This window comes from Tachyglossus aculeatus, chromosome 11, assembly GCF_015852505.1.
Source record: "Tachyglossus aculeatus isolate mTacAcu1 chromosome 11, mTacAcu1.pri, whole genome shotgun sequence".
NCBI classification, from domain to species: Eukaryota; Metazoa; Chordata; class Mammalia; order Monotremata; family Tachyglossidae; genus Tachyglossus; species Tachyglossus aculeatus.
The window spans coordinates 33,005,764-33,149,390 of NC_052076.1; the positions used below are offsets into that span (position 1 = coordinate 33,005,764).

General features: G+C 48.5%; 5 protein-coding genes and 1 non-coding gene across 7 annotated transcripts in view; 5 read left to right on the top strand and 1 right to left on the bottom strand.

Annotated features, from left to right (window-relative positions):
* Positions 1-551: 551 nt before the first annotated feature.
* On the top strand, positions 552-9,572 carry CD3E (CD3e molecule). Of its 2 annotated transcripts, XM_038754218.1 has the most exons (7): positions 552-637; positions 1,569-1,589; positions 3,256-3,288; positions 7,869-8,087; positions 8,314-8,475; positions 8,742-8,788; positions 9,052-9,572. In XM_038754218.1, exons 1-7 carry the CDS (start codon positions 589-591, stop codon positions 9,106-9,108), a joined length of 588 nt encoding a protein of 195 aa, XP_038610146.1. In that variant the 5' UTR covers positions 552-588; the 3' UTR covers positions 9,109-9,572. The 2 variants fall into 2 exon arrangements, with proteins under 2 accessions (XP_038610146.1, XP_038610147.1); XM_038754219.1 differs by lacking the exon at positions 7,869-8,087.
* Positions 9,573-18,122: 8,550 nt separating this feature from the next.
* Positions 18,123-26,837, bottom strand: CD3D (CD3d molecule). Its single transcript, XM_038754751.1, has 6 exons — positions 26,715-26,837; positions 25,329-25,355; positions 24,793-24,993; positions 24,564-24,695; positions 21,486-21,529; positions 18,123-18,249 (listed from the first exon to the last, which is right to left on the bottom strand). The coding sequence occupies exons 1-6, from the start codon at positions 26,767-26,769 to the stop codon at positions 18,184-18,186; spliced, it is 525 nt and encodes a 174-aa protein (XP_038610679.1). The 5' UTR covers positions 26,770-26,837; the 3' UTR covers positions 18,123-18,183.
* Positions 26,838-29,000: 2,163 nt separating this feature from the next.
* Positions 29,001-35,955, top strand: CD3G (CD3g molecule). Its single transcript, XM_038754557.1, has 6 exons — positions 29,001-29,071; positions 29,639-29,662; positions 29,989-30,201; positions 31,453-31,584; positions 31,979-32,022; positions 35,613-35,955. Exons 1-6 carry the CDS (start codon positions 29,017-29,019, stop codon positions 35,679-35,681), a joined length of 537 nt encoding a protein of 178 aa, XP_038610485.1. The 5' UTR covers positions 29,001-29,016; the 3' UTR covers positions 35,682-35,955.
* A 13,723-nt stretch (positions 35,956-49,678) lies between these two features.
* On the top strand, positions 49,679-116,862 carry UBE4A (ubiquitination factor E4A). Its single transcript, XM_038753767.1, has 20 exons — positions 49,679-49,767; positions 59,429-59,590; positions 62,841-63,014; positions 67,145-67,257; positions 72,597-72,749; positions 72,848-73,007; positions 73,241-73,443; positions 73,609-73,800; positions 74,665-74,998; positions 75,940-76,066; positions 88,035-88,339; positions 97,782-97,914; positions 101,285-101,472; positions 102,524-102,624; positions 102,710-102,823; positions 109,694-109,868; positions 111,172-111,352; positions 112,995-113,142; positions 115,260-115,417; positions 116,471-116,862. The coding sequence occupies exons 2-20, from the start codon at positions 59,470-59,472 to the stop codon at positions 116,604-116,606; spliced, it is 3,216 nt and encodes a 1,071-aa protein (XP_038609695.1). The 5' UTR covers positions 49,679-49,767; positions 59,429-59,469; the 3' UTR covers positions 116,607-116,862.
* LOC119935446 lies at positions 95,638-95,765 on the top strand. Its single transcript, XR_005453329.1, has one exon. It is a non-coding gene; the product is annotated as a U6atac minor spliceosomal RNA (small nuclear RNA).
* Positions 116,863-139,136: 22,274 nt separating the features above from the next.
* ATP5MG (ATP synthase membrane subunit g) overlaps positions 139,137-143,627 on the top strand; it is an 11,553-nt gene continuing 7,062 nt past the window's right edge. Inside the window, exon 1 of the mRNA XM_038754108.1 lies at positions 139,137-139,285. Within this exon, the coding sequence (XP_038610036.1) occupies positions 139,234-139,285 (52 nt within the window). The 5' untranslated portion in view covers positions 139,137-139,233. The remainder of the gene's footprint in view (positions 139,286-143,627) is intronic.

A 143,627-nucleotide genomic window follows, 5' to 3' on the forward strand; every position in this document is an offset into this window, starting at 1 on the left:
CAGAGCCAACTGGTCTGGTGACCCTGAAACCAGAATCCCTCTGGAGGTGCCTCCAAGGTGATGCTTGACTGGAGACAGCCGACGTGCTGGTCGGGGGTGAGTTGGGCCCCTGATCCTTCTTCCCCCATCCCCGCAACGGTCCTTCCCCCCTCAGCCGCTGACACCACCCATCATCATCATCATCAATCGTATTTATTGAGCGCTTACTGTGTGCAGAGCACTGTACTAAGCGCTTGGGAAGTACAAGTTGGTAACATACAGAGACAGTCCCTACCCAGCAGTGGGCTCACGGTCTAAAAGGTGGGCCGCCTCCCTCCCCGAGCGTCTCCGTGTGGCTGTGACGTTGAGCCGAGGCGGCCTTGTCAGATGCTCCACATTTCCTGTGTGGGCCTCAGAATCGCACCCTCCCCGTGGGTCCCGGGCACCTGCAAATGGTGAGTCTTTCAGTCCCCCATAGCTAGAGAGGAGAAGACCCCCCAAGGGGCCCTCGCCCACAGCTCTGAAGGGATCCTCCTGTTCTCCCACCCACCCGCTTGTCTTTCAGACGAAATAAAACCTCGGCTCGGCAGATCGAGGAGTGAAACCAAGATGGGACCGAGGACTTTCTGGGCAGTGCTGGGAATCTGGCTCATGGCAGGTGAGCTAAGCGCCTCTTTAAGGATAAATAGCTACACTGGGCACCACCCCCAGCTCTGAGGAAACCAATATCAACCTCCCTGGAGACTCGTGAGGACCCTTGAAGATCGTAGGAAACGCAGATGGGTTCTGGGGGGCGGACAGGGCTGGGGGCAGAATCCAGTTGGGATGAGGGGGATGAACCTGGGAAAAGTTCAGAGCCGGGCCCAGGTTGGAATAAGAAAGAGGGAAGGCACCCTCTGGGCTCTCAATCACCTCAGCCCCCCCAAGACCATAGACCCACAGACTCCCGTCCCCTCGGGTTCTCTGTCCCGCAATAGCAGGGTGAGTCTGCCTGTAAAATGAAGGCTGAGACAAAATGGCCACCAGGCTCCCTTCCTCTCTGAACGGGCTTCCTGCCACAGAGCAACTGAGGCAGCATCTGGGCCCCTGCTCTGCCCCTTTGGGTGTTTGGAGGACAAGGAGGATGGAAGAGAAGACCCCCAACCCCCTCCCTGGCCTACTCCACTGCTCGGAGACCTGCTCATCCGCGGGATCCTCATTCAATTGCGGTCTTTATAACAAACTCCTATATGACAAAATCAGCTAAATTGCCAAGCTTAAAAGTTTAAAAGGACAAAGAACTCCCGTAAAGTCCTCCTAAATCAGTGCTTCTGCTGGGTCTGAAAGAAAGGGGGTGTAATTATCTAGATTATTTTTGGCCTGTAATATCTAGGTAAGTGAGGCCATGACATAACCGGTTAGTTTGCCCGGGGGGACCCCAGGATGTTTCCAGAGTGTAGGAACAGAAGTTTCTTGGAGATTGGGAGGGGATACACGATGTAAAATGCAGTATCTCCCTCGCTCTCTATCCAGGATGGGGAGAGGGGAAAATGGGGATCCAGCCCCTCACAGAGTTTACTTTATACTTTTTTCTCCATTTTTTTTTACAGCCAGGGGTGTCTGGAGCCAAGGTGAGAGAGTTTTTCTTTTTCTTCTATCAATCAATCAATCAATTGTATTTATTAAGTACTTACTGTGTGCAGAGCACTGTACTAAGTGTTTGGGAGAGTACAATATAACAGAGCTGATTTTGATATCAACAAAGCATCCATCTCTCCCCTCCTCTCCTCCGTCCCGTCTCCACCCTCTGCGCCTCCTTCAATTTCCCCTCCAAAGGGACTATTTATAAGAATTGATGGGAAGCAGGGGAAGATTATCAATCTTTCAGTGGTATATTTTGAGCACATTCAATGTGCAGAGCACTTGGGAGAATACAGAGCAACAGAATTAGAGGATACGTTCCCTGCCCATACCAAACTTACAGTCTAGACTATTAGTGGAAAAGAGCATGGGAGGAGTCAGAGGACCTGGCTTCTAATCCCAGCTCTGCCACCTGTCTGCTGTGTGACCTTGGGCCAGTCGCTTAACTTCCCTGTGCCTCAGTCACCTAGTCTGTCAAATGGGGACTAAAGCTCTGAGCCTCATAATAATAATAGTAACAATAATGGTATTTGTTAAGCGCTTACTATGTGCCAAGCACTGTTCTAAGCACTGGGGTAGATACAAGGTAATCAGGTTGTCCCTCTTGGGGCTCACAGTCTTAATCCCCATTTTACAGATGAGGTAACTGAGGCACGGAGAAGTTAAGTGACTTGCCCAAGGTCACACTGCAGACAAGTGGAGGAGCTGGGACTGGAAGCCACGACCTCTGACTCCCAAGGCCATGCTCTTTCCACTAAGCCACGCATTCATTCATTCATTCAATCGTATTTATTGAGCGCTTACTGTGTGCAGAGCACTGTACTAAGCGCTTGGGAAGTACAAGTTGGCAACATATAGGGACGTTCCCTACCCAACAGCGGGCTCACAGTCTAGAAGACGCATAAGGGACACTGACCGTGTCCAGCCTGATTATTTTGTATCTACCCCAGCACTTGGTACAATGTATGGCACACAGTAAGTGCTTAATAAATAGCAATAAAAAAAATCTCTTCCTCTGCTCTCTCCCATCTACTGTGCCCCCAAATTTCCCTCCCTTGGGACAAGCTCTTTGCCCAGAAGAGAGACCCAGGAGCAACGGAAGGCTGGGACACACCCCGAAACTCCTCCAAGTGAATGAAATGCATTCACTGAAGCAGAATTATTGAGTGCTTACTGTGTGCAAAGCACTGTACTAAGCAGTTGGGAGAGTATAATGATAAACAGTCACATTCCATGCCCACAGTGAGCTTTCTGTTAGAATCTAGAGGGGAACCAAAAGCCAGTGGCCTCAGTGTCCACATGCTGAGAAGCAGTGTGGCTCAGTGGAAAGAGCCCAGGCTTGGGAGTCCGAAGTCATGGGTTCAAATCCTGGCTCCGCCACTTGTCAGCTGTGTGATCTTGGGCAAGCCACTTCACTTCTCTGGGCCTCAGTTCCCTCATCTGAAAAATGGGGATGAAGACTGGGAGCCCCCCGTGGGACAGCCTGTATCCCCCAAGCTCTTAGAACAGTGCTTTGCACCTAGTAAGTGCTTAACAAATACCATCATTATTATTATTATGCTGGCGGGCCCTTGATTGGGTGTGGAACTGGGAGCCTGAGGGTGAGAGTCTGCATGGGAGCCCTGTTGTCTTACTATTTTCCTTCTCCATTTCCAGAGGGTGACGAATTAGGAGAAGAGAAAAACACTGGTGAGAAATTCCTGTTCCTTTTCTTGAACCCTTCGTGAGAGAGCACAGTGAGCAGGGTCCGGACGGCTGAAACTGACCTCTAATCATCAATCAGTCAATCAATCATGCTTATTGAGCACTTACTCTGGGCAGAGCACCGTACTAAGTGCTTGAAGAAAACACTAGAATAACAAGACGTGATCCCTGCCCTCAAGGAGCTTACAATCTAGCAGGGGAGTCGGGCGTAAAAATATATTACGGGAAAGGAGGAAGCAACCAAGTTCAAAGATATGGACGTAATTTCTGTGGGGCTGAGAGTGACAAGGAATGAGTTCCTAACTTGATTATGTTGTGTCTACCCCAGCGCTTAGAACTGTGCTTGACACAGATATTATTATTATGAATGTTACTATTATTAATAATAATAATAATCGAAAAGCAGCATGCCCTAGTGGATAGAATACGGGCCTGGAAGCCAGAAGGATCGATGCTCTAATCCTGGTTCCACCACTTGTCTGCTGCATTACCTTGGGCGTGTCATTTAACTTTTCTGTGCCTCAGTTACCTCATCTATAAAATGGAATTAAGACCATGAGCCCCATGTAGGGCATGGACTATGTCCAACCTGATTATCTTGTATTCACCCCAGATCTTCATACAGTGCCTGGTCCATAGTAAATGTTTAACAAATGCCATATAACAATTATAGTAATAATAATAAGTGCTTAGGGGGTGACGATTAAAGTCCATAGGGGAGGCAGTAGAGAGGGAAATAGGGATGGAAGCTGAAAGATTAGTAAAGAAAGGACTCCTGGAAAAGATGTGATTTTAGAAAGGTTTTGAAGATGGGGAGAGTAGGGTCTGGCAGATGTGAAAGAGGAGGGAATCCCAGGCAGGAGGAAGGCCCTGAGCAAAAAGTCAGAAGTAAGGGAGAAGAAAGCGAGGCACGGTGCATAGGTTGGCATTGGAAGAGTGACTTGAGAGGGCTGGGTTGTAATGGGAAAGGAGCAAGGATAGGGGAGACTTAGGGGAAGAGCTGATTAAGTGCCTTAAAGCCAATGGTCAGGAGTTTCTGTTTGATGTGGAGAGGGATGGGCAGCCACTGGAGGTTTTTGAAGAGTGAAGAAACTATGCAGAATGAAGTTCTAGAAAAATGATCCAGGCAGTAAAGTACAGTGGAAAGGGGAGAGAATGGAATCGGGGAGATCAGCCAGGAGCCTGATGCAGTAATCGAGTTGAACTATGACAACTACTTGGACCAAAATGGTGGCAGTTTGGATGGAGAGGAAGGGGCAGATTCTGGAAATGTTGCGAAGAAAGAACTGACAGGATTTGGCGACCGACTGAATGTACGGGCCGAAGAGAGAGTGCAGTCAAGGATAATGCCGAGGTTGCAGGCTTGGGAAACAGGGCAGATGGTCATGTTGACAACAGTAATGGGAAAGTAATGGGGCGGAGAGCGATTGGCAGGGGAGATGAGTTCAGTTTGGGAGAGACCGAACTTGAGGTGCCGGTGGGACATCCAAGTAGAGATGTCCCGGAGATAGGAGGAAATGTGAGATTGCCAAGAAGAAGACAGGCCAAAGGCTAGTGAGGTAGATTTGGAAGTCATCCAAAAAGAGATGGTAGTTGGAATCATGGAAGCGGATAAGCTCCAAGAAAGTAAGTGTGGAGGAGACCCAGAACTGAGCCTTGAGGAACCCCCATAGTTGGGAGACAAAGGAAGAGTGAACAAAAGAGATGGAGAAGGAGAAGCCATAGCAATAGGAGAGAACCAGGAGAGGACAGCATCAAAGAAGACAAGGTTAGGTAGCGTTTCCAGGAGAAAGGGATGATCCGCAGTGTCCAAGGCTGATGAACGGTCAAGAAGGACTTGGATAGGGTAAAGTTCATTAGATTTGGCAAGAAGAAAGGCATTAGTGACCTTGGAAAGAGCGGTTTCGGTGGAAAGAAGGGGCCGGAAGCTGGATTACAGAGGTTCGAAGAGGGAGTTGGAGGAGAGGAAATGGAGGCAGCAGGTGTAAACAACTTTTCCAAAGAGTTTGGTTAGGGATTGTAGGAAAGAGATGGAATGACAGCTAGATGGAGAGATGGGATCGAGGGAGGGATTTTTTAGGATAGGAGATTCGTGGGTGTGTTTGAAAGCAGAGGGGAAGGATCCACTGGAGAATGAGTGCTTGAAAATGGCGATTAGGGTGGGAAGAAGAGTCAGAGCATATGATTTAATAAGTTGTGAAGGGATGGGGTTGGAGACCCAGGTAGAGGGGGGAAGATTTCAAAAGCAGGCAGGAGATCTCCTTCTGAGAGATGTCCAGGAAGGATGAAAGAGTAGACGGGGGGTAGGAGGGAGCTGGAGAGATAAAGGAGAGTTTGAGTGGGGTTCATGTTGGTTTCAATTTTGTCAGTAAATCAATTAATCAATCAATTGTATTAACTGAGCTCTTACCATATGCAGATCATTGCTCTAATCACTTGGGAGAGTACAGTATAACAGAGTTGGTAGACACATTCCCTGTCCACAATGAGTTTATAATCTAGAGAAGCAGCATGGCTCACTGGAAAGAGCATGGGCTTTGGGGTCAGAGGTCGTGGGTTTGAATCCCAGCTCTTCCGCATGTCTGCTGTGTGATGTTGGGCAAGTCACTTAACTTCTCTGAGCCTCAGTTACCTCATCTGAAAAATGGGGATGATGACTGTGAGCCCCGCGCAGGACAACCTCATCACCTTGTATCCCCCCAGTGCTTAGAACAGTGCTTTGCACATAGTAAGCACTTAACAAATGCCATTATTATTATTATTATAGGATGGCTAGGTCATTAGGGGAGAGAGAAAGGCGATGCAGAGGTATTGGATTTTAAGAAGGGGGTTAAAAGACAGGAATAGTTGATGCTAACAGTGGGCATGGGAGTGTTGTTGGGCAGAGGAGAGGGTGGCAGAGTTGTAACAGGTGATGATGAATTAGAGATGGACGAGGTGGCCCTCGTGCCTGGATTTCTGCCACCAGCACTCCGCAGCACAAGCGCGTGTAAGCAGAAGGAAGCCCGCTGTGGAGGCGATCCAGGCCTGGGGTTGGTGCTGTGAGCCGGACATGGTCGATTGAAAGAAATGCCCCGGGGTGGGTGGAAAAGAGCCCGGGGGTCCGGGGAGAGGCACTTCTGGGATCACCACGAATTGGGGGAGAAGCAGCCAAGGCAAGGCAGCAAGCACTGTGGGATCCCAAGGCATAAGAGTCCAGTCAGCCAGCCAGGGCCCTTATTTCCCAGGGTTCAAAGGGAGGATAATAATAATAATAATAATAATAATAATAATAATGGCATTTGTTAAGCGCTTACTCTGTGCAAAGCACTGTTCTAAGCACTGGGGGGATACAAGGTGATCAGGTTGTCCCACGTGGGGCTCACAGTCATCATCCCCATTTTACAGATGAGGTAACTGAGGCTCCGAGAAGTTAAGTGACTTGCCCAAGGTCACACAGCAGATGTGGCAGAGCCAGGACTGGAGCTGAGGATTCTGGGAGTTCCCTTTGCCCCTTACCCCTATGAAATCCTCCACTTCCTGGTTTCCCATACCCAAGAGCCTCTTCTTTTAAACAGATGTCTATCTGAGCCCACTGTTGGGTAGGGACGGTCTCTATGTGTTGCCAACTTGTACTTCCCAAGCGCTTGGTACAGTGCTCTGCACACAGTAAGCACTCAATAAATACGATTGATGATGATGATGATGATGATGGTTCTTTTCCTTTGCTAACCCTCCACCCCTCCACCTCATTCCTTCCACCCCCAATCAGGAACCTCCTTCTCCTCACCCTTTCCTCTCCCTTCCCTCCTCCCCAGTCCACCTCCTCAATCATTAGAGCTCCCCAGGCCCCACTATAATAATAACAATATAATCATCATGATGGTATTCGTTAAGCGTTTACTATGTGCCAAGCACTGTTCTAAGCACTGGGGTAGATACGAGGTAATCAGGTTGTCCCACGTGGGGTTTACAGTCCTAATCCCCATTTTCCAGACGAGGGAACTGAGACACAGAGAAGTTAAGTGCCTTGGCCAAAGTCACACAGCTGACAAGCAGCGGAGCCGGGATTAGAAATCATGACCTCTGACTCGCAAGCCCGGGCTCTTTCCGCTAAACCACGTTTACTTACTTTGCTGTCTGTCTCCCCGCTTCTGGACTGTGAGCCTACTGTGGGCAGGGATTGTCTCTCTTTGTTGCTGAATTGGACTTTCCAAGCATTCAGTACGTGCTCTGCACACAGTAAGCGCTTAATAAATATGATGAAATGAATCTATAAGTTCCCCAACGCCTCTCCCTTCCTCTACACCCACCAATTATCTGCACCCCCAATCCCGCCAACCAGAATTCTCCAGACCATCACCCTCCCTTCCGTCAGGTAAGGGAAAGATATCTCGAACCCAAATTGGTCGATGAGCCGATGGATATCCCCGAACATCCAGTTGGCTCCCAGGTCTCACGGTGGGATGTCATTCATTCATTCATTCATTCAATCCTATTTATTGAGCGCTTACTGCGTGCAGAGCACTGTACTAAGCCCTCTTTACCTGATGGACATGCTGTCTGATTTCTCTTGTCTCTCCTAGTTGTCATACCCTTCTTTGATGTCTCCATCTCGGGGACCACAGTCACCATTACTTGTCCCAAGAACGAAAGAAGCGTAAAGTGGATCAAAGCCCCAGAAAAGGCGCGGGAGATAGGTGACAATACCGTGGTGGTGGAAAATTTTTCTGAGGTTGAACACAGTGGACTTTATCGTTGTGAAGTTGATCAACAAATATACGATCTGTACCTCAGAGCCAGAGGTAATGAGGCGCCAGAAAGGGGAAGGGAGGGGACCGCTGCGGCTGGGGTCACCTGCAGATTGGCCAAAGGGTCAGGGGTCTCCGGGGATCCGATCCCTCCCTTCTTCCCACCCCTCCCCGCCACCACTCCATTCCTCCCCGCTTTTCCCTCACCCCAGGACAGGCCTCTGCCCCCCAAGCCGTGGCCCACCCCGGCCTCTGGCTCACTCCGGCCTCGTCCCTGCAGTGTGTGAGATGTGCGTGGAGGTGGACCTGCTGTCCGTGGCCGGGATCGTCGTGGGGGACGTCCTGGTCACGCTGGGCGTGCTAGTGCTGGTGTACTACTGGAGCAAGAGCCGCAAGGGCCAGGCCACCGGGCGGGGAGCCGGAACCACTGGAAGGCCCAGGGGTGAGTGCCCGCGGGCCCCCGACACCCAGGGGGAAGGGGGCTGCTGATTATCCAGATTGGTCCCCAGTAGGGGAGAGGAGAGGAACATGGTGAGCGGGGAGAGAGATGGGGGGTAGGGAAGGAGACTTCTGACTGGACAGAGGGCTGCGGGGAGGTGGTGGGGTGAAGGGAGAGGAGGAATGGGGTACAGAAAGTGACAGGACCACTGCCGAGGGGGGGGGCGGTGAGACCTCCCTCACAGGAAACCTGCCCTTCCACCACTGCAGGACCAACCAAAGAGCGACCCCCGCCCGTCCCCAGCCCGGACTATGAGGTAACGGTGTGCAGGGGGTCAAAGGGAAGTTTTCCCAGGGTGGGGTAGCCCTCGTGCCTGTCCAGCGGCCCAGCCCGGCTGGACGTGGCCACTCTGGGCTGGGAAAAGTTCGGGCAGGAATCTCCTGGCCGAGGGCAGGGGGTCTGGGGCAGTAGGGTTGCCCAAAGCAGGGAAGGGGCCGAACAAGTCTCTCAAATCCTCTCCCGTCAGTCAGTGCAACTCACCTCTCCTCCTTCCCCATCTGTTTCCCACCCCCACCCCAGCCCATCCGGAAGGGGCAACGCGACGTGTACTCCGGCCTGAACCAGAGGGGAATCTGAAGTTGCCTGGATCCGGCCGCCTGGTCTGGGATTCCTGCTTTTCCCCCGGCCCCTGCCCGGCCCCCACAAAGTCGGCCGGCCTCCACCCACCATGGGGACTGGCTACCACAAAGTTCAATACATTTCCCCCATCCCTGGGGGGGCCTGTGGAGCCAGTGCCCAACCTGGGCTGCTCCAGGCAGAAAAGTCCCTGCTTCGACCAGTGTTCCTTATCCCTACTGCTGTCCACTTCCATTTCTTTCTCTTTTCTTCTCTCTCTCTCTCTCTCTATCTCTCTTCCCACCCCACCCCCCCGCTCAGCGGTTTGGGGGAAAGGGAAGAAGAGTTCCCTGTCACCTTCACCCATAACATTGGTCCATGGGTTTTCTGGTTCCTCTCATTCCAACCCTCGGGCCCCTCCACTCCCCTCCTGCTGCTCCCTGGCACTGAGAAAATTCATTAAAGGGTGTTTGGCTGAAAACTGCTCCTCTGAGTTGTCCTTCCTCTGCACCCCCACCCCACCGCATCACCCCAAGGCCTCTTGGGCTGGGTCTTGGGCTGAGTCACCTGCTGGGTGCGTCACTACGAATTTTTGGGTTTTTTATGGAATTTATTAAGCGCTTACTATGTTCCGGGCACTGTACTAAGCACTTGGGAGAGTACAATATAACAAAAAAACAGATATATTCCCTGCCCACTACAAGCTCACAGTCTAGAGGGGGAGACAGACATTAATATAAATAATTAAATTACAGATACATACATAAATTAGAGATATGTACGTATTTCATTCATTCATTCAATCGTATTTATTGAGCACTTCCTATTCATTCATTCATTCATTCAATTGTATTTATTGAGCCCTTACTATTCAGAGAAGCAGCATGGCTCAGTCGAAAGAGCCTGGGCTTTGGAGTCAGAGGTCATGGGTTCGAATCCCGCCTCTACCATATGTCTGCTGTGTGACCTTGGGCAAGTCACTTAACTTCTCAGAGCCTCAGTTACCTCATCTGTAAAATGGGGATGATGAGTGTAAGCCCCACGCAGGCCAACCTGATCACCTTGTATCCCCCCAGCGCTTAGAACAGTGCTTTGCACATAGTAAGCGCTTAACAAATGCCATTATTGTTATTATTATTCATTCATTCAATCATATTTATTGAGCCCTTACTATGTGCAGAGCACTGTACTAAGCGCTTGGGAAGTACAAGTTGGCAATGTATAGAGATGGTCCCTACCCACCAATGGGCTCACAGTCTAGAAGGGGGACAACAAAAGGGGGACAACAAAACAAAACATGTGGACAGGTGTCAAATCATCAGAACAAATAGAATTAAAGCTAGATGCACATCTTTAACAAAATAAATAGAATAGTAAATATGTACAAGTAAAATAAGTAGAGTAATACATCTGTACAAACATATATACAGGTGCTGTGGGGAGGGGAAGGAGGTAGGGCTGGGGGGATGGGGAGGAGGAAAGGAAAAAGGGGGCTCAGTCTGGGAAGGCCTCCTGGAGGAGGTGAGCTCTCAGTAGGGCTTTGAAGGGAGGAAGAGAGCTAGCTTGGCGCATGTGTGGCGGAAGGCCATTCCGGGCCAGGGGGAGGACGTGGGCCGGGGGTCGACGGCGGCACAGGCAAGAACGAGGCCCCGTGAGGAGGTTACGTATCCCACACGGGGCTCACAGAATTAATCCCCATTTTACAGGTGAGGGAACTGAGGTGCAGAGAAGTTAAATAACCTGTCCAAAGTCACACAGAGGGCAAGTGGCAGAGCCGGGAGTAATAATAATAATAATAATGATGGTATTTGTTAAGCGCTTACTATGAGCAAAGCACTGTTCTAAGCGCTGGGGAAGATACAAGGTTATCAGGTTGTCCCACATGGGGCTCACAGTCTTAGTCCCCATTTTCCAGATGAGGGAACTGAGGCCCAGAGAAGTGAAGTGACTTGCCCAAAGCCACACAGCTGACAAGTGGCAGAGCTGGGATTCGGTCCCATGACCTCTGACCCCAAAGCCCATGATCTTTCCACTAAGCCACAGCTAGAACCTAGGTCCTTCTGAGTCCCAGGCCCGGGCTGTAGCCACCAGGCCATATCCTGCCGTGACCAACCTGAACCCTTGCTGGCTGGGGTTGTGCGGGGGGGAAGTGTGTCCTTTTGAGCAAAGTGTGGGGCTGCCTGGGGGCTGCTCCAGGACTGAGAGAAGCAGGGGTGGGGGAAGGGGAAATCCGTTTCTCAGCTGCGCTAGGCCTTTAAAACGAACCCTAACCACTACAAAACACCAGAGTCGAGGGGGTTGGGAGCCCCGAAAAGGGCGGGTGACCTCAATCTTCTGCCCCAACTTAGCAGCCAGTTACATTTGTGCCACCCCCCTCAGTCAATCAATCAATCAGTCGTATTTATTGAGCGCTTACTGTGTGCAGAGCACTGGACTAAGCGCTCGGGAAGTCCAAGTTGGCAACATAGAGAGACAGTCCCTACCCAACAGTGGGCTCACAGTCTAAAAACAACCACCTTCCATCCTGGTCTCCCTCCCACCTCCATGTGGGCAAAGAGCCCCTGCCCAGCCTGGAAACTGGGCCTGCCTTCAGGTGTGGGACGGAACAATAATAATAATAGTATTTGTTAAGCGCTTACTATGTGCAAAGCACTGTTCTAAGCGCTGGGGAGGTTACAAGGTGGTCAGGTTGTACCACAAGGGGGGCTAACAGTCTTCATCCCCATTTTACAGATGAGGGAACGGGGACACAGAGAAGCTAAGTGACTTGCTCAAAGTCACCCAGCTAACAGTTGGCAGGGCCGGGATTCGAACCCGTGACCTCTGACTCCAAAGCCCGGGCTCTTTCCACTGAGCCACGTGACAGAAGATGTGGGGATTGGAGGACACTGAAGGGTCTTAGGGCCCAGGCTGCCAGGGTGGGAGGGCAAGGTACTTCACTTCTCTGGGCCTCAGTTCCCTCATCTGTAAAATGGGGATGAAGACTGTGAGCCCCCCGTGGGACAACCTGATCACCTTGTAACCTCCCCAGCGCTTAGAACAGTGCTTTGCACATAGTAAGCGCTTAACAAATGCCATCATTATTATTAATGGTTAGAGCATGGGCCAGAGAGTCTTTCTGATCCCTTCTGGGGTTCTAATCCCAGCTCTACCGCTTGTCTGCTGTGTGACTGTGGGCAAGTCCCTTAACTTCTCTGTGCCTCAGTTCTCTCACCGTTAAAATGGGGATTAAACACTGTGAGCCCCCCGTGGGACAACCTGATCACCTTGTAACCGCCCCAGCGCTCAGAACAGTGCTTTGCACATAGTAAGCACTTAATAACTTCTAGACTGTGAGCCCACTGTTGGGTAGGGACCGTCTCTATATGTTGCCATCTTGTACTTCCCAAGCGCTTAGTACAGTGCTCTGCACACAGTAAGCTCTCAATAATACAATTGAATGAATGAATGAATGAATGCAATCATTATTATTATTATTGTCTGGGCCTCAATCAATTAATCTAACTAATCTAGTTAGTTTCAGTTTCAGTTAGATTACTTAGATTAGAGGATTAGTTTCAGTTAGAGAAGCAGCATGGCTCAGTGGAAAGAGCACGGGCTTTGGAGTCAGAGGTCATGGGTTCGAATCCCAACTCCGCCACATGTCTGCTGTGTTACCTTGGGCAAGTCACTTAACTTCTCTGAGCCTCAGTTACCTCATCTGTAAAATGGGGATTACGACCGTGAGCCCCACGTGGGACAACCTGATCACCTTTTCTTCTAGACTGTGAGCCCGCTGTTGGGTAGGGACCGTCTCTATATGTTGCCAACTTGGACTTCCCAAGCGCTTAGGACAGTGCTCTGCACACAGTAAGCGCTCAATAAATACGAATGATTGATTACCTCATCTGTAAAATGGGGATTAAGACCGTGAGCCCCACGTGGGACATGGACTGTGTCCAACCTGATTATCCAGTACCTACCCCAGTGCCTGGTATGTAGTAAGCACTTAACAAATTCCATTTTTTAAAAAATGGGAAGGGATTTAGGGGCCGGACTGACAGGTGGTGGGGAAGGAGGGCACCGAAGTTTGGACCGAAAGGATCTCGGGGACTCGACCAGGGGAGTGAGAGGAAAAAATGCCGCCTTCTGAATGGAAAGCCGGGAAATGAGCAGCGGCTCAGTGGGAGAGGTCAGCCAGATGGAGTCCAGTCTATAGGTCCAGCCACTATAGACTGGCCCACCGCTGAAAGGACAGAAGCAGCCGTAGTGATGCTATTTATTGGTGCCCACTGGATGCAATGCACTGTATGAAACGCGGGAAAGTAGAAGATGGAGAAGATGGATAGAAGATTGGCTCAGTGGAAACAGCTTGGGCTTTAGAGTCAGAGGTCATGGGTTCAAATCCCGGCTCCGCCACTTGTCCGCTGTGTGACTTTGGGCAAGTCACTTCACTTCTCTGGGCCACAGTTCCCTAAAATGGGGATTAATAATAATAATAATAATAATAATGACATTTATTAAGCGCTTACTATGTGCAGAGCACTGTTCTAAGCGCTGGGGAATTTACAAGGTGATCAGGTTGTCCCCCCGTGGGGCTCACAGTGTTAATCCCCATTTTCCAGATGAGGTAACTGAGGCCCGGAGAAGTTAAGTGACTTGCCCAAAGTCACGCAGCTGACAATGGGCAGAGGCGGGATTCGAACCCACGACCTCTGCCTCCAAAGCCCGGGCTCTTTCCGCTGAGCCACGCTGTGAGCCACGCTGTGAGCCCCACGTGGGCCAACATGATTACCTTGCATCTACCCCAGTGCTTAGAACAGTGCTTTGCACATAGTAAGCGCTTAATAAATGCCATCATTATTATGGAGAAGTGATATATGGCCTGTTCACACCCGGCTTACATGCACGAGTATTTGTATTTGGGGTTTTTTTTTGATAGCATTTATTAAGCGCTTACTCTGCACAAAGCACTGTTCTAAGCGCTGGGGAGGTTACAAGGTGATCAGGTGGTCTCACAGGGGGCTCACAGTCTTCATCCCCATTTTACAGATGAGGGAACTGAGGCCCAGAGAAGTGAATACAAGTACATATTTGCGAAGAAAATAATTACAATCAAGAGGCCAACAGCCCCGCTCCCCACAACCCCAGCCCGTCGGCCTGCCCTTGATGTTGTCGTCTCCCACGCTCACCCTGCAGCGGGCCCGGAAACGCTCAGCCTCGGCCCCCACCCTGTCCCACTCTGCCTCTGTTGGGGTTTGGGAGGGAGGAAACCGGGTGGGGGAAGAGCGGGAGTCAATCAATCCATCAATCGTATTTATTGAGCGCTTACTGTGTGCAGAGCACTGGACTAAGCACTTGGGAAGTCCAAGTTGGCAACATAGAGAGACAGTCCTTACCCCTGGGAGGGAGGAAACTGGGTGGGGGAAGAGCGGGAGTCAATCAATCCATCAATCGTATTTATTGAGCGCTTACTGTGTGCAGAGCACTGTACTAAGCACTTGGGAAGGACAAGTTGGCAACATAGAGAGACAGTCCCTACCCCTCCCCAGCAAAGCTCCCCTCATCACTGGTGCCCTGGCCCCAACCCTGCGTCATCCGGCACTGCCCAGCAGAATAATAATAATTATTATTGTATTGTATTATATTATATTATATTATATTATATTATATTATATTATATTATATTATATTATATTATATTATATTATATTATATTATATTATATTATATTATATTATATTATATTATATTATATTTTATATTATATTATATTGTATTGTATATTATATTATATTATATTATATTTTATATTATATTATATTATATTATATTATATTATATTATATTATATTATATTTTATATTATATTGTATTGTATTGTATTGTATATTATATTATATTATATTGTATTTTATATTATACTATATTGTATTATATTATATTGTAATTGTATTATATTATATTATATTATATTATATTATATTATATCATTATATTATATTATATTGTATTGTATTATATTATATTGTATTATATTATATATTATATTATATTATTATATTATGTGTGTTATATTGTAATATATTATATTATAAGAATTATTATATTGTAATTATTATATTAGAGAAGCAGCGTGGCTCAGTGGATAGAGCCCGGGCTTTGGAGTCAGAGGTCACGGGTTCAAGTCCCGGCTCCGCCACTTGTCAGCTGTGTGACTTGGGGCAAGTCACTTCACTTCTCTGGGCCTCAGTGACCTCATCTGGAAAATGGGGATGAAGACTGTGAGCCCCCCGTGGGACACCCTGATCACCTTGTAACCTCTCCAGCGCTTAGAACAGTGCTTTGCACATAGTAAGCACTTAATAAATGCCATTATTATTATTATGGCATTTATTTGCACATATTTATGCTATTTATTGTATTTGGTTAATTTGTTAATATGTTTGGTTTTGTTGTCTGGCTCCCCCTTCTAGACTGTGAGCCCGCTGTTGGGTAGGGACCGTCTCTAGATGTTGCCAACTTGGACTTCCCAAGCGCTTAGTACAAGTGCTCTGCACACAGTTAGGCGCTCAATAAAGACGATTGGATGACTGAATGAATGAATAAAATAAATAGAATAAATACACACAAGTAAAATAAATAAATAAATAAATAAATAAATAGATGGATAAGTAAATAAATAAATAAATAGATAGATAAGTAAATAAATAAATAGAGTAATAAATATGTACAAAGATCTCTGTTGAGAGGTCCCTTGGGGAGCTGGGACTAAGACTCCCAGAACACCTGCGTGCCCCCTGGAAATGAGCCTGAACCCACTTTGGGGTTGGTTAAAGGCGGACCGATAAGGTTGGACCCCCCCAAATTTCCTGGCACTCTAAGGGCTCTATGCCCTTATTATGTGCAAAGCACTGTCCTAAGCGCTGGGGAGGTTACAAAGTGATCCGGTTGTCCCACGGGGGGCTCACAGTCTTCATCCCCATTTTACAGATGAGGGAACTGAGGCACAGAGAATGATAATAATAATAATAATAGCATTTATTAAGCGCTTACTATGTGCAAAGCACTGTTCTAAGCCCTGGGGAGGTTACAAGGTGATCAGATTGTCCCACAGGGGGATCACAGTCTTAATCCCCATTTTACAGATGAGGGAACTGAGGCACAGAGAATAATAATAATAATAATGGCATTTATTAAGCGATTATTATGTGCAAAGCACTGTTCTAAGCACTGGAGAGGATACAGAGTGATCTGGTTGTCCCATGGGGGGGCTCCCAGTCTTAATCCCCATTTTACAGATGAGGGAACTGAGACACAAAGAATGATAATAATAATAATGATAATGGCATTTATTAAACGCTTACTACGTGCAAAGCACTGTTCTAAGCGCTGGGGAGGTTACAAGGTGATCAGGTTGTCCCACTGGGGGCTCACAGTCTTAATCCCCATTTTACAGATGAGGGAACTGAGGCACAGAGAATAATAATAATAATAATAATAATGGCATTTATTAAGCACTTATTATGTGCAAAGCACTGTTCTAAGCACTGGGGAGGATACAAAGTGATCCGGTTGTCCCACGGGGGGCTCACAGTCTTAATCCCCATTCATTCATTCATTCAATTGTATTTATTGAGCACTTACTGTGTGCAGAGCGCTTTATTAAGCGCTTGGGAAGTACAAGTTGACAACATATACAGTCCCTACCTACCCAGCAGTGGGCTCACAGTCTAGAAGTTCCCATTTTACAGATGAGGGAACTGAGACACAAAGAATGATAATAATAATAATAATAATGGTATTTATTAAGCGCTTACTATGTGCCAAGCACTGTTCTAAGCACCGGGGAGGTTACAAGGTGATCAGGTTGTCCCACGCGGGGCTCACGGTCTAGGAGGGGGACAGCCCCACGCTCAGACACCCAGCCCAACCCAGCCCAATGAGAAACTACGTGGCTCAGTGGAAAGAGCCCGGGCTTTGGAGTCAGAGGTCATGGGTTCAAATCCCGGCTCCGCCACTTGTCAGCTGAGTGACCTTGGGCTAGCCACTTAACTTCTCTGGGCCTCAGTTCCCTCATCTGTAAAATGGGGATGAAGAATGTGAGCCCCACGTGGGACAACCTGATTACCTTGTATCTACCCCAGTGCTTAGAACAGTGCTTGGCACACAGTAAGCGCTTTACAAATACCGACATTATTATTATTATTATTATTAACCCAGCCCCTGCCCCAGTCTTCCCAATCCAGGCCCACTCAGTCCCAGTCCAGCGCAACCCCCAGTCCCAGCCCCAGCCCGGTCCATCCCATCTCACTGAGATCTTCTAAACTGTGAGCCCACTGTTGGGTAGGGACCGTCTCTATATGTTGCCAAATTGTACTTCCCAAGCGCTTAGTACAGTGCTCTGCACACAGTAAGCGCTCAATAAATACGATTGATTGATTGATTGATTCTTTTAGACTGTGAGCCCACTGTTGGGTAGGGACTGTCTCTATGTGTTGCCAATTTGTGCTTCCCAAGTGCTTAGTACAGTGCTCTGCACATAGTAAGCGCTCAATAAATACGATTGATTGATTGATTGATTGATTGATCTTCTAGACTGTGAGCCCACTGTTGGGTAGGGACCGTCTCTATATGTTGCCAAATTGTACTTCCCAAGCGCTTAGTACAGTGCTCTGCACACAATAAGTGCTCAATAAATACGATTGAATGAATGAATCCAGCGTAGCTCAATGGAAAGAGCACCGGCTTGGGAGTCAGAGGTCCTGGGTTCAAATCCCGGCTCTGCCAATTGTCAGCTGTGTGAACTTGGGCAAGTCTCTTAACTTCCCTGTGCCTCAGTTACCTCATCTGTAAAATAGGGATGAAGACTGGGAGCCCCCCGAGGGACAAACTGATCACCTTGTAACCTCCCCAGTGCTTAGAACAGTGCTTGGCACATAGTAAGCGCTTAACAAATATCATCATCCAGTCTTGGTGGAAGCCAAGAACCCAGCCCAACCCCAGGATTCGGTCTCTACAACCAAGCGGAGTCTGGGCCTGGGCCCGGGGCAGGAGCGGAAGAGACTTTATTGACCACGGAGGGAGGGGAGAGATGGAGGACCCGAGTTCGAGGTTTCACTTCTTCCGGGGCCGGTTGCCTCCGATGTGGCTGTACTGGCCGTCGTCCCGGTCTCGGAGAGGCTATGGGGGAAGAGATAGGAATCAGGGTTAGGGCCACCCGCACTAGAGACTGGCGAGTGTGTGTTTGTGTGTGTGTATGCACATAATAATAATAATAATAATAATAATGGCATTTATTAAGCGCTTACTATGTGCAAGCACTGTTCTAAGTGCTAGGGAGGTTACAAGGTGATCAGGTTGTCCCACGGGGGGCTCACAGTCTTCATCCCCATTTTACAGACAGGGCACAGAGAAATGAAGTGACTTGCCCAAAGTCCCACAGCTGACAATTGGCGGAGCCGGGACTTGAACCCATGACCTCTGACTCCAAAGCCCGGGCTCTTTCCACCGGGCCACACTGCATACATACATGTGTGTCTGTTTACTCCTACCCATGTGGATGTGTGTTTGTGCCCATGGCGTGTACACGAGATGCAGCGTGGCTCAGTGGAAAGAGCCCGGGCTTTGGAGTCAGAGGTCACGGGTTCAAATCCCGGCTCCGCCAACTGTCAGCTGTGTGACTTGGGGCAAGTCACTTCTCTGTGCCTCAGTTCCCTCATCTGTCAAATGGGGATGAAGACTGGGAGCCCCCCGGGGGACAACCTGATCACCTTGTATCCTCCCCAGCGCTTAGAACAGTGCTTGGCACATAGTAAGCGCTTAACAAATGCCATCATTATTACATTATTATTATGCGTATATATGTGTGGGGGGGTATGTGGAGGTATGAGAGGATGTGTGGATGAGGATGTATATGTATGGTGGAGTTTGTTAAGGGCTTACTATGTGCTAAGCACTGTTCTAAGCTCTGGGGTAGATTTAGTATATGTAGATAGGACCCAGTTCCTCTCCCACGTAGGGCTCACGGTCTAAGGTGAAGGGAAACAAGTATTGAATCCCCACTGTACAGAAGCAGCGTGGCTCAGTGGAAAGAGCCCGGGCTTTGGAGTCTAAGGTCATGGGTTCAAGTCCCGGCTCTGCCAATTGTCAGCTGTGTGACTTTGGGCAACTCACTTAACTTCTCTGGGCCTTAGTGACCTCATCTGTAAAATGAGGATGAAGACTGTGAGCCCCCCGTGGGACAAACTGATCATCTTGTATCACCCCAGTGCTTGGAACAGTGCTTTGCACATAGTAAGCGCTTAACAAATTCCATCATAATTATTATTATTATTATGAGGAAACAGAGGCACTGAGAAGTGAAGTGCCTTGCCCAAAGTCACTCAGCAGGCAAGCAGTGGAGCAGGGTTTAGAACCCAGGTCCTCTGACTTTCGGGCCACCCTTCTTTCTACTAGGCACTTGGCGGGGGGGTGCTAGGGTTTGTGGGTGTATCTTTATGTGGATGGGTGTGTCCGTGAGTCATTGGGTGCATCTATGCACACGTAGATGTGGGCTTATAATAATAATAATAATAATGGCATTTATTAGGCGCTTACTATGTGCAAAGCACTGTTCTAAACACTGGGGAGGTTACAAGGTGATCAGGTTGTCCCACAGGGGACTCACAGTCTTCATCCCCATTTTACAGACGAGAGAACCGAGGTCCAGAGAAGTGAAGCGACTTGCCGAATGTCACACAGCTGACAAGTGGCGGAGCCGGGATTTGAACCCATGACCTCTGACTCCAAAGCCTGGGCTCTTTTCCACTGAGCCACGCTGCTTCTCTATGTGTGAAGACACATATGGTCAGAGGTGTGCCTGTAGGTGTCAATCAATCAATCAATCAATCGTATTTATTGAGCATTTACTGTGTGCAGAGCACTGTACTAAGCACTTGGGAAGTACAAGTTGGCAACATATAGAGACGGTCCCTACCCAACAGTGGGCTCACAGTCACAGTGTCCCCTCCTCCCCCTCCCCATCCCCCTGCCTTACCTCCTTCCCCTCCCTACCTGTATATATGTATATATGTTTGTACAGATTTACTACTCTATTTATTTATTTATTTTACTTGTACATATTTATTCTATTTATTTTATTTCGTTTATGTGTTTTGTTTTGTTGTCTGTCTCCCCCTTCTAGACTGTGAGCCCACTGTTGGGTAGGGACCTTCTCTATATGTTGCCACCTGTACTTCCCAAGTGCTTAGTCCAGTGCTCTGCACACAGTAAGCGCTCAATAAATACGATTGAATGAATGAATGAATATAGGTGTGTACGCACGGTTACGAGAGTGTGTGTTTCTACCTGTGTCCTGTTGTGGTGGTGTGTGGGGCCGTATTTACAATTGAATTAGCTTCCATGTGTGTGTGTCTATGTGGGGGCTCTTCCAAGACAGAAGCCATGCCTGCTCCTTCTTTGGAATATCCTTCTCTGGCCATACCACCCTGAACGCGCCCGATCTCGTCCGATCTCGGAAGCCAAGCAGGGTCGGGCCTGGTTAGTACTTGGATGGGTGTCCGCCTGGCGCTTATTACAGTGCTCTACTGAGAGCTCACCTCCTCCAGGAGGCCTTCCCAGACCGAGCCCCTTCCCTCCTCTCCCCCTCGTCTCCCTCTCCATCCCCCCATCTTACCTCCTTCCCTTCCCCACAGCACCTGTATATATGTACATATGTTTGTACAGATTTATTACTCTATTTATTTATTTATTTATTTTACTTGTACCTATCTAGTCTATTTATTTTATTTTGTTAGTATGTTTGGTTTTGTTCTCTGTCTCCCCCTTCTAGACTGTGAGCCCACTGTTGGGCAGGGACTGTCTCTAGATGTTGCCAACTTGTACTTCCCAAGCGCTTAGTCCAGTGCTCTGCACACAGTCAGCGCTCAATAAATACGATTGATGATGATGATGATGACTTGTACCTATCTATTCTATTTATTTTATTTTGTTAGTATGTTTGGTTTTGTTCTCCGTCTTCCCCTTTAGACTGTGAGCCCACTGTTGGGCAGGAATTGTCTCTCTACGTTGCAAACTTGTACTTCCCAAGCGCTTAGTACAGTGCTCTGCACACAATCAGCGCTCAATAAATACGATTGATGATGATGATGATGCTCTGCACACAGTAAGCGCTCAATAAATCCGATTGAATGAATTGTACAGAGCAGATTAATCAATAAATCCAATTGAATGAATTGTTTTTCTTGGTGCCCAGTGGGCCTTCTGTCTGTTTGTGCCTGTGGCTCATATGAGACTATTTCTGTAGTCGGGGGGGCATCTGGGTGGGGTTTTGGGGGGCTTCCCCGTTCTCCACCCGGTTTTTTGCCTCCCTACAACAGGCTGGCCCATCAGACCAGCTTCCCTAGTCCGACGCTCACCTGATAGAGCTGATCGTTGGCCATCAGACTCCTCGGATCAGAGGCTGCGGGAAGGGAAAAGCACAGAAAAGGGGGTCACTGGAGGGGTAGAGCAACACCCTGACTGAGCTGGCCCCCGGACCCCCCCCCACCCAATGCCACCGGGACAGGACGAGGCATTGGACCCACCCAGCCACATCCTATCAATCAATCAATTGCATTTATTGAGCGCTTACTGTGTGCAGAGCACTGTACTAAGCACTTGGGAAGTACAAGCTGGCAACATATAGCGACAGTCCCTACCCAACAGCGGGCTCACAGTCTAGAAGGGGGAGACAGAGAACAAAACCAAACATACTAACAAAATAAAATAAATAGAATAGATAGGTAGAAGTAAAATAAATAAATAGAGTAATAAATATGCTGCTGACTATAATAATAATAATGATGGCATTTGTCAAGCGCTTACTGTGTGCAAAGCACTCTTCTAAGCGCTGGGGGGATACAGTGGGATCAAGTTGTCCCCCGTGGGCCTCACAGGCTTACTTCTCATTTTACAGATGAGGTAACTGAGGCTCAGAGAAGTCAAGTGACTTGCCCAAGGTCACACAGCAGACAGGCGGTGGAGCCGGGATTCGAACCCATGAGCTCTGACTCCAAAGCCTGGGCTCTTTCCACTGAGCCACGTTGACTATCTCTAGACAGAGCCGAGAGCGGGGAGGACGGAGAGGATTAACTCCTCCGTCCACCGGGCCCATCATCACATCCAAGAGTCCCCCATCCCTTCATTCATTCATTCATTCAGTCAGTCAGTCATATTTATTGAGCGCTTACTGTGTGCAGAGCACTGGACTAAGAGCTTGGGAAGTACAAGTCAGAAACATCTAGAGATGGTCCCTACCCAACAACGGGCTCGCAATCAATCAGTCAATCAATCAATCAATCATATTTATTGAGCGTTTACTGTGTGCAGAACACTGTACTAAGCGCTTGGGAAGTACAAGTTGGCAACATCTAGGGACGGTCCCCACCCAACAACGGGCTCACAGTCTAGAAGGGGGAGACAGACAACAAAACAAAACATGGAGACAAGAGTCAAAATCGTCAGAACAAATAGAATTAAATTCATTCATTCAATCGTATTTATTGAGTGCTTACTGTGTGCAGAGCACTGTACTAAGCGCTTGGGAAGTCCAAGTTGGCAACATATAGAGATGGTCCCTACCCAACAGTGGGTTCACAGTCTAGAAGGGGTTGGTGATAGGTGTCCAGTGCAAGGCACTGTTCTAAGCGCTGGGGAAATTACAAGGTGATCAGGTTGTCCCACGGGGGGCTCCCAGTCTTCATCCCCATTTTACAGATGAGGTAACTGAGGTCCACAGAAGTGAAGTGACTTGCCCAAAGTCACACAGCTGACAAGTGGAGAAGGCAGGATTTGAACCCATGCCCTCTGACTCCAAAGCCCGGGCTCTTTCCACTGAGCCACGCTGCTGCTCATGAAGTACAGTACCCGGCACATAGTAAGTGCTTAACAAAAACCATTAAAAAAAAAAAAAGAGAAGGGAAAGGTGGGGGTGGATGGGATCCAGAAACGACACCCCGGGTGAAAGTAAATTTCCTCATTCATTCATCCATTCAATCGTATTTATTGAGCACTTACTGTGTACAGAGCACTGTACTAAGCGCTTGGGAAGTCATGATCTAAATGCTTAGCAGTTCGACCTGAAAACTAAAGGGGCAAGGACTGCCCCTGGGCACATCCTCCCTCTACCTTCCCTTCAATTAATCACAGGCATTTATTGAGCATTTACCGTCTGCAGAGAACTGTACTAAGCGCTTAGGAGAGTACAATAGAGTAAATCGATAGGATCCCTGCTCTAGAGGAGTTTACATTCTAGTGGAGGACGCAAACGTTACAATAGATTACAGATAAGGGAAGCGGCAGAGTGTAGGGATCAGGACATAATAATAATAATAATAATAATAATAATAATAATAATAATAAAGGCATTTGTTAAGCGCTTACCATGTGCAAAGCACTGTCCTAAGCGCTGGAAGTTTGGTGGAGATGGGGGTGGAGTGAACAACTCAATTGCTTAGTGGGGATGGGGTCAGGTGCATAGGTGATGCAGAAGGGAGGGAGAACAGGATGGGGAGATGAAGGATTAGTTGAGGAAGGCTACCTGGGAGAAATCAATCAATTGTATTTACTGAGCACTTACTGTGCACAGAGTACTGTACTGAGCGCTTGGGAGCGTACAATATTACCAAGCTGACAGACGCATTCCATGCCCACCGAGAGCTTACAATTTAGAGCTGGGATTTTCGCAGGGGTTTGAACCCCCTTCTAGTCCCCCCCTTTCTAGACTGTGAGCCCACTGTTGGGTAGGGACCGTCTCTATATGTTGCCAGCGTGTACTTCCCAAGCGCTTAGTACAGTGCTCTGCACACAGTAAGCGCTCAATAAATACGATTGAATGAATGAATGAATGACTGAGAGCTTACAATTTAGAGCTGGGATTTTCGCAGCGGTTTGAACCCCCTTCTAGTCCCCCCTTTCTAGACTGTGAGCCCACTGTTGGGTAGGGACCGTCTCTATATGTTGCCAACGTGTACTTCCCAAGCGCTTAGTCCAGTCCTCTGCACACAGTAAGCGCTCAATAAATACAATTGAATGAATGAATGAATGAGAGCTTACAATTTAGAGCTGGGATTTTCGCATGGGTTTGAACCCCCTTCTAGTCCCCCCTTTCTAAACTGTGAGCCCACTGTTGGGTAGGGACCGTCTCTATATGTTGCCAACATGTACTTCCCAAGCGCTTAATACAGTGCTCTGCACACAGTAAGCACTCAATAAATACAATTGAATGAATGAATGATAGCTTACAATTTAGACCTGGGATTTTCGCAGGGGTTTGAACCCCCTTCTAGTCTCCCCTTTCTAAACTGTGAGCCCACTGTTAGGTAGGGACCGTCTCTATATATTGCCAACGTGTACTTCCCAAGCGCTTAGTCCAGTGCTCTGCACACAGTAAGCGCTCAATAAATACAACTGAATGAATGAATGAACCCTTCCCAAGGAACTGTCCCCCTCCTCACCGGTGGACAGTGGTCTCCCTTCGTGTCGGGCCATGCAGAAGACTCCGAGGGCCAGTAGCCCAGTGGCCAGGATGTCGCCCATGATGATCCCCACCAGGGTGGCCGGGTCCACCTCGATGCAGTTTTGACACACTGTGGGGGCAGGGGGACAGAGGACAGAGGATGGACCCTCCCTTCCCCCCAAGTCCTTTTGGTTCCCCCTCCCAGCCCCGGGTCCCAGCATCTTTACTTCGTAAGTGCACGTGCAAGAACGCAGGCTTCTCCGAAAGACACTTGATCACGAGGCGGGGATCCGTGATTTTCGGGATCATGATCTTCGACTCGTTCACTGTTCTGTCCCATTCAGCCCCCGGATGGGTCAGCAAGGAGAACGCTGTGGAATTGCAGATCACCTGCAACTGGTCCTCTATCTCCTCCACTTTCACGTTGTCTAGTGGGGGTGAGAAGATCCTCTGTCAAAGGTGGGGGGAAGACCTCCTAGTCTGGATCCCCCTCCTTGGCCTTGCATCCTCCCCGGCGCTTAGAACGGTGCTTTGCACATAGTAAGCGCTTAACAAATGCCATTATTATTATTATTATTATTATTATTATTATTGGCCATCCCTCTCCACCCCTCCCCTCCCGACTCGCCGCACTCAGGGTGACCTCCCGCTTTCCCTCCCCGCCTCAGCGCCCCCGAATCTTGTTCCGCTCCCTCTTCGGGGAGCCTAGGGGCTGACCGCGGACAGGTTAGGAGGTGAACAGATGATGAAGTCCTGTCCCTACCCTGCTTGCCATCTGCGGAGTCCACACCTGGGGGGAAGAGAGCAGAGACTGAGCCAGGCCGAGGGCCCCGCACCCTTGACCGTTGATTGATTGATTGATCCTCAGGACAGCCCACCCCGGACCCCATCACACCTCCGAGGTGGTCTGGGGTCACGATGGTCCCCGCCTCCCCACCTTAAGGGAGGTGAGCCGAGAAAACCTGAGGTTGGAGAGGTCAGAGTGGGTAGGTCTACCCCAGCCACCCGCCAGGAAAATTGGCTGAATCGGATGCAAATCCCCGCTCAGCAGCCTGGTCCTTTGGGCTCTGCTTTCAGGAGTGTATCGCAGTTTCTCCAGTGTAGGTGACCCCGAGGAGTCAGCAGTCTGCTCTAAGACAAGGCTTCTGCGTAACGTAGTCATGGCCCACAGCGCGGTCCCAGAGCGAGAGGAAACAGCACTGGCTCCCTGCCCCCTACTTTTCCGAGGGAGGGAGACAACAGCCTAGCTCCCACCGACAACCAGTCCCTGCCTCCTCCAACCCACTGAAGACCCCCAGGAGGGCAGCGGCTTAGGACGGACAGGCCAGACGGGCTGAACTCCACCCTCATCTCTTCCTGCGTCCATGTGCCGAGTCTGTGCCTGCTTCCGACAGCTGCTGGGCCCCACCTTCGCCCCTCGGCAGAGGGGCCCCTTGACTCTGCACTCCTCCCACCCTCCCCATCTCCCCTGGACCCCTTCCCCTGAGAACACAGGCCAAGTCACGGCTTCTTGCCCGTTCTCCGGGGTCCTGGTCGCGGAAATACCCCAGCCCTGGCATCACCTCCCCCCCCAACCTTCTCCTTACCCCTCGTGGCCCCCAGTGCCCAGCCCAACCGGAGAAACTGAGGCGCTGTCTGGCGAAGAGACTGTGTCCAATGCCCCCGGCCAAGCGCGGGTCAGAACCCAAGCACCCCTCGCCCTTAGCTCTCCCGTCGGTCCCAGGGGCCGGGCCACCTCTCGCAGGGTGGGTTCCCGGCCCCACTGTGGCCTCTCCCAGGGCAGGGCTGATGGCTCTTACCATCATGATCATCAATCGTATTTATCATCAATCGTATTTATTGAGCGCTTACTGTGTGCAGAGCACTGTACTAAGCGCTTGGGAAGTAGAAGTTGGCAACATATAGAGACAGTCCCTACCCAACAGTGGGCTCACAGTCTAAAAGGGGGAGACAGAGAACAAAACCAAACATACTAACAAAATAAAATAAATAGAATAGATATGTACAAGTAAAATAAATAAATAAATAGAGTAATAAACATGTACAAACTTATATACATATATACAGGTGCCGTGGGGAAGCGAAGGAGGTAAGATGCGGGAATGGAGAGGGAGACGAGGGGGAGAGGAAGGAAGGGGCTCAGTCTTACCCTGGGTGACAATCACAACCAGGATCAGCCCGGGCAACCACCGGCAAGGCTCCATGCTCCTCGGCTTGGCCCGCTCTCAATCTGGCCCAGGCGGGTTGGGGCGGAGGAGCGGGGGCCGGAGCAGGAAGTCCTAGGCCCCACGGCCCCAGACTCTACCTTGACAGTGACGTGAGTAGTGTGGGAGTCAGGGTAGGGGGAGGGGACAGGAAAACAGCAGATGGGAGCCGCTCTGGGGTGGCCGTTGGGGTGGTGGTTGGGGAGGAGACGGGAGACAGGGGAACCGGGCTCCGGTCTCTGAGACTCGGCTCTCACGGTCTCAAGTTGACGTGAATTTTTGATTCCCTTCCCCCTGCCCTAGGCAAGAAGTGTCTGGAAGCAGTGTGCCACCGGCCATGATCTGCTTTTCCATTCAAGCTGAATTCACCGACCCCTCTCTTTCCACCGAAGTTGGGAGGGACATCAAGAAGTCCTTCAGTACATGCCCCTGTCACTAACCACCCAGGCCCCATGGGTGTCTCTGTCCTGAATTTTAAGAGCTCAAGGAGGAAGGCCCCCTTCATCCCCTCTCTCGGCCAGCAGTATGGCTCAGTGGAAAGAGCCCGGCCTTTGGAGTCAGAGGTCATGGGTTCAAATGCCGACTGCGCCACTTAGCTGTGTGACTTTGGGCAAGTCACTTAACTTCTCTGGGCCTCAGTTCCCTCATCTGTAAAATGGGGATGAAGACTGTGAGCTCCCCGTGGGACAACCTGATCACCTTGTAACCTCCCCAGTGCTTAGAACAGTGCTTTGCACATAGTAAGAGCTTAATAAATGCCATTTATTTTATTTTGTTAGTATGTTTGGTTTTGTTCTCTGTCTCCCCCTTTTAGACTGTGAGCCCACTGTTGGGTAGGGACTGTCTCTATATGTGGCCAATTTGTACTTCCCAAGCGCTTAGTACAGTGCTCTGCACATAGTAAGCGCTCAATAAATATGATTGATGATGATGATGATGATGATGATTATTATTATGCCTGGATTTTATCCCCCGCCCCCCACAACATGAAGTTCTTCCTCATGTTTGACCCATTGTTATTTTCCTGTAGCTTTAGTCTCTTAATTCAGGCCACTGCTCTTGGGGCACCAGTCTGAAATTACAGCAAGAGCTTTGAGTTTGGCATCAGAAGAGAATTCCGCGTTGGGCCGACGTGCCTTGTTTTAGGAGCCTGGGACACCTTCATCCAGGTTGTCTCGCATCCTTGAGTTGGCTGCTCCAAGGGGCTCAGGAGCCAGGACTGGAATCCGGGTCCCGCCCCCGGGGACTCATTCATTCATTCAATCGTATTTATTGAGCGCTTACTGTGTGCAGAGCACTGGAATAAGTGCTTGGGAAGTACAAGTTGGCAACATGTAGAGATGGTCCCTACCCAACAAATGGGCTCACAATCTAGTAGGGGGAGACAGACAACAAAACTAAACATGTGGGCAGGTGTCAAGTCATCAGAACAAATAGAAATAAAGCTAGAAGCACATCATTAACAAAATAAAGAGAATACTAAATATGTACAAGTAAAATAGAGTAATAAATCTGTACAAACATACAGACAGGTGCTGTGGGGAGAGGAAGGAGGTAGGGCGGGGGGGTTGGGGAGGAGGAGAGGAAAAAGGGGGCTCAGTCAGGGAAGGCCTCTTAGAGGAGGTGAGCTCTCAGTAGGGCTTTGAAGGGAGGAAGAGAGCTAGCTTGGCGGATGTGCAGAGGGAGGGCATTCTGACTTTAGACTGTGAGCCCACTGTTGGGTAGGGACTGTCTGTATATTTTGCCAACTTGTACTTCCCAAGCGCTTAGTACAGTGCTCTGCACACAGTAAGCACTCAAAAAATACGATTGATTGATTGATTCTGGGCCAGGGGGAGGACGTGGGCCTGGGGTCTACGGCGAGACAGGCGAGACTCATGACTGGCCACACGGCTTCTCGAAGCTTGAAGGGGAAATCCGGAGGCCAGGCCAGTTGCAGTCATTTGACCAAGAATTTATTTTCTCTCTCTGTGGCTCCGTCGCCTGTAGGTCTGATCTCCCAGCCCCCTTGAGTTTCAGACCCACTCCCTAGCCTTACCAGCCTTCCGCCACCCCAGCAGCCCTCCCCCGACCAACCCTCAGCAACTCCCACCTGCTGGTTTCCTGTCCCCACCCCCGGCCTCGACTCCGATCCCTCGCACACCCCGGGCGAGGCAGAAGCCAGAGCTGCGAGGGCCCCGACTTCCTGCTCCGGCCCCCCTAACACCTCCCACTCCGGACGCAGGGCGAGTCCTGTCGGGCAGGAGCATGGCGTGGAGCGGGCATCTGGCCAGCCTGGTCGTGGTAGGCGTTCTCCTCCGAGGTAAGAGCCGGCGGGCCACCTCGACGGCGGGGGTGGGAGCCGGGCGGAAGGGTCCGTCTACGCCGACAGATCTGGGTCGAAGACTCGGGATCAGAGCCCAGAACGCTCGGGTGTTGCCCGCGACTCAGATCAGGAAAGCCCCGTGGCCTCCGCGTCCAACCTCAGCAGGCTTCCTTTCCCCATGGAGGGCGAAGCCATTTGACCTGCGTAGACAGGCCGCCGGACCCAAGCCCGGTTGTGTGGAGGGGCCGCGGTTGGCACCAGATCCTTTGGCTGCGGGATGGCGCGGGATTCCTGGCTGTTCGTGATGGGAGGAGTGAAACGAGCCCGACGTTGAGGCCTACGGTGGGGGTGAAGGGAAGGGGAAGGGTCGGAGGCGCCCCAACCCACCTCCATCAAGTGAGGTTTCCTTTAGCTTTACAGTCTGGTGGCTTTCTAGTTCTCTAGATTGTACCTGCTTATCGTTATAGTGTACTCCCCAAGCACTTAGTACAGTGCTCCGCACCCAGTAAGCGCTCAATAGTTACTATCAAATGATGATCAGCCCCTCTATCTCTGTCCTCACAGGTGCCGACTCTGCAAACAGTTCAGGTAGGAGAAGCGACACTTCTCTTTCTTTCCCTCCCGCCGCTGCTTTCCCCCGGCCCCCCACCTCAGGAAGGGACCCGCCACCCTCCACAGCCAGTCCTCCGGGACTCAGTGGTCTCGGGGACTTGGGGGGGTTGGGGGAGAGAGGAGAAAACTCAGAACCTGCCTTCCGCTTAGTCACTGTCAACAGTCTGGACTTCCTCTATGTCCTGGGAAGCTGGGAACTGGGACTCCAGGATCACCCCCTGGCACCGGGAAGCCAGGGGCTTCTTCCCGTGGGAAGGGGAGGCTGGCCCCAGGACCCACAGCTCCGGGTTTGCGCTCTCCAGGGATCGCCTCGATTTCCGTGGAGGACGACAGATCAGATGGGACCGTCATGCTCACCTGCAGCGTCAACAATGAGAAAGTGGAGTGGAATAAGGATGGTCATTTCCTGGGCAACTCTAATGCGACCTTGAACGTGGGAAGAATGGTGAAAGACCCTCGGGGCGTGTATAGGTGTTCAAACACCAACAATCAACCTCTCCATTTATATTATCGAAGTAAGAGATACTGGGGCTGCCTTACTGGGCGCAGTGGGAAGTCTGGGGCGGGGGCAAGGGCCGTGGGAAGCAATGGAAATGGGATTCCGGGACCCCTATCTTACACAGGGTTGCCCACTGGCCCCCCAAATGCTAACCTTCTCACTGTATCTCTCGCCCATCTATCTTGCCGCCCACCAGAGAAGCAGCGTGGCTCAGTGGAGAGAGCCCGGGTTTTGGAGTCAGAGGTCATGGGTTCAAATCCCGGCTCCGCCAATTGTCAGTTGTGTGACTTTGGGCAAGTCACTTCACTTCTCTGTGCCTCAGTTCCCTCATCTGGAAAACGGGCATTAAGACTGTGAGCCCCACGTGGGACAACCTGATCACCTTGTAACCTCCCCAGTGCTTAGAACAGTGCCTTGCACATAGTAAGCACTTAATAAATGCCATTATTATTATTATTATTATTATTATTATTATTATTATCATGTCCTGCCTCTGGTCTGAAAGGCCCTCCCTCCTCAAATCCGACAGACAATTACTCTCCCATCCTTCCCCCACCATTTTAGATTGTGAGCCCACTGTTGGGTAGGGACTGTCTCTATATGTTGCCAACTTGTACTTCCGAAGCGCTTAGTACAGTGCTCTGCACACAGTAAGCGCTCAATAAATGCAATTTATTGATTGATTGATTGATTGATTGATTGATTCAGAGCCTCACTGAAGGCCCATCTCCTCCAAGAGGCCTTCCCTGACCAAGTCCTCTTTTCCCATTCTTCATCTCCCTTCTGCATCGCCCTGACTGGCTCCCTTCATTCATGCCCCCTCCCAGCCCCACAATCAATCAATCAATCGATCAGTCGTATTTATTGAGCGCTTACTGCGTGCAGAGCACTGTACTAAGCGCTTGGGAAGTCCAAGTTGGCAACATCTAGAGACAGTCCCTACCCAACAGTGGGCTCACAGTCTAGAAGCACTTATGTACATGTGTACAGCACTTATGTACTCTGGCATTTCTTTATATTAATGTCCGTCTCCCCCTCTAGACTGTAAGCTCGTTGTGGGCAGGGAATGGGTCTGTTACACTGCTATATTGTATTCTATTCTCCCAGGTGTTTAGTACAGTGCTCCGCACACAGTAAGCACTCCATAAACATGATTGACTGACTGATACAGGGTGTGGGGGTGCTGGGCCAGATGGGAAAGGGTCAGGGGTCACAGGAGGGTCTCTTGGCCTGAAGGCGTCTATCACAACCTCCTTCCCCCCCATAGTGTGCCAGAATTGCATCGAATTGAACCCCGGCACCCTGTCGGGCCTCGTCCTGGCCGACATCCTCGCCATCTTCTTCCTGGCCGTGGGCATCTACTGCGTGGCAGGGCAGGACGAGGGGCGCGCATCCCGAGGTACGGGGGTCCCCGCTCCCAGCTCCGAGTGGCTGGGTTTGAGTGAAAAGGGGGGTGGGGAGGGGGCGCTTAGCAGAATGCAGTGTGTGCAGTAGGCGCTCAATAAATGTTATTGATTGATTTCCGGGAGGGCTGGGTGCCGATCGGATCTAGCCGCCAGGCCGGGCCGGTCCATTCCTTCTTCTTCTTAATATCATCATCAATCGTATTTATTGAGAGCTTACTGTGTGCAGAGCACTGTACTAAGCGCTTGGGAAGTACAAGTTGGCAACATATAGAGACAGTCCCTACCCAGCAGTGGGCTCACAGTCTAAAAGAATAGCATTTATTAAGCGCTTACTATGGGCAAAGCACTGTTCTAAGCACTCCTCACTCCGCCTCCCTTCTCTTGCAGCTTCTGACAAACAGACTCTGCTGCCAAATGACCAGCTGTACCAGGTGAGTGGAGGGCACTGTGTATATGTGAGTGGGTGTGCGTCTTTGTGTGTGCATGTGTGAGAGGGTCTCTACAGAGGCAGAGCTATGGGGACAGTGGGGTGGGGAGGGGTCCCTACTAGGGTAGCGCTATGGGCATTCATTCATTCATTCATTTAATTGTATTTATTGAGCGCTTACTGTGTGCAGAGCGCCGTACTAAGCGCTTGGGAAGTACAAGTTGGCAACATATAGAGCCGGTCCCTACCCAACAACGGGCTCACAGTCTAGAAGACTAGTCTAGGCTCCATCTAGAAGTCTAGATGGAGGCAGAGGGGTCCCCACTGCGGTAAGAATAATACTAATTATTATAATCATGGTATTTGTTAAGCTCTTACTAGGTGCCAAGCTCTGTTCTAAGCACTGGGGTAGATGCCAGGTCATTTTCATTCATTCATTCATTCATTCATTCATTCATTCAATTGTGTTTATTGAGCGCTTACTGTGTGCAGAACACTGTACTAAGCGCTCGGGAAGTCCAAGTTGGCAACATCTAGAGATGGTCCCTCCCCAACAGCGGGCTCACAGTCTAGAAGGAGGAGACAGACAACAAAACGAAACATATTAACAAAAGAAAATGAATAGAATAAATATGTACAAGTAACGTGGGGCTCACATCTTAAATCTCCATTTTACAATCAATCAATCAATCAATCAATCAATCGTATTTATTGAGCACTTACTGTGTGCAGAGCACTGTACTAAGCGCTTGGGAAGTACAAGTTGGCAACACATAGAGACAGTCCCTACCCAACAGCGGGCTCACAGTCTAGAAGGGGGAGACAGACAACAGAACAAAACATATAAACAAAATAAAATAAATAGAATAAATACGTACAGGTAACGTGGGGCTCACATCTTAAATCCCCATTTTACAATCATTCAATCAATCAATCAATCAATTGTATTTATTGAGTGCTTACTGTGGGCAGAGCACTGTACTAAGCACTTGGGAAGTCCAAGTTGGCAACACATGGAGACAGTCCCTACCCAACAGTGGGCTCACAATCAATCAATCAATCGTATTTATTGAGCGCTTACTGTGGGCAGAGCACTGTACTAAGCGCTTGGGAAGTACAAGTTGGCAACACATGGAGACAGTCCCTACCCAACAGTGGGCTCACAATCAATCAATCAATCATATTTATTGAGCGCTTACTATGGGCAGAGCACTGTACTAAGCGCTTGGGAAGTACAAGTTGGCAACATATAGAGACGGTTGCTACCCAACAGTGGGCTCACAGTCTAAAAGGGGGAGACAGAGAACAAAACCAAACATACTAACAAAATAAAATAAATAGAATAGATATGTACAAGTAAAATAAATAAATAAATAGAGTAATAAATAAATAGAGTAATAGAGTAATAAATAAATAAATAGAGTAATAATGAATAGAGTAGTGATAAATAAATAGAGTAATAATAAATAAATAGAGTAATACAGAAGAGGTAAGCGAGGCATAGAGAAGTTAGGTGGCTTGACCAAGGTCACAGAGCAGTTAAGTGGCAGAGGTGGGATTAGAATCCGCGTCCCCTGACTCTGGTCACTAAATACTGATTCAGTGGGGACACTGAGGGAGGGTCCCCACTGGGGTAGGGGGGTCCCCATGGCAGGGACAGAGCTACGGAGAGAAGCGGAGGGGCCGGGGGTGGAGGGGTCCCTGATTCCGGGACAGTGTCGTGGGGCCCAAGGGTCCCCGCGGCTGGGGCTGACCCCTGGGAATGGGCCACGCAGGAAAAAGCAAGAGGAAACGGGGAGGAGCTTCCATGAGAAGGAGAGATGCCGAGGCTATTTTTATTTTGATGGCATTTATTAAGCGCTTACTATGTGCAAAGCACTGTTCTAAGCTCTGGGGAGGATACAAGGTCATCAGGTTGTCCCGTGGGGGGCTCACAGTCTTCCTCCCCATTTTACAGATGAGGGAACTGAGGCCCAGAGAAGTGAGGTGACTTGCCCAAAGTCACACAGCTGAGTGGCAGAGTAATAATAATAATAATAATAATAATAATGGCATTTATTAAGCATTTACTGTGTGCAAAGCACTGTTCTAAGCGCTGGGGAGTATACAAGGTCATCAGGTTGTCCCGTGGGGGGCTCACAGTCTTCATTCCCATTTTACAGATGAGGGAACTGAGGCCCAGAGAAGTGAGGTGACTTGCCCAAAGTCACGCAGCTGACAATTGGTGGAGTAATAGTAATAATAATAATGATAATGGCATTTATTAAGCACTTACTATGTGCAAAGCACTGTTCTAAGCCCTGGGGAGGATACAAGGTAATCAGGTTGTCCTGTGGGGGGCTCACAGTCTTCATCCCCATTTTACAGATGAGGGAACTGAGGCCCAGAGAATTGAAGTGACTTGCCCAAAGTCACCCAGCTGACAAGTGGCTGAGCCAGGATTTGAACGCATGACCTCTGACTCCAAAGTCCAGGCTCTTTCCACTGAGCCACACTGCTTCTCTTCTCTTGAAGTTGGGGGCTGAGACAGAGGAAGTCAGAGGCCTGCTCACTCAGAAGGGCCTGCAGGGAAATATTCACACACACACACACACACACACATGCACGCACCCACGCACGCACATATATGTGCACACGCTCATCTACACACTCACACATCTAAACACATACACACACGCATACAAAGATAAACAATCACACATGCATTCAAAGACACGCAAATACTCACACATGCACACACCCACAGACACCCAAACGAACACAGGCATACATATGCCACCATACAAGCGTGCACACACACACACAAGCACACAGACACACATATATCTAGACCCTCCCACACACCAAAACACACACAACACAATAATAATAATAATAATGATGATGATGGTATTTGTTAAGCGCTTACTCTGTGCCAAGCACTGTTCTAAGCGCTGGGGGAGGATACAAGGTAATCAGGTTGTCCCACAGGGGGGCTCACAGTCTTAATCCCCATTTCACAGATGAGGGAACTGGGGCCCAGAGAAGTTAAGTGACTGGTCCAAAGTCACACAGCTGACAAGTGGCGGAGCCGGGATTAGAACACAAACATTCATTCATTCATTCAATCGTATTTATTGAGCGCTTACTGTGTGCAGAGCACTGGACTAAGCACTTGGGAAGTCCAAGTTGGCAACATCTAGAGACGGGCCCTACCCAACAGCAGGCTCACAGTCTAGAAGACTGGTCTGTGTGGATGTACTAATAATCGTATTAATAATTGTGGTATCTGTTAAACGCTTCCCCACAGCACCTGTATATATGTTTGTACATATTTATTACTCTATTTATTTTACTTGTACATATCTATTCTATTTATTTGATTTTGTTAGTATGTTTGGTTTTGTTCTCTGTCTCCCCCTTTTAGACTGTGAGCCCACTGTTGGGTAGGGACTGTCTCTATCTGTTGCCAACTTGTACTTCCCAAGCGCTTAGTACAGTGCTCTGCACACAGTAAGTGCTCAATAAATACGATTGATTGATTGATTGATTGATTGAGTGCATACACGCTCTCAGGCCCAGTTGGCCCTGACACCTCTCCCCATCTCCCCGCAGCCTCTCAGAGACCGGGACGACGGCCAGTACAGCCACATCGGAGGCGGCGGCCGGCCCCGGAAGAAGTGAAACCTCGAACTCGGGTCCTCCGCCTCTTCCCTCCCGCCGCACCTGGGTCTCCCCTCCCTGAACGGCCAATAAAGTCGCTCCTGCTCCCTGCCCGGGACTGGGCCCAGGCCCAACCTCTGCTTGGCGTCAGAGGTAGCATCCTGGGGTCGGATGGGAACGCTCGGCATGAGTAGGATTGTGGGCTGACATTTCTTTCCAAGTCTGTTTATTCCTAATTGCTTTGGAAACCCGATCGGGAGTCAGGCTGCGCTCTCTTCCCGAAAGACGCTCAATAAATGCCAATCGTGTGAGAAGTGCTCGACGCCAGGAGGCCTCTGGGACCGGTTGGCTTGAGTTCGGGAGCAATTGGGGGGGTTTTCCGGCTGGTCACCCGGTCACTCTGCCCCTTCTTGGAGATCAATCAATCAATCAATCGTATTTATTGAGCGCTTACTGTGTGCAGGGCACTGGACTAAGCGCTTGGGAAGTACAAGTTGGCAACATATAGAGATGGCCCCTTGACCTTGAAGGGTGGGCATTTGGGTGAGAGGGACAGGATACATGTGGGAGTGTACACACACACACACACACACACACACAAATGGTGCTGGGCTTGGGGGCAGGGCAGAGGAAGGAAAAGACAGGGACCCTGCCCTCGAGGAGTTGACAATCTGTTAGGAGAGACGGGACACTCGGAGAACTGAAAATAATTGTGGGATTTGTTCACTTCTAGACTGTGAGCCCACTGTTGGGTAGGGACCGTCTCTCTATGTTGCCAACTTGTACTGCCCAAGCGCTTAGTCCGGTGCTCTGCACACAGTAAGCGCTCAATAAATACAATTGAATGAATGAATGAATGAATCAATCAATCAATCAGTCGTATTTATTGAGCGCTTACTGTGTGCAGAGCACCGGACTAAGCACTTGGGAAGTACAAGTTGGCAACATAGAGAGACGGTCCCTACCCGACAGTGGGCTCACAGTCTAGAAGGGGGAGACAGACAACAAAACCAAACATATTAACAAAATAAAATAAATAGACTAGATATGTACAAGTAAAATAAATAAATAAATAGAGTAATCAATCAATCAATCAATCAATCGTATTTTTTGAGCGCTTACTGTGTGCAGAGCACTGTACTAAGCGCTTGGGAAGTCCAAGTTGGCAGCATATAGAGACGGTCCCTACCCAACAGTGGGCTCACAGTCTAGAAGGGGGAAACAGAGAACAAAACAAAGCATATTAACAAAATAAAATAAATAGAATAGATATGTACAAGTAAAATAAATCAATAAATAAATAGAGTAATAAATCTGTACAAACATATATACATGTGCTGTGGGGAAGGGAAGGAAGTAAGACGGGGGGATGGAGAGGGGGATGAGGGGGAGAGGAAGGAAGGGGCTCAGTCTGGGAAGGCCTCGAACTTGTACTTCCCAAGCACTTAGTAGAGTGCTCTGCACACAGTAAGCGCTCAATAAATACAATTGAATGAATGAATGAATGAAAGGGCTTAGTGTGCTAAGCACTGTACTAAGCCCTGGGATAATAATAATGATAATGATGGCATTTATTAAGCGCTTACTATGTGCAAAGCACTGTTCTAAGTGCTGGGGAGGTTACAAGGTGATCAGGTTGTCCCACGGGGGGCTCACTGAGGTACAGAGAAATGAAGTGACTTAACCAAAGTCAGAGAAGTGAAGTGACTTAACCAAAGTCACACAGCTGACAAGTGGCAGAGCCGGGATTTGAACCCACGACCTCCGACTCCAAAGCCCGGGCTCTCTCCACTAAGCCACGCTGCTTCTCCAGCAGATGGAAGATACAAGATCATCAGGTCCCACACGGGGCTCGCAGTCTAAGTAGGAGGAGGAACAGGTATTGAATCCCCCCTTTACAGACGAGGGAATAATAATAATAATAGTAATAATAATGGTATTTAAGTGATTACTATTTTTAAGGCACTGTACTAAGCGATGGAGTGGATACAAGCTGATCGGTTTGGACACAGTCCCTGTCTTCTGTGGGGCTCACAGACTCAATCTCCATTTTCCAGCTGAGGTAACGGGCAAAGGGAATCAATCAATCATATTTATTGAGCGCTTACTGTGTGCAGAGCACTGTACTAAGCGCTTGGGAAGTCCAAGTTGGCAACATATAGAGACGGTCCCTACCCAACAGTGGGCTCACAGTCTAAAAGGGGGAGACAGAGAACAAAACCAAACATACTAACAAAATCAAATAAATAGAATAGATATGTACAAGTAAAATAAATAAATAAATAAATAGAGTAATAAATCTGTACAAACATATATACATATATACAGGTGCTGTGGGGAAGGGAAGGAGGTAAGATGAGCGGGATGGAGAGGGGGGCGAGGAGGAGAGGAAGGAAAATGACTTGCCCAGAGTCACATGGCAGACGAGTGGTGGAGCCGGGATTAGAACCCATGACCTTCTGATTCCCGGGTCCGTGCTCCAGCCATTGCACCGTGCTGCTTCTGAACTGAGGCACAGAGTAGTTAAGTGCCTTGCAGGGGTCACACAGCAGGTACGTGGCAGAACCGGGATTAGAACTCAGGCCCTTTGACTCCCAAGCCCGCGTTCTTTCCACTCACCCACTAGTAGAAGCAGAGTGGCTAGTAGAAGCAGCGTGGCTCAGTGGAAAGAGCCCGGGCTTTGGAGTCAGAGGTCACGAGTTCAAATCCCGGCTCTGCCAAGTGCCAGCTGTGTGACTTTGGGCAAGTCACTTCACTTCTCTGGGCCTCAGTTACCTCATCTGGAAAATGGGGATGAAGAGTGTGAGCCCCCGTGGGACAACCTGATCACCTTGTAACCTCCCCAGCGCTTAGAACAGTGCTGTGCACATAGTAAGCGCTTAATAAATGCTATCATTATTATTATTATTATTATTAGCCCATCCTGCTTCTCGGAAGAAATGAAAAATGAAAAGCGGAGGTGAATATAGAGGAGGGAAAAAGAACTCAATAAGCAATATAAACCGCAAAGGACGGAAGCACCATCCTGAGAGAGGTTTCTGACCCATCCGGTGGGTCAAAAATGACATTCATTCATTCAATCGTATTTATTGAGCGCTTACTGTGTGCACAGCACTGGACTAAGCGCTTGGGAAGTGCAAGTTGGCAGCATCTAGAGACGGTCCCTACCCAACAGCGGGCTCACAGTCTAGAAGGGGGAGACAGGGAACAAAACAAAACATATTAACAAAATAAAATAAATAAAATAGTAAATCTGTACAAGTAAAATAAATAGAGTAATAAATCTGTACGAACATATATACAGGTGCTGTGGGGAGGGGAAGGAGGGGGACGTCAGTGGACAACACACCAGGGCGGAAAGTTGTACATATTTATTATGGTTGTACATATTTATTACTCTATTTTTTTATTTATTTATTTTACTTGTACATTTCTATCCTATTTATTTTATTTTGTTGGTATGTTTGGTTTTGTTCTCTGTCTCCCCCTTTTAGACTGTGAGCCCACTGTTGGGCAGGGACTGTCTCTATGTGTTGCCAATTTGTACTTCCCAAGCGCTTAGTACAGTGCTCTGCACATAGTAAGCGCTCAATAAATACGATTGATTGATTGATTGATTGAAAGGAGTGTGGTTTAATGGGCAGAGCACGAGCTTGGGAGTCAAAAGGACCTGGATTTTAATCCCAGCTCTGCCACTTGTCTGCTGTGTGACCTTAGGCAAGTCACTTCTCTGTGCCTCAGTTGCCTCATCTGTGAAACAGGGATTAAGACAATGAGCCCCACGTGGGACATGGACTGTGCCCAACCCGATTACCTTGTAATAATAATAATAATAGCATTTATTAAGCACTTACTATGTGCAAAGCACTGTTCAGGTTACAAGGTGATCAGGTTGTCCCACTGGGGGCTCACAGTCTTCATCCCCATTTTCCAGATGAGGGAACTGAGGCCCAGAGAAGTGAAGTGACTTGCCCAAAGTCACACAGCTGACAAGTGGTGGGGCCGGGATTTGAACCCATGACCTCTGACTCCAAAGCCCGGGCTTTTTTCACTGAGCCACACTGTAACCACCCCTATGCTTAGTATAGTGCCTGATACATAGTAAGCACTTAAATAACCTCCCCAGTGCTTAGAACAGTGCTTTGCACATAGTAAGCGCTTAATAAATGCCATTATTATTATTATTATTATTAAATACCATTATTATTATTATTGCATCTACCTCAGGGCTTAGGACAGTGCCTGACACAGAGTAAACGCTTAACAAATACCATTTTAAAAAATAAAGGTCACCTCGGGGGGAGAGACGTTCTGAATCCCTGCTGTCAATCAATCAATCAATCAATCATATTTATTGAGCGCTTACTGTGTGCAGAGCACTGTACTAAGCGCTTGGGAAGTCCAAGTTGGCAACATCTAGAGACGGGCCCTACCCAACAGTGTCACTCTGGCCTCGCTGCCGTCGCACTCCCATCTTTGAATACGACAGCCCTGCGTGGATATCCAGAGAAGCAGCGTGGCTCAGTGGAAAGAGCCCGGGCTTTGGAGTCAGAAGTCATGGGTTCAAATCCCGGCTCCGCCAATTGTCAGCTGGGTGACTTTGGGCAAGTCACTTCACTTCTCTGGGCCTCAGTTACCTCATCTGTAAAATGGGGATTAAAACTGTGAGCCCCCCGTGGGACAACCTGATCACCTTGTAATTTCTCCAGCGCTTAGAACAGTGCTTTGCACATAGTAAGCGCTGAATAAATGCTATCAAAAAAACAAATATGATTTAAAAGAAAAAAGTTCACCTCACGGGGAGAGACATGTCAAGCCCCTGCTGTCGAAGTGGCCTCGCTGCCATCACACTCCCATCTTTGAATACGACAGCCCTGGGTGGATATCCAGAGAAGCAGCGTGGCTCAGTGGAAAGAGCCCAGGCTTTGAAGTCAGAAGTCATGGGTTCAAATCCTGGCTCCGCCAATTGTCAGCTGTGTGACTTTGGGCAAGTCACTTCATCATCATCAATCGTATTTATTGAGCACTTACTATGTGCAGAGCACTGTACTAAGCACTTGGGAAGTACAAATTGGCAACATCTAGAGACAGTCCCTACCCAACAGTGGGCTCACAGTCTAAAAGGGGGAGACAGAGAACAAAAGCAAACATCGAAACAAAATAAAATAAATAGAATAGATATGTACAAGTAAAATAAATAAACAGGGTAATAAATATGTACAAACATATATACAGGTGCTGTGGGGAAGGGAAGGAGGTAAGATGGGGGGGATCATCATCAACTGTATTTATTGAGCGCTTACTATGTGCAGAGCACTGTACTAAGCGCTTGGGAAGTACAAATTGGCAACATCTAGAGACAGTCCCTACCCAACAGTGGGCTCACAGTCTAAAAGGGGGAGACAGAGAACAAAACCAAACATACTAACAAAATAAAATAAATAGAATAGATAGGTACAAATAAAATAAAGAAATAGAGTAATAAATATGTACAAACATATAGGGGGAGAGGAAGGAAGGGGCTCAGTCTATGCAAAGAGACAGGAATCCGGCCCCTTTCCCCAACTTTCCCGAGCCCGACTCACTTCACTTCTCTGGGCCTCAGTTACCTCATTTGGAAAATGAGGATGAAAACTGTGAGCCTCCCATGGAACAAAGTGATCACCTTGTAACCTCCCCAGCGCTTAGAACAGTGCTTCGCACATAGTAAGCGCTTAATAAATGCCATTATTATTATTATTATTATAATATCCTGTTGGCCCCTATAGGACAGACAGCAGCTGACTACACCTGTGAGACATTTCTTTCTCCTTCCCCTTTCGACTGTAAACCCCACGTGGGTCAGGGACCCAGTCGGAGCTAACTGCATTGCATCTCCGCCAGTGTTTAGCACAGAGTAATCAATCAATCAACGGTATTTATTGAGCGGCACTGTACTAAGCGCTTGGGAGAGTACAATACAGCAGAATGAATGATCAATCGATGGTATTTCTTGAGTTCTTAGCAGCTGGAGAAGCAGCGTGGCTCGGTGGAAAGAGCCCGGGCTTTGGAGTCAGGGGTCATGGGTTCAAATCCCGGCTCCGCCATCTGTCAGCTGTGTGACTCTGGGCAAGTCACTTCACTTCTCTGGGCCTCAGGTCCCTCATCTGGAAAATGGGGATGAAGACTGGGAGCCCCCCCCGTGGGACAACCTGATCACCTTGTAACTTCTCCAGCGCTTAAAACAGTGCTTTGCACATAGTAAGCGCTTAATAAATGCTATCAAAAAAAATAATAAATATGATTTAAAGGAAAAAACGTTCACCTCGGGGGGAGAGACGTGCCGAGTCCCTGCTGTCGCTCTGGCCTCGCTGCCATCACATTCCCATCTTTGAATATGACAGCCCTGCGTGGAAATCCGGAGAAGCAGCGTGGCTCAATGGAAAGAGCCCGGGCTTTGGAGTCTGAGGTCATGGGTTCAAATCCTGACTCCACCACTTGCCAGCTTTGGGCAAGTCACTTCACTTCTCTGGGCCTCAGTTCCCTCATCTGGAAAATGGGGATGAAGACTGTGAGCCCCCCGTGGGACAACCTGCTCACCTTGTAAACTCCCCTGCGCTTAGAACAGTGCTTTGCACATAGTAAGTGCTTAATAAATGCCATCATTATTATTATTATTATTAGAGTACAGCTCTGGCGGTCAGAAGGAGCTGGGTTCTAATCCTACTTGTCTGCCGTGTGACCTAGGGCCAGTCATTCGCTTCTGTTTGCCTCAGCTGTAAAATGGGGATTAAGACTGTGAGCGCCATGTGGGACAGGGACTGTGTCCAACTGGATTAGCTTGTATCTACCCCCAGCGTTTAGTACAGTGCCTGGCACATAAGTACTAAAGAAAGGAGGGTGGGAGAGACAGAGACAGAGACACAGAGAAACAGAGCCCACTGTTGGGTAGGGACCGTCTCTATAGGTTGCCAACTTGTACTTCCCAAGCGCTTAGTACAGTGCTCTGCACACAGTAAGCGCTCAATAAATACAATTGAATGAATGAATGAAAGAGACAGAGAAAGAGAAAGAGAGACACACAAGGAGGAGGAGCTTTGGGTCCTGAACCCCAGACCCCGTCCTGTGTTCCAGGAGCGCCACCTGCTGCAATAATAATAATAATAATAATAATAATAATAATAATAATAATAATAATAATAATAGTAATAGTAATAGTAATAATAATAGTAATAATAATAATAATGTCATTTGTTAATAATAATGATGGCATTTGTTAAGAGCTTAAAAGCACTGTTCTAAGCGCTGGGGGGATACAAGGTGAGCAGGTTGTCCCACGGGGGGCTCCCAGTCTTAATCCCCATTTTCCAGTTGAGGTTACTGAGGCCCAGAGAAGTGAAGTGACTCGCCCAAGGTCACACAGCAGATACGTGGCGGAGCCGGGATTCAAACCCATGACCTCTGCGAGCTTAAGAGAAGCAGCGTGGCTCAGTGGAAAGAGCCCGGGCTTTGGAGCCAGAGGTCACGGGTTTGAATCCCGACTCCACCACACGTCTGCTGTGTGACCTTGGGGAAGTCACTTCACTTCTCTGAGCCTCAGTTCCCCCATCTGTAAAATGGGGATGAAGACTGTGAGGCCCACGTGGGACAACTTGATCACCTTGTATCCCCCCAGCACTTAGAACAGTGCTTTGCACATAGTAAGCGCTTAACAAATGCCATCATTATTATTATTATTCATCCCCATTTTACTGATGAGGTAACTGAGGCCCAGAGAAGTCAAGTGACTCACCCAAGGTCACACAGCAGATACGTGGCGGAGCCGGGATTCAAACCCATGACCTCTGACTCCAAAGCCCGGGCTCTTTCCACTGAGCCAAGCTGTTTCTCTTAAGCTCACAAGCTTCTCTTAAGCTCTTGGGCTTACAGTCTGATCAATGGGTCATGGGTTCGAATCCTGCTCCACCACATGTCAGCTGTGTGACCTCGGGCAACTCACTTAACTTCTCTGAGCCTCAGTTCCCTCATCCGTAAAATGGGGATTAAGATTGTGAGCCCCCCGTGGGACAACCTGATCACCTTGTATTCCCCCAGCGCTTAGAACAGTGCTTTGCACATAGTAAGCGCTTAACAAATGCCATCATTATCATTATTATTATCATTATTATTATTATTATTATTATTAACGATGCCACCCATGTGTGCTCACTTCTCACAGCTGGCTACTCCCAGGCTGCTGATAGTGTGGCCCAGTGGAAAGAGCCCGGGCTTTGGAGTCAGAGGTCACGGGTTCAAATCCCGGCTCCGCCAATTGTCAGCTGTGTGACTTTGGGCAAGTCACTTCACTTCTCTGCGCCTCAGTTCCCTCATCTGTAAAATGGGGATTAAGACTGTGAGCCTCCCATGGAACAACCTGATCACCTTGTAACCTCCCCAGCGCTTAGAACAGTGCACATAGTAAGCGCTTAACAAATGCTATTATTATTATTATTATTATTATTATTATTATTATTATTATCGATGCCACCCATGTGTGCTCACTTCTCCCACACAGCTGGCTACTCCCAGGCTGCTGATAGTGTGGCTCAGTGGAAAGAGCCCGGGCTTTGGAGTCAGAGGTCTTGGGTTCAAATCCCAGCTCCACCAGTCGTCAGCTGTGTGACTTTGGGCAAGTCACTTCACTTCTCTGCGCCTCAGTTCCCTCATCTGTAAAATGGGGATGAAGACTGTGAGCCCCCCAGGGGACAGCCTGATCACCTTGTAACCTCCCCAGCGCTTAGAACAGTGCTTCGCACATAGTAAGCGCTTAACAAATGCCATCGTTATTATTATTATTATTGCAACCTCCCCAGCACTTAGAACAGTGCTTTGCACATAGTAAGCGCTTAACAAATGCCATCGTTATTATTATTATGATTGCAACCTCCCCAGCACTTAGAACAGTGCTTTGCACATAGTAAGCGCTAAACAAATGCCATCATTATTATTATTATTGCAACCTCCCCAGCACTTAGAACTGTGCTTTGCACATAGTAAGCGCTTAACAAATACCATCATTATTATTATTATTGCAACCTCCCCAGCACTTAGAACAGTGCTTTGCACATAGTAAGCGCTTAACAAATGCCATCGTTATTATTATTATTATTGCAACGTCCCCAGCACTTAGAACAGTGCTTTGCACATAGTAAGTGCTTAACAAATGCCATCATCATTATTATTATTATTGCAACCTCCCCAGCGCTTAGAACAGTGCTTTGCACATAGTAAGCGCTTAACAAATGCCATCATCATTATTATTATTATTGCAACCTCCCCAGCACTTAGAACAGTGCTTTGCACATAGTAAGCGCTTAACAAATGCCATCATCATTATTATTATTATTGCAACCTCCCCAGAGCTTAGAACAGTGCTTTGCACATAGTAAGCGCTTAACAAATGCCATCGTTATTATTATTATTGCAACCTCCCCAGCACTTAGAACAGTGCTTTGCACATAGTAAGCGCTTAACAAATGCCATCATTATTATTATTATTATTGCAACCTCCCCAGCACTTAGAACAGTGCTTTGCACTTAGTAAGCGCTTAACAAATGCCATCGTTATTATTATTATTATTGCAACCTCCCCAGCACTTAGAACAGTGCTTTGCACATAGTAAGCGCTTAACAAATGCCATCATTATTATTATTATTATTATTGCAACCTCCCCAGCGCTTAGAACAGTGCTTTAGCACATAGTAAGCGCTTAACAAATGCCATTATTATTATTATTATTGCAACCTCCCCAGCACTTAGAACAGTGCTTTGCACATAGTAAGCGCTTAACAAATGCCATCATCATTATTATTATTATTGTAACCTCCCCAGCACTTAGAACAGTGCTTTGCACATAGTAAGTGCTTAATAAATGCCATCATTTTATTATTATTATTATTATTATTATTATTATTATTATTACTATTATTACTATTCTCAGCAGCCCTGGGGAAAGGTGCACCTTCACCGCAGCACCACTACCTCCAAGAGATTCAAAACCCACTTGCCGCCGGGCACAGACTCACTCATTTCTGGTCCAGCTCAGTGCTGCAGTGACTGAACTGGGCGGGGGGCGTCTACAGTTAATAATGATAATTAATGGGGTATAATAAATGGGGTAATAAATGGGGTATCAGCACTATGATAGATAAAAGAGAATCCTTTTGGATGCAGTCCCTGTTCCGCAAAGGCTTACCGTCTATGGGGAAGAGATAGCTTCAATTCTATCGAGAAGCAGCGGGGCTCAGTGGCAAGAGCCCGGGCTTTGGAGTCAGAGGTCATGGGTTCAAATCCCGGCTCTGCCAATCGTCCACTGTGTGACTTTGGGCAAGTCACTTCACTTCTCTGGGCCTCAGTTACCTCATCTGGAAAACGGGGGTGAAGACTGTGAGCCCCCCGTGGGACAACCTGATCACCTTGTAACCTGAACAGTGCTTTGCACATAGTAAGTGCTTAATAAATGCCATTATTATTATTATTATTATTTGTTCTGACAACTTGGCACCCATCCACGTGTTTTGTTTTGTTGCCTGTCTCCCCCTTCTAGACTGTGAGCCAGCTGTTGGGTAGGGACCGTCTCTATATGTTGCCAACTTGACTTCCCAAGCACTTAGTCCAGTGCTCTGCACACAGTAAACGCTCAATAAATACAATTGAATAAAAAGAAATAGCTTCAATTCCATTCGTTCTGATGATTTGACACCTGTCTACCTGTTTTGTTTTGTTGCCTGTCTCCCCCTTCTAGACTGTGAGCCCGCTGTTGGGTAGGGACCGTCTCTATATGTTGCCAACTTGACTTCCCAAGCGCTTAGTCCAGTGCTCTGCACACAGTAAGCGCTCAATAAATACGATTGAATGAAAAGAAATAGCTTTAATAAAATTCGTTCTGATGATTTGACACCCGTCCACCTGTTTTGTTTTGTTGCCTGTCTCCCCCTTCTAGACTGTGAGCCCGCTGTTGGGTAGGGACCGTCTCTATATGTTGCCAACTTGACTTCCCAAGCGCTTAGTCCAGTGCTCTGCACACAGTAAGCGCTCAATAAATACGATTGAATGAAAAGAGATAGCTTTAATCCTATTTGTTCTGACGACTTGACACCCGTCCACGTGTTATGTTTTGTTGTCTGTCTCCCCCTTCTAGATTGGGAGCCCGTTGTTGGGTAGGGACCGTCTCTCTATGTTGCCGACTTGTCCTTCCCAAGCGCTTAGTCCAGTGCTCTGCACACAGTAAGTGCTCAATAAATATGATTGAATGAATGAAACTCCACATTACAGATGAAGAAACCGAAGCCTAGAAATATCAAGCAACTTACCCAAGCAGGCAAGTGGCAGAGCCAGGATTAGAACATAAGTCTAAGTTGGTTGTTGCCAACTTGTACTTCCCAAGCGCTTAGTACAGTGCTCTACACACAGTAAGTGCTCAATAAATACGATTGATTGAATGAATGAATAAATGGACATGGATTGTGCCCAACATGATTTGCTGAACTGTATTTCCCAAGCACTTAGTACAGTGCTCTGCACACAGAAAGTGCTCAATAAATACGATTGATTGAATGAACGAATGAATGAATGAATGAATAAATGGACATGGATTGTGCCCAACCTGATTTACTGAACTGTATTTCCCAAGCACTTAGTACAGTGCTCTGCACACAGTAAGTGCTCAATAAATACGATTGAGTGAATGAATGAAAAGTGCTCAATAAATACGAATGAATGAATGAACGGACATGGATTGTGCCCAACCTGATTGGCCGAACTGTACTCTCCCAAGCGCTTAGTACAGTGCCCTGCACACGGTAAGTGCTCAGTAAATATGCTTGATTGACTGAATGAATGAACGAACGAACGAATGAATGAGTGAACATGGATTGTGCCCAACCTGATTGGCCGAATTGTACTTCCCAAGCGCTTAGTACAGTGCTCTGCACACAGTAAGAGCTCAATAAATATGAATGAATGAATGAATGAACATGGATTGTGCCCAACCTGAGTGGCCGAATTGTACTCTCCCAAGCGCTTAGTACAGTGCCCTGCTCACGGTAAGTGCTCAATAAATACAATTGATTGAATAAATGAATGAACGAATGAGCGACTGAATGAGTGAATGAATGAATGAATGAACGAACATGGATTGTGCCCAACCTGATTGGCCGAATTCTACTCTCCCAAGCGCTTAGTACAGTGCTCTGCCCACGGTAAGCGCTCACTAAATACGATTGAATGAATGAATGAACGAATGAATGAATGAACGAACATGGATTGTGCCCAACCTGATTGGCCGAATTGTGCTTCCCAAGTGCTTAGTACAGTGCTCTGCACACAGTAAGCGCTCAATAAATACGAACGAATGAATGAATGAACGAATGAATGAATGGACATGGATTGTGCCCAACCTGATTGGCCGAATTGTACTCTCCCAAGCGCTTAGTACAGTGCCCTTCACACAGTAAGTGCTCAATAAATACGAATGAATGAATGAATGAATGAACAAATGAATGAATGAACATGGATTATGCCCAACCTGATTGGCCGAAGTATACGCTCCCGAGAGCTTAGTACAGTGCCCTGCACACAGTAAGCCCTCAATCAATACGATTGATTGATTGAATGAATGAACAAATGAATGAATGAATGAATGAACATGGATTATGCCCAACCTGATTGGCCGAATTGTTCTCTCCCATGCGCTTAGTACAGTGCTCTGCAACACAGTGAGCGCTCAATAAATACGATTGATTGAATGAATAAATGAACGAATGAATGAACGAATGTATGAATGAATGAACGAACGAATGAATGAATGAGTGAATGGATGGATAGATGAATTGATGAATGAATGAACGAACGAACGAATGAATGAATGAATGCATAAATGAGTGAATGAATGAATGGATGGATGGATGGATGGATGGATGAATGAATGAACGAACGAATGAATGGATGGATGGATGAATGAATGAATGAATGAACGAATTAATGCATAAATGAGTGAATGAATGAATGGATGGATGGATGGATGAATGAATGGATGGATGGATGGATGAATGAATGAATGAACGAATGAACGAATGAATGCATAAATGAGTGAATGAATGAATGGGTGGATGGATGGTTGGATGGATGGATGGATGGATGGATGGATGAATGAATGAATGAATGAACGAACGAATGAATGCATAAATGAGTGAATGAATGAATGGATGGATGGATGGATGGATGGATGGATGAATTAATGAACGAAAAAATGAACGAATTAATGAATGCATGAATGAGTGAATGAATGGATGGATGAATGAATGAACGAATGAACGAATGAATGAATCAACGAATGAATCAACGAATGAATGAACGAACGAGCGAATGAATGAATGAACGAACGAACGAATGCATGAAGGAATGAATGGATGGATGGATGGATGAAGGAATGAACGAACGAATGAACGAACGAACGAGTGAATTCATTCAATCGCATTCATTGAGCGCTTATTGTGTGCCGAGCACTGTACTAAGCGCTTGGGAAGTACAGGAAGTACAAGTCGGCAACATCTAGAGACGGTCCCATTTAATGGCAAAAGTAGTAGTAATGGTATTTATTGAGAGCCTCCTGAATGCAATACACGGCATTTAGCACTTGGAGAACGAACGAACGAACGAACGAACGAACGAACGAACGAACGAACGAACGAACGAACGAACGAACGAACCAGATTAGCTGAGCACAATGGGAGCCCGCGCATGCGCCCCAGTCCCGCCCTCCGCGCGCACGCGCATGCGCCCCAGCCCCGCCCTCGGCAAGCGCCCGCGCATGCGCCCCAGCCCCGCCCTACGCGCGCCCGCGCATGCGCCCAGCCCCGCCCTCCGCGCGCCCGCGCATGCGCCCCAGCCCCGCCCACGGCGAGCGCCTCCGGCGACGGTCGGGGGGGCGCCGTTGGGCGGAACTTCCGGCGCGCGTTGATGACGCAACTTCCGGTTGCGCTTTCGAACCGGAAGTGGCGATCGCCTCAGGAGCTTCGGTTGTTGTCGTCGTGGTCTCGTTCAGGGCGCGAGGCCTCCCGTCCCTCACACCCCCGTCGCGCCTCTCAGGTAATTAAGAATAATAATAATAATAGTATTTGTTAAGCGCTTACTATGTGCAAAGCACTGCTCTAAGCGCTGGGGAGGTTACAAGGTGATCAGGTGGTCCCACGGGGGGCTCACAGCCTTCATCCCCATTTTCCAGGTGAGGGAACTGAGGCCCAGAGAAGTGAAGTGACTTGCCCAAAGTCACACAGCTGACAGTTGGCAGAGTCGGGATTTGAACCCGTGACCTCTGACATAATTCAGGCTGTTTGTTAAGCGCCCACTATTCATTCAATCGTATTGAGCGCTTACTGTGTGCAGAGCACCGTACTAAGCGCTTGATAATAATGGTATTTATTAAGCGCTTACTATGCGCAAAGCACAGTTCTAAGCACTGGGGAGGTTACACGGTGATCAGGTTGTCCCACGGGGGGCTCACAGTCTTCATCCCCATTTTCCAGGTGAGAGAACTGAGGCCCAGAGAAGTGAAGTGACTTGCCCAGAGTCACACACCTGACAGTTGGCAGAGCTGGGATTTGAACCCATGACCTCTGACATAATTCAGGCTATTTGTTTAGCGGTCACTATTCATTCAGTCGTATTTATTGAGCGCTTACTGTGTGCAGAGCACCATACTAAGCGCTTGATAATAATGGTATTTATTAAGCGCTTACTATGCGCAAAGCACTGTTCTAAGCGCTGGGGAGGTTACAAGGTGATCAGGTTGTCCCACGGGGGGCTCAGAGTTTTAATCCCCATTTTACAGATGAAGGAACTGAGGCAAAGAGAAGTGAAGTGACTTGCCCGAAGTCACACAGCTGACAGTTGGCGGGGCCGGGATTTGAACCCATGATCTCTGACATAATTCAGGCTATTTGTTAAGCGCTCACTATTCATTCAATCGTATTTATTAAGCGCTTACTAAGCCGCTTGATAATAATGGCATTCATTAAGCGCTTCCTATGCGCAAAGCACTGTTCTAAGCACTGGGGAGGTTACACGGTGATCAGGTTGTCCCACGGGGGGCTCACAGTCTTCATCCCCATTTTCCGGATGAGGGAACTGAGGCCCAGAGAAGTGAAGTGACTTGCCCAAAGTCACACAGCTGACATTTGGCAGAACTGGGAATTGAACCCATGACCTCTGACATAATTCAGGCTGTTTGTTAAGCGGTCACTATTCAGTCGTATTTATTGAGCGCTTACTGTGTGCAGAGCACCATACTAAGCGCTTGATAATAATGGTATTTATTAAGCGCTTACTATGCGCAAAGCACTGTTCTAAGCGCTGGGGAGGTTACAAGGTGATCAGGTTGTCCCACGGGGGGCTCAGAGTTTTAATCCCCATTTTACAGATGAAGGAACTGAGGCAAAGAGAAGTGAAGTGACTTGCCCGAAGTCACACAGCTGACAGTTGGCGGGGCCGGGATTTGAACCCATGATCTCTGACATAATTCAGGCTATTTGTTTAGCGGTCACTATTCATTCAGTCGTATTTATTGAGCGCTTACTGTGTGCAGAGCACCATACTAAGCGCTTGATAATAATGGTATTTATGAAGCGCTTACTATGCGCAAAGCACTGTTCTAAGCGCTGGGGAGGTTACAAGGTGATCAGGTTGTCCCACGGGGGGCTCAGAGTTTTAATCCCCATTTTACAGATGAAGGAACTGAGGCAAAGAGAAGTGAAGTGACTTGCCCGAAGTCACACAGCTGACAGTTGGCGGGGCCGGGATTTGAACCCATGATCTCTGACATAATTCAGGCTATTTGTTAAGCGCTCACTATTCATTCAATCGTATTTATTAAGCGCTTACTAAGCCGCTTGATAATAATGGCATTCATTAAGCGCTTCCTATGCGCAAAGCACTGTTCTAAGCACTGGGGAGGTTACACGGTGATCAGGTTGTCCCACGGGGGGCTCACAGTCTTCATCCCCATTTTCCGGATGAGGGAACTGAGGCCCAGAGAAGTGAAGTGACTTGCCCAAAGTCACACAGCTGACATTTGGCAGAACTGGGAATTGAACCCATGACCTCTGACATAATTCAGGCTGTTTGTTAAGCGGTCACTATTCATTCAGTCGTATTTATTGAGCGCTTACTGTGTGCAGAGCACCGTACTAAGCGCTTGATAATAATGGTATTATTTATTAAGCGCTTACTATGTGCCAAGCACTGTTCTAAGCGGTGGAGGCAAATACAAGGTGATCAGGTTGTCCCACGTGGGGCTCACAGTTTTAATCCCCATTTTCCAGATGAGGGAACTGAGGCCCGAAGAAGTGAAGTGACTTGCCCAAAGTCACACAGCTGACAATTGGCGGAGTCAGGATTTGAACCCGTGACCTCTGACTCCAAAGCCCGGGCTCTTTCCTACTGAGCCACGCTGCTTCTTCCCCTCCCCACACCACCTGTATATACGTATATATGTTTATACGTTCTACATATTTATTCCATTTATTTTATTTTGTTAATATGTTTTGTTTTGTTGCCTGTCTCTCCCTTCTAGACTGTGAGCCCGCTGTTGGGTAGGGACCGTCTATATTTTGCCAACCTGGACTTCCCAAGCGCTTAGTCCAGTGCTGTGCACACAGTAAGCACTCAATAAATGCGATTGAATGAATGAACGATTGAATGAATGGAAAGGGTCTGTAATCATCCCTTTTCGGAGCTGCTGGTTTGGGGAACAGCAAGCCAAACGTGTGGTACAGTGCCTTAGTCCAGTGCTGTGCACACAGTAAGCGCTCAATAAATGCGATTGAATGAATGAACGATTGAATGAAGGGAAAGGGTCTGTAATCATCCCTTTTCGGAGCTGCTGGCTTGGGGAACGGCAAGCCAAACGTGTAGTACAGTGCCTTAGTACAGTGCTCTGCACACAGTAAGCGCTCAATAAATACGATTGAATGAATGAATGAATGCCTTGGACACAGTAAGCCCTCAAAGACCATTCACTGATACTCCCGCTCAGGTGATGCCGCTCTTTCCTGGCCGGCTCAGGGCCCCTGAGGGAAGGAGGTGCCAGGGTTGACGAGACTCCGTAAGGAGCCAGGCTTTGGACGGGTTCTATTCTATTTATTTTATTTTATTTTGTTAATATGTTTTGTTTTGTTCTCCGTCTCCCCCTTCTAGACTGGGAGCCCACTGTTGGGTAGGGACCGTCTCTATGTGTTGCCAACTTGGACTTCCCAAGGGCTTAGTACAGTGCTCTGCACACAGTAAGTGCTCAATAAATACGATTGATTGATTGATTGGGTTAGGGGATGTTTTGAGAGTTACCCAAGAGGGAAGGCCGTCTTTTGCTCTGGGAATTTTTCAAAGCCGCGCCACGGACGTTTGAGTCCGAGGGCAGGCCTTTGGAGAGAATCGAATCGCCAGGCCGCTGGAGACTCGGGGCCAAATTCATTCACTCGTCTTTACTGAGCGCTTTCTGTGTGCAGAGCACTGTACTGAGCGCTTGGGAAGTACAAGTTGGCGACATATAGAGACGGTCCCTACCCAACAGCGGGCTCACAGTCTAGAAAGCCAAGTCCATGGCTGGGAGTTGTCTCAAAGGCCTTTGTTTTTTCATCCAACGGGGCACGAATGCCCAGCCCCACTTGCCAGCTGGAAATAGCAGATAGCAGGGCCCCACTGACTGATATCTGTCTCCCCCTCTAGAGCATAAGCTCACTGTGGGCAGGGAACGTGTTTAACAACTCTTTTATATTGTACTCTCCAAGTGTAGAGTGCTCTGCACACAGTAGGTACTCCATAAATATGATTGATTGAGTGATTTGGTGTAGGAGTGAACTTCTATTTTTGTGCTCTCTCTCTCTCTCACACACAAACACACATAAAACATTCAATCGTATTTATTGAGCGCTTACTGTGTGCAGAGCACTGTACTAAGTGCTTGGGAAGTCCAAGTTGGCAACATATTCATTCATTCATTCAGTCGTATTTATTGAGCGCTTACTGTGTGCAGAGCACTGTGCTAAGCGCTTGGGAAGTCCAAGTTGGCAACATATAGAGACGGTCCCTACCCAACAGAGGGCTCACAGTCTAAACACGCTTCGGACTCAATCCATGGTGTCTGTTGAGCGCTTTACTCCATGCAGAGCACTCTACTAAACATTTGTGGGAATACAGTACAACAGAGTTAGTAGACACATTCCCTGGCCTCAAGGAGCTTACAATCTAGCCCCTTACTGATTGTCCCCACGCATTCGATCCAGAACTGATGCAAATAAATTGTGTCTTCCTGGGGGATTTTCTCTCGCCCTCAGCCGTTGGGCCGTGGCTCTCTTTTCCCTGGGGAGGATTGAGCTCCCCTTCTCCAGCAAGGAGAAGGTGCCAGGGCACGAAGAGTGTTAGGAGGAGGGGAGAGGTGTGGGGCGGGCTGTCGGGTTGTGACACCACAACAGCCCTTTCTCTGCAGAAACAACTTGTGTGCGAGCTGCAGGACTGATCGGGTTATCGTGCATCAAATTCATTCATTCAGTCGTATTGATTGAGCGCTTACTGTGTGCAGAGCACTGGACTAAGAGCTTGGGAAGTACATGACAGGCCTTGGCACATAGTAAGCGCTTAATAAATCCCCTCATTATTATCATTAATAATAATAATAATAATGTGAGGCCTGTGGGGAGCGGGAACTAACCGAGGGCAGAGGAGACGTTGGGGCCAGGACTGGCCCCGCGCGTGATTTATGTGTGTAATAATAATAATAATGTTGGCATTTGTTAAGCGCTTACTATGTGCAAAGCAGTGTTCTAAGTGCTTGGGGGGATACAGAGTGATCAGGTTGTCCCATGTGGGGCTCACAGTCTTCATCCCCATTTTACAGATGAGGGAACTGAGGCTCAGAGAAGTGAAGTGTCTTGCCCAAGGTCACACAGCAGACATGTGGCAGAGCTGGGATTCGAACCGATGACCTCTGACTCCAAAGCCCGGGCTCTTTCCACTGAGCCACGCTGCTTCCCCTGTACATATCTATCTATCTCTGTATAGATATATATTATATATCTAATATATCTAATTATTATAATATAATGTATTATATATCTATATATAATAATGATGGCATTTGTACTTCCCAAGCGCTTAGTACAGTGCTCTGCACACAATAAGCGCTCAATAAATACGATTGAATGAATGTTTGTTTGGGAAGCAGCTTGGCTCAGTGGGAAGAGCACGAACTTTGGAATCAGAGATCATGGGTCCAAATCCCGGCCCTGCCACTTGTCAGCTGGGTGACTTTGGGCAAGTCACTTCACTTCTCTGCGCCTCAGTGACCTCATCTGGAAAATAGGGGTGAAGGCTGTGAGCCCCCTGTAGAGCCCACTGTTGGGTAGGGACAGTCTCTATATGTTGCCAACTTGTACTTCCCAAGCGCTTAGTCCAGTGCTCTGCACACAGTAAGCGCTCAATAAATACGATTGAATGAATGAATGAATTATCAGGAGGCTTAGCCAAGGCAGGGAAGTCCTATCTGTCGGTGTTTATGAGAAGCAGCGTGGCTCAGTGGAAAGAGCCCAGGCTTTGGAGTCAGAGGTCATGGGTTCCAATCCCGGCTCTGCCATTTGTCTGCTATGTGACTTTGAGCGAGTCACTTAACTTCTCTGACCCTCAGTTACCTCATCTGGAAAATGGGGATTAAGACTGTGAGCCCCCCGTGGGACAACCTGATCACTTTGTAACCTCTCCAGCGCTTAGAACAGTGCTTTGCACAGAGGTTAATAAATGCCGTCATTATTATTATTATTTTAGGGGGATTCTTTCAATCATTCAGTCGTATTTATTGAGCGCTTACTGTGTGCAGAGCACTGTGCTAAGCGCTTGGGAAGTACAAGTTCATTCATTCAATCGTATTTATTGAGCGCTTACTGGGTGCAGAGCACTGGACTAAGCGCTTGGGAAGTACAAGTCAGCAGCATATAGAGACGGCCCCTACCCAACAACGGGCTCACAGTCTAGCCATCATTATCATTATTATTTATTATTTCTCCCAGACTGTAAGCTCATTGTGAGCAGGCAGTGTACTCTATTTTATTTGTACATATTCATTCTATTTATTTTGTTAATATGTTTTGTTGTCTGTCTCCCCCTTCTAGACTGTAAGCCCGCTGTTGGGTAGGGACCGTCTCTCGATGTTGCCAACTTGGACTTCCCAAGAGCTTAGTCCAGTGCTCTGCACACAGTAAGCGCCCAATAAATACAATTGAATGAGTGAATGACTGAACCATTCATGCAGCCCCCAGACAACCATGGGGCTGAGTAGTAATAATAATTGTGGTATTTGTTAAGCGCTTACTGTGTGCCCAGCACTGCCCTAAGCCCTGGGGTAGATACAGAGTCATTCATTCATTCAATCGTATTTATTGAGAGCTTACTGTGTGCAGAGCACTGGACTAAGCGCTTGGGAAGTACAAGTTGGCAACATAGAGAGACGGTCTCTACCCACTAACGGGCTCACAGTCTAGAATGGGGAGACAGAGAACAAAACAAAACATATTAACAAAATAAGTAGAATAAATATGTACAAGTAAAATAAATAAATAAATAGAGTAATAAATCCTTACAAACATATATACAGGTGCTGTGGGGAAGGGAAGGAGGTAAGGCTGGGGGGATGGACGGGGGGAGTGGACACAGTCCCTGTCCCACGTGGGGCTCGCAGTCTTAATCCTCATTTTACAGAGGAGGGAACTGAGGCCCAGAGAAGATAAGCGACTTGCCCAAGGTCATCTAATGGGCACGTGGCAGGATTAGAACCCACATCCTGTGATTCCCAGGCCCGTGCTCTCTCCACTAGACCACACTGAACCCCAGACTCCTATGCCTGTTGCCTCCACTGGAGTTAGAGTGAGGAGGCCTGGCAAGCTTAACATCTGTCCACCCTCCCCAGTCAGTGAGTGGTATTTATTGAGCAGCTACTGTGTGCAGAGCACCGAACCGGGCTCTCGGGAGAGACCAGTACAGCGGAACTGGTGGATACGTTCCCTGCCCTCAAGGAGCTTCCAGTCTAGAGGGGGAGACAGACATTAAAATAAATTACGGACGGGAGAAGTGGGAGTGCACAGGCCTATGTGCGTAAGCGTAGCGCGATGAATAACAAGCGCGGAAGTGGTACAGAGCCAAGGGCCTAGGTAATAATAATAATAATGTTGGTATTTGTTAAGCGCTTACTATGTGCAAAGCACTGTTCTAAGCGCTGGGGTGGGTACAAGGTAATCAGGTTGTGACGCAGGGGGCGAGGGGGAGAAACGAGGACAGACCCTTAGCATTCCCAGTCCTCCGAGAGCGCACCTCATTGCTAACTTAATTGAAGGCGGAGCACGCCGCGGACTGGAAGCCACCAAGCCCAGCGTCAGGAAGAACCCAGATTTTTCCGCGTAAGCAGCTCCTACTAATTGGCCGTTAGGAAGAAATGGAGGGAGAGCTGAGCTCTCGACCGAGCGAGGTTGGGCCGTGTGACCCGAGGGGGCCAGACACCGTTAGCTTCCCCGATGGAATTCCGGGATGAATCCTGCCCTGCCTCCCCGAGGGCTCAGGCGGCCGGGAGGCGAGGGGGGTGCGTCTGGGCTCGGGCTGGTCCCTCAGCGCCTGCCGTGTAAACAGGACGTGCCCTTTCTGTCTGCGACTGGCCCTCCACCTCCCTCCCCCTACTCTGCAGGCCAAGGTTCAGTCCCTGCTCAAGTTTTCAGGGAGGGGACAAACAACCCGCCACCCGGGGAGCCACGGTCGGGCCAACTGGGACGGTCCGGCTGGCCCCAAGGCCAGATGGCTATCTCGACGCTCAGGCCGGAGGAATCTGAGAGCTCACCTCCTCCAGGAGGCCTTCCCAGACTGAGCCCCTTCCTTCCTCTCCCCCTCATCCCCCTCTCCATCCCCCCCATCATACCTCCTTCCCTTCCCCACAGCACCTGTATATATGTATGTACATATTTATTACTCTATTTTATTGGTACGTATCTATTCTATTTATTTTATTTTGTTAGTATGTTTGGTTTTGTTCTCTGTCTCCCCCTTTTAGACTGTGAGCCCACTGTTGGGTAGGGACTGTCTCTCTATGTTGCCAGTTTGTACTTCCCAAGCGCTTAGTCCAGTGCTCTGCACATAGTAAGCGCTCAAGAAATACGATTGATGATGATGATCTGAGCAGAAGGCGGCGGGCCCCGCGCCCGCGATTCCCGGCCTTCAACGGGCTGGGGTTGCCGGGGACCGGCGGAGTCGGGATTGTCGCCGTTTCTTGGGCCGTGGCCCCCGAGTTGGATGGACAGGTTCGAACGGAGAGGCAGTGCCGGGCAGGGGCTGAAGGAGCCTTTTGGGGGGCTCTCCGTTCCTGGATATAAAGCCGTTGACCAGAAGACCCCGGGCTAGATCTGATCCGGAGGCTGCAACTTGGGCAGTGAGACCCGGGATCCATTCAAGGAAGCCCTTTATTCCATCTGGCAGAGCACGGGCTTGGGATTCCCCCTTCCAGACCGTGAGCCCATCGTTGGGTAGGGACCGTCTCGATACGTTGTACTTTTCAAGCGCTTAGTCCAGTGCTCTGCACACAGTAAGCGCTCAATAAATACGATTGAATGAATGAGTGAATGAATTCAGGAAACCTGGGTTCTAATCCTGGCTCCACCCGTTGCCCGCTGGGTGACTTTGGGCCGGTCACTTCTCTGAGAGACACGATCCCTTGACGACAAGGAGCTTTAATGCCCTTAACTGTAAAGTGGTAATTCAAGTCCTGTCCTCCCGCCCTTTTGGACTGCGAGCCCCGGGTGGGACAGTGATGGGGACCGATCTGGTTATCCCGTATCAACCCCCAGTGCTTGGAGAACAGAGTACAACAAAGTTGGTAGGCACGATCCCTGCCCACAACGAGCTTACAGTCTAGAGGGAGAAACAGATATTAATGTGAATAAATAATTTACTGATGTGTCCATAAGTGGTGTGGGGTTGAGGGTAGGGTGAACACCAAATGCCCGAAGGGTACAGATTCAAGTGCCTAAGTGGTGCGGGAGGAGGAGGGAGGCAAGGAAAAGAGAGCTTAATCGGGGAAGGCCTCTCGGAGGGAATGTAATTTTAATGAGGATTTGAAGGTGGGGCAAGCGGCCGTCCGGCATATAAGAAGGGAGGAGTTACAGACCAGAGGAAGGACGAAGGAAAGGGGTCAGTGGTAAAATACCCCACTGAGCCCCCTCCTTCCTCTCCTCCGCCTTACCTCCTTCCCCTCCCCACACCACCTGTATATATGTATGTATGTTTGTATGTATTTATTACTCTATTTATTTTATTTGTACAAATTTATTCTATTTATTTTATTTTGATAATGTGTTTTGTTGTCTGTCTCCCCCTTCTAGACTGTGAGCCCGCTGTTGGGTAGGGACCGTCTCTCTATGTTGCCAACTTGTACTTCCCAAGCGCTTAGTCCAGTGCTCTGCACACAGTAAGCGCTCAATAAATACGAGTGAAAATAGACAAGATCGGGGCCCAGAGAGCAAGCTGGCGGAGCCTGCGGGCTGGGCTTCGTTGGCCGTTCGGAAAGTCTCCCCCTCCCACCCCTTTAAGATGGGAGAAAGCAGAGGAGCTGGCTTGTCGGGGTGGGGCGTAGGAGTGGAAGGGAGAAGGAAGGAAGTGTGGGGATGCGGGCGTGCTTTGTTTTTTTCCCTGGGTCTCTCCGCGTTCTCACTGCAGCCCGTTCGTGCAGCCCCACCTCTCAGGCCTGGATGGAGCACGCTCTGAGGGGAAATGACGGACCAGGAGAATAACAACAGCATCTCAAGCAACCCCTTCGCCGCTCTCTTCGGCTCCGTGGCCGACGCCCGGCAGTTTGCGGCCGTCCAGAAGCAGCAGCTGAAGGCGGCACCCGGTAAGTGGAGGAGCCGGGCCGCGGGCGAGCTGCTCCACAGGGAAACGTTGCAGCCGGATCTCCGGCGGGTGGACTGGAAGATCCGTCCCGGGTAGAGAAGCGGCGTGGCTCAGTGGAAAGAGCCCGGGCTTGGGAGTCAGAGGTTGTGGGTTCTAATTCCGGCTCTGCCGCTTGTCAGCCGGGTGGCTTTTGGCAAGTCACTTCTCTGGGCCTCATCTGTAAAATGGGGATTAAGACTGCGAGCCCCGCGTGGGACAATCTGATCACCGTGTATCTCCCCCAGTGATGATGATGATGATGGCATTTATTAAGCGCTTCCTATGTGCCAAGCACTGTTCTAAGAACAGTGCTTGGCACATAGGAAGCGCTTAACAAATGCCATCATTATTATTATTAGAGCGGGAATTGCCATCATTATTATTATTAGAGAGGGAACTGGGGGGTCCGTGGCTCCGGGGGTCCTGCCGGGGGCCAGAGAGACTCTTCCAGTCTCCGGCACGGTTCGCCCACCCAACCCACTCAGTAGTCACCGCCTTCTGCTGCAGTCAGTCATTCGTATTTATTGAGTGCTTACTGTGTGCAGAGCACTGGACTAAGTCGTCAGGAGAGTACAGTATAACACTATAACGGACACATTCTCTGCCTAGAATGAGCTTACAGTTTAGAGGGAGAGACAGACATTAATATAAAGAGGTTACAGATAGGCGCATAAGTGCCGTGGGGCTCGAGGGGGGATGGATGAAGGGAGCAAGTTAGGGTGACACAGAAGGGAGTTGAAGAAAAGGAAAAAGAGGCCTTAATCAGGGAAGACCTCTTGGAGATGTGCCTTCGGTAAGACTTTAAAAGTGGGGAGAGTAATTGTCTGTCAGATAAGAGGAGGGAGGGCGTTCCAGGCTTTAGGGTGGGAGTGGCGGTAGATGATGTCTAATCCAGCAGGGGAGGAAGTAGGATTTGAGCCCAGGCTCCATGACCCCGGGGGCTCCTCCAGGACCCTGCTCTTCATTCATTCATTCATATTTATTGAGCACTTACTGTGTGCAGAGCACTGTGCTAAGCGCTTGGGAAGTACAAGTTGGCAACATAAGGTTGAGGTTGGTATCGGTGTCCCAAAACTGCTCCCCGACCTAACGTGGGCCTGGTGCGTCCTGGGATTTCTGGTCCCTGGGTCCCTCCTCAGCTGCCCAGGATGGCGGGGCAGGGATGGGAGAGTCGCGGGGAGGCTTAGGTTGGTGACAAGCGTCTCGAGGGTAGCTACTCCGTGACGGGCACCGTCCCCGGGCCCGAAAGTGCCACTGCTGCCACTTTAATGCTCTTGGCTTGGTTCCAGGAGAGTGTGGAAGAGCCTGTCGGGCCTCCGGCAGGACCCCAAGTTCCCCCGCTACCCTGAATGTCTTGCACGGTGGAGTGGTCACTTGTGTGCCAACTGTGTCCTCTCTGAACCCAGAAGGCAGCTAGATGGACTACAGAAGAAGCCAGTTAACAGTCAAGCTGCTTGGATGGGTGACTGTGCTCACCATAGCCGGACTGGTACCCAGCGGGTTTGATGGCTTGCACGTTTTACATGGTTTTTTTTAGCTGATCAGCCCGGGGTTTGGCCGATCTGGTGCAGATGCCAGGTTCTCGACGAGTAAGCTCTTCTCTTGAAGCCGAGGTCAGACTCCCCGAGATAAATTCCAAAAAACTCTACCCGACTGCCCCACTCAACACCAGGTAGAGAAGGATCAGCCGGAAACCCCAGGAGAAAGAGGAAGAAAGGAAAAGCGGGAGAGTAGATAATAATATTAATAATTCTGATATTTAAGTGCTTACCGTGTGCCAGGCAGGGCTGGGGTGGATACGAGCAAATCAGGTTGGACGCAGTCCCTGCCCCAAGCGGGGCTCACAGTCTCCATCCCTGAGATAAATTCCAAAAATGCTACCTGACTGTCCTGCTAGAGACTAGGTAGAGGAGGATCAGCCGGAAACCCCAGGAGAAAGAGGGAGAAAGGAAAAGCGGGAGAGTAGATAATAATGTTAGTAATTCAGTTATTTGTTAAGTGCTTACCGTGTGCCAGGCAGGGCTGGGGTGGATACAAGCAAATCGGGTTGGACACAGTCCCTGCCCCAAGTGGGGCTCACAGTCTCCAAAAACGCTACCTGACTGTCCTGCTCGAGACCCAGGTAGAGGAGGATCAGCCGGAAACCCCAGGAGAAGGAGGGAGAAAGGAAAAGCGGGAGAGTAGATAATAATATTAGTAATTCTGATATTTGTTAAGCGCTTACTGTGTGCCAGGCAGGGCTGGGGTGGATACAAGCAAATCGGGTTGGACGCAGTCCCTGCCCCTAGTGGGGCTCGCAGTCTCCATCCCCATTTTACAGATGAGGAAACTGAGGCCCAGAGAAGTGAAGTGACTTGCTCAAGGTCACACAGCAGACAAGCGGTGGAGCTACGATTAGAACCCGCAACCTTCTGATTCGCAGGCCCACGCTCTGGATGGAACCAGCAGGGCTTTCACCCCACGTGGCTCAGTGGAAAGAGCCCGGGCTTCGGAGTCAGAGGCCGCGGGTTCAAATCCCGGCCCCGCCACTTGTCAGCTGTGTGACTTTGGGCAAGTCACTTCACGTCTCTGGGCCTCAGTTCCCTCATCTGTAAAATGGGGGTGAAGACTGTGAGCCCCTCGTGGGACAACCTGATTACCTTGTATCCACCCCAGCGCTTAGAACAGTGCTTTGCACGTAGTAAGCACTTAACAAATACCAACATTATTGTATTCTGTCAGCCCTGGAAGGGTGGCAAGCCCCACCTCCACGGGCCTGGGTTCTAGGGTCATCATCATCATCATCGATCGTATTTATTGAGCGCTTACTGTGTGCAGAGCACTGTACTAAGCGCTTGGGAAGTACAAATTGGCAACATATAGAGACAGTCCCTACCCAACAGTGGGCTCACAGTCTAAAAGGCCGTGCCGGCCTGGACTGAGGTGGCAATCTTTAAGACGCCCTCAAAGAGCTCGGGATCTCAGCTCGGATGAGTCGTGCTGATTCGGTGGCCAGGGTCCCCCAGGGAAGTGAGAGCGGCTCTCTCGGCCCCGAGCGTCAAGTCTGGGATCCTGCCCGGAGGAGGCCGTCCCCCGGGAGTCGACGTGTTTTATTTTCAACTCCCTGCCGCCCGCTCTTCCTCCCTCGGTTTCCCCTCGGCGGCCCCGGGCCGGATTCCCACCCCGCGGGAGCGGGATGGGATGTCGGTTTACCGGGGTGGGTTTCCCGGCAGAGGAGGCCTCGGCCAGCGCCGATGACTCGGATAACAGCGTGTCGGAGAGCCTGGACGACTGCGACTACTCGCTGGCCGAGATCAGCCGCTCGTTCCGGTCCCAGCAGGAGATATGTGAGCAGCTCAACATTAATCACATGATCCAGAGGATCTTCCTCATCACACTGGACAACAGTGAGTCATCGGCACCGGCATTCCCGTTACCAGCTCCTCCCTCCCTCTCTCCCTCCCGGTCCTGAGCAGGGAAGCCCGTGGAGATGGGCTTCTCGGCGCCAAGAAGCATCGCGTGCAATACAAAAGCGGGGACGCTTGTAGTATTAATAATAATAATAATAATAATGGTATTTGTTAAGCCGGGCACTGTGCTAAGCGCTGGGGTGGCTATAAGCAAATCAAGTTGAACTCAGTCCCTGTCCCTTGTGGGGCTCACAGTCCAATCCCCATTTTTCAGATAATAATGGCATTTTTTAAGCGCTTACTCTATGCGCTGATCTAAGCGCTGAAGGTAACTGAGGTCCAGTAATAATAATAATGACGGTATTTGTTAAGCCGGGCACTGTGCTAAGCGCTGGGGTGGATATAAGCAAATCAAGTTGAACTCAGTCCCTGTCCCCTGTGGGGCTCACAGTCCAATCCCCATTTTTCAGATCATAATGGCATTTTTTAAGCGCTTACTCTATGCATTGATCTAAGCGCTGAAGGTAACTGAAGTCCAGTAATAATAATAATGACGGTATTTGTTAAGCCGGGCACTGTGCTAAGCGCTGGGGTGGCTATAAGCAAATCAAGTTGAACTCAGTCCCTGTCCCTTGTGGGGCTCGCAGGCCAATCCCCATTTTTCAGATCATAATGGCATTTTTTAAGCGCTTACTCTATGCACTGTTCTAAGCGCTGAAGGTAACTGAGGTCCAGTAATAATAATAATGACGGTATTTGTTAAGCCGGGCACTGTGCTAAGCGCTGGGGTGGATATAAGCAAATCAGGTTGAACTCAGTCCCTGTCCCTTGTGGGGCTCACAGTCCAATCCCCATTTTTCAGATCATAATGACATTTTTTAAGCGCTTACTCTATGCATTGATCTAAGCGCTGAAGGTAACTGAAGTCCAGTAATAATAATAATGACGGTATTTGTTAAGCCGGGCTCTGTGCTTAGCGCTGGGATGAATATAAGCAAATCAAGTTGAACTCAGTCCCTGTCCCTTGTGGGGCTCACAGTCCAATCCCCATTTTTCAGATAATAACGGCATTTTTTAAGTGCTTACTCTATGCACTGTTCTAAGCGCTGATGGTAACTGAAGTCCAGTAATAATAATAATGATGGCATTTGTTAAGCCGGGCACTGTGCTAAGCGCTGGGGTGGATATAAGCAAATCAGGTTGAACTCAGTCCCTGTCCCTTGTGGGGCTTACAGTCCAATCCCCATTTTTCAGATAATGCATTTTTTAAGCACTTACTCTATGCACTGTTCTAAGTGCTGAAGGTAACTGAGGTCCAGTAATAATAATAATAATGACAGTATTTGTTAAGCCGGGCACTGTGCTAAGCGCTGGGGTGGATATAAGCAAATCAAGTTGAACTCAGTCCCTGTCCCTTGTGGGGCTCACAGTCCAATCCCCATTTTTCAGATCATAATGGCATTTTTTAAGCGCTTACTCTATGCACTGATCTAAGCGCTGAAAGTAACTGAGGTCCAGTAATAATAATAATGACGGTATTTGTTAAGCCGGGCACTGTGCTAAGCGCTGGGGTGGATATAAGCAAATCAAGTTGAACTCAGTCCCTGTCCCTTGTGGGGCTCACAGTCCAATCCCCATTTTTCAGATCATAATGACATTTTTTAAGCGCTTACTCTATGCACTGTTCTAAGCGCTGAAGGTAACTGAGGTCCAGGGAAGTGAAGTGATTTGCCCAAAGTCACACAGCAGACAAGTGGCAGTGCCCATGACCTGCTGATTCCCAGACCTGTGCTCTCGCCACGATGCCAACTGGTACTTCCCAAGCGCTTAGTACAGTGCTCTGCACACAGTAAGCGCTCAATAAATACGATTGATTGATTGATGCCCTGTGCCCATTTAAGAGCTTGCCGTCGTCCAAGCACTTTGCCGAGCCCTGGAGCAGATCCAAAATGATGAGGTCGGATAAAGACTCCGCCCCTCACGGGGCTCACAGTCCAAGGGAGAGGGAGAAGAGGTGGTGAATCGCCCCATTTTACAGATGAGGACCCTGAGGCCCAGAGAAGCGGATAGAAATTGCGAGAGAAGCCCCCGCCGGAGCCTCTCGGGGGGTCCTGAGGGAGCGAGGCCTAGTGGATAGAGCCCGGGCCCGGGGGTCTGAAGGAATCCCGGCCCCGCCACTTGTCTGCTCTGTGACCTTGGGAAAGTCCCTTGCCGTCTCTGGGCCGTAGTGACCTCATCGGTAAAACAGGGTGCTCTGCATATAGTAAGCACTCGGTCAATACCATTAATTGATTGACTGATTGAATGGGGATTAAGACTGTGAGCCGATGTGTGAGCCGGACTGTATCCAACCTGATTACCTAGTATCTACCCCAGCGCTTAGTACAGTACCCCTTTTAGACTGTGAGCCCACTGTTGGGTAGGGACTGTCTCTATGTGTTGCCAATTTGTACTTCCCAAGCGCTTAGTACAGTGCTCTGCACATAGTAAGCGCTCAAATACGATTGATGATGATGATGATGATGATACAGTGCCTGGCACATAACAGCGTGGCTCAGTGGAAAGAGTCTTCTATCAGTCAATCAATCAATCAATCAATCATATTTATTGAGCGCTTACAGTGTGCAGAGCACTGTACTAAGCGCTTGGGAAGTCCAAGTTGGCAACATGTAGAGACAGTCCCTACCCAGCAAGGGGCTCACAGTCTAAAAGGGGGAGACAGAGAACAAAACCAAACATACTAACAAAATAAAATAAATAGAATAGATATGTACAAGTAAAATAAATAAATAAATAGAGTAATAAATATGTACAAACATATATACATATATACAGGTATATACATATATACAGACTGTGAGCCCACTGTTGGGTAGGGACCGTCTCTATATGTTGCCAACTTGTACTTTCCAAGCGCTTAGTACAGTGCTCTGCACACAGTAAGCGCTCAATAAACACGATGGAATGAATGAATGAAGAGCACGGGCTTGGGAGTCAGAGGTCATGGGTTCTCGTCCCGGCTCCGCCACTTGTCAGCTGGGTGACCTTGGGCCAGTCGCTTCATTTCTCTTAGCCTCAGTGACCTCATCTGTAAAATGGGGATTAAGACTGTGAGCCCCATGTGGGACTACCTGATTATTCATTCAGTCGCATTTATTGAGCGCTTACTGTGTGCAGAGCACTGTACTAAGCGCTGATTACCTCATATCTATGTGGCTCAGTGGAAAGAGCCCGGGCTTTGGACTCAGAGGTCGTGGGTTCAAATCCCGGCTCTGCCAATTGTCAGCTGGGTGACTTTGGGCAAGTTACTTCTCTGGGCCTCAGTTCCCTCATCTGTAAAATGGGGATTAAGACTGTGAGCCCCCCGTGGGACAACCTGATCACCTTGTAACCTCCCCAGCGCTTAGAACAGTGCTCTGCACATAGTAAGCGCTTAATAAAATCCCCCTTCTAGACTGTGAGCCCACTGTTGGGTAGGGACCGTCTCTATATGTTGCCAACTTGTATTTCCCAAGCGCTTAGTAGAGTGTTGTGCACACAGTAAGTGCTCAATAAATACAATTGATTGATTGATTATTATTATTATTATTACCCCAGCGCTTAGAACATTGATTGGCACATAGTAAGTGCTTACTTACTAAGCTGGGAAGCAGCGTGGCTCGGTGGAAAGAGTGCGGGCTTGGGAGTCAGAGGTCATGGGTTCGAGTCCCGGCTCCACCACTTGTCAGCTGTGTGACCTTGGGCAAGCCACTTCCTTCTCTGTGCCTCAGTTCCCTCATCTGTAAAATGGGGATGAAGGCCGTGAGCCCCAAGTGGGACAACCTGATCACCTTGTAGCCCCCGCCAGCGCTTAGAACAGTGCTTTGCACATAGCAAGCGCTTAATAAATGCCATCATCATCATCACCATTAACAAATACCATCATTATTATCATTATTATTAACAAATAGCATTAAAAAGAAAACACTGCCAGGAGCAGTGGGACCCCGTCTTTTTTAATGTGATCTTGCTGGTGGGTTTGGGAACAGGTGCAAAGCTTTGTAGTCGGTGGGGAGATGCTGTGGGGGTCCGGGGCGGTGGGGCGGGCGGCCGCGGCCCCAGGCCTGACGGCCCAAATGGTTTCCCAGGTGACCCGAGCCTGAAAAGCGGCAATGGGATCCCGAGCCGCTGCGTCTACCTGGAGGAGATGGCCGCCGACCTGGAAGATCAGGACTGTCTGGACATGGACAACATCGAGCAGGTGCCAGGCGTCTTCCCCACGGGCGGGAGGCTCAACTCCCAGGCCGGGATTGTAGAGGCTTTAGTCTCTTAGACTGTGAGCCCGCTGTTGGGTAGGGACCGTCTCTGTACGTTGCCAATTTGGACTTCCCAAGCGCTTAGTACAGTGCTCTGCACACAGTAAGCGCTCAATAAATACGATTGATGATGATGATGATGATGGATTGCAGGCTGGGGTGGGGTGTGGTCGGCCCTGTCGCCCCTCTCTCCCTCCCGGGAAACAGCCCCAGTTAGGTACTGCTCATCTCTCAGTTATGGCACGTATGAACCGCTCATTTATGGGCAAAGGACTATGCTAAGTGCTCGAGAGCTCACCTCCTCCAGGAGGCCTTCCCAGACTGAGCCCCCTCCATCCCCCCCGCCTTACCTCCTTCCCTTCCCCACAGCACCTGTATATATGTAGATATGTTTGTACGGATTTATTACTCCATTTATTTATTTATTTTACGTGTACATAGCTATTCTATTTGTTTTATTTTGTTAATATGTTTTGTTTTGTTGTCTATCTCCCCCGTCTAGACTGTGAGCCCACTGTTGGGTAGGGACCGTCTCTCTGTGTTGCCCGTTTGGACTTCCCAAGCTCTTAGTCCAGTGCTCTGCACACAGTAAGCGCTCAATAAATACGATTGATTGATTGATTGATTAGTCCAGTGCTCTGCACACAGTAAGCGATCAATAAATACAATTGATTGATTGAGTTAAACACTCCCACAAGGTTCAGTGTCTACATCAGAGTGGACAGATGAATTCCTTTCCTCTCCTCCTTGCCCCCCACCCCAGCCCCACAGCACTAATGTAGATATCTGTAATTTTATGTATTTTGTATTTACATCTGTCTTCCCCCACCACACTGTAACTCGTTGAGGACAGGGAACGTCACCATTTTTTGTTGAATTGAACTTTCTTGTTTTGTTGTCTGTCTCCCCCTTCTAGACTGTGAGCCCACTGTCGGGTAGGGACCGTCTCTCTGTGTTGCCAACTTAGACTTCCCAAGCGCTTAGGCCAGTGCTCTGCACACAGTAAGCGCTCAATAAATACGATTGATTGATTGATTAGTCCAGTGCTCTGCACACAGTAAGCGCTCAATAAATACGATTGATCGATTGATTGATTGAGTTAAACACTCCCACAAGGCTCAGTGTCTACATCAGAGTGGACAGTAAGCGCTCAATAAATATGATTGATTGATTGAATGATTGAGTTAAACACTCCCACAAGGCTCAGTGTCTACATCAGAGTGGGCAGATGAATTCCTTTCCTCTCCCTCTTGCCCCCCCACCTCAGCCCCACAGCACTAATATATATATATCTGTAATTTTATGTATTTTGTATTTACGTCTGTCTTCCCCCCACCGGACTGTAAACCCGTTGAGGACAGGGAATGTCACCATTTTTTGTTGAATTGAACTTTCCCCAGCACTTAGTATAGTGCCCTGCCCACAGTAAGCACCTAATAAATTCAGCTGAATGAATGAATGAGTGAACAAATAAACAGAGGAATCCCAACTCAAAATGTTAAGTACTTAGCTGCAGTCCTTGGGGTGGGGTGGGGGGCTCATCTCTCGCCCTTCCCAGTCCCGCAGCATTTAATCAGTCAATCGTATTTATTGAGCGCTTACTGTGTGCAGAGCACTGTACTATCATCAATCGTATTTATTGAGCACTTACTGTGTGCAGAGCACTGTACTATCATCAATCATATTTATTGAGCACTTACTGTGTGCAGAGCACTGTACTAAGTGCTTGGGAAGTACGTATCTGTAATTTCTGTATCTAAAAAAATGTCTGTCTCCTCCTCTAGACTGGAAGCTCATTGTGGGCAGGGAATGTGACTGTTACAGTGTCATATTGTACCCGCTCCAGTCCTTAGGACAGTGCTGTGCACACAAAAAGCGCTCATTAAATGCAACTTACTGACTGATTGCCCTCTCCAGGCAACCGCCTTTGTTAGCACTACTGAAACTTTGGCTCATCATCATCATCATCAATCGTATTTATTGAGCGCTTACTGTGTGCAGAGCACTGTACTAAGCGCTTGGGAAGTACAAGTTGGCAACATCTAGAGACAGTCCCTACCCAACAGGGAGCTCACAGTCTAAAATCAATCAATCAATCAATCGTATTTTTGGAGCGCTTACTGTGTGCAGAGCACTGTACTAAGTGCTTGGGATGTCCAAGTTGGCAACATATGGAGACAGTCCCTACCCAGCAGTGGGCTCACAGTCTAAAAGGGGGAGACAGAGAACAAAACCAAACATACTAACAAAATAAAATAAATAGAATAGATATGTACAAGTAAAATAAATAAATAGAGTAATAAATATGTACAACCATATATACATATATACAGGTGCTGTGGGGAAGGGAAGGAGGTAAGATGGGGGGGCTGGAGAGGGGGCTGAGGGGGAGAGGAAGGAAGGGGCTCAGTCTGGGAAGGCCTCCTGGAGTTGGCCCGGGCGGCAAGCGCCCAGTCTTCCAAGAACTCCGGCCTTGTGGGTGTCCATTGGTGTCCTACCCCGGCTCCTGCAGGGGATGGGGCGTCCAAACGCTGCCACTCCGACAGACATCGTCCAGCTGCCTTGCCGAGGGTCCACCCTGTAGGGCCCGTTCTGGCCGTAATCCCAGAGAACTGGGTTGGCTCCCGGTTTTAGGGGGGCATCGCTGAACCGGCCCCGTGAGCTGATGGTTTGTCCCCTTCTGCTCCTCAGCCCTCCAGGGTAGGGCTGGCCTTCTCCCCGCCCCGGTCATCCCAGGCCCTGGACACTGCAGGATTAGCGTGGCTCAGTGGAAAGAGCCCGGGCTTTGGAGTCAGAGGGCAGGGGTTCAAATCCCGGCTCCGCCACTTGTCAGCTGGGTGACTGTGGGCAAGTCACTTCACTTCTCTGGGCCTCAGTTCCCTCATCTGGAAAATGGGGGTGAAGACTGTGAGCCCCCTGTGGGACAACCTGATCACCTTGTCACCTCCCCAGTGCTTAAAACAGTTCTTTGCACATAGTAAGCGCTTAATAAATGCTATCATTATCATTATTATTATTATTATCCTCTGGGCCTCAGTGACCTCATCTGGAAAATGGGAATGAAACTGTGAGCCCCTCGTGGGACAACCTGATCACCTTGTAACCTCCCCAGCACTTAGAACAGTGCTTAGAACAGTACTGCATCAGCCTTCTCTCTGATCTCCCATCCTCGTGTCTCTCCCCACTTCAGTCCATACTTCATGCTGCTGCCCGGATTGTCTTTGTCCAGAAACGCTCTGGGCATATCACTCCCCTCCTCAAAAATCTCCAGTGGCTACCAGTCAATCTGCGCATCAGGCAGAAACTCCTCACCCTGGGCTTCAAGGCTGTCCATCCCCTGGCCCCCTCCTACCTCACCTCCCTTCTCTCCTTCTACGGCCCAGCCCTCACCCTCCGCTCCTCTGCCGCTAATCTCCTCACCGTGCCTCGTTCTCGCCTGTCCCGCCATCGACCCCCGGCCCACGTCATCCCATGGGCCTGGAATGCCCCCAATCCCTCTGCCCCTCCACCAAGCTAGCTCTCTTCCTCCCTTCAAGGCCCTACTGAGAGCTCACCTCCTCCAGGAGGCCTTCCCACACTGAGCCCCTTCCTTCCTCTCCCCCTTGTCCCCCTCTCCATCCCCCCCCGTCTTACCTCCTTCCCTTCCCCACAGCACCTGTATATATGTATATATGTTTGTACATATTTATTACGCTATTTATCTTACTTGTACATATCTATTCTATTTATTTTATTTTGTTAGTATGGTTTTGTTCTCTGTCTCCCCCTTTTAGACTGTGAGCCCACTGTTGGGTAGGGACTGTCTCTATATGTTGCCAACTTGTACTTCCCAAGCGCTTAGTACAGTGCTGTGAACACAGTAAGCGCTCAATAAATACGATGGATGATGATGATGATGATGCTTTGCACATAGTAAGCGCTTAATAAATGCCTTCATTATTATTATTATTATTATTCTCTGGGCCTCGGTGACCTCATCTGTAAAGTGGGAATGAAACTGTGAGCCCCCCATGGGACAACCTGATCACCTTGGAACCTCCCCAGTGCTTAGAACAGTGCTTTGCACATAGCGCTTAGTAAATGCCATCATCATCATCATTATTATTATTATTCTCTGGGCCTCAGTGACCTCATCTGCAAAATGGGAAGGAAGACTGTGAGCCCCCCGTGGGACAACCTGATCACCTTGTCACCTCCCCAGTGCTTAGAACAGTGCTTTGCACATAGTAAGCGCTTAATAAATGCCATCATCATCATCATTATTATTATTCTCTGGGCCTCAGTGACCTCATCTGCAAAATGGGAAGGAAGACTGTGAGTCCCCCGTGGGACAACCTGATCACCTTGTCACCTCCCCAGCGCTTAGAACAGTGCTTTGCACACCGTAAGCGCTTAATAAATGCCATCATTCTTGTTACTCTTCTAGACTGTGAGCCCACTGCTGGGTAGGGACCGTCTCTATATGTTGCCAACTTGGACTTCCCAAGCGCTTAGTCCAGTGCTCTGCGCACAGTAAGCGCTCAATAAATACGACTGAATGAATCAATCGTATTTATTGAGCGCTTACTGTGTGCAGAGCACTGGACTAAGCGCTTGGGAAGGGAATGAATGAATGAATTACTCTCCCAGAGCTTCGTACAGTGCCCTGCACACAGTAAACCCTCAAAAGATATGATTGAATGAATCTTCCTCGTGTACAATAATAATAATAATGATGGCATTTATTAAGCGCTTACTATGTGCAAAGCACTGTTCTAAGCGCTGGGGAGGTTACAAAGTGATCAGGTTGTCCCACGGGGGGCTCACAGTCTTAATCCCCATTTTACAGTTGAGGTAACTGAGGCCCAGAGAAGTTAAGTGACTTGCCCAAAGTCACACAGCTGACAATTGCCAGAGCTGGGATTTGAACCCATGACCTCTGACTCCAAAGCCCGGGCTCTTTCCATTGAGCCACGCTGCTTCTCTGTATAATAATGTCGGTATTTGTTAAGCACTTACTATGAGCCAAGCACCGTTCTAAGCGCTGGGGAGGTTACAAGGTGATCAGGTTGTCCCACAGGGGGCTCACGGTTTTAATCCCCATTTGGCAGATGAGGTAACTGAGGCCCAGAGAAGGGAAGTGACTTGCCCAAAGTCACCCAGCTGACAGTTGGCAGAGCTGGGATTTGAACCCGTGACCTCCGACTCCAAAGCCCAGGCTCTTTCCACTGAGCCACGGCAGCTTCTCAAGCTGTCGAACCGTGTACAAGCTGGCCAACCGGCCCCCCGGCCCCTCTGTCACCAGGCCCTCTTCTCCCGTCTGCTCCTGCAAGAGCCCGCCCACCATCTGATCCACATGACCTCGTCCACCGCGCTGAACCTCTCCGCCGACCGGGACGCCGGGGAGAGGCACAACCTCCGCTACCTGTACGCCTGCTTCCAGCGAGCGAAGGAGGAGGTAGGGACGGGCGCCTCTCCTCCCCCGGCCGGTGAGCTCCGTCTCTCCGGGGGCGGAGACGCCCACCACCCACCCCGTCCCTCGGTCTCCGCTCCCAGATCACCAAAGTGCCCGAGAACCTGCTGCCCTTCGCCGTCCGGTGCCGGAACCTCACCGTGTCCAACACCCGCACGGTTCTCCTCACCCCGGAGATCTACGTCGGCCAGAACGTCTCCGAGCAGCTGGTCGACCTGATGTTGGAGGCCGTCCAGGGGGCCCGTGAGTAGCCGGGGCTGATTCCCGTCTCCCTGGAGCCAGACCAGCTGGGAAATAAGCTCACTGTGGGGCGGGAATGTCTGTTTCTAGTTGTGTGGTACTCCTCCCAAGCGCTTACTACAGTGCCGTGCGCACAGTAATCCGATTAACCGAGTGAATCTCCCCCGAGGGGTCCAGGAACCAGCCCCGGGAGGCGTCGCCCACCGGTTCCTCCCCCTCCCCACGCCCCCTTCTAGACTTGGACGACGCGACCGAGTTCCTCGAGGAGGTCATCGGCGCCCTGACGGCCGATCAGGAGGTCCGGACGTTCCCCGAGGTCATGATCCCGGTGTTCGACGTCATGGCGGGTCGGATAAAGGACCTGAGCCTCTGCCAGACCATGCTGTACACCTACTTGGATGTGCTTCTCTATTTCACCCGGCAGAAAGATATAGCCAAGGTGGGGCGGCGGCCTCCTCGCCCTATTTCCCCGGTCTTCGGCCACTGTCGGAGGGGCTGGGGTCCAGCCGGGGGGGACCCCCGGGGTGACGACCCGCTGCTTCCGCCTGCGGACCGCCCCCGGCAATCTCAGAGTCAGCGGTGGCTCGGCTCCTCTCTCCCACAGGTCTTCGTGGACTACATTCAGCCCAAAGACCCCAGCAACGGGCAGCTGTACCAGAAGACCCTCCTTGGAACCATCTTGAGTATCTCCTGCCTGCTGAAGACCCCCGGCGTCGTGGAGAACCACGACTACTTCCTGAACCCGTCGCGCTCCAGTCCCCAGGAGATCAAAGTGCAGGAAGCCAACATCCACCAGGTGGGAGCTGGGCCCCGGGGCGTCCCGTGACCCGGAGAGGGCAACACCTCTCCCTGCCCACTGCCGAAGCCCTTGGCGACCCTGCCTCGGGGCGGGGGATCCGGCGCGGCCGGCAGAGCCGACGGCACCGTGCCCCCCACCCCTCCAGAGCGGGAGGGAGGAGGATCCGGCCCCTGGCTTCAGCGGGCCCACGAGGCTTTCTCCGAAGCCGTAAAGCCCGGCAGTTTCTCGGGAAATCCCTCCATCCCCCCCCCCCCCCCCCCGTCTTACCTCCTTCCCTTCCCCACAGCACCTGTATATATGTTTGTACATACTCTATTTATTTTACTTGTACATATCTATTCTATTGATTTTATTCTGTTAATACGTTTGGTTTTCTTCTCCGTCTCCCCCTTCTAATGTAATGTAATAATGTAATAATGGCATTTGTTAAGCGCTTACTACGTGCAAAGCACTGTTCTAAGCGCTGGGGGGGGATACAAGGTGATCAGGTTGTCCCACGTGGGGCTCACAGCCGTAATCCCCGTTTTTTACAGATGAGGGGACTGAGGCTCAGAGAAGTCAAGTGACTTGCCCAGGGTCACACAGCAGACATGTGGCAGAGCCGGGATTCGAACCCACGACCTCTGACTCCCAAGCCCGGGCTCTTTCCACTGAGCCACGCTGCTTCCCTTCTAGACTGTGAGCCCACTTGTTGGGTAGGGGCCGTCTCTAGATGTTGCCAGCTTGTACTTCCCAAGCGCTTAGTCCGGTGCTCTGCACGCGGTAAGCGCTCGGTAAATACGATTGATTGATTGATTGGGCCGGGCACGTGGGCCATGCCGGTGAACCTTACGGGGCGGGCTGCTTTTTTTGGGGTACCAGTTTATGGCGCAGTTCCACGAGAAGCTGTACCAGATGCTGAAGAACCTCCTCCAGCTCTCCCCCGAGACCAAGGACCGGATCCTGTCCTGGCTGGGCAACTGCCTGCACGCCAACGCGGGCCGCACCAAGATCTGGGCCAACCAGATGCCCGAGATCATCTTCCAGATGTACGCCTCGGACGCCTTCTTCCTGAACCTGGGGGCCGCCCTGCTGAGGCTGTGCCAGCCCTTCTGCAAGCCCAAGTCCGCGCGGCTCCTCACCTTCAACCCAACCTACTGCGCCCTGAAGGAGCTCAACGAGGAAGAGAGGCGGATCAGGAACGTTCACCTGCGAGGTGCGGGAGGAGAGGGACCGGCCGGCCGGGCTACGGCTGCGCCCTCGGGGGTGTCGCCCGCGTGGCACGGTGGTGTCGGAGGCATCCCTCTCGGGGCGGTGGACCGAGGGGCTCTCCTTCGACCCGTGGTCAGGGAGATGGGTTAAGCGGAGCTGGAGGAGGGGGCGAGGGAAAAGGGCAAACCCTTGAGGTTGGCATCTCTCCGGGCCCTTCATTCATTCATTCATTCAGAGAGAAGCAGCGTGGCTCAGTGGAAAGAGCCCGGGCTTTGGAGTTAGAGGTCATGGGCTCAAATCCCGGCTCTGCCAATTGTCAGCTGTGTGACTTTAGGCAAGTCACTTCTCTGGGCCTCAGTTCACTCATCTGGAAAATGGGGATTAAAAACTGTGAGCCCCCCCGTGGGACAGCCTGATCACCTTGTAACCTCCCCAGCGCTTAGAACGGTACTTTGCACAGAGTAAGCGCTTAAGAAATACCATCGTTATTGTTGTTATTATTATTATTCATTCAATCGTATGCATTGAGCGCTTACTGTGTGCAGGGCACCGGACTAAGCGCGCGGGAAGTCCAAGTTGGCAACACATAGAGACGGTCCCCACCCCACAGCGGGCTGCCAGTCTAGAAGGGGGAGGCAGGGAACAAAACAAAACGCATTAAAAAATGAAATAAATAGAATAAGGAGGTGCAAATAGAGTCATAAGTGTGTACAAACATGTATCCATATATCCAGGTGCTGTGGGGAAGGAGGGGGAGAGGGGGCTCAGTCTGGGCTCAGACTGACTGTAGGGACCGTCTCTATATGTTGCCAACTTGGACTCCCCAAGCGCTCAGTACAGTGCCCTGCGCACAGGAAGCGCTCAATAAATACGATTGATTGATCGGCAGACCCGGCAAGGGAGGGCAGGCGGGGGTCGCTCACCCTCCCCTTTGGCTTCTTCGAGGTTTGGATAAGGAAACCTGCCTGATCCCAACCGAAACGGAGCAGGAGCCCGCGTTCGCCCCCAGTTACAACCTGGTGACGGAGAACTTGGTTCTGACACAATACACCCTCCACTTGGGGTTTCACAGGTAACAGCCACCCGGGAATGGAGGGAGGTCGCGGGGCGGGCGGGGAACGGGGGGCCGGGTCAGGATAGACGGGAGAGGGGGAGCGCGTTGGACGGAAGCAGCCGGGGGCTGAGACTTAGGGGACCCTGCCTTCTAATCCCGACTGTGTGACCCGTGACCAGTCACGTAACTTCCCCGGGCCTCGGTTTCCTCATCGCAAAATTGCGCAAAACGCTCGCCTGAGTGTCCCAGTGGCACCGGGGTCGCCTTGTCGGATTATAGCGTAGCTACCCCAGTCCGTGTCACGAGGCTTGGCACGGAGTGCTTAACAATGCCACGAGTACTATTAATAATAATAATAATAATAGTAATGATGATGGCATTTATTACTAATTCAGGAGAAGCCGCGTGGCGTAATGGAAAGCTCTGGTGCCACCTTGTACTTCCCAAGCGCTTGGTCCAGTGCTCTGCACACAGTAAGCGCTCAGTAAATACGACTGAATGAGTGAAAGAGCCCTGGCTCTGGGGTCAGAGGTCGTGGGTTCAAATCCCGGCTCTGCTAATTGTCAGCTGGGTGACTTTGGGCAAGTCACTTCACTTCTCTGGGCCTCAGTTCCCTCATCTGGAAAATGGGGATGAAGACTGTGAGCCCCCGTGGGACAACCTGATCACCTTGTATCCTCCCCAGCGCTTAGAGCAGTGCTCTGCACACAGTAAGCGCTCAGTAAATACGACTGAGTGAGTGAAAGAGCCCGGGCTCTGGAGTCAGAGGTCATGGGTTCCAATCCCGGCTCTGCCAATTGTCAGCTGGGTGACTTCGGGCAAGTCACTTCACTTCTCTGGGCCTCAGTTCCCTCATCTGGAAAATGGGGATGAAGACTGTGAGCCCCCTGTGGGACAACCTGATCACCTTGTATCCTCCCCAGCACTTAGAGCAGTGCTCTGCACACAGTAAGAGCTCTATAAATACGACTGAATGAGTGAAAGAGCCCGGGCTCTGGAGTCAGAGGTCGTGGGTTCAAATCCCGGCTCTGCCAATTGTCAGCTGGGTGACTTTGGGCCAGTCACTTCACTTCTGTGGGCCTCAGTTCCCTCATCTGTAAAATGGGGATGAAGACTGTGAGCCCCACGTGGGACAACCTGATCACCTTGTATCCTCCCCAGCGCTTAGAATGGTGCCCTGCACATAGTAAGCGCTTAACAAATTCCGTCATCATTGTTATTATTAATTAGTATGTGGTGGGAAAGGCCCACTTAGTAGCAGCAGTAATAATAATAAGAGTAATTGTGGTATTTCTTCAGCACTTACTGTGTGTCAGGCACTATTCTAAGCCCTGGGGTGGATCTAAGCAAATCAGGTTGGACACAATCCTTGCCCCACAAGGGGCTCACAATCTTAATCCGTATTTTTAAAATGAGTTCACTGAGGCACAGAGGAGGGAAGTGACTTGCCCGAGGTCACACAGCAGGCACGTGGCAGAGACAGGATTAGAACCCAGATCCTCCCAACTCCCGGGCCCGGGCTGTAGCCACTAGGCCGAGCTGCTTCTCATTTGAAGGGGGGGGAGAGGGTGTGTGTGTGTGCATTTTGTGTGTGTTTTGTGTGTGTCTGTGTGCGTGCAGCCCCACATGCTGGACGTGGGTTTTTTGTGGTCTGTAATAGATCCAGAGGCTTCATCTCTGCTGAGCAGTTTCATGCATAGGTCGAAGCAGTGTGAGCCCCCTCCTTCCCCTCCCCACAGCACCTGTATATATGTTTGTACGGATTTATTACTCTATTTATTATTATTTTATTTTTATTTATTTTATGTGTACAGATTTATTCTAGTTATTTTATTTTGTTAATACGTTTTGTTTTGTTGTCCGTCTCCCCCTTCTAGACTGTGAGCCCGCTGTTGGGTAGGGACCGTCTCTCTATGTTGCCAGCTTGGACTTCCCAAGCGCTTAGTCCAGTGCTGTGCACACAGTAAGCGCTCAATAAATACGATTGAAAGAATGAACAAATGGCAAGAGCCCGGGCTTTGGAGTCAGAGGTCACGGGTTCATATCCCGGCTCTGCCAATTGTCAGCTGGGTGACTTTGGGCAAGTCACTTCACGTCTCTGGGCCTCAGTTCCCTCATCTGGAAAATGGGGGTGAAGACTGTGAGCCCCACGTGGGACAACCTGATCACCTTCTAGACTTTGAGCCCACTGTTGGGTAGGGAACCGTCTATATTTTGCCAACTTGGACTTCCCAAGCGCTCAGTACAGTGCTCTGCACACAGTAAGCGCTCAATAAATACGATTGATTGATTCTCTGGGCCTCAGTTCCCTCATTTGGAAAATGGGGGTGAAGCCTGTGAGCCCCCCGTGGGACAACCTGATCACCTTGTAACCTCCCCAGAGCTTAGAACAGTGCTTTGCACACAGTAAGCGCTTAATAAATGCCATCATTATTATTATCACTTGTTCAAGTACCTCTCCGGAGAGCAACCCCGACCCGCCTGCGCTGAAAATACAAAGCCTCACCTAGGCATACCCTTGGACAGATTCAAATCTCATCTTTTCAGTGGCTTTTAAAAAGAATTTGGCGATACTCCGTGGGGGCCAGCAACGTGTTTCCCTCCCGGCCAGGTCTTCCTGTGCCTGTTACCTCATCTGTAAAATGGGGATTAAGACTGAGGAGCCCCCCCGTTGGACAACTTGATCACCTTGTAACCTCCCCAGCGCTTAGAACAGTGCTTTGCACATAGTAAGCGCTTCATAAATGCCCTTATTATTATTATTACAGAAGGGGGAGACAGACAACAAAACAAATTGACAAAATAAAATAAATAGGATAGTAAATATGTTCAAGTCCCAGGCCCGGACTCCTTCCACCAGGCCACGTGGCTTCCCTCTGGAGGCCTCATCCTTCCCCTTACGCCACAGACCCCGTTTCTGAACAGTGCTTTGCACATAGTAAGCACTTAATAAATACCATCATTATTATTATTATTGTTATTATTATTCTGCCCACAGGCCAGGTGTGACGTCACGGGAGAAAAGGGAGCATATACAGCTCTGCGGGCCATCATTATTTAGATCACCTGGATGCCCCTGGTGACATTGTAAGGGGTCACCATTCAACTCGACCCTTCCCTGCCACCTTCCAGAATAATAATAACTTATTTGGTGCCAACCACTTTCCCAAGCACCGGGGCGTAGAGAAGCAGCGTGGCTCAGTGGAAAACAGCCCGGGCTTTGGAGTCAGAGGTCAAGGGTTAGAACAGTGCTTTGCACATAGTAAGCGTTTAACAAATGCCATCATTATTATTATTATTATTATTATGGGTTCTAATCCTGGCTCCGCCACTTGTCAGCTGGGTGACTCTGGGCGAGTCACTTCACTTCTCTGGGCCTCAGTTGCCTCATCTGGAAAATGGGGATGAAGACTGTGAGCCCCCCGTGGGACAACCTGATCACCTTGTATCCACCCCAGCGCTTAGAACAGGGCTTTGCACATAGCAAGTGCTTAAAAAAATGCCATCATTATTGTTATTATTATGGGTTCTAATCCTGGCTCCGCCACTTGTCAGCTGGGTGACTCTGGGCGAGTCACTTCACTTCTCTGGGCCTCAGTTGCCTCATCTGGAAAATGGGGGTGAAGACTGTGAGCCCCCCGTGGGACAACCTGATCACCTTGTAACCTACCCAGCGCTTAGAACAGTGCTTTGGACATAGTAAGCGCTTAATAAGTGCCATCATTATTATTATTACTTGTTCAAGTAGCTCGCCAGAGAGCAACCCCGACCCGCCTGCGCTGAAAATACAAAGCCTCACCTAGGCATACCCTTGGACAGATTCCAATCTCATCTTTTCAGTGGCTTTTAAAAAGAATTACTCCTACTCCGACTATTCCGTGGGGGCCAGCGACGTGTTTTCCTCCCGGCCAAGTCTTCCCGTCTATTTTGGGGGGTCTCCACGAGGCCTGGAAAGGGTCAGCAGGCCCAAGCCACTGTCCCAACAAGTCCCATCTCGACCGGGCATTCTCCCAGTCGGTTCTGCAAGCCGACCCACACCGGCACGAAGGGGCCGGGGATGGAGAATCAATCAATCATATTTATTGAGCGCTTACTCTGTGCAGAGCACTGTACTAAGCGCTTGGGAAGTACATGTTGGCAACATATAGAGACAGTCCCTTCCCAGTCTAAAAGAGGAGGAGAGAGACAGAGAGAAAAAGAGGGTCAGAGAGTGATGGACACAGAGAGAAAGGGAGTCAGAGAGAGGCGGAAACAGAGAGAAAGAGAAAGAGAAGGAGAGAGACAGAATTGGGGAGAGACAGAGAGAAAAAGAGAAAATGAGAGACAGAGTCGGGGAGAAACAGAAAGAGAGCAAGAGGAGAGAGACAGTTGGGGAGACAACAGAGAGAAAGAGAAACAGAGAGTCAGAGACACAGAGAAAGAGAGGGTAAGAGAAGAAGAGAGATGCCGCATGGCTCAGTGGAAAGAGCCCGGGCTTTGAAGTCCGAGGTCACGGGTTCAAATCCCGGCCCCGCCAACTTTGGGCAAGTCACTTCACTTCTCTGGGCCTCAGTTCCCTCATCTGTCAAATGGGGATTAAGACTGCGAGCCCCGCCGCCCCCCCCCCCCCCCCGTGGGGCAACCTGATCACCTTGTAACCTCCCCAGCGCTTAGAACAGTGCTTTGCACATAGTAAGCGTTTAACAAACACCATTATTATTACCGTGAGAACTCGCAACTCTGCCCCGTTTTCCCAGCCTCCTTCCGCTCAGAGCACACAGGGCTTTCCGATTCCCCTCTGGAGAGTTCGAGGCTGTGGGGATGATAATAGTAATGACGATGGCATTTATTAAGCGCTTACTATGTGCAAAGCACTGTTCTAAGCTGTGGGGAGGTTACAAGGTGATCAGGGGGCTCCCAGTCTTCATCTCCATTTTCCAGGTGAGGTAACTGAGGCCCAGAGAAGTGAAGTGACTTGCCCAAAGTCACACAGCTGACAATTGGCAGAGCCGGGATTTGCCCTTCTAGACTGTGAGCCCACTGTTGGGTAGGGACCGTCTCTATATGTTGCCAACTTGTACTTCCCAAGTGCTTAGTCCAGTGCTCTGCACACAGGAAGTGCTCAATAAATACGGTTGAATGAGTGAATGAATGAATGAATTTGAACCCATGATCTCTGACTCCAAAGCCTGCGCTCTTTCCAGTGAGGCACACTGCTTCCCTGATGGCACAGGAGGTGGAAACCCACAGCACCCGAAATGAGAATTTCCCCCCTTCACTGGACGTCTGTCCGAGTTTAAAAAAATAAATAAATAAAATAATAAACTATTATAAACTATAAATAATACTATGTTCCAAGCACTGTTCTCAGCACTGGGGTAGATACAAGTTAATCAGGTTAGATGCAGTCCCTATCCCACCCGGGGCTTTACAGTCTTAACCTCCGTTCTACAGATGGGACAACTGAGGCCCAGAGAAGCGAAATCAATCCATCAGTCAATCAATCATATTTATTGAGCGCTTACTGTGTGCAGAGCACTGTACTAAGCGCTTGGGAAGTCCAAGTTGGCAACATATAGAGACAGTCCCTACCCAACAGTGGGCTCACAGTCTAAAAGGGGGAGACAGAGATCAAAACCAAACATGCTAACAAAATAAAATAAATAGAATAGATATGTACAAGTAAAATAAATAGAGTAATATGTGCAAACATATATACAGTATATATATATATATATATACACACATTCCAGAGAATGGGCAGCAGTGTGGCTCAGTGGAAAGAGCCCGGGCTTGGGAGTCAGAGGTCATGGGTTCCAATCCCAGCCCCGCCGCTTGTCAGCTGCGTGACCCCGGGCAAGTCACTTCACTTCTCTGGGCCTCAGTGACCTCATCTGTAAAATGGGGATGAAGACTGTGAGCCCCATGTGGGACAACCTGATAACCTTGTATCTCCCCCAACGCTTAGAACAGTGCTTGGCACAAAGTAAGCGCTTAAAACGTACCAAAATGACTTTCCCAAGGTTACACAGGAGACGGGTGGCGGAGGCGGGATTCGAACCCAGGTCCTTCTGACTCCCAGCCCCGTGCTGTATCCGCGAAGCCACGCTGCTCCTCGGGATTCGTCTCTCACGGGGCAGAGCCACGGCGCGGAATGCCAGCCCTTCTGGACTGTGAGCCCACTGACCGTCTCAATTGAGACTTTTGCCCTCTTGGCTGGGTCATCCCAACACTGTGCTATTTGGACAGGGGAAACCGCCGTATTTCCCATTTGGAAATATTTGGACCGTGTTAACAGCCGTTGGAAAACGTCTAGTACCTATTTACTATTCTTTTTATTTTGCTGATGGTGTGCATCCAGCTTTAATTCTACTTGTTCCGGCGATTTTGACACCTGTCTGCAGGTTTGGTTTTGTTGTCTGTCTCCCCCTTCTAGCCTGTGAGCCCGTTGGTGGGTAGGAACCGGCTCTAAGTGTTGCCGACTTGTACTTCCCAAGCGCTTAGTGCAGTGCTGCGCAAAGAGTAAGTGCTCAATAAATACGATTGAATGAATGAATGTACTTCCCAAGCGCTTAGTCCAGTGCTCTGCACACAGTAAGCGCTCAGTAAATACGATTGAATGAATGAATGAAGGTACTTCCCAAGCGCTTAGTCCAGTGCTCTGCACACAGTAAGCGCTCAATAAATACAATTGAATGAATGAACTACTTCCCAAGCGCTTAGTCCAGTGCTCTGCACACAGTAAGCGCTCAATAAATGCGATTGATTGAATGAATGAATGAAGGTACTTCCCAAGCGCTTAGTCCAGTGCTCTGCACACAGTAAGCGCTCAGTAAATACGATTGAATGAATGAATGAATGAAGGTACTTCCCAAGCGCTTAGTCCAGTGCTCTGCACACAGTAAGCGCTCAATAAATACAATTGAATGAATGAACTACTTCCCAAGCGCTTAGTCCAGTGCTCTGCACACAGTAAGCGCTCAATAAATGCGATTGATTGAATGAATGAATGAAGGTACTTCCCAAGCGCTTAGTCCAGTGCTCTGCACACAGTAAGCGCTCAATAAATACGATTGAATGAATGAATGAATGAAGGTACTTCCCAAGTGCTTGGTCCAGTGCTCTGCACACAGTAAGTGCTCAATAAATACGATTGAATGAATGAATGTACTTCCCAAGCGCTTAGTCCAGAGCTCTGCACACAGTAAGTGCTCAATAAATACAATTGAATGAATGAATGAATGAATGAATGAATGTACTTCCCAAGTACTTAGTCCAGAGCTCTGCACACAGTAAGCGCTCAATAAATATGATTGAATGAATAAATGAATGTACTTCCCAAGCGCTTAGTCCAGTGCTCTGCACACAGTAAGCACTCAATAAATACGAATGAATGAATAATAATAGTGATAATGACATTTATTAAGCGCTTACTATGTGCAAAGCACTGTTCAAAGCTCTGGGGAGGTAACAAGGTGATCAGGTTGTCCCACGGAGGGTTCACAGTCTTAACCCCCATTTTACAGATGAGGGAACTGAGGCCCAGAGAAGTCAAGTGACCTGCCCAAAGTCACACAGCTGACGATTGGCGGAGCCGGGATTTGAACCCGTGACCTCTGACCCCAAAGCCCGGGCTCTTTCCACTGAGCCACAATCAGATAAGAGGAGGGAAAACACCAAGGCAATTGGGCCGAAAGGAAAATTTGGGGCAGCCACGTCTAGTGATCCTTGGGGAAACGGACTGATGCCGGCCTTCCAAGGCCTCTCCAAGTCGGAAATGTTTTGGAAAAGCGCGGAGCACAGAGTCCTGCCTGCCGCTCTCTTCCTCCCTCTCCTCCCCCCAGCGCGAGATCAATCAATCAATCAATCAGTCGTATTTATTGAGCGCTTACTGTGTGCAGAGCACTGTCCTAAGCGCTTGGGAAGTCCAAGTTGGCAACATAGAGAGACGGTCCCTACCCAACAGCAGGCTCACCACGCCTCACTGAAGCGGCATTCCTCGTTAGCTCTTTTTCCCCCCTGCCAGAGACTCTCAAAACGAGGCCACAGGTGAAAGTTCAGCCTGAGGTGTTTTTTTGTTTGGTTTTTCCATTTGTTTGGGGTTTTGTTTTTCCCGGGGGGTTCCAAAGAGAAAAGGGATTTGGCCCACTCTCCGCTAATGAGGCCCAGCCCCTCTCCGCAGAGCCTAACGGACAAGAGAAGCAGCGTGGCTCAGTGGAAAGAGCCCGGGCTTTGGAGTCAGAGGTCGTGGGTTCAAATCCCAGCTCCGCCAACTGTCAGCTGTGTGACTTTGGGCAAGTCACTTCATTTCTTAGTGCCTCAGTTACCTCATCTGTAAAATGGGGATTGACTTTGAGCCCCCCGTTGGACAACCTGATCACCTTGTATCCCCCCCAGCACTTAGAACAGTGCTTTGCACATAGGAAGCGCTTAATAAATGCCATCATTATTATTACTTTGTATCTACCCCAGCGCTTAGAACAGTGCTTTGCACATAGTAAGCGCTTAATAAATGCCATCATTATTATTATTATTATTACCTCAGCGCTTAGGACAGTGCTGGCATATAATAGGCACTTAACAAATTCATTCAGTCGTATTTATTGAGCACTTACTGTGTGCAGAGCACTGTAATTAGCGCTTGGGAAGTACAAGTTCAGTGGGAAGAGCCCAGGCTTTGGAGTCAGAGGTCATGGGTTCAAATCCCAGCTCTGCCACTTGTCAGCTGTGTGACTTTGGGCAAGTCACTTCCCTTCTCTGGGCCTCAGTTACCTCATCTGTAAAATGGGGATTCATCAATCAATCGTATTTATTGAGCGCTTACTGTGTGCAGAGCACTGGACTAAGCGCTTGGGAAGTCCAAGTTGGCAACACACAGAGACGGTCCCTACCCAACAGCGGGCTCACAGTCTAGAAGACGGAGACCGTGAGCCCCCCGTGGGACAACCTGATCACCTTGTAAACCCCCCAGCGCTTAGAACGGCGCTTTGCACATAGTAAGCGCTTAAGAAATGCCATTAGTATTATTATTATGACAAGTTGGCAATAACAAATACCATTTAAGAACAAAAAGGCGGGGGGGGCAACCTAGTGAGCTATTGCAGTCACCCCCCCCAAGGCCTGGTTCAATCAATCAATCATATTTATTGAGCGCTTACTGTGTGCAGAGCACTGTACTAAGCGCTTGCGAAGTACAAGTTGGCAACATATAGAGACGGTCCCTACCCAACAGTGGGGTTCCCGGCTGTATTTCCTCTGCCCCGCCCCACCTCACCGCTTCAACCGGCGGAGAGGGCGACAGGCCTCGCCCCTGACGTCCCGTCCCGTCCTAGACTCCATCCGTCGTATTTATTGAGCGCTTACCAGGGCAGCCCATAAGACTAGGGTGGCCAGTGGTTCAGTTTTATCGGAGCTTTCAGTTGGCCTGTCTCTTGTCCGCTACAGGATAAAAAACGGGATACTTTTAAGTCTGGTTTAAAAGTTTTCCCATGTAGGGCCTCCATCCATCGTAGCTTCTGCTGCCAAGTCTCGTGGCTCTGCTCGGTCAGCCAGTTGTATGTACTGAGCACTTACTCTGTGTAGAGCACTGTGCTTGTAAGAATATCATCATCATCATCATCATCATCAATCGTATTTATTGAGCGCTTACTGGGTGCAGAGCACACATTGGGAAGTCCAAGTTGGCAACATATAGAGACGGTCCCTACCCAACAGTGGGCTCACAGTCTGAAAGGGGGAGACGGAGAACAAAACCAAACATACTAACAAAATAAAATAAATACAATAGATATGTACAAGTAAAATAGAGTAATAAATATGTACAAACATATATACATATATACAGGTGCTGTGGGGAAGGGAAGGAGGTAAGATGGGGGGATGGAATATCATCATCATCAATCGTATTTATTGAGCGCTTACTGTGTGCAGAGCAATGTACTAAGCGCTTCGGAAGTCCAAGTTGGCAACATCTAGAGACAGTCCCTACCCAACAGTGGGCTCACAGTCTAAAAGGGGGAGACAGAGAACAAAACCAAAGATACTAACAAAATAAAAGAAATAGGATAGATATGTACAAGTAAAATAAATAGAGTAATAAATCTGTACAAACATATATACATATATACAGGTGCTGTGGGGAAGGGAAGGAGGTAAGATGGGGGGATGGAATATCGTCATCATCATCAATCGTATTTATTGAGCGCTTACTGTGTGCAGAGCTCTGTACTAAGCGCTTGGGAAGTCCAAGTTGGCAACATCTAGAGACGGTCCCTACCCAACAGTGGGCTCACAGTCTAAAAGGGGGAGACAGAGAACAAAACCAAACATACTAGCACAATAAAATGAGTAGATATGTACAAGTAAAATAGAGTAATAAATATGTACAAACATATATACGTATATACAGGTGCTGTGGGGAAGGGAAGGAAGTAAGATGGGATGGAGTCATCATCATCAATCGTATTTATTGAGCGCTTACTATGTGCAGAGCACTGTACTAAGCGCTTGGGAAGTACAAATTGGCAACATGTAGGGACAGTCCCTACCCAACAGTGGGCTCACAGTCTAAAAGGGGGAGACAGAGAACTAAACCAAACATACTAACAAAATAAAAGAATAGATATGTACAAGTAAAATAAATAGAGTAATAAATATGTACAAACATATATACAGGTGCTGTGGGGAAGGGAAGGAGGTAAGATGGGGGGATGGAATATGATATTACAGAGTTGATAGATATGTTCCCTGCGCAGGGGAGCTTACAGTCTGGAGGGGGAGACAGTAAAATAAAGTAGACTGGACTGGGAGCCCGCCGTTGGGTAGGGACCGTCTCTTGGACTTCCCCAGCGCTCAGTCCAGCACTCGGCGCCCAGTAAATACGATGGAAAAATCTCCAGTGGCTACCAATCAATCTGCGCATCAGGCAGGAACTCCTCACCCTGGGCTTCAAGGCTGCCCATCCCCTCGCCCCCTCCTGCCTCACCTCCCTTCTCTCCTTCTCCAGCCCAGCCCGCACCCTCCGCTCCTCCGCCGCTAATCTCCTCACTGTGCCTCGTTCTCGCCTGTCCTGCCATCGACCCCCAGCCCACGTCATTCCCCGGGCCTGGAATGCCCCCAGTCCCTCTGCCCATCCGCCAAGCTAGCTCTCTTCCTCCCTTCAAGGCCCTGCTGAGAGCTCACCTCCTCCAGGAGGCCTTCCCACACTGAGCCCCTTCCTTCCTCTCCCCCTCGTCCCCCTCTCCATCCCCCCCATGTTACCTCCTTCCCTTCCCCACAGCACCTGTATATATGTATATATGTTTGGACATATTTATTACTCTATTTATTTATTTATTTGTACATATCTATTCTATTTATTTGATTTTGTTAGTATGTTTGGTTTTGTTGTCCGTCTCCCCCTTCTAGACTGTGAGCCCACTGTTGGGTCGGGACTGTCTCTCTATGTTGCCAATTTGTACTTCCCAAGCGCTTAGTCCAGTGCTGTGCACATAGTAAGCGCTCAATAAATACGATTGATGATGATGATTTATTTATTTATTTTACCTGTACATATCTATTCTGTTTATTTTATCTTGTTAGTATGTTTGGTTTTGTTCTCTGTCTCCCCCTTCTAGACTGTGAGCCCACTGTCGGGTAGGGACCGTCTCTATGGGTTGCCAATTTGGACTTCCCAAGCGCTTAGTCCAGTGCTCTGCACATAGCAAGCGCTCAATAAATACGATTGATGATGATGATTTATTTATTTATTTTACCTGTACATATTATTCTATTTATTTTATCTTGTTAGTATGTTTGGTTTTGTGCTCTGTCTCCCCCTTCTAGACTGTGAGCCCACTGTCGGGTAGGGACCGTCTCTATGTGTTGCCAGTTTGGACTTCCCAAGCGCTTAGTCCAGTGCTCTGCACATAGTAAGCGCTCAATAAATATGATTGATGATGATGATGATGAAGGAAGGAAGGAAGGAATGAAAGTCCTGTCTCCCCCCGCTTCCCCGCCGCGGGGCCAGGCTCCACGACCAGATGGTGAAGCTCAACCAGAGCCTGCACCGCCTGCAAGTGGCCTGGCGCGAGGCCCAGCACGGCTCCAGCCCCGCCGCCGACAACCTGCGCGACCAGTTTGAGCGCCTCATGACCGTCTACCTGGCCACCAAGGCGGCCGCGACCGAGCCGCAGATGCTGCACAACTGCCTCAACCTGCAGGCGTCCACGGCCGCGCTCCTGGTCCAGCTGGCCGTCGGCAACCGCGGCACCGAGCCCGTGGAGCTCACCTTCCCCTTGCCCGGGGACTACGGCTCGCTGGCCTACGTACCGGGTGAGCGGACTCGGCCCTCGGGCTCCCTGACCGAGCGGGTGACTCGGGGGGCCGGGAACCGGGACCTCGCTGAAATTAATAATAAGCAATCAATCAATCAATCAATCGTATTTGGTGAGCGCTTACTGTGTGCGGAGCGCTGGACTGAGCGCTTGGGAAGTCCAAGTTGGCAACGTAGAAGAATCATAATTTTGGCATTTGTTAAGCGCTTCCTATGTGCAAAGCACATAGGAATAATAATAATAATAATGGTATTTATTAAGCGCTTCATCCCCATTTTACAGATGAGGGAACAATAATAATAATAATAATGGCATTTATTAAGCGCTTACTATGTACAAAGCACTGTTCTAAGCGCTGGGGAGGATACAAGGTGAGCAGCTGGTCCCACAGGGGGCTCCCAGTCTTCATCCCCATTTTACAGATGAGGGAATAATAATAATGATAATGGCATTTATTAAGCGCTTACTCTGTGCAAAGCACTGTTCTGAGCACTGGGGAGGTTACAGGGTGATCAGGTTGTCCCACGGGGGGCTCCCAGTCTTCATCCCCATTTTACAGATGAGGGAATAATAATAATGTTAATGGCATTTATTAAGCGCTTACTCTGTGCAAAGCACTGTTCTGAGCACTGGGGAGGTTACAGGGTGATCAGGTTGTCCCACGGGGGGCTCCCAGTCTTCATCCCCATTTTCCAGATGAGGGAATAATAATAATGATAATGGCATTTATTAAGTGCTTACTCTGTGCAAAGCACTGTTCTGAGCACTGGGGAGGTTACAGGGTGATCAGGTTGTCCCACGGGGGGCTCCCAGTCTTCATCCCCATTTTCCAGATGAGGGAATAATAATAATAATGGCATTTATTAAGCGCTTACTCTGTGCAAAGCACTGTTCTGAGCACTGGGGAGGTTACAGGGTGATCAGGTTGTCCCACGGGGGGCTCCCAGTCTTCATCCCCATTTTCCAGATGAGGGAATAATAATAATAATGGCATTTATTAAGCGCTTACTCTGTGCAAAGCACTGTTCTAAGCGCTGGGGAGGATACAAGGTGAGCAGCTTGTCCCACAGGGGGTTCCCAGTCTTCATCCCCATTTTACAGATGAGGGAATAATAATAATTTTGGTATTTGTTAAGCGCTTCCTATGTGCAAAGCACTGTTCGAAGTGCTGGGGAGGATACAAGGTGAGCAGCTTGTCCCACAGGGGGCTCCCAGTCTTCATCCCCATTTTACAGATGAGGGAATAATAATAATAATAATGGCATTTATTAAGCGCTTACTCTGTGCAAAGCACTGTTCTAAGCACTGGGGAGGTTACAGGGTGATCAGGTTGTCCCACGGGGGGCTCCCAGTCTTCATCCCCATTTTACAGATGAGGGAATAATAATAATTTTGGTATTTGTTAAGCGCTTCCTATGTGCAAAGCACTGTTCTAAGCACTGGGGAGGATACAAGGTGAGCAGCTTGTCCCACAGGGGGCTCCCAGTCTTCATCCCCATTTTACAGATGAGGGAATAATAATAATAATAATGGCATTTATTAAGCGCTTACTCTGTGCAAAGCACTGTTCTGAGCACTGGGGAGGTTACAGGGTGATCAGGTTGTCCCACGGGGGGCTCGCAAGTCTTAATCCCCGTTTTCCAGATGAGGGAACTGAGGCCCAGAGAAGTGAAGTGACTTGCCCAAAGTCACACAGCTGACAATTGGCGGAGCCAGGATTTGAACCCATGACCTCGGACTCCAAAGCCCGGGCTCTTTCCACTGAGCCACGCTGCTTCGCTGAGGCCCGGAGAAGTGAAGTAGTAATAATAATGATGATGACGTTTATTAAGCGCTTGCTATGTGCAGAGCGCCGTTCTAAGCGCTGGGGCGGTTACAAGGTGATCAGGTTGTCCCACGGGCGGCTCACAGTCAATCCCCATTTTACAGATGAGGGAACTGAGGCCCGGAGAAGTGAAGTGGTTATAATAATGATGATGGCGTTTATTAAGAGCTTGCTATATGCAGAGCGCCGTTCTAAGCGCTAGGGCAGTTACAAGGTGATCAGGTTGTCCCACGGGGGTCTCACAGTGAATCCCCATTTTGCAGATGAGGGAACTGAGGCCCGGAGAAGTGAAGTGGTAATAATAATGATGATGGCGTTTATTAAGCGCTTGCTATATGCAGAGCGCCGTTCTAAGCGCTGGGGCGGTTACAAGGCGATCAGGTTGTCCCACGGGGGGCTCACAGTCAATCCCCATTTTACAGATGAGGGAACTGAGGCCCGGAGAAGTGAAGTGACTCGCCCAAAGTCACACAGCTGACAGTTGGCGGAGCCGGGATTTGAACCCATGACCTCTGACTCCAAAGCCCGGGCTCTTTCCACCCGAGGCCCGGAGCTGAGGCCCGGAGAAGTGAAGTAGTAATAATAATGATGATGGTGTTTATTAAGCGCTCGCTATATGCAGAGCGCTGTTCTAAGCGCTGGGGTGGTTACAAGGCGATCAGGTTGTCCCACGGGGGGCTCACAGTCAATCCCCATTTTACAGATGAGGGAACTGAGGCCCGGAGAAGTGAAGTGACTCGCCCAAAGTCACACAGCTGACAGTTGGCGGAGCCGGAATTTGAACCCATGACCTCTGACTCCAGAGCCCGGGCTCTTTCCACTGAGTCACGCTCCTTCTCAATAAATCCTCCCATTGGCATTCTCCCCCCACTCCCCACCCCCCTAACCCAGGAGGGAGCCCCGGGAATTGTAAATAATAACGGTATCTGTTAAGCGCTTACTCTATGCCAAGCACTGTTCTAAGCACTGGGGGAGCTACAAGGTAATGGGGTCGTCTCACGTGGGGCTCACAGTCTTAATCCCCATTTTACAGATGAGGTCACTGAGGCCCAGAGCAGTGAAGTGACTTGCCCCAGGTCACACAGCCGACAAGCGGCGGAGCCGGGATTAGAACCCGCGCCCTCCGAATCCCAAGCCCGGGCTGTTGCCACGAAGCCACGCTGTAAATGGCCCCAAGGGGCAAGTGGAAAGGAAGCCCGGCGGACAGGGCACGAGCCGGAGAATCAGAAGGACCTGGGTTCTAATCCCCGCCCTGCCACTTGTCTGCTGTGTGACCTTGGGCAAGTCACTTCTCGGTGCCTCAGTTGCTTCATCTGTAAAATGGGGCTTAAGACTGTGGGACTTGGACTGTGTCCAACCCGATTAGCTCGTCTCTACCCCTGCACTTAATAATAATAATAATAATGGTATTTGTTAAGCGCTAACTATGTGCCAGGCATTCATTCATCATCAGTCGTATTTATTGAGCGCTTACTATGTGCAGAGCACTGTACTAAGCGCTTAAGTCATTCATTCAGTCGTATTTATTGAGCGCTCACTGTGTGCAGAGCACTGTACTAAGCGCTTGGGAAGTCCAAGTTGGCAACAGATAGAGACGGTCCCTCCCCAACAGTGGGCTCACAGTCTAGAAGGCACTGTTCTGAGCTCTAAGGTGGGTATAAGGTAATCATGTTGTCCCATGTAGGGCTCACAGTCTTTATCCCCATTTTCCAGATGAAGGAACTGAGGCCCAGAGAAGATGCAAGCGTGGCTCAGTGGAAAAGAGCCCGGGCTTTGGAGTCAGAGGTCATGGGTTCAAATCCCGGCTCCGCCAATTGTCAGCTGGGTGACTTTGAGCAAGTCACTTCACTTCTCCGGGCCTCAGTTCCCTCATCTGTAAAATGGGGATTAAGACTGTGAGCCCCCCCGTGGGACAGCCTGATCACCTTGTAACCTCCCCAGCTCTTAGAACAGCACTTTGCAGCGTGGCTCAGTGGAAAGAGCCCGGGCTTTGGAGTCAGAGGTCATGAGTTCGAAGCCCGGCTCCCCCTCAAGTCTGCTGTGTGACCTTGGGCAAGTCACTTAACTTCTCTGAGCCTCAGTTACCTCATCTGTAAAAATGGGGATTAAGACTGTGAGCCCCACGTGGGACAACTTGATCACATTGTATCCCCCCCAGTGCTTAGAACAGTGCTTTGCACATAGTAAGCACTTAACAAATGCCATCATTATTATTGTTATTATAGTAAGCGCTTAATAAATGCCATCATTATTATTAAGCCCTTAGTCCAGTGCTCTGCACACAGTAAGCGCTCAATAAATACAATTGAATGAAAAAGTGAAGTGACTTGCTTAAAGTCACACGGCTGACGAGTGGCGGAGCCGGGATTTGAACCCGTGACCTCTGACTCCCAAACCCGGGCTCTTTCCACTGAGCCACGCTGCTTCTCAGTGCCTGGCACATAGAAAGCGCCTAAGAAATACCATTTAAAAAAAAAAACCAAAAGCCATCAGACCGGTTGACCTGCAGGCAAAACTCCAAACCGTCAACAGGGAACTATTCAGTCAGGGTTCTCCAACCCAGGAATTTTCCATCCTGGTATTCTTAGCTCCATCCCATTTGCTTACCTAATCTCAGACTAACCTCTCCTCTCCCCCACCTAATTCCAGCATGACATAATGGAAAGAGCACAAACTTGGGAGTCAGAGGTCATGGGTTCTAATCCCGGCCCTGCCGCTTGTCAGCTGTGCGACTTTGGGCAAATCACTTCACTTCTCTGGGCCTCAGTTCCCTCATCTGTCAAATGGGGATGAAGACTGGGAGCCTCCCGTGGGACAACCTGATGACCTTGTAACCTCCCTAGCGCTTAGAACAGTGCTTGGCACATAGTAAGCGCTTAGTAAATGCCATCATTATTATTAAGCCCTTAGTCCAGTGCTCTGCACACAGTAAGCGCTCAATAAATACAATTGAATGAAAAAGTGAAGTGACTTGCTTAAAGTCACACAGCTGACGAGTGGCGGAGCCGCGATTTGAACCCGTGACCTCTGACTCCCAAACCCGGGCTCTTTCCACTGAGCCACGCTGCTTCTCAGTGCCTGGCACATAGAGAGCGCCTAAGAAATACCATTTAAAAAAAAACAAAAACCATCAGACCGGCTGACCTGCAGACAAAAATCCAAACCGTCAAAAGGGAACTATTCAGTCAGGGTTCTCCAACCCGGGAATTTTCCATCCTGGTATTCTTAGCTCCGTCCCGTTTGCTTACCTAATCTCAGACTAACCTCTCCTCTCCCCCACCTAATTCCAGCGTGACTTAGTGGAAACATCACAAACTTGGGAGTCAGAGGTCATGGGTTCTAATCCTGGCCCCGCCACTTGTCAGCTGTGTGACTTTGGGCAAGTCACTTCACTTCTCTGGGCCTCAGTTACCTCATCTGTAAAATGGGGATGAAGACTTTGAGCCTCACGTGGGACGACCTGATTGCCTTGTATCTACGCCAGTGCTTAGAGCAGTGCTTGGCACATAGTAAGCGATTAACAAAAGCGCTTCCCCCTTTTAGACTGTGAGCCCACTGTTGGGTAGGGACTGTCTCTATATGTTGCCAACTTGGACTTCCCAAGTGCTTAGTACAGTGCTCTGCACACAGTAAGCGCTCAATAAATACAATTGATTGATTGATTGAAAACAAATACCATCATTATTATTCCCTCCCTACTATATCACCCAAGCACTTGAGGCCATAATAATAATAATAATAATCATGGCATTCACAGTCCCTTCTAGACTGTGAGCCCACTGTTGGGTAGGGACCATCTCTATATGTTGCCAACTTGTACTTCCCAAGCGCTTAGTACAGTGCTTTGCACACAGTAAGCGCTCAATAAATACAATTGATTGATTGATTGAAAACAAATACCATCATTATTATTCCCTCCCTACTATATCACCCAAGCACTTGAGGCCATAATAATAATAATAATAATCATGGCATTCACAGTCCCTTCTAGACTGTGAGCCCACTGTTGGGTAGGGACCGTCTCTATATGTTGCCAACTTGTACATCCCAAGCGCTTAGTACAGTGCTTTGCACACAGTAAGCGCTCAATAAATACAATTGATTGATTGATTGATTGAAAACAAATACCATCATTATTATTCCCTCCCTACTATATCACCCAAGCACTTGAGGCCATAATAATAATAATAATAATCATGGCATTCACAGTCCCTTCTAGACTGTGAGCCCACTGTTGGGTAGGGACCGTCTCTATATGTTGCCAACTTGTACTTCCAAAGCGCTTAGTACAGTGCTCTGCACACAGTAAGCGCTCAATAAATACGATTGATTGATTGATTGAAAACAAATACCATCATTGTTATTCCCTCCCTACTGTATCACCCAAGCACTTGAGGTCATAATAATAATAATAATGATGGCATTCACAGTCCCTTCTAGATTGTGAGCCCACTGTTGGGTAGGGATCGTCTCTATATGTTGCCAACTTGGACTTCCCAAGCGCTTAGTACAGTGCTCTGCACACAGTAAGCGCTCAATAAATATGATTGATTTATTGATTGATTAAGCGCTTACTATGTGCAAAGCACTGTTCTAAGCGCTGGGGAGGTTACCAGGTGATCAGGTTGTCCCACGGGGGGCTCACAGTCTCAATCCCCATTTTACAATTGAGGTAACTGAGGCACAGAGAAGTTAAGTGGCCATAACCCCTGAGCACCTACCCCCGCCGCAGCGGGCAGGTCTCCTGACTCTGTAGTAATAATAATAATGATGGCATTTATGAAGAGCTTACTATGTGCAAAGCACTGTTCTAAGCGCTGGGGAGGTTACATGGTGATCAGGTTGTCCCACGGGGGGCTCACAGTCTTAACCCCCTTTTACAGATGAGGGAACTGAGGCCCAGAGAAGTGAAGTGACTTGCCCAAAGTCACACAGCTAGTAATTGGCAGAGCTGGGATTTGAAGCCATGACCTCTGACTCCAAAGCCCGGGCTCTTCCCACTGAGCCACGCTGCTTCTCTGTACTCACCCAGGTGCTTAGTGCAGTGCTCTGCACCCAGGAATTGCTCAGTGTCAATCAATAAGTACTCAACTTACTGAGCGCTTACTTTGTACTAATCACTTAGGAGAGTATAATGCCTCCCCCTTCTAGACTGTGAGCCCACTGTTGGGTAGGGACCGTCTCTATACGTTGCCAACTTGGACTTCCCAAGCGCTTAGTCCAGTGCTCTGCACACAGTAAGCGCTCAATAAATACGATTGAATGGATGAAAGAATGAACAGTTAGCGAACACACTCCTGTTCACAAGGATCGTACAGTATACGGGGGGCAACTCACACGAAAATGAGCCCACTGTTGGGTAGGGACCGTCTCTATATGTTGCCAACTTGTACTTCCCAAGCGCTTAGTCCAGTGCTCTGCACACAGTAAGCGCTCAATAAATACGATTGATTGATTATCAGTGCCTATTTGTGTTGCATGAAACGAGAGAAGGTTAGCACTCCCCTTGAGAAGGGTGGAAGAAGTCCTAGTGACCTGTACAACACGTAAATGGTTAAGGCATTGCCACCTACTTCGTGGCGTCTAACCAGGTTATTTCTTATTAAATAAATAATTTAATCTAATCTAATTTAATTTAATCTAGTTATTTTACTTGTACATATTTACTATTCTATTGGTTTTTGTTAATGATGTATGTCTAGCTCTGTTCTGTTTATTCTGATGACTTGACACCTGTCCACATGTTTTGTTTTGTTGTTTGTCTCCCTCTTCTAGCCTGTGAGCCCGTTGTTGGGTAGGGACCGTCTCTATACGTTGCCGACTTGTACTTCCCAAGCGCTTAGTCCAGTGCTCTGCACACAGTAAGCGCTCAATAAATACGATTGATGATGATGATGCTCTGCACACAGTAAGCGCTCAATAAATAAATAGAGAAGCAGCATGGCTCAGCGGAAAGAGCACAGGCTTTGGAGTCAGAGGTCATGGGTTCAAGTCCCGGCCCCCACCACTTAGCTGTGGGACTCTGGGCAAGTCACTTCACTTCTCTGGGCCTCAGTTCCCTCATCTGGCAAATGAGGATGGAGACTGTGAGCCCCACGTGGGACAACCTGATCACCTTGGAACCGCCCCAGCGCTTAGAACAGTGCTTTGCACGTAGTAAGCACTTAATAAATGCCATTATTATTATTATTATTATTATTATTAAATGCCATCCTTATCATCATTATTATAAATCTGATTGAATGAATGAATGAAAGGGCAGTGGGCCTGAGAGTGAGATGCGTATCAAGGGTTTAAAAAGCACAGAGCCAGATGTTTCGGTGAAGGAGATGGGGAAATGAGGGCTTAATTGGGGAAGACCTCTTGGAGAAAATAGGATTTTGAAGGTGGGGAGAGGGGTGGTTTGTTGCATTTCGAGGGAGGAGGGAAGTCCCAGGCCAGAGGGAGGATGTGGGGAAATGAGGGCTTAATTGGGGAAGACCTCTTGGAGAAGATAGGATTTTGAAGGTGGGGAGAGGGGTGGTTTGTTGCATATCGATGGAGGAGGGAAGTCCCAGGCCAGAGGGAGGATGTGGGCGAGGAGTCCATTTATTAATCGACCTAAACCCCCACCGCCAGGTCTCTCCTCTCCTCCTGCAGCCGTAAAAAATTGAAGGTGGAAAGTTCAAAACAAATGTGACAGCACCGTCATAAGCTCTTGTTCCCTGCCCATAACGAGCCTACAGTCTAGAGGGGGAGACAGGCATTAATATGAATAGATAGGTAATTCAGAATATAGAAACCTTTTAAAGTAACCGAGGGATGAGTGAGGCGTGTCCATTCCGGAGGCCCTTGGGTCGGTGCAAAATTGGGCTTGGGGTCGGAGGGCCTGAACTCCAGACGCATTTCCCCTCTTTCCTCCTCCTGTCCTCGGCCCCCACCGTGTCCCCTCAGGACCCTGGTGGGTACCTCCGCGATTTATACGCTCCATCATCATCATCATCATCAATTGTATTTATTGAGCGCTTACTATGTGCAGAGCACTGTACTAAGCGCTTGGGAAGTACAAATTGGCAACATCTAGAGACGGTCCCTACCCAACAGTGGGCTCACAGTCTAAAAGGGGGAGACAGAGAACAAAACCAAACATGCTGACAAAATAAAATAAAATAAAATAAATAGGATAGATATGTACAAGTAAAATAAATAGAGTAATAAATATGTACAAACATATATATATATATATCCATCAGACTTGGGATGGGAAGTGACATCGACAGGGCCAAGAGGAATAATAATAATAATGATGATGGCATTTATTAAGCGCTTACTATGTGCAAAGCACTGTTGTAAGCGCTGGGGAGTTTACAAGGTGATCGGGTTGTCCCATGTGGGGCTCACGGCATAATCCCCATTTTCCAGATGAGGGAACTGAGGCCCAGAGAAGTGAAGTGACTTGCCCAGAGTCACACAGCTGACAAGGGGTGGAGTCAGGATTTGAACCCGTGACCTCCAACACCAAAGCCCGAGCTCTTTCCACCGAGCCACGCTGGAAACGGCCTCGGTGTCGGCCAAGGGCTCCCTCGGCCCCTGCTCCGGGCGGAGAGGGCCAACCGGGGACCGTCTCCTCTTACAGAATTTTTCGCGGACAACCTGGGAGACTTCCTCATCTTCCTGCGGCGCTTCGCCGACGACATGCTGGAGACCTCGGCCGACTCCCTGGAGCAGGTCCTTCACTTCGTCACCGTCTTCACCGGGAGCATCGAGAGGTAAGTCACGGCCAAGGCGGCCCCTGCCCGGCCCCCATCGCCGCCTGCGGTGGGGCGGGCTTTTAATAATAATAATAATAATAATGGCATTTATTAAGCACTTACTATGTGCAAAGCACTGTTCTAAGTGCTGGGGAGGTTACAAGGTGATCAGGTCATCCCAAGGGGGGACTCACAGTCTTCATCCCCTATTACTCTATCCCAGACTGAGCCCCTTCCTTCCTCTCCCCCTCGTCCCCCTCTCCATCCCCCCATCTTACCTCCTTCCCTTCCCCACAGCACCTGTATATATGTATATAGGTTTGTACAGATTTATTACTCTATTTTACTTGTACATATCTATTCTATTTCTTTTATTTTGTTAGTATGTTTGGTTTTGTTCTCTGTCTCCCCCTTTTAGACTGTGAGCCCACTGTTGGGTAGGGACTGTCTCTGTGTGTTGCCAATTTGTACTTCCCAAGGGCTCTGCACATAGTAAGCGCTCAATAAATACGATTGATGATGATGATGATGATATTTACTCTATTTTATTTTTTCGGTACGTTTTGTTGTCTGTCTCCCCCTTCTAGACTGTGAGCCCACTGGTGGGTAGGGACCGTCTCTCTGTGTTGCCAACTTGTGCTTCCCAAGCGCTTAGTCCAGTGCTCTGCACACAGTAAGCGCTCAATAAATACAAGTGAATGAAAGAATGAATCCCCATTTTACAGATGAGGGAACTGAGGCCCAGAGAAGTGAAGTTGTACCTATTTACCATTCTATTGATTTTGTTAATGATGTACATCTGGCTTTATTTCTATTTATTCTGATGACTTGACACCTGTCCACATGTTTTGTTTTGTTGTCCGTCTCCCCCTTCTAGACCGGGAGCCTGGTGTTGGGTAGGGACTGTCTCTATTCGTTGCCAACTTGTACTTCCCGAGCGCTTAGTACAGTGCTCTGCACACAGTAAGCGCTCAATAAATACGATTGACTGAATGAAATGAATGAAGTGACTTGCCCAGAGTCACACAGCTGACAAGTGGCGGAGCCGGGATTTGAACCCATGACCTCTGGCTCCAAAGCCCGGGCTCTTTCCACTGAGCCACGCTGCTTCTATAATAATAATAATAATAATAATAATAATGGCATTTGTTAAGCGCTTACTATGTGCAGAGCACTGTTCTAAACGCTGGGGGGGATACAAGGTGATCAAGTTGTCCCACGTGGGGCTCACAGTCTTAATCCCCATTTTCCAGATGAGGTGACTGAGGCTCAGAGAAGTTAAGTGACTTGCCCCAGGTCACACAGCAGACGTGGCGGAGTCGGGATTCGAACCCATGACCTCTGACTCCAAAGCCCGGGCTCTTTCCACTGAGCCACACTGCTTCTAATAATATTAATAATCAGTAATCAGTCGTTCGTATTTATTGAGTACTAACCATGTGCAGAACACCGTACTGACCACTCGGGAGAGTACAGTATAACAGAGAAGTAGTGTTGCCTAGCAGCTAGAGCCCGGGCCCGGGGGTCAGAAGGACCTGGGTTCTAATCCCGGCCCTGCCGCTTGTCCGTTGTGTGACCTGGGGCAAGTCACTGCATTTCTTAGTGCCTCAGTTACCTCATCTGTAAAATGGGGACTAAGACTGTGAAGCCCCCTGTGGGACGTGGACTAGTGTCCATCCTATTTTGTATTCGCTCATTCAGTCACATTTATCGAGCGCTTACTGTGTGCAGAGCACTGTACTGAGCACTTGGAAAGTACAATTCAGCAGCATTCATTCATTCAATTGTATTTATTGAGCACTTACTGTGTGCAGAGCACGGGACTAAGCACTTGGGAAGTACAAATTGGGAACATATAGAGACGGTCCCTACCCAACAGCGGGCTCATAGTCTAGAAGCGGGAGACAGAGAACAAAACAAAACACATTAACAAAATAAGATAAACAGAATAAATCTGTACAAGTAAAATAAATAAATAAATGGAGTAATAAATGCGTACAAACATATATACATATATACAGGTGCTGTGGGGAAGGGAAAGAGGTAAGATGAGGGGGATGGAGAGGGGAACGAGGGGGAGAGGAAGGAAGGGGGCTGAGTGTGGGAAGGCCTCCTGGAGGAGGTGAGCTCTCAGTAGGGCTTTGAAGGGAGGAAGAGAGCTACCTTGGCAGATGGGCAGAGGGATTGGGGGCATTCCAGGCCCGGGGATGACGTGGGCTGGGGGTCGAAGGTGGGACAGGCGAGAACGAGGCACAGTGAGGAGATTAGCAGCGGAGGAGCAGAGGGTGCGGGCTGGGCTGGAGAAGGAGAGAAGGGAGGTGAGGTAGGGGGGGCGAGGTGATGGACAGCCTTGAAGCCCAGGGTGAGGAGCTTCTGCCTGATGCGCAGATTGATTGGTAGCCACTGGAGATTTTTGAGGAGGGGAGTAACATGCCCAGAGCGTTTCTGCACAAAGACGATCCGGGCAGGGGCGTGAAGTATGGATTGAAGTGGGGAGAGACAGGAGAATGGGAGATCAGAGAGAAGGCCGATACAGTAATCCAGACAGGATAGGATGACAGCTTGAACGAACAGGGTAGCGGTTTGGATGGAGAGGAAAGGGCGGATCTTGGCGATGTTGCGGAGCTGAGACCGGCAGGTTTTGGTGACGGATCGGATGTGAGGGGTGAACGAGAGAGCGGAGTCGAGGGTGACACCAAGGTTGCGGGCCTGTGAGACAGGAGGGATGGTAGTGCCGTCAACAGAGATGGGAAAGTCAGGGAGAGGGCAGGGTTTGGGAGGGAAGACAAGGAGTTCAGTCTTGGACATGTTGAGTTTTAGGTGGTGGGCAGACATCCAGATCAATCAATTAATCAATCAATCAATCATATTTATTGAGCACTTACTGTGTGCAGAGCACTGTACTAAGCACTTGGGAAGTACAAGTTGGCAACATATAGAGACGGTCCCTAACCAACAGCGGGCTCACAGTCTAGAAGGGGGAGACAGAGAACAAAACCAAACATATTAACAAAATAAAATAAATGGAATAGGTATGTACAAGTAAAATAAATAGAGTAATAAATATGTACAAACATATATACATATATACAGGTGCATATACATATACGATGTCCTGAAGGCAGGAGGAGGTGCGAGCCTGGAGGGAGGGGGAGAGAGCAGGGGCAGAGATGGAGATTTGGGTGTCATCAGCGTAGAGATGATAGTTGAAGCCGTGGGAGCAAAAGAGGTCATCAAGGGAGTGAGCATAGATTCCTTGCAGTCCCTTGCAATCAATCAATCAATCAATCAATCATATTTATTGAGCGCTTACTGTGTGCAGAGCACTGTACTAAGCGCTTAACAAATACCATCATCATTATTATTATTATTATTGTTATTATTACAGGATGAAGAACCCCCACCTGCGGGCCAAGCTGGCCGAGGTGCTGGAGGCCGTGATGCCCCACCTGGACCAGCCCGCCAACCCGCTGGTGTGCAGCGTGTTCCACCGCAAGCGGGTGTTCTGCGCGTACCCGCACGCCGCCCAGCTGGCCGAGGCCCTCATCCGGGTCTTCGTGGATATCGAGTTCACGGGTAAACGGGCGGGAAGGGGGCACCCCGAGTGGGTCCTTGTCTGGGGTGGGTGGCAGCCTGGCACTGCCTCCGGCCATTCTGCCCACCGGCGGCTGGCATTCCCTCCCCCCGCGTCGCTGGGCTCAGAAGCAGCATGGCTCAGTGGCAAGAGCCCGGGCTTTGGAGTCAGAGGTCATGGGTTTGAATCCCGGCTCTGCCACATGTCTGCTGTGTGACCTTGGGCAAGTCGCTTAACTTCTCTGAGCCTCAGCTACCTCATCTGGAAAATGGGGGTGAAGACCGTGAGCCCCACGTGGGACAGCTTGATCACCTTGTATCCACCCCCAGGGCTTAGAACAGCCTTCTAGACTGTGAGCCCACTGTTGGGTAGGGACCGTCTCTAGATGTTGCCAACTTGGACTTCCCAAGCGCTCAGTACAGTGCTCTGCACACAGTAAGTGCTCAATAAGTACGATTGATTGATTGATTCCAGGAAGCCGCCTGTTGCCCCGATCTCCCTGCAACGGGGAGATCCTGGCTCTTCGGAGCCCGGAGGGACCCGTGTGGCCTCTCAGTTGGGAGCTCACCCTTCTTGCCCCGGGCTTCCTTGCCCTTTCCGGACCCTCGGGGCTCAACTCCGAGGTCAAGCCGACGGAGGGCAGCGAGGTGGCCCTCTTTCCGGAGGCCCCGCGGCCCAGGGTGGTGCCAGTTGAAGCGGAGGGGACCGAAACGGGCAACGTGGCGGGCTCGGTCACATCGGGTGTTGGCTTTTAGACTGTGAGCCCAATGTTGGGTAGGGACTGTCTCTATATGTTGCCAATTTGTACTTCCCAAGCGCTTAGTACGGTGCTCTGCACATAGTGAGCGCTCAATAAATACGATTGATGATGATGTTGGCGTGAGGCTCCGGCGAACGCCCCGCGTTTGGGCGTGTGAGAGCCCGTTTTCGTGGCTCCTCTTTCGCCGTTTGGCTGCCTGCAGGAAGCTCCCGCACCGGGGGCCCCGGGCAGTGTGAAGGGATGGAGGAGACCCCCTCCCCTCCTGCCGCTTCACCGCCGATTTTCCGATCTAGGGGATCCCCATCAGTTTGAGCAGAAGTTCAACTACCGCCGGCCCATGTATCCGATCCTGAGGTACATGTGGGGGACGGATGCCTATCGGGAGAGCATTAAGGTGAGGCTTGTCGTTCGGGGGAAGAGGTACCTCGGGGTGGTCCCGGCCCCCCGGGGCGCCGTTAACACCCACCCCGTGGCTCCAGGATCTGGCTGACTACGCCTCCGAGAACTTGGAAGCCATGAACCCGCCGCTGTTCCTCCGCTTCCTGAACCTGCTGATGAACGATGCCATCTTCCTGCTGGACGAGGCGATTCAGGTAGGGAGCTGCCTCCCGTCCCTGAAGTCCAAGGAGCCACGGTAGAGAAGCAGCGCGGCTCAGTGGAAAAGAGCCCGGGCTTTGGAGTCAGAGGTCGTGGGTTCAGATTCCGGCCCCGCCACTTGTCAGCTGGGTGACTTTGGGCAAGTCACTTCACTTCTCTGGGCCTCATTTACCTCATCTGGAAAATGGGGACTAAGACTGCGAGCCCCCCGTGGGACAACCTGATCACCTTGTAACCTCCCCAGCGCTTAGAACAGTGCTTAGCACATAGTAAGCGCTTCATAAATGCCATCGTTATCATTATTATTATTACTCTCTCGGCCTCAGTTACCTCATCTGGAAAATGGGGATTAAGACTGTGAGCCCCACGTGAGACAACCTGATCACCTTGTAACCTCCCCAGCGCTTAGAACAGTGCTTGGCACATAGTAAGCGCTTAATAAATGCCATCCTTATTATTATTATTATTCTCTCGGCCTCAGTTACCTCATCTGGAAAATGGGGATTAAGACTGTGAGCCCCACGTGAGACAACCTGATCACCTTGTAACCTCCCCAGTGCTTAGAACAGTGCTTGGCACATAGTAAGTGCTTAATAAATGCCATCATTATTATTATTATTCTCTGGGCCTCAGTTACCTCATCTGGAAAATGGGGATTAAGACTGTGAGCCCCCTGTGAGACAACCTGATCACCTTGTAACCTCCCCAGCGCTTAGAACAGTGCTTTACACATAGTAAGTGCTTAATAAATGCCATCATTATTATTATTATTATTATTATTAGAGGGCTCCTGGGGAGAGAGCCCACCTGCTCGGGGGCCCAAACAGGCCCAAGAAGTCAAGTGACTTGCCCAAAGTCCAACAGCTGACAACTGGCGCTTACTATTCATTCATTCAATCGTATTTACTGAGCGCTTACTGTGTGCAGAGCACTGGAGTAAGCGCTTGGGAAGTACAGATTGGCCACATATAGAGGCCAACATAGTCACACAGCTGGCAACTGGCGCTTACTATTCATTCATTCATTCAATCATATTTACTGAGCGCTTACTGTGTGCAGAGCACTGGACTCAGCGCTTGGGAAGTACAAGTTGGCCACATATAGAGGCCACATCGTGGGGCTCACAGCGTGACTCAGTGGAAAGAGCCCGGGCTTGGGAGTCAGAGGTCGTGGGTTCAAATCCCGACTCCGCCAACTGTCAAGCGTGAGACTCTGGGCAAGTCACTGACGTCGGTCCGGAGAAGCTAGGGCCGGAGCAGTATGACTTTTCTCCCGAAATTTCCGAGCCTTCGTTCAGTTGTATTTATCGAGCGCTTACCGTGTGCAGAACACTGTACTAAACGCTTGGGAGAGTACAGGATAACAGCAAACAGACACATTCCCTGAGCCTTCCCTCCCTGCATCCCTCAGGACGGCGGCACAATGCCGTTCCAGCCCCGCCTGTCAGGAGACCCGTGAATCCTTTGGGTTTGACAAAGTATCAAACCCAGCTGAGTTGTCCTCGGCCTCCGAGTGCGTGAGGAGCCCGGCCTCCTGCCCTCTTTCCTTTCTCCTTCCCCTTTTCCTTCCCTCCTCCTTTCCCTCCTCCTTCCCGGCACTCCTCATTCGTTCAGTCGTATTTATTGAGCGCTTACTGGGTGCAGAGCACTGTACTTAGCGCTTGGGAAGTCCAAGTCGGCAACATATAGAGATGGTCCCTACCCAACAATGGGCTCAGAGTCTAGACGGGGGACACGGACAACAAAACAAAAGATGTGGACAGGTGTCAAGTCATCAGAACAAATAGAATTAAAGCTAAATGCACAGCATAAACAAAATAAATAGAATAGTAAATATGTACAAGTATTTTCTTTAGTGCTTAGAAAAGAGCCTGGCCACTCCGGCCTCCTGCCCTCTTTCCTTTCTCCTTCCCCTTTTCCTTCCCTCCTCCTTTCCCTCCTCCTTCCCGGCACTCCTTATTCGTTCAGTCGTATTTATTGAGCGCTTACTGGGTGCAGAGCACTGTACTTAGCGCTTGGGAAGTCCAAGTCGGCAACTTATAGAGACGGTCCCTACCCAACAACGGGCTCACAGTCTAGAAGGGGGAGACAGACAACAAAACAAAACACGTGGACAGGTGTCATCAGAACAAATAGAATTAAAGCTAAATGCACATCATTAACAAAATAAATAGAATAGTAAATATGTACAAGTATTTTGCTTATGATGATGGTGATGATAATGGCATTTATTAAGCGCTTACTATGTGCAAAGCACTGTTCTAAGCACTGGGGAGGTTACAAGGTGATCAGGTTGGCCCACGGGGGGCTCACAGTCTTAATCCCCATTTTACAGATGAGGTAACTGAGGCACAGAGAAGTTAAGTGACTTGCCCAAAGTCACACAGCTGACAATGGCAGAGCCGGGATTCGAACCCATGAACTCTGACTCCAAAGCCCGTGCTCTTTCCACTGAGCCACGCTGCTTCTCATTCTTATTTAGTGCTTAGTACATACCTGGCCGCTCCGGCCTCCTGCCCTCTTTCCTTTCTCCTTCCCCTTTTCCTTCCCTCCTCCTTTCCCTCCTCCTTCCCTCCTCCTTTCCCTTCTCCTTCCCGGCACAACTCATTCGTTCAGTCATATTTACTGAGCGCTTACTGTGTGCAGAGCACTGTACTAAGCGCTTGGGAACTCCAAGTCAGCAACATATAGGGACGGTCCCTACCCAGCAACGGGCTCCCCATCTAGAAGGGGGAGACGGACAACAAAATAAAACATGTGGACAGGTGTCAAGTCATCAGAACAAATAGAATTAAAGCTAAATACACAGCATTAACAAAATAAATAGAATAGTAAATATGTACAAGTATTTTGTTTAGTGCTTAGTACGTACCTGGCCGCTCCGGCCTCCTGCCCTCTTTCCTTTCTCCTTCCCCTTTTCCTTCTCTCTTCCTTTCCCTTCTCCTTCCCGGCATTCGTACAGTCGTATTTTTTGAGCGCTTACTGTGTGCAGAGCACTGCCCGAAGCGCTTGGGAAGTTTTATTTCCCAATATGGGAGATATTTATTTGATTTGTACGTATTTATTCTATTTATTTTATTTTGTTAATATGTTTCGTCTTGTCGCCTGTCTCCCCCTTCTAGACTGTGAGCCCGCTGTTGGGCAGGGACCGTCTCTAGATGTTGCCGACTTGTACTTCCCAAGCGCTTAGTCCAGTGCTCTGCACACAGTAAGCGCTCAATAAATACGATTGAATGAATGAATGAATGAGGGGCTCTGCACACAGTAAGCGCTCAATAAATATGAATGAATGAATGAGGGGGTGATTATTCCTTTACCGCTCCTATAAAAAGCTCCCTGCACCCAGAGTCGACGCACCCACCCCGACAAACACTCCTTCGCCTTTTCCGAAGCGGGAGCCGGGGCGGGTAGCCAACTAGAGGGGGAGGCAAACAAGGGAGGCCTCCTCCAGGAGGCCTTCCCAGACTGAGCCCCCTCATTCATTCATTCAATCGTATTTATTGAGCGCTCACTGTGTGCAGAGCACTGGACTAAGCGCTTGGGAAGTACAAGTTGGCAACATAGAGAGACGGTCCCTACCCAACAACCGGCTCACGGGGGGAGACAGACAACAAAACAAAACATGTGGACAGGTGGCAAGTCGTCAGAACGAATAGAAATAAAGCTAGGTGCACACCATTACCAAAATAAACAGAATAGTAAGTATGTACAAGTAAAATAAATAGAGTAATAAATCTGTACAAACATATAGACAGGTGCTGCGGGGAGGGGAAGGAAGTAGGGGGGATGGGGCACAGAGGAGCACTGGACCATTACAAGAAAAATACAAACAGGAAGGGAAAACAAGGCAAAGCCGGGTGAGGATGAGAATTTCTCTATTTTCTGAACTAAAGGAACCGGGGATGGTAGGTATCCCTGAGGTCTTTGAAATCGGTTCTTTAAAGTGAACGGTGGTCTGCACAATTCCATGTGGCAAAACACCGCGTGAGATAAATAACTCAAATGGTTTTATAACCCTAACCTAAATAGAGGTGGGCTGGTAAAGTCTGAAGACTAGTCTGTTTTTACAGTAATTCCAGGTTGGGATGTGGCATGTCTTTCTACGTTCAGAAACCTCTCCTTTGCTAGAAGGGTTGAAGACTGAGAATGTTGCCTTATTTAGAAATGCAGGCAGCACTGTCGCAGATAGATAGGGCGCAGACACAACCTGAATGCCTCAATGCTTAAAGAACACTTCAACAGTTCGAAAACTGTTACTTGGTAACATTTATAGATTTTGCTACAGAAAAGTACAAAATGAGAACCGTTGAAATCCTTCAACAAGAATTTTGCTTCTATATTTTGTGAACTCAATGTTATACATTGATATACCAAATATTTTTTGATGCGTGGCCTTTTAATCAATCGATGGTATTTATTGAGCACATACTGTGTGCAGAGCACTGTACCTTCCTCTCCCCCTCCTCCCCCTCTCCATCCCCCCCGCCTTACCTCCTTCCCTTCCCCGCAGCACCTGTATATATATATATATATATATATGTTTGTATAGATTTATTACTCTATTTATTTTACTTGTACATATCTATTTTATTTATTTTATTTTGTTAATATGTTTGGTTTTGTTCTCTGTCTCCCCCTTCTAGACTGTGAGCCCGCTGTTGGGTAGGGACTGTCTCTATATGTTGCCAACTTGGACTTCCCAAGCGCTTAGTACAGTGCTCTGCACACAGTAAATGCTCAATAAATATGATTGAATGTATATATGTTTGTACGTATTTATTACTCTAACTTGTACATATTTATTCTACTTATTTTATTTTGTTACTATGTTTTGGAGGTAAGGCGGGGGGATGGAGAGGAGGAGGGGGAGAGGAAGGAGGGGGCTCAGTCATACATATATGTATGTATATATATATAAACATATATATGTTTGTACAGATGGATTACTCTACTGATTTTACTCGTACATATTGACTATTCTATTTATTTTATCTTGTTAATATGTTTTGTTTTGTTGTCCGTCTCCCCCTTCTATTCATTCATTCATTCAATCATATTTATTGAGCGCTTACTGTGTGCAGAGTACTGTACTAAGCGCTTGGGAAGTCCAAGTTGGCAACACATAGAGACGGTCCCTACCCAACAGCGGGCTCACAGCCTAGAAGAGGGAGACAGACAACAAAACAAAACATTAACAAAATAAAATCAATAGAATAAATATGTACAAATAAAGTAAATAAATAGAGTAATAAATACGCACAAACATATATACAGGTGCTGTGGAGAGGGGAAGGAGGTAAGGCGGGGGGGATGGAAAGGAGGGGGAGAGGAAGGAGGGGGCTCAGTCATACATATATGTGTGTATATGTATATAAACATTTATATAAATGTTTGTACAGATGGATTACTCTATTGATTTTACTTGTACATATTGACTCTTCTATTTATTTTATCTTGTTAATATGTTTTGTTGTCCGTCTCCCCCTTCTATTCATTCATTCATTCAATCATATTTATTGAGCGCTTACTGTGTGCAGAGCACTGTACTAAGCGCTTGGGAAGTCCACGTTGGCAACATACAGAGACGGTCCCTACCCAACAGCGGGCTCACAGCCTAGAAGGGGGAGACAGACAACAAGACAAAACATATTAACAGAATAAAATCAATAGAATAAATATGTACAAATAAAGTAAATAAATAAATAGAGTAATAAATACGCACAAACATATATACAGGTGCTGTGGAGAGGGGAAGGAGGTAAGGTAGGGGGCTGGAGAGGAAGGAGGGGGCTCAGTCATACAAATACGTATGTATATGTATATAAACATTTATATATATGTTTGTACAGATGGATTACTCTATTGATTTTACTCGTACATATTGACTATTCTATTTATTTTATTTTGTTAATATGTTTTGTTGTCCGTCTCCCCCTTCTATTCATTCATTCATTCAATCATATTTATTGAGCGCTTACTGTGTGCAGAGCACTGTACTAAGCGCTTGGGATGTCCAAGTTGGCAACCTATAGAGATGGTCCCTACCCAACAGCGGGCTCACAGCCTAGAAGGGGGAGACAGACAACAAGACAAAACATATTAACAGAATAAAATCAATAAAATAAATGTGTACAAATAAAGTAAATAAATAAATAGAGTAATAAATCCGTACAAACATATATACAGGTGCTGTGGAGAGGGGAAGGAGGTAAGGCGGTGGGGGATGAGGAGGGGGAAGAGGAGGAGAGGAAGATGGCTCCAACGTGTGCGGGCAGGAGAGGAGGGAGTGAACTGTAGGGGTGATGGGATGACAACAGCCATGGGATAAGGGAGAGAGGAAGGTTTGCCAGGAGGGCAAGGGGAGGAATGATATTTTGAGCCAGGGGTCCAGAGACCGGAGGTCTTAGTAGACGCAGAGGACAGCTCTCACACATGACTTACTACAGCAGGGACTCGGTAGACACTTTTGACGGAGAAGACGATTTGGGGAAAGGGAAGAGATGTGGGTAAAATGGCAGGTTTGAAGGGCAGACCTGGAGACATAGGGATTGGAGTTTGTGAGATCACTCTTAAGAGATCCAGGGCGTGCCCACGTTGGCTAATGTGGGTTGGAGCGGGAGGTCAGCAGAGTCGGAAGAATGGGACAGTCTGACAAAATATCTGTTTTGAGACATTCCGGACTGTGAGCCCGCTGTCGGGTAGGGACCGTCTCTCTATGTGGCCAGCTTGGACTTCCCAAGCGCTTCGTCCAGTGCTCTGCCCGTAGTAAGCGCTCAGTAAATACGACTGGGTGAATTTCCGCCCCTCCCTCCCCTTTTTCACCCCCGGCTCTTCTCCGTCCACCTCCCTCTCCCCCCGCCCCTCCAGTACCTGAGCAAGATCAAGGTTCAGCAGATCGAGAAGGACCGGGGCGAGTGGGACCGCCTGACCCCCGAGACCCGCCGGGAGAAGGAGGCCAGCCTGCAGATGTTCGGCCAGCTGGCCCGCTTTCACAACATCATGTCCAACGAGACCATCGGCACCCTGGCCTTTCTCACCTCCGGTAAGGCCGGGCGGTCCCGGCCAGCGGGAATCGGAGACCAGCCACGCGGCCCGGCCTTCTGGGCGGGAAGGACGGCGGCCGGGTTGAGGGGGTGGAGGAGGGGACACTCAACGGGCCCACTGAGGCCTGAAGGCAGGGGGAGGCTGCGCTCCCAGGCCACGGAGCCGTGTGTGTGTGTATAATAGCGTTTATCAAGCACTTACTATGTGCCAAGCACTGGGGAGGTTACCAGGTGATCAGGCTGTCCCACGGGGGGCTCACAGTCTTCATCCCCGTTTGACAGATGCGGTCACTGAGGCCCAGAGAAGCAAAGTGACTTGCCCAAAGTCCCACAGCTGACAGTTGGCAGGGCCGGGATTCGAACCCGCGACCTCTGACTCCAAAGCCCGGGCTCTTTCCACTGAGCCACGCTGCTTCCCCAGTCTAGCCGTGAGCTAGCGCGCGTCCCTCCTCTTTTACTGGCCCGTCGCCGGCCTCTCCGTTCCCAGCCGGCCCTGCCCACCTGGAGGGAAGAACCAACGGACTGTGGTCTTGGGGTTCAGGGAAGCAGTGTGGCTCAGTGGAGAGGGCACGGGCTTTGGAGTCAGAGGTCACGGGTTCGAATCCCAGCTCCGCCAGTTGTCAGCTGCGTGGCTTTGGGCAAGTCACTTCACTTCTCTGGGCCTCAGTTCCCTCACCTGTAGATGAAGGCCAAGGCGGCCCCCGCCCGGCCCCCATCGCCGCCTGCGGTGGGGCGGGCTTTTAATACTAATAATAATAATGGCATTTATTAAGCACTTACTATGTGCAAAGCACTGTTCTAAGTGCTGGGGAGGTTACAAGGTGATCAGGTCGTCCCAAGGGGGACTCACAGTCTTCATCCCATATTACCCTATCCCAGACTGAGCCCATTCCTTCCTCTCCCCCTCATCCCCCTCTCCACCCCCCACATCTTACCTCCTTCCCTTCCCCACAGCACCTGTATATATAAGTTTGTACAGATTTATTACTCTATTTATTTATTTATTTTACTTGTACATATCTATTCTATTTTATTTTGTTAGTATGTTTGGTTTTGTTGCCTGTCTCCCCCTTTTAGACTGTGAGCCCACTGTTGGGTAGGGACTGTCTCTATGTGTTGCCAATTTGTACTTCCCAAGCGCTTCGTACAGTGCTCTGCACATAGTAAGCGCTCAATAAATACGATTGATGATGATGATGAAGACTGTGAGCCCCCCCCGTGGGCCAGCCTGATCACCAGCGCTTAGAACGGTGCTTTGCACATAGTAAGCGCTTAATAAATGCCATTATTATTATTACTCAGAGATCAAGTCCCTGTTCGTGCACCCGTTCCTGGCCGAGCGCATCATCTCCATGCTGAACTACTTCCTCCAGCACCTGGTGGGCCCCAAGATGGGCGCCTTGAAAGTCAAGGACTTCAGCGAGTTTGACTTCAAGCCCCAGCAGCTGGTTTCGGACATCTGCACCATCTACTTAAACCTCGGGTCAGCGGGAGCCCCCGGGGTCTCGGGGCTGGGGCCGAGGAGGGGGCGGAAATGCCAAAGGGATCCTACGGGGCCGGGATACATATGAAACCCCCCTCTAGACTGTAAGCTCCTGCTGGGCAGGGAACGTGTCCACCAACTCTGTTCTACCATCCCCTTCCAAGCACTTAGTACAGTGCTCTGCACACAGTGAGCAAGCGCTCAATAAATACCGTTGAATGATTGAAACGGAGGGGCCGCGGTCAGAGGAGCATAGGCATGATGATGATAGTAGTATGTGTTACGTGATTACTGGGTGCGCCGGGATCGATTCGAGCGACTCAGGTTGGACACGGCCCCCGACCCACATGGGGCCCACAGTCTTAGTCCCCATTTGACAGCCGAGGTAACTGAGGCACGGAGACGTGAGCCGGCTTGCCCAAGCCTAGTTGGGGGAACTGCCTTGGGTTCAAAACCCAGCGGGTTTTAGCCCGCGTCTTGACGCCTGAAACGTGGTAGGGATCGTCCAGCTGATGGGTTAGGTAAGTTCAGCCATTCATTCATTCATTCAGTCATATTTATTGAGCGCTTACTGTGTGCAGAGCACTGGACTAAGCGCTTGGGAAGCCCAAGTTGGCAACATCTAGAGACGGTCCCTACCCAACAGCGGGCTCACGGTCTAGAAGAGGGAGACAGAGAACAAAACAAAAGATATTCACAGAATATAATAAGTAGACTAAATATGTGCAAGTAAAATAGAGTGATAAATACGTACAAGCATATATACATTCATTCATTCAATCGTATTTATTGAGCGCTTACGGTGTGCAGAGCACTGGACTAAGCGCTTGGGAAGTCCAAGTTGGCAACATCTAGAGATGGTCCCTACCCAACAGTGGGCTCACAGTCTAGAAGGGGGAGACAGAGAACAAAACAAAAGATATTAACAAAATATAAGTAGACTAAATATGTGCAAGTAAAATAGAGTGATAAATATGTACAAGCATATATACATTCATTCATTCAGTCGTATTTATTGAGCGCTTACTGTGTGCAGAGCACTGGACTAAGTGCTTGGGAAGTCCAAGTTGGCAACATCTAGAGACGGTCCCTACCCAACAGCGGGCTCACAGTCTAGAAGGGGGAGACAGAGAACAAAACAAAACATATTAACAAAATATAATAAGTAGAATAAATATGTGCAAGTAAAATAGAGTGATAAATATGTACAAGCATATATTCATTCAATTGTATTTATTGAGCGCTTACTGTGTGCAGAGCACTGTACTAAGCGCTTGGGAAGTCCAAGTTGGCAACATCTAGAGACGGTCCCTACCCAGCAGCGGGCCCACAGTCTAGAAGGGGGGGACAGACAACGAAACAAAACATATTAACAAAATAAAATAAATAGAATAAATAAGTACAAGTAAAATAAAGAGTAATAAATGTGTCCAAACATTCACCCATATATACAGGGGGCTGTGGGGAGGGGAAGGAGGGGTCTCCAGAGTAATTTGCAGGGTAAGTTGCATTTTTTAACGTGCCAGCAGCGGGTCGGTTCCGGCCTGTCGACTCCCCCCCGGCGCGGATCCCCCTGCCCCTCCTCTCCACATCACGTACCCCCCTTTTCTCCCTCTCGGACCCCGGGCTGCCCACCCTCCAGCGACGAGGAGAATTTCTGTGCCACCGTGCCCAAGGATGGACGCTCCTACTCCCCGACTCTCTTTGCCCAGACGGTCCGGGTCCTGAAGAAAATCAACAAGCCGGGAAACATGATCGTGGCTTTCAGTAACCTGGCAGAGAGGATCAAGGTGAGAGAGCTGGGGTAGGGGAGAGGGGAATAATAACGATGGCATTTGTTGAGCGCTTACTGTGTGCAAAGCACTGTTCTAAGCGCTGGTTGAGAGGGGACCGCGTGGGAGGGGTGGCATCAGGGGGCCGGCTCAGCTGCCCGCTCATCTCCCATTTCCTCCCTGGTTGGGCAAGAACGGCAGGGAAGATTCAGAAAGTGCTGCCAATTCGTACTTCCCAAGCGCTTAGTACAGTGCTCTGCACACAGTAAGCGCTCAAAAAAATACTATTGAATGAATGAATGAATGAATGAGAACTGTCCTGGACCAGTCTAAGACTGGAAGATGCAGAGGCCCTCTTGGCTGAACTGGGGCCTTGCCTTCTAGACTGTGAGCCCACTGTTGGGTAGGGACTGTCTCTATATGTTGCCAACTTGGACTTCCCAAGCACTTAGTACAGTGCTCTGCACACAGTAAGCGCTCAATAAATACGATTGATTGATTGATTTCCAATTTAGAAACTCCCCGCCTGTGTCGGAAAACCTCCCTGCCCCATGGCTGCTGAGACATACCAGTAGACTTCTAGACTGTGAGCCCGCTGTCGGGTAGGGACCGTCTCTATATGTTGCCAGCTTGGACTTCCCAAGTGCTTAGTACAGTGCTCTGCACACAGTAAGCTATCAATAAATACAATTGATTGATTGATTGATAGTAATAATAATGATGGCATTTGTTAAGCGCTTACCATATGCAGAGCACTGTTCTAAGCGCTGAGGGGGGATACAAGGTGATCAAGTTGTCCCATGTGGGGCTCACAGTCTTAATCCCCATTTTGCCTATGTATGTGTGTATGTATTTATTAGTCTATTTATTTTACTTGTACACATTTATTCTACTTATTTTATTTTGTTAATACGTTTTGTTTTGTTCTCTGTCTCCCCCTTCTAGACTGTGAGTCCGCTGTTGGGTAGGGACGGTCTCTATATGTTGCTAACTTGAACTTCCCAAGCGCTTAGTACAGTGCTCTGCACACAGTAAGCGCTCAATAAATACGATTGATTGATTGATGGGCTGGGCCGGGCTTCACCCGGCACCGCTCGGCCCCGGCGGGTCTGAGGAGGGATGTGGAAGCAAGTTATAAGTTCCGCTCCATCTCCCCGCCTAGCCGCCCGGCCCGAGGTGCTGTCACCGACGCCTGCCCTTCCTGGAGGAGACCTGCCCCCAAGGGAGCATCCCGGCTCCACCAATTCTCAGCTGTGTGACTTTGGGCGAGTCACTTCACTTCTCTGGGCCTCAGTTCCCATCTGGAAAATGGGGATTAAGACTGTGAGCCCCCCCCCGTGGGACAACCTGATCACCTTCTAACCTCCCCAGTGCTTTGAACAGTGCTTTGCACGTAGTAAGCGCTTAATAAATGCCATCATTATCATTATTATTATAGCCAAGGCTCCTCAATCAATCAATCAATCATCAATCAATCGTATTTATTGAGCGCCTACTGTGTGCAGAGCACTGTGCTAAGCGCTTGGGAAGTCCAAGTTGGCAACCAAGAGAGACGGTCCCTACCCGACAGTGGGCTCACAGTCTAGAAGGGGGAGACAGAGAACAATATGTTGCCAACTTGTACTTCCCAAGCGCTTAGTGCAGTGCTCTGCACACAGTAAAGCGCTCAATAAATACAATTGAATGAGTGAATGAATATTAACAGAATAAAATAAATAGAGTAATAAATATGTACAAACATATATACAGGTGCTGTGGGGAAGGGGCGGAGGTAAGGCAGGGGGGATGGACCCTGCCTCCCGGCAGCGAGGGTAGTGTCAGTTTTTCCATCAAACACCATCATCATCAATCGTATTTATTGAGCGCTTACTATGTGCAGAGCACTGTACTAAGCGCTTGGTACACCAGAGACCGGGTTCCACCTTGGGACCCCAGAATAGTCTGGAGACGCGGTGGGGAGCGGGCACCGGCTCAGTCCTCTGCCATCATCAGCTGCCGCCGGGCCGGTGGAGAGTTTCGGGGGGAAAATGGCTCCGCTTCTGGCCCGGCCCGTCCAGCCATCCCCACCCACCCCGGCCGACCGCTTGGGAAACCCCGTCGCGTCGGGCGGGCCAAAATGGGCCTCCCGCTTTCAGTCTCTCGCAGACCGGCAGCAGCAGGAGGAGGAGACGTACGCCGACGCCTGCGACGAGTTCCTGGATCCCATCATGAGCACCCTGATGTCCGACCCGGTGATGCTGCCGTCTTCCCGGGTCACCGTGGACCGCTCCACCATTGCCAGGCACCTGCTCAGGTATCCGGGGCCGGGCAACGGGGGTCCCGTGTCTTTCGGCCCGCCTCCGAGGTGGAGGGCGGGGGAGAGGGGGGCATGCCCCCCGGGAATAATAATAATAATAATAATAATAATGGCATTTATTAAGCGCTTACTATGTGCAAAGCACTGTTCTAAGCTCTGGTGATCAGGTTGTCCCACGGGGGGCTCACAGTCTTCATCCCCATTTTCCAGATGAGGGAACTGAGGCCCAGAGAAGTGAAGTGACTTGCACAGAGTCACACAGCTGACAGTTGGCGGAGCCGGGACCTCTGACTCCAAAGCCCGGGCTCTTTCCGCCGAGCCAATTGTGTCATCCGTTGACGGGCGGGTTCGTGCGTCAGGAATGAGGGATCCCCTAACACCCCGGCTCGGGAGGAGTGCCGTCTCCTTACCGGAACGGTTTTCTCTTCCGCGTTCACCGGTTTTGTCCTCCGCCCTTACCGATTGCGTAGCGGCCGAAGGCTTCCCAGAGGACTGCACGAAAATAGTCAGTGTTATTGGCCCACAAGCCCCGTCTTCTTCCAGATTTCATCCTCCTCCCCTGCCGTAACCTATTCCTGGCCCCGGGCGAGCGGCTGCCTGGCCGGCAGTCCGACGGCCTTCGATGCCACCCCAACCCCTTTGCCGATCGTGAAGCAGACGCAGTCCCTTGAACCCTTAGTCAAGAGCCTGTCGGGCAGCTCTCAGATGAGTGACATCGCAGGTGGTGCAGGCCTCAGGAAAACACGAGGGCCGGGGGGCAGGAGGAGCGATCTTTACGAGTCAGTTTCTGTGGTCATGGCAGGGAGGAAGCGGAGAGGTTATTTACGGCCGCGGGTGCCGCTTGAGGGTCTGTTTCTCATTCTCTCTTGGGGCGTCTGAGAACGGGGCCGGCTGACTCACAGCAACAGACACTCTGAGTCACTCTCCCTCCCCTCCGCGGGGAGAGGATCGGGCCCATTCCCGGCTCTCTGGATTCCCTCGGAAATCCCCGGACTGCCTAGGAGTAACTCACTGGCTCTGCCTCTCTCCCCTCCCCTCCCCTCCCCTCAGCGATCAGACGGACCCCTTCAACCGCAGCCCTCTCACCATGGACCAGATCCGGCCCAACGCAGAACTGAAAGAGAAGATCCAGAAGTGGCTGGCCGAGAGGAAACAGCAAAAAGAGCGGCAGGAGGACCCGCAGTGAACCCGACAAACCGAAAGCCAGCCGCGAACGTGGAAAACCGATAGTCTGTCGGTTTCTCTGTCCGCCTCTTCCTCTGGGTCTCTCACTGATTCTCTGAGTCTTTCTAGCTCCGTCTCATTCTCTTTCTCTCACTTTGTCTCACCGTATTTCTTGAGTTTGGTCTTCTCTATCTTTCCTCTCTCTCCATTGTTTTTCCCCTCTCTCCGAAGCAGGGAACGACCCTTGTATAAAACGCGGGCATTGCCAACCCCAAAAAGCCCCCAAAATCATCTTTTAGGTCTAGGAGGGCCTCCAGATTCCCCTTTCCATTCGATCCCTTTATCCGTCCTTCCTCCCGAGATTTATCTTACTTTAAACCCCACCAGCCTGCCCCTTCCCCGCCCTCTGAGGATGGGAGACCCTCCACCCTTCCTGCGTCTTTTAACCACCGGTCTCCTCATCTTTGTCAGTCGCTCTTCGGTATCCTTTCGGTGTCCGCTGCTTGACGTCGCCTTTCCCGTGGCGATCGGCTTCGCCATAAAGACCTGCCGTGGGGATCTCGGCGTCTGGAGCTCCGGCCTCTCTCCTCTCCAATATTCTCTTTCCTGACGATGTTTAATGTGAATGCTGGCGACCGAGAGCCCAGACGGGCCGGCGGCAGGGCCCCCCCTTATGCAATTTCCGTCCGGAGCCGTCGGGCACGTCCTCCTGGGCCCGATCCCAAGGGCTTCCACCTCCCTCCCCCGGCTCCGTCTCCGGGCCCAATGGGGCTGCCCCCGATCATCGAAACTCAACACTAGTCCAGCTTCCAAAGGGGCACAACAGCGAGGTAGAGGGGTGGCCCTGCCACTTGGCCAGGTGGAGCGGAGGGTGAGCGGAGCCGATGCCCACCCGCTTCTGTCGGCCTTGAGGGAAGCCCTCCCGCTTCTCCCAGGGGTCTCCGTGTACATACCTAACCGTGTACATACAGGTTCGAGACGAACCGCTCAGCGATTTATAGCGTGCCTCCCGCATGTCTGTAGGCATCCAGCGCCTGTAGCCGCACCTGCCGACGGGCTCTCGTTCGATATAAATAAAACTTCTACGTTGTCAAGCGTGGCGCCGAAGTGCGTATTCGGACTTGGAAGGCCGAGGGCCTAGCGGACCTTTAGAGTCCTAGGTCGAACGTAAAATCAGTGGTGGGTTGTTGTTTTTTTTTTATCATGGTATTTGTCAGGTGCTTACAGGTCAAGCACTGTTCTAAGCGCTGGGGTAGAGGCGAGTTAGATCTGACATGGGCCGCGGCCCACGTCGGGCCCTCCGGCTAAATTGGAACGGGTATCTCAGAGCCTCAGTATCTGTAAAATGGGGGTGGAGACTGTGAGCCCCACGGGGGACACCTTCATCGTCATCAATCGTATTTATTGCGCGCTTACTATGTGCAGAGCACTGTACCAAGCGCTTGGGAAGTACAAATTGGCAACATATAGAGACGGTCCCTACCCAAGAGTGGGCTCACAGTCTAATTGAACAAGTAATAATAATAATGATGGCATTTGATCACCTTGTATCCCCCCCCGGCGCTTAGAACGGTGCTTTGCACATAGTAAGCGCTTAACAAATACCATCATCATCATCGTTATACAGTTGAGGAGAATGAGGCCCAGAGAACTTGTGACTTGCCCAAGGTCACACAGCAAGCAATCGGCAGAGCCGGGTTTGGAACCCAGGCCCCCGACTGCAGTTTCGCCAATCGATCAATCGTATTTATTGAGCGCTTACTGCCACCGCAGCCGACCTTTGTGTCTGAGAGTGAGGGTCCCCGCTTCCTTCTGAGCAGATGGTCTCTGAGGCTTAGTTGTAGTATAGTGAGGTCTGTGTTCATTCATTCATTCATTCAATCGTATTTATTGAGCACTTACTGTGTGCTGAGCACTGGACTAAGCGCTTGGGAAGTTCAAGTTGGCAACATAGAGAGACGCTCCCTACCCAACAGCGGGCTCACAGTCTAGAAGGGGGAGACAGACGACAAAACAAAACATATTAACAGAATAAAAGAAATAGAATAAATATGTACATGTATACAGGTGCTGTGGGGAAGGGAGTGGAGAGAACACAGGCCTGGGAGTTAGAAGGATCTGGGTTCTAATCCTGACTCTGCCCCATGTCTGTTGTATGACCTTGGGCAATCAATCAATCATATTTATTGAGCGCTTACCGTGTGCAGAGCACTGTACTAAGCGCTTGGGAAATACAAGTTGGCAACATCTAGAGACGGTCCCTACCCAACAGTGGGCTCACAGTCTAGAAGGGGGAGACAGAGAACAAAACCAAACATATTAACAAAATAAAATGAATAGATATGTACAAGTAAAATAAATAAATACAAAAATAGAGTTCTGGGCCTCATCTGTAAAATGGGGATTAAGAGTGTGAGCCCCGTGGGGGAAGCAGCGTGGCTCAGTGCAAAGAGAATGGGCTTTGGAGTCAGAGGTCATGGGTTCAAATCCCGGCTCCGCCACTTGTCAGCTGTGTGACTTTGGGCAGGTCACTTCACTTCTCTGGGCCTCAGTTCCCTCATCTGTAAAATGGGGATTAAGACTGTGAGTCCCGTGTGGGACAACCTGATCACCTTGTAACCTCCCCAGCACTTAGAACAGTGCTTTGCATATAGTAAGCGCTTAATAAATGCCATCATTATTATTATAGAGGGACTGTGTCCAGCCTGATTAGCTTGTATCCAGCGGTGCTTGGCACATAGTAAGTGCGTAACAAGTACAGTAATTATTATTTTTAGGGAGGTTCCCTCACCAGTTCAACTTAGCAGGCTATCTAAAGCATTCTGCCGTGAGCACTCTCTCTACCTGTCCTTTCAGAAGTGTCCTGCCGGGAGGGAACCCGCTCCCAAAATGGATTAGGATGTCGTATCCATAAGCGGGGAGCAAAGCCGGAGCTTGGCTTTGGGAATATTAGAGTGGGCTAGGACCTCTCGGGGGTGGATGTGAGGGTCAGTCTCCAGCACGGATTAGCCTCCCAAGTGAACGCCTCCAGTTTGGGGGTGACTCAGATGGAAAACCATGAAACATAAGGACCAGAGGGACTGGATTCCCAGCCGGAAATAGGCTTCCGGTTAGGGGCGAAGTGGCTGTACTACTACTACTACTACTAATAATAATAATAATAATAATGGCATTTGTTAAGCGCTTACTATGTGCAAAGCACTGTTCTAATTGCTGGGGGGATACAATGTGATCACGTCCCACGTGGGGCTCACAGTCTTATTCCCCATTTTTACAGATGAGGGAACTGAGGTTCAGAGAAGTTAAGTGACTTGCCCAAGGTCACACAGCAGACTTGTGGTGGAGCTGGGATTCGAACCCACGGCCTCTGACTCCAAAGCCCGGGCTCTTTCCACTGAGCCACGCCGCTTCTCTAATACTACTAATAGTAATTACTACTAATAATAATTTACTAATAATAATAATGGTATTTATTAAGCGCTTACAATGTGCCAGGCTGTGCTGGGGTGGATACACCCAAATCAGGTTGGACACAGTTCCTGTCCTGCGTGGGGTTCACAGCCTTAATCCCCATTTTCCAGATGAGATAACTGAGGCCTAGAGAAATGATTTGTCCAAATTGGAACCCCTAACCTTCCGACCTCCCAGCCTGCGCTCTATCCGTTATGCCACGCTGCTTCCCCGTATAACGCTGCACAACCCTGTAGATTATGTCGCCAATTTGTACTTCCCAAGCGCTTAGTCCAGTGCTCTGCATACAGTAAGCGCTCAATCAATACGATTGATGATTTCCATCCTGAGTTGCCACCCCGTGCAGTAAGGATCTTTGCCGAGGGTCCGCTCCGAGGAAGGGGGTCTTCCCGAGGCCTTTGGCCGGCAGGGTCGTGGGAGGGGTAGGATTTTTGGGGGGTTGTCGGGTCCCCGTCCTCCTCAGTCATTGCCCCTCAACAAGAGAACAAAAGTAGAACTGACCACCGCTTCCCGCCAGTTTCCATCTTGAGCTCCGACTACCTCTTCTGGGAAGGAAAGCGGAAAGACGGAGGCGGACGCACAAACAGACCTTGGCACTTGGGTGGGGAGAAACGTGGGTGACGGATCCGTCATTTCCGGCAGCTTTCTTGGATGATCTTTGTGTCTTTCACCTGGATTCATCCGTTCATTCGATCAATCGTATTTATTGAGCGCCTACTGTGGGCAGAGCGCTTGGGAAGTCCAAGTCGGCAACGTATAGAGACGGAGGGCGGTTCTGCACAAAGATGAGCCGGGCAGCAGCGGGAAGTATAGGCTGAAGTGGGGAGGGACAGGAGGGTCTGATGTACCCATGGCAGAGTGGGAGGCCCACTCTAATATTCCTGTATATATGTATATATGTTTGTACATATATACATATATACAGTATATATATACAGTAATATATATATATACAAGTTTGGCAGTGAAACGAGTATATATATATATATATATATATATATATATATATATATATATACACATATATACAGTGTATATATATGCAGTGTGTGTATGTATATATATATATATATATATATATATACTCGTTTCACTGCCAAACTTGTGTGTATATATATATATATATGTATATATATATATTACTGTATATATATACTGTATATATGTGTGTGTGTATATATATATACTCGTTTCACTGCCAAACTTGTATATATATATATACAGTGTGTGTGTGTATATATATATATACACACACATATACATATATACAGTATATATATACAGTAATATATATATATATATATACAAGTTTGGCAGTGAAACGAGTATATATATATATATATATGCTGTATATATATACTGTATATATGTATATATATATATATATACTCATTTCACTGCCAAACTTGTATATATATATATATATATACAGTGTATATATATATACAGTGTATATATATATATACACACATACATATATACAGTATATATATACAGTTATATATATATATATATACAAGTTTGGCGGTGAAACGAGTATATATATATATATATACTGTATATATATACTGTATATGTGTGTGTGTGTATATATATATATACTCGTTTCACTGCCAAACTTGTATATATATATATATATAATATATATATATAATATATATATAATATATATACAAGTTTGGCAGTGAAACGAGTATATATATATATATATATATATATATACTTGTATATATATATATACAAGTTTGGCAGTGAAACGAGGACTCTAACCTCACGGTAGTATCAGGTGAACTCATAGCCCATTTTGTCTTTATTTTCTTCAGCTTCCTTCTAGACTGTGAGCCCGCTGTTGGGCAGGGACTGCCTATATGTTGCCAACTTGTACTTCCCAAGCGCTTAGTACAGTGCTCTGCACACAGTAAGCGCTCAATAAATACGATTGATTGATTGTACATATTTATTACTCGATTTATTTTACTCGTACATATTTATTCTATTTATTTTATTCTGTTAATATGTTTTGTTTTGTTCTCCGTCTCCCCCTTCTAGACTGTGAGCCCGCTGTTGGGTAGGGACTGCCTATATGTTGCCAGCTTGTACTTCCCAAGCGCTTAGTACAGTGCTCTGCACACAGTAAGCGCTCAATAAATACAATTGATTGATTGTACATATTTATTACTCGATTTATTTTACTTGTACATATTCTATTTATTTTATTCTGTTAGTATGTTTTATTTTGTTCTCTGTCTCCCCCTTCTAGACTGTGAGCCCGCTGTTGGGTAGGGACCGTCTCTATATGTTGCCAAATTGTACTTCCCAAGCGCTTAGTATAGTGCTCTGCACACAGTAAGTGCTCAATAAATACGATTGAATGAATGAATGAATGAATGAATGAGAGGAAGGCTGGCATAGGTCTAGAGGGATTTGAGTAAGCAGAAGGGAGTAATAATAATAATAATAATAATGGCATTTATTAAGTGCTTACTATGTGCAAAGCACTGTTCTAAGCGCTGGGGAGGTTACAGGGTGATCAGGTTGTCCCACGGGGGGCTCACGGTCTTAATCCCCATTTTCCAGATGAGGTAACTGCGGCCCAGAGAAGTGAAGTGACTTCCCCAAAGTCACACAGTTGACAATTGGTGGAGCCGGGATTCGAACCCCTGACCTCGGACTCCAAAGCCCGGGCTCTTTCCATTGAGCCATGCTACTTCTCATTCTTATTCTACATACTAAGAATAATTGTGGTGCTCGTTAAATTTTTACCAGGTGCAAAGCACTGGGGTAGATCCAAGTTATTCAGGTCAGATAGGGTTCATACTCTAACGGCTGAGAGACTAGGTATTGAATGCCCATTTTACAGAGGAGGAACTGAGGCTCAGAGAATTGAAGCTACTCACCCAAGGTCACACTCGGCAGGTCAAAAGTAGAAGCAGGATTAGAACCCAGGTCCCCTGACCTCTCAGGCCTGGGCTCTTTCCATTACGCTAGGCATGACATGGGAGCAGCGTGGCCCAGTGGTTAGAGCGCCTAGTTTGAGGGGTCGGCGTGGGGGGCTCAAGATTTCTGGCTTATGCTGTTTTGAAGCTCCCAACGCGAACGACTTTTAGACTGTGAACCCACTGTTGGGTAGGGACCGTCTCTAGATGTTGCCAACTTGGACTTCCCAAGCGCTTAGTACAGTGCTCTGCACACAGTAAGCGCTCAATAAATACCATTGATTGATTGACTGAAAGGAAAGAAAGCTAGAAGGCCTTCGAGACTGTGAGCCCACTGTTGGGTAGGGACCGTCTCTATACGTTGCCAACTTGGACTTCCCAAGTGCTTAGTCCAGTGCTCTGCACACAGTAAGCGCTCAATAAATATGATTGATGATGATGATGATAAGCACGATTGAATGATCGTACTCAATAGAGTGTCTCCCTCTCCATCCCCCCATCTTACCTCCTTCCCTTCCCCACAGCACCTGTATATATGTAGATATGTTTGTACATATTTATTACTCTATTTATTTTACTTGTACATATCTATTCTATTTATTTTATTGTTAGTATGTTTGGTTTTGTTCTCTGTCTCCCCCTTTTAGACTGTGAGCCCACTGTTGGGTAGGGACTGTCTCTAGATGTTGCCAACTTGTACTTCCCGAGCGCTTAGTCCAGTGCTCTGCACACAGTAAGCGCTCAATAAATACGATTGATGATACCTCCTTCCCCACAGCACCTGTATATATGTATATATGTACATATTTATTACTCTATTTTATTTGTACATGTCTATTCTATTTATTTCATTTTGTTAGTATGTTTGGTTTTGTTCTCTGTCTCCCCCTTTTAGACTGTGAGCCCACTGTTGGGTAGGGACTGTCTCTATATGTTGCCAATTTGTACTTCCCAAGCGCTTAGTACAGTGCTCTGCACACAGTAAGCGCTCAATAAATACGATTGATGATGATGATTGATGATGATGATAAGTACGATTGAATGAATGAATGAATGAATGATGGAGCCCAAAGCTGGTGAACGGAAGGGGACCCCCTGGTCTGTGGTTTCCTGAGTTCACCTCAGCGTAAGCGGAGAATGGGTGCCCTTCGGAGCCTAAGATGGTCTCTCTCCTTGCGGGCACAAAAACAACTCAATCAATCAATCAATCAATCAGTCATATTTATTGAGTGCAACTCAATCAATCAATCATATTTATTGAGCGCTTACTGTGTGCAGAGGAAGTACAAGTATACAACTCGTATAAATGACGATGGAAGCCTCCCTTTTTGAAGCATTTTCCTTCCGGCTCAACCTTAAATATCCTGCATTAGGCACAACTTTCCAAGATGGTTACATTAAATCAATCAATCAATCAATTGTATTTATTGAGCGCTTACTGTGTGCAGAGCACTTGACTAAGCGCTTGGGAAGTACAAGTTGGCAACATAGACAGTCCCCACCCAACAGTGAGGTCATCATCATCCATGAGCACCTACCGGGTGCAGAGCAGCGTGGCTCAATGGAAAGAGCCCGGGCTTTGGAGTCGGAGGTCATGGGTTCGAATCCTGCCTCTGCCAATAGCTGTGGGACTTTGGGCAAATCACTTCACTTCTCTGGGCCTCAGTTAACTCATCTGTAAAATGGAGATGAAGACTGTGAGCCCTCCCCTCCGCCCCCCCGCCACCGTGGGACAACCTGATCACCTTGTAACCTCCCTAGCGCTTAGCAAGCACTTAATAAATGCTATTGTTGTTATGATTATTAAAATGCAATTTTTACAGGTGCATTAAACTTAGGAATGGAGGTTGCCTATAAGAGTGAAAATGAACAAAGGCAACCTAATGTAGCCCAAGTCAGGCCATTGTGCAGGCTGCGTGACTTTCTGATCCTGTATATATGTTTGTATATATGTTTGTATGTATTTATTACTCTATGTATTTTATTTGTACATATTCTATTTATTTTATTTTGTTAGTATGTTTTGTTTCATTGTCTGTCTCCCCCTTCTAGACTGTGAGCCCACTGTTGGGTAGGGACCGTCTCTCTATGTTGCCAACTTGTACCTCCCAAGCGCTTAGTACAGTTCTCTGCACACAGTAAGCGCTCAATAAATACGATTGAAAGAATGAATGCCCAAGGTCACCCAGCTGACAATTGGCGGAGCTGGGATTGAACCCATGACCTCTGGCTCCAAAGCCCGGGCTCTTTCCGCTGACCCACACTGCTTCATTCATTCGTTCATTCAATCGTACTTATTGAGCGCTTATTGTGTGCAGAGCACTGGACTAAGCACTTGGGAAGTACAGGAAGCAGCGTGACTCAGTGGAAAAGAGCCCGGGCTTTGGAGTCAGAGGTTATGGGTTCAAATCCCGGCTCCGTCACTTGTCAGCTGTGTGACTTTGGGCAAGTCACTTCACTTCTCTGGGCCTCAGCTACCTCATCTGCAAAATGGGGATGAAAACTGTGAGCCCCCCGTGGGACAACCCGATCACCTTGTAACCTCCCCAGCGCTTAGAACAGTGCTTTGCATATAGTAAGCGCTTAAAAAATGCCATCATTATTATTATTATTATTATTACAAGTACACTGCTTCTCAGCTTAATCATCAGAAGGGGATTGGGAAACATTCACATCCAGCGCTTAGAACAGTGCTCTGCACATAGTAAGCGCTTAATAAATGCCATTATTATTATTATTATTATTATTCCGGAAAGGTTAGCGTTTCCTGCCCGACTTCAGCAGGAGTGTTTGTACAGACTTTAAATTTAATAAATACATACGTGGCTCCAACCACCAAAGATCCTTCCCTTGATTGTTTTCAAAAGAATCCGGGTTTAAGGGCAGAAGACGCATGTGAAAGCGTATCCTACCGAGTTTACCAAAAATCTGCCGTGCTTTCTTCAGCCTGACTGGGGAGTGTGATGGTTAATCAATCAGTAGTATTTATTCATTCATTCAATCGTATTTATTGAGCGCTTACTATGCGCAGAGCACTGTACTAAGCACTTGGGAAGTACAAGTCGGCAACATATAGCGACGGGCCCTACCTGACAACGGGCTCACAGTCTAGAAGGGGGAAACAGAGAACAAAACCAAACATATTAACAAAATAAAATAAATGCGCATCACTAACAATATAAATAGAATAGTAAATATGTACATATATACAGGTGCTGAATGAAAGCTAAATGCACATCATTAACAACATAAATAGAATATTAAATATGTACAAGTAAAATAGAGTAATAAATCTGTACAAACATATAGACGGGCTGAATTCAAGCTAAATGTACATCATTAACAACATAAATAGAATAGTGAATATGTACATATATACAGGTGCTGAATTCAAGCTAAATGCACATCATTAACAACATAAATAGAAGAGTAAATATGTACAAGTAAAATAGAGTAATAAATCTGTACAAACATAGACGGGCTGAATTCAAGCTAAATGAACATCATTAACAACATAAATAGAATAGTAAATATGTACATATATACAGGTGCTGAATTCAAGCTAAATGCACATCATTAACATAAATAGAAGAGTAAATATGTGCAAGTAAAATAGAGTAATAAATCTGTACAAACATATAGACAGGGGCTGAATTCAAGCTAAATGCACATCATTAACAACATAATAGAATAGTAAATATGTACATATATGCAGGTGCTGAATTCAAGCTAAATGCACATCATTAACATAAATAGAAGAGTAAATATGTACAAGTAAAATAGAGTAATAAATCTGTACAAACATATAGACAGGGGCTGAATTCAAGCTAAATGCACATCATTAACAACATAATAGAATAGTAAATATGTACATATATGCAGGTGCTGAATTAAAGCTAAATGCACATCATTAGACTATGAGCCCACTGTTGGGTAGGGACCATCTCTAGATGTTGCCAACTTGGACTTCCCAAGCGCTTAGTACGGTGCTCTGCACACAGTAAGCGCTCAATAAATGCGATTGAATGAATGAATGAATGAAATAGAATGGTGAATATGTACAAGTAAAACAGAGTAATAAATCTGTACAAACATATAGACGGGCTGAGTTAAAGCTAAATGCACATCATTAACAACATAAATAGAATAGTAACTATGTACATATATACAGGTGCTGAATTCAAGCTAAATGCACATCATTAACAACATAAATAGAATAGTAAATATGTACAAGTAAAATAGAGTAATAAATCTGTACCAACATATAGACAGGGGCTGAATTAAAGCTAAATGCACATCACTAACAACATAATAGAATAGTAAATATGTACATATATACAGGTGCTGAATTAAAGCTGAATGCACCTCATTAGACTGTGAGCCCACTGTTGGGTAGGGACCATCTCTATATGTTGCCAACTTGGACTTCCCAAGTGCTTAGTACAGTGTTCTGCACACAGTAAGCGCTCAATAAATACAATTGAATGAATGAATGAATGAATGAAATTGAATAGTGAATATGTACAAGTAAAACAGAGTAATAAATCTGTACAAACATATACAGGGGCTGAATTAAAGCACATCATTAACAACATAAATGGAATAGTAAATATGTACATATACACAGGTGCTGAATTCAAGCTAAATGCACATCATTAACAACATAAATAGAATAGTAAATATGTACAAGTAAAATAGAGTAATAAATCTGTACAAACATATAGACAGGGGCTGAATTCAAGCTAAATGCACTCATTAACAACATAAATAGAATAGCAAATATGTACATATATACAGGTGCTGAATTCAACCTAAATGCACATCATTAACAAAATATATAGAAGAGTAAATATGTACAAGTAAAATAGAGTAATAAATCTGTACAAACATATAGACGGGCTGAATTCAAGCTAAATGCACATCATTAACAACATAAATAGAATAGTAAGTATGTACATATATGCAGGTGCTGAATTAAAGCTAAATGCACATCATTAGACTGTGAGCCCACTGTTGGGTAGGGACCGTCTCTATACTTTGCCAATTTGTACTTCCCAAGGGCTTAGGACAGTGCTCTGCACACAGTAAGCGCTCAATAAATATGATTGAATGAATGAATGAATGAATGAATGAATGAATGAAATAGAATAGTGAATATGTACAAGTAAAACAGAGTGATAAATCTGCACAAACATATAGACGGGCTGAATTAAAGCACATCATTAACAACATAAATAGAATACTAAATATGTACATATATACAGGTGCTGAATTCAAGCTAAATGCACATCATTAACAACATAAATAGAATAGTAAATACGTACAAGTAAAATAGAGTAATAAATCTGTACAAACATATATACAGGTGCTGTGGGGAGGGGAAGGAGGTAGGGCGGGGGGGATGGGGAGGAGGAGGAGAGGAAAAAGGGGGCTCAGTGTGGGAAGGCCTCTTGGAGGAGGTGAGCTCTCAGGAGGGCTTTGGAGGGAGGAAGAGAGCTAGCTTGGCGCATGTGCGGAGGGAGGCCATTCCGGGTCAGGGGAAGGACGTGGGCCGGGGGTCGGACGGTGGGATGGGGGAGAACAAGGCCCAGTGAGGAGGTGAGCGGCAGAGGAACAATCAATCAATCAATCATATTTATTGAGCACTTACTGTGTGCAGAGCACTGTACTAAGCGCTTGGGAAGTACAAGTTGGCAACATATGCAGGCTGGACTGGAGAAGGAGAGAAGGGAGGTGAGGTAGGAGGGGGCGAGGTGATGGACAGCCCTGAAGCCGAGGGTGAGGAGTTTTTGCTGGATGCAGAGCACTGTACTAAGCATTTGGAAGAGTACAATGTAAGTTGGTGGATACATTCCCTGTCCACCACAAACTTACATATAGTTTTTGCTTGATGCAGAGCACTGTACTAAGCATTTGGAAGAGTACAATGTAAGTTGGTAGATACATTCCCTGTCCACCACAAACTTACATATAATTTTTGCTTGATGCAGAGCACTGTACTAAGCATTTGGAAGAGTACAGTGTAAGTTGGTAGATACATTCCCTGTCCACCACAAACTTACATATAATTTTTGCTTGATGCAGAGCACTGTACTAAGCATTTGGAAGAGTACAATGTAAGTTGGTGGATACATTCCCTGTCCACCACAAACTTACATATAGTTTTTGCTTGATGCAGAGCACTGTACTAAGCATTTGGAAGAGTACAATGGAAGTTGGTGGATACATTCCCTGTCCACCACAAACTTACATATAATTTTTGCTTGATGCAGAGCACTGTACTAAGCATTTGGAAGAGTACAATGTAAGTTGGTGGATACATTCCCTGTCCACCACAAACTTACATATAGTTTTTGCTTGATGCAGAGCACTGTACTAAGCATTTGGAAGAGTACAGTGTAAGTTGGTAGATACATTCCCTGTCCACCACAAACTTACATATAATTTTTGCTTGATGCAGAGCACTGTACTAAGCATTTGGAAGAGTACAGTGTAAGTTGGTAGATACATTCCCTGTCCACCACAAACTTACATATAGTTTTTGCTTGATGCAGAGCACTGTACTAAGCATTTGGAAGAGTACAATGTAAGTTGGTGGATACATTCCCTGTCCACCACAAACTTATATATAGTTTTTGCTTGATGCAGAGCACTGTACTAAACATTTGGAAGAGTACAATGTAAGTTGGTAGATACATTCCCTGTCCACCACAACCTTACATATAATTTTTGCTTGATGCAGAGCACTGTACTAAGCATTTGGAAGAGTACAATGGAAGTTGGTGGATACATTCCCTGTCCACCACAAACTTACATATAATTTTTGCTTGATGCAGAGCACTGTACTAAGCATTTGGAAGAGTACAATGTAAGTTGGTGGATACATTCCCTGTCCACCACAAACTTACATATAATTTTTGCTTGACGCAGAGCACTGTACTAAGCATTTGGAAGAGTACAATGTAAGTTGGTGGATACATTCCCTGTCCACCACAAACTTACATATAATTTTTGCTTGATGCAGAGCACTGTACTAAGCATTTGGAAGAGTACAATGTAAGTTGGTGGATACATTCCCTGTCCACCACAAACTTACATATAGTTTTTGCTTGATGCAGAGCACTGTACTAAGCATTTGGAAGAGTACAATGTAAGTTGGTAGATACATTCCCTGTCCACCACAAACTTACATATAATTTTTGCTTGATGCAGAGCACTGTACTAAGCATTTGGAAGAGTACAGTGTAAGTTGGTAGATACATTCCCTGTCCACCACAAACTTACATATAATTTTTGCTTGATGCAGAGCACTGTACTAAGCATTTGGAAGAGTACAATGTAAGTTGGTGGATACATTCCCTGTCCACCACAAACTTACATATAGTTTTTGCTTGATGCAGAGCACTGTACTAAGCATTTGGAAGAGTACAATGTAAGTTGGTAGATACATTCCCTGTCCACCACAAACTTACATATAATTTTTGCTTGATGCAGAGCACTGTACTAAGCATTTGGAAGAGTACAGTGTAAGTTGGTAGATACATTCCCTGTCCACCACAAACTTACATATAATTTTTGCTTGATGCAGAGCACTGTACTAAGCATTTGGAAGAGTACAATGTAAGTTGGTAGATACATTCCCTGTCCACCACAAACTTACATATAATTTTTGCTTGATGCAGAGCACTGTACTAAGCATTTGGAAGAGTACAGTGTAAGTTGGTAGATACATTCCCTGTCCACCACAAACTTACATATAATTTTTGCTTGATGCAGAGCACTGTACTAAGCATTTGGAAGAGTACAATGTAAGTTGGTGGATACATTCCCTGTCCACCACAAACTTATATATAGTTTTTGCTTGATGCAGAGCACTGTACTAAGCATTTGGAAGAGTACAATGTAAGTTGGTAGATACATTCCCTGTCCACCACAAACTTACATATAATTTTTGCTTGATGCAGAGCACTGTACTAAGCATTTGGAAGAGTACAATGTAAGTTGGTAGATACATTCCCTGTCCACCACAAACTTACATATAGTTTTTGCTTGATGAAGAGCACCGCACTAAGCATTTGGAAGAGTACAATGTAAGTTGGTGGATACATTCCCTGTCCACCACAAACTTACATATAGTTTTTGCTTGATGCAGAGCACTGTACTAAGCATTTGGAAGAGTACAATGTAAATTGGTAGATACATTCCCTGTCCACCACAAACTTACATTCTAGAGGGGGAGACAGACATTCATCATCACCAACTTGTACCTCCCAAGCGCTTAGTACAGTGCTCTGCACACAGTAAGTGCTCAATAAATATGATTGAATGAATGAATGAATCACCACAACTTGCTCCCTTTGCTCTTCCCCCCCCCTCCGTGCCCCCGCAGCACTTATCTATATATGTACATATCTATAATTTTATTAATTTATATTGAGGCCTGTTTACTTGTACTGATGTCTGTCTCCCCCCCTCTAGACTGTGAGCCCACTGTGGGCAGGGATTGTCTCTCTTTATTGCTGTATTGTACTTTTCAATAATAATAATAATAATAATGGCATTTATTAAGTGCCTACTATGTGCAGAGCACTGTTCTAAGCACTGGGGAGGTTACAAGGTGATCGGGTTGTCCCACATGGGGCTCACAGTCTTAATCCCCATTTTACAGATGGGGCACAGAGAAGTGAAGTGACTTGCCCAAAGTCACACAGCTGACAATCGGCGGAGCTGGGATTTGAACCCATGACCTCTAACTCCGAAGCCCGGGCTCTTTCCACTGAGCCATGCTGCTTCTCTATAATAATAATGACGGCATTTGTTAGGCGCTTACTATGTGCAAAGCACTGTTCTAAGCGCTGGGGGATGCAAGGTGATCAGGTTGTCCCACGTGGGGCTCACAGTCTTCATCCCCATTTTACAGATGAGGGAACTGAGGCTCGGAGAAGTGACTTGCCCAAGGTCACACAGCAGACATGCGGCAGAGTCGGGATTCGAACCCATTCATTCATTCATTCATTCAATCGTATTTATTGAGCACTTACTGTGTGCAGAGCACTGTACGTAGCGCTTGGGAAGTACAAGTTGGCAACATCTAGAGACGGTCCCTACCCAACAGTGGGCTCACAGTCTAAAAGGGGGAGACAGAGAACAAAACCAAACATATTAACAAAATACAATAAATAGAATAAATATGTACAAATAAAATAAATAGAGTAATTAATACATACAAACATATATACATATATACAGGTGCTGTGGGGAGGGTTCTTTCCACTGAGCCACGGGTCTGGAGGGTGCTTCAAGTTTTCAAGTTTTCAAGGTTTCAAGGTTTCTAGACTGTGAGCTCATTGTGGGCAGGGATTGTCACTGTTAATTGTTGTATTGTACTTTCCCAAGTGCTTAGTAATAATAATAATAATAACGGCATTTGTTAGCGCTTACTATGTGCACAGCACTGTTCTATAATAATAATAATAGTGTCATTTGTTAAGCACTTATGTGCAAAGCACTGTTCTATTATTTATAGATAATAAATCTATAGATAAATACATCTGTAACTATTTATTGTGTGCTGCTCTGCACACAGTAAGCGTTCAGTAAATACGATTGAATGAGTGAATATAAAGAAATGAGCTTGCAGACGTGTATGGACGTGCTATGGGGCTGAGGGAGAGGTGAATAAAGGGAGCAAATCCGAGGGGAAGGGTGATACAGAAAGGAGTGGGAGAAGAGTCGGGGAAGGCCTCTTTGAGGAGATGTGCTTTTAATAATGTTTAATAAAATAATGTTTTGAAGGTGAGGAGAGTGATGACCTGTCATATATGAAGAGGGAGGAAGTTTCAGGTCAGAGGCAGGATGTGGGCGAGAGGCCGGCAGTGAGATAGGCGAGATCAGAGTACAGTAAGTTGTTATTAGAGGAATGAATCAATCCATCAATCAATCAATCAATCGTATTTATTGAGCGCTTACTGTGTGCAGAGCACTGTATTAAGCGCTTGGGAAGTACAAGTTGGCAACATATAAGTATGCATTGATGTAGGTTTATTTGTTTTGATGTCTGTTTCCCCACCTCTAGACTGGGAGCTCATTGTGGGCAGGGATTGTCACTGTTAATTGTTGTATTGTACTTTCCCAAGTGCTTAGTAATAATAATAATAATAATGGCATTTGTTAGCGCTTACTATGTGCAAAGCACTGTTCCATAATAATAATAGTGACATTTGTTAAGCACTTATGTGCAAAGCACTGTTCTATTATTTATAGATAATAAATCTATAGGTAAATAAATCTATAACTTTATTTATTTATTGTGTGCTGCTCTGCACACAGTAAGCGTTCAGTAAATACGATTGAATGAGTGAATGTAAATAAATGAGCTTGCAGACGTGTATGGACGTGCTATGGGGCTGAGGGAGAGGTGAATAAAGGGAGCAAATCCGAGGGGAAGGGTGATACAGAAAGGAGTGGGAGAAGAGTCGGGGAAGGCCTCTTTGAGGAGATGTGCTTTTAATAATGTTTAATAAAATAATGTTTTGAAGGTGAGGAGAGTGATGGCCTGTCATATATGAAGAGGGAGGAAGTTTCAGGTCAGAGGCAGGATGTGGGCGAGAGGCCGGCAGTGAGATAGGCGAGATCAGAGTACAGTAAGTTGTTATTAGATGAGTGAATCAATCAATCAATCAATCAATCGTATTTATTGAGCACTTACTGTGTGCAGAGCACTGTATTAAGCACTTGGGAAGTACAAGTTGGCAACATATAAGTATGCATTGATGTCGGTTTATTTGTATTGATGTCTGTTTCCCCACCTCTAGACTGGGAGCTCATTGTGGGCAGGGATTGTCACTGTTTATTGTTGTATTGTACTTTCCCAAGTGCTTAGTAATGATAATAATAATGATGATGGCATTTGTTAAGTGCTTACTATGTGCAAAGCACTGTTCTAAGCGCTGGGGAGGTTGCAAGGTGATCAGGTTGTCCTACGGGGGGGCTCACAGTCTTAGTCCCCATTTTACAGATGAGGGAACCGAGGCACAGAGAAGAATGATAATAATAATGGCATTTATTAAGCGCTTACTATGTGCAAAGCACTGTTCTAAGCGCTGGGGAGAATACAAGGTGATCAGGTTGTCCCACGTGGGGCTCGTAGTCTTAATCCCTATTTCACAAATGACTCAACCTGATTAACTTGTATCAACCCCAACGCTTAATATAGGGAAGCAGTGAAGTTTAGTGCAAAGAGCCCGGGTTTGGGAGTCAGAGGATGTGAGTTCTAATCCCGCCTCCTCCATTTGTCTGCTGTGTGACCTTAGGCAAGTCACTTAACTTCTCTGGGCCTCAGTTACCTCGTCTGTAAAATGGGGATAAAAAGTGTGAGCTCCACGTGGGACAATCTGATTACCCTTTATCCACCCCGATGCTTAGAACAGTGCTTGGCACATAGCAAACGCTTAACAAATACCATCATTATTATTATTATATGTTGCCTGGCACATAGTAAACACTTAACAACGCTTCTGGACTGTGAGCCCACTGATGGGTAGGGACCGTCTCTATATGTTGCCAACTTGGACTTCCCAAGCGCTTAGTACAGTGCTCTGCACACAGTAAGCGCTCAATAAATACGATTGATTGATTGATTGATTAACAAACATCATTTTTTTACAAAGGGGGACGCCCAATAGGCGCATGCGCAGTATTACTCTATTTATTATTTATTCATTTATTTATTTTACTTGTACATATCTATTCTATTTATTTTGTTTTGTTGGTATGTTTGGTTTTGCTCTCTGTCTCCCCCTTTTAGATTGTGAGCCCACTGTTGGGTAGGGACTGTCTCTATGTGTTGCCAATTTGTATTTCCCAAGCGCTTAGTACAGTGCTCTGCACATAGTAAGCGCTCAATAAATACGATTGATGATGATGACAGCTACTTGGGCCTCTGCGCATGCGCAGTATGAAAAGTACTTGGGCCTCTGCTCATGCGCAGTATGAAAGGTACTTGGGACTCTGCGCATGCGCGGTATGAAAGGTACTTGCGCCTCTGTGCATGCGCAGAATGGAAGGCACTTGGGCCTCTGCATATGCGCAGAATGGCAGGTACTTGGGTCTCCGCGCATGCGCACAATGGAAGGTACTTGGGCCTCTGTGCATGCGCAGAATGAAAGGTACGTGGGTCTCTGCGCATGCGCCGAATGGAAGATACTTGGGCCACTGCGCAGGCGCATCTCCTGCCCTTTTTCTTCCCAAGGGCTTGGATTTAAGGGGGCGAACGGAGGGCTGCCCCAAGTAGCGCCTGTTTCCTGAACGCACGGAAGCTTGAGTCGGAGGACAACTTTTCCAACCCCGACCCCCTCTGCCGTACATGTCATCCCTCCAGACCGCCCGGGGAGGCCGAAGCAGGGAGGGCTCCCTCGGGGAGGCGGCGCCGGGCGGGAGGCGAACGCGAGGGACAGGCTTGGTGGGGGGTAGGGAGGGAGGGTCCTCGCGGAAGGGTGACAGTCGGCGGCGCGCGCCGGGGCCTGGTGGGCGCATGCGCGGACTGAGGGGGAGGCCTGATTGGCGGGCGCATGCGGGGGCTGATTGATTGACTGGCCGGCGGGCGCATGCGCAAGGTGGACGGCCTGATTGGCGGGCGCATGCGCGGGCTGATTGATTGACTGGTCGGCGGGCGCATGCGCAAGGTGAAGGGCGGCCTGATTGGCGGGCGCATGCGCAAGGTGAAGGGCGGCCTGATTGGCGGGCGTATGCGCGGGCTGATTGATTGACTGGCCGTCGGGCGCATGCGCACGGTGAAGGACGGCCTGATTGGCGGGCGCATGCGGTCCCTACCCAACAACGGGCTCACAGTCGAGAAGGGGGAGACCGACAACAAAACAAAACACGTGGACGGGTGTCAGGTCGTCAGAACAAATACAATTAAAGCCATCTCTTTACATTTAATCGTAATTATTGAGCACTCACTGTGTGCCCAGCACTGTACTAACTGCTTGGGAAGTAACTGGATATCCACTGGAACCCACAGCCCTGGATCACTGCCACGGTCCACCTCCTTCGCTCTTATGCTCGAGCTGCCGAACGCTGCTGGCGAAAGACTAAACACCATGCCAACCTCGTTCACTTCAAGTTTATCCTTTCCTGCCTTAACTCAGCCCTCTCCTCTGCCAGACAAAACTATTTCTCCTCCCTTATTGACACCCATGCCCATCGCCCCCGCCAGCTCTTCCGTATATTCAACTCCCTTCTCAAGCCCCCGGTTCCTCCCCCTCCTCCTTCCCTCACCCCCAACGATCTGGCCTCCTACTTCATTGACAAAATTAAATCCATCAGGTCCAACCTCCCCGAAGTCACTTCCCCCCCTTCTCCAACCCCCCTGCTCTCAACACTCTCTGCTCCTCTCCCATCCTTCCCAGCAGTATCCTCAGAGGAGCTCTCCTCCCTCCTCTCAAGTGCTACTCCAGCCACCTGTGCTTCTGACCCCATTCCCTCCCATCTCTTGAAATCTCTCGCTCCATCCCTTCTCCCCTCCTTAACTTCCATCTTCAACCGCTCACTCTCCACTGGTTCCTTCCCCTCTGCCTTCAAACATGCCCATGTCTCTCCCATCCTAAAAAAAACCCCTCTTGACCCCACCTCACCTTCTAGTTATCGCCCCATATCCCTCCTACCATTCCTTTCCAAACTCCTTGAACGAGTTGTCTACATGCGCTGCCTAGAATTCCTTAACAACAACTCCCTCCTCGACCCCCTCCAGTCTGGCTTCCGTCCCCTACATTCCACAGAAACTGCCCTCTCAAAGGTCACCAATGACCTCCTGCTTGCCAAATCCAACGGCTCATACTCTATCCTAATCCACCTCGACCTCTCAGCTGCCTTCGACGCTGTGGACCACCCCCTTCTCCTCAACACGCTATCCGACCTTGGCTTCACAGACTCCGTCCTCTCCTGGTTCTCCTCTTATCTCTCCGGTCATTCATTCTCAGTCTGTTTTGCAGGCTCCTCCTCCCCTTCCCATCCCCTTACTGTGGGGGTTCCCCAAGGTTCAGTGCTTCTCTTCTTGATCTACACGCACTCCCTTGGTGACCTCATTCGCTCCCATGGCTTCAACTATCATCTCTACGCTGATGACACCCAGATCTACATCTCTGCCCCTGCTCTCTCCCCCTCCCTCCAGGCTCGCATCTCCTCCTGCCTTCAGGACATCTCCATCTGGATGTCTGCCCGCCACCTAAAACTCAACATGTCCAAGACTGAACTCCTTGTCTTCCCTCCCAAACCTTGTCCTCTCCCTGACTTTCCCATCTCTGTTGACGGCACTACCATCCTTCCCGTCTCACAAGCCCGCAACGTTGGTGTCATCCTCGACTCCGCTCTCTCGTTCACCCCTCAAATCCAAGCCGTGACCAAAACCTGCCGGTCTCAGCTCCGCAACATTGCCAAGATCCGCCCTTTCCTCTCCATCCATACCGCTACCCTGCTCATTCGAAGCTCTCATCCTATCCCGTCTGGACTACTGCACCAGCCTTCTCTCTGATCTCCCATCCTCGTGTCTCTCTCCACTTCAATCCATACTTCATGCTGCTGCCCGGATTATCTTTGTCCAGAAACGCTCTGGGCATATCACTCCCCTCCTCAAAAATCTCCAGTGGCTACCGATCAATCTGCGCATCAGGCAGAAACTCCTCACCCTGGGCTTCAAGGCTGTCCATCCCCTCGCCCTCTCCTACCTCCCCTCCCTTCTCTCCTTCTACAGCCCACCCCGCACCCTCGGCTCCTCCGCCGCTCACCTCCTCACCGGGCCTCGTTCTCGCCTGTCCCGCCGTCGACCCCCGGCCCACGTCCTCCCCCTGGCCCGGAAAGTCCTCCCTCTGCCCATCCGCCAAGCTAGCTCTCTTCCTCCCTTCAAGGCCCTGCTGAGAGCTCACCTCCTCCAGGAGGCCTTCCCAGACTGAGCCCCTTCCTTCCTCTCCTCCTCGTCCCCCTCTCCATCCCCCCATCTTACCTCCTTCCCTTCCCCACAGCACCTGTTTATATGTATATATGTTTGTACATATTTACTACTCTATTTATTTTACTTGTACATATCCTATTTTATTTTGTTAGTATGTTTGGTTTTGTTCTCTGTCTCCCCCTTTTAGACTGTGAGCCCACTGTTGGGCAGGGACCGTCTCTATATGTTGCCAACTTGGACTTCCCAAGCGCTTAGTCCAGGGCTCTGCACACAGTAAGCGCTCAATAAATACGATTGATGATGATGAAGTACAAGTCTCCCCCTTTTAGACTGTGAGCCCACTGTTGGTTAGGGACCGTCTCTATATGTTGCCGTCTTGTACTTCCCAAGCGCTTAGTCCAGTGCTCTGCACACAGTAAGCGCTCAATAAATGCGATTGATTGATTCACTGGCTGGGAACGCATGCATGCGCGTGCGCGCACTGATTGACTGGCCGGGAGCGCATGCGCGGATTGTGACTGGCCGGCGGGGGCATGGGTGGACAGTTTGACTGGACGGCGGGCGCATGCGCGGACTGTGACTGACCGGCGGGCGCTGGCGCGCACTGACTGGCCGGCTGGCGCGCACTGATTGACTGGCCGGGAGCGCATGCGCGGACTGATTGGCCGGGAGCGCATGCGCGGACTGTGACTGGCCGGCGGTCGCATGGGCGGACTGATTGACTGGCCGGCGGGCGCATGTGCGGACTGTGACTGACCGGCGTGCGCGTGCGCGCACTGACTGACTGGCCGGCGGGCGCGCACTGATTGACTGGCCGGGAGCGCATGCGCGGACTGTGACTGGCCGGCGGGCGCATGCGCGGACTGTGACTGGCCGGCGGGCGCTCTCTGATTGACTGGCCGGGAGCGCATGCGCGGACTGTGACTGGCCGGCGGGCGCAAGCGCGGACTGATTGACTGGCCGGGAGCGCATGCGCGGACTGTGACTAGCCGGCGGGCGCATGGGCAGACTGATTGACTGGCCGGTGGGCGCATGTGCGGACTGGACTGACCGGCGGGCGCGTGCGCGCACTGACTGACTGGCCGGGAGCGCATGCGCGGACTGCGACTGGCCGGCGGGCGCACGGGCGGACTGATCGACTAGCCGGCGGGCGCATGCGCGGACAGACCGACCGGCCCGCGAGCGCAGGCGCGGACGGATTGTCTGGGCGGGGGCGCATGCGCGGACTGACTGGCTGACTGACTGAGGGAGTGTGACCGTGGGACGACCGACAGGACGACCGGCCGGCGGCCATGGCCCAGCTGATCCGCAGCCTCACCGAGAAGGCCCCGGCCCTCGTCAACGGTGAGTGACCACCGGGGACCGGGGACCGGACGCCTCACGGAAATCCGGCGGCCAGAGAGGAAGGGCCTGAGCCGGGGCCGGTGGGGCCCGGACCCTCACCCCTGCTAGGCCCAAACGGCCTTTCCTCAGGAAAAACCCCCGATAATAATAATAATAATGACATTTATTAAGCGCTTATTAGGTGCAAAGCACTGTTCATTCATTCAGTCCTATTTATTGAGCGCTTACCGAGTGCAGAGCAGTGGCCATGAGAGAGATGTAAGATACATCTCAAAAGAGCCCACCTCCTCCAGGAGGCCTTCCCAGACTGAGCCCCTTCCTTCCTCCCCCCCTCCTCCCCCTCTCCATCCCCCCCATCTTACCTCCTTCCCTTCCCCACAGCACTTGTATATATGGATCTGTCAATCAATCAATCGTATTTATTGAGCGCTTCCTGTGTGCAGAGCACTGTACTAAGCGCTTGGGAAGTACAAATTGGCAACATCTAGAGACAGTCCCTACCCAACAGTGGGCTCACAGTCTAAAAGGGGGAGACAGAGAACAGAACCAAACCTACCAACAAAATAAAATAAGTAGGATAGAAATGTACAAGTAAAATAAATAAATAAATAAATAGAGTAATAAATAGGTACAACCATATATACATATATACAGGTGCTGTGGGGAAGGGAAGGAGGTAAGACGGGATATATGGATATATGTTTGTACAGATTTATTACTCTATTTTATTTGTACATGTCTATTCTATTTATTTTATCTTGTTAGGATGTTGGGTTTTGTTCTCTGTCTCCCCCTTTCAGACTGTGAGCCCACTGTTGGGTAGGGACCGTCTCTAGATGTTGCCAATTTGTACTTCCCAAGCGCTTAGTACAGTGCTCTGCACATAGTAAGCGCTCAATAAATACGATTGATGATGATGATGATGGGCTAAGCGCCTGGGAAGTCCAAGTTGGCAACATCTAGAGACGGTCCCTACCCAACAGCGGGCTCACAGTCTAGAAGGGGGAGACAGAGAACAAAACACATTAACAAAATAAAATAAATAGAATGAATAAGTACAAGTGAGAGTAATAAATATGTACCTTCATTCATTCAGTCGTATTTATTGAGCGCTTACTGTGTGCAGAGCACTGGACTAAGCGCCTGGGAAGTCCAAGTTGGCCACATCTAGAGACGGTCCCTACCCAACAGTGGGCTCATAGTCTAGAAGGGGGAGACAGAGAACAAAGCAAAACACATTAATAAAATAAATAGAATAAATATGTACATTCATTCATTCAATCGTATTTATTGAGCGCTTACTGTGTGCAGAGCAGTGGACTAAGCGCCTGGAAAGTCCAAGTCGGCAACATATAGAGACGGTCCCTACCCAACAGCGGGCTCACAGTCTAGAAGGGGGAGACAGACAACAAAACACGTTAACAAAATAAAATAAATAGAATGAATATGTACAAGTGAGAGTAATAAATATGTACCTTCATTCAATCGTATTTATTGAGCGCTTACTGTGTGCAGAGCACTGGACTAAGCACTCGGGAAGCCCAAGTTGGCAACATCTAGAGACGGTCCCTACCCAACAGCGGGCTCACAGTCTAGAAGCGGGAGACAGAGAACAAAGCAAAACACATTAACAAAATAAAATAAATAGAATAAATATGTACAAGTGAAATAGAGTAATAAATATGTACATTCATTCATTCAGTCGTATTTATTGAGCGCTTACTGAGTGCAGAGCACTGGACTAAGCGCTCGGGAAGTCCAAGTTGGCAACATAGAGAGACCGCCCCTACCCAACAGCGGGCTCACAGTCTAGAAGCGGGAGACAGCGAACCAAGCAAAACACATTAACAAAATAAAATAAATAGAATAAATATGTACAAGTGAAATAAATAGGGTAATAAATATGTACATTCATTCATTCAGTCGTATTTATTGAGCGCTTACTGTGTGCAGAGCACTGGACTAAGCACCTGGGAAGTCCAAGTCGGCAACATAGAGAGACGGTCCCTACCCAACAGCAGACTCACAGTCTAGAAGGGGGAGACAGAGAACAAAACAAAACATATTAACAGAATAAAATAGAGTACTAAATATGTACAAACACATATTGGAGAAGCAGCGTGGCTCAGTGGAAAGAGCCCGGGCTTTGGAGTCAGAGATCAAGGGTTCAAATCCCGGCGCCGCCACTTGTCTGCTGTGTGACTTTGGGCAAGTCACTTCACTTCTCTGGGCCTCAGTTCCCTCATCTGTAAAATGGGAATGAAGATTGTGAGCCCCCCGTGGGACAACCTGATCACCTTGCATCTCCCCCCAGCGCTTAGAACAGTGCTTCACACATAGTAAGTGCTTAATAAATGCCATTATTATTATTATTATTATTATCATTATTATTATTATTATATACAGGATGAGGTATACAGGATACAGATGAAGTAACTGAGGCCCCTACTAGACTGTGTAAAATGGGGATTGAGACAGAGCCCCACGTGGGACAGGGACTTTGTCCAACCTGATTTGCTTGTATCCACCTCAGTGCTTAGTACAGTGCCTTGCACATAGTAAGCGCTTAACAAATATCATAATTATTATTATTAATCCAGGCTCCACCGCATGTCTGCTGTGTGACCTTGGGCAAGGCACTTCACCACTCCATCCAACCCAATTTGCTTGTATCCACCCCCAGCGCTTAATACAGTACCTGCCACGAAGCAGCATGGCCTAGTGGCAAAAGTATAGGCTTGGGAGCCGGGACACGGGTTCCAATTCCGACTCCACCGCTTGTCTGCTGTGTGACCTTGAGCAAGTCACGTAATTTCTCTGGGCCTCGTGTAAAATGGGGATTAAGACTGTGAGCCCCACGTGGGACAACGAGATTGCCTTGTATCTACCCCAGCGATTAGAACAGTGCTTGGCACATAGTAAGCACTTAACAAATACCATTATTAATGAACAAACACCATAATAATTATATTATTATCCCGGCGATTAGAACAGTGCTTGGCACATAGTAAGCACTTAACAAATACCATTATTAATTAACAAATACCGTAATAATTATGTTATTAGGACCCATGGGCCAGGAGCCCTTTCTGGAGGAGGGATGGACCCAGGGAAGCCAAAACGTGAAACGGGGCGAGGGTGGGTGGGACCTGAGTCTCTTCATCTGTTTTTTTTTTTTGTTTGTCTTAGTGCACATAGTAAGCACTTAGCAAATACCATTATTAATTAGCAAACACTGTAATAATTATATTATTACCCCAGTGATTAGAACAGTGCTTGGCACATAGTAAGCACTTAACAAATACCATTATTAATTAACAAACACCATAATAATTATGTTATTAGGACCCATGGGCCAGGAGCCCTTTCTGGAGGAGGGATGGACCCAGGGAAGCCAAAACGTGAAACGGGGCGAGGGTGGGTGGGACCTGAGCCTCTTCATCTGTTTTTTTGTTTGTTTGTTATTTGTTAAACGCTTAAATATGTGCAAAGGCACTGTACTAAGCGCTGGGGTGGATGTAAGGTTAGCAGGTTGGACACAGCCCGTGCCCCACATAGGACTCAGTCTAAAGTCCCCATTTTACAGATGAGGAAACTGAGGCACAGAGAAGTGAAGTGACTTGCCCATGGTAACAAAAGCAAGCAAGGAGTGGAAGCAGGAGTAGAAAACTCAGGCCCCACTGACACCCAAGCCCATGCTTTTTCCATAAATCCTCCTCTCTCTGAATTTGAGCCCCGTGTGGGACAGGGACTTTGTCCAACCTATTTATCTTTTATTTACCCAGGGCTTAGTACAGTGCCTGCTCCATAGTGAGCAATTAACAAATAACCCCACAAAAAAAAAAAAAATCATCCAGCGTGGACCCAAGTACCTGCACTACATGAGACTCACAGTCCAAGGGAGAGGGAGAATAAGTACTTAATTCCCACTTTACCAAATAGGAAATTGAAACACGGAGAAGTTAAATGTTTTGCCCAAGGTTGCAGTCATCATCATCAATCGTATTTATTGAGCGCTTACTGTGTGGAGAGCACTGTACTAAGCGCTTGGGAAGTACAGCCGGGATTAGAACCCAGGCCCTCCGACTCCCAGCCCTGTGCTCTTTTCACTAGGCCATGCTGTTTCTCATTTCTGATTTAGACTAAAGGGCTTTTTGTGACACCATTAGAAGATATCCGAAGTAGGTGGTGAAATGTGTCATAAAAAATAAGCTGCTAAAGAACGTTCAAGCTGGCTGTTCTGTTTAGAGTAGCAGCGTGGCTCAGTGGAAAGAGCACAGGCGTTGGAGTCAGAGGTCATGGGTTCAAATTCCGGCTCCGCCAATTGTCAGCTGTGTGACTT

Coding starts and splice junctions, on each gene's coding strand:
- CD3E (XM_038754218.1), top strand. CDS start 589: ATGGGACCGAGGACTTTCTGGGCAGTGCTGGGAATCTGGCTCATGGCA. Junction 1,590..3,255: donor CAGGGGTGTCTGGAGCCAAG/GTGAGAGAGTTT, acceptor CTCCATTTCCAG/AGGGTGACGAATTAGGAGAA. Junction 3,289..7,868: donor AGGAGAAGAGAAAAACACTG/GTGAGAAATTCC, acceptor TGTCTCTCCTAG/TTGTCATACCCTTCTTTGAT.
- CD3D (XM_038754751.1), bottom strand. CDS start 26,769: ATGGAGCCTTGCCGGTGGTTGCCCGGGCTGATCCTGGTTGTGATTGTC. Junction 24,994..25,328: donor CTCCGCAGATGGCAAGCAGG/GTAGGGACAGGA, acceptor CACCCCCACTAG/ACAACGTGAAAGTGGAGGAG. Junction 24,696..24,792: donor CTTGCACGTGCACTTACGAA/GTAAAGATGCTG, acceptor CTGCCCCCACAG/TGTGTCAAAACTGCATCGAG.
- CD3G (XM_038754557.1), top strand. CDS start 29,017: ATGGCGTGGAGCGGGCATCTGGCCAGCCTGGTCGTGGTAGGCGTTCTC. Junction 29,663..29,988: donor CGACTCTGCAAACAGTTCAG/GTAGGAGAAGCG, acceptor TGCGCTCTCCAG/GGATCGCCTCGATTTCCGTG. Junction 30,202..31,452: donor TCTCCATTTATATTATCGAA/GTAAGAGATACT, acceptor TCCCCCCCATAG/TGTGCCAGAATTGCATCGAA.
- UBE4A (XM_038753767.1), top strand. CDS start 59,470: ATGACGGACCAGGAGAATAACAACAGCATCTCAAGCAACCCCTTCGCC. Junction 63,015..67,144: donor CCTCATCACACTGGACAACA/GTGAGTCATCGG, acceptor ATGGTTTCCCAG/GTGACCCGAGCCTGAAAAGC. Junction 102,824..109,693: donor TGCTGGACGAGGCGATTCAG/GTAGGGAGCTGC, acceptor CCGCCCCTCCAG/TACCTGAGCAAGATCAAGGT.